The following is a 122,534-nucleotide window of genomic DNA, read 5'->3' on the forward strand; positions in this document are numbered from 1 at the left end:
TGTCCACTACGTTTGAAAATAAACCCATAGACAAGCATATCATGCCAGTTAGGCCGCGTTGTCCACTACTTTGGACCAAAAACCCAAAATACAAATGTATCGTACCATTTAAGCTAATAAACTAGACAAAATACGAGTAAAGAACGCTAATACAAAAGAAGATAACAATAACGGAGCTGAGTAATCGTTTACAATAGAAGTGCGATTAGAACACAGGCCAGTAAAAACCTGCCGTAAAAAAGCCTTGGGAAAAAAAAAGTAGGAAATCTGGGTAGGAACCATGGCTCATGCTCCAGTGATTGGTAGCCGTACGGAGGCTTTACAAAGGTAAGATTGTCGATAGTGCAGTAAAACTACCCGAAAAACTAAAAAGAAAAAATCAAACAGAGCTCTGAACAGGGTTGATTCAGAGGCGTAGATGACTATCACGTGCTACACTCCCCCTTACATACCCCTTTGTTTCTAACCATGATACACCGGCCTGGACCCTAGGCCGCGTTGTGTCCCATGCCGACAAAATAGTTTTTTCGGCCTTCTTCGCAAACTCATTCGTCAGATAACTGACACTAAAACTTTGGTATAGCACATACCAACATAGTTTATGCACGTGGTTGTTCAATCTCAGCCAATTCATTTTTCACCCTCGTCCAAGCATAAACTGACGTAATATGAGATAGGGACGCGAACAGAAGTAAAAAAAAAACACACAGAGATTTCATCAGCAATTTCATCTACGGAGGTCATGTTGATTCGATCTTCCTCTGTTTACGTGAATCGATATAATATGCCCGTTATGCTAGATACTGTTATGTATTTGTAAGCAAGTTATTTAAGACGTCTGCAAGACCGAAGGGAAAGGCGCTTTTGCGCGCCAAATCACTGGTGGAACCTGATGTGCAAAATCCGTTCTCGTATCGGCGGCAGCTCACTGCTTGGGATAAAGTGAAGGTGGGTTAAATTAGCTTAAATAAACTCAAGTTTAGAAACACTTTCCCTATACTTGATCTCACAAAGCTCTTCAGAGCAGCAGAAGTGTCGAAAATGCATTATAAGGGTTAATTGAACTGAGCGTTTACAAAATGTTTCGTGGAATATGCAACAACTACAAGTGTAATTCGTCAGCTGTACTAAAGTAAACAAACTGCATGTACGATCTGCACTTTGCATCGACTGCGTTAGTTGTCATAAGCTCAATTTTAATTGATTGTTTGCCCCATTGGTTTTACAATTTTACAATTCTCATTTTTACATGGTATTGATATTATTGGCAGGAGATGCCAGCAAGTTTTTACAAAAAAAAACTATTCTTAGTTATTCAACAAAGCTGAGCATTTATTATAATTGGAAAATTAAAATTAAATTGCGATAAGGTCAATTTTACACCAATTTTAATAAGACTAGCTCCTCCGTGAGCGTAGCGCCATAGGTGTGAAAACTTGGGAGTGCATTAATGTTTTAGCGAGAATAATAACAATTACCCCCCCCCCCCCCCCCCCAATGGAGATGGCTAGTGGAAAATGTTTCATCCACCACTGACCACAGACATTGAAGGAGATAATTTTCTTAGTATATATAAAAGCAATAGCATAGAATACCCGAAAAAAGTGACTCAGGAGACTACAGAACTTCCGAAATAAATTCCCGCGCAAAATGTGCAGCCGGGAAAGAAAAGTCACATGATTCATCAAGTGATCAAAAACAGATATCAAACTGTTTCTTGTATTTTCGAAATGGAGAAATTGCAAAACGGTAAACACAGCGGAAAAAGTGGTTGATTCGTTGAGCTATCGAAAAGATTAGTTCTGTTCAGTCCTCAAAATTTTGCTGGAAGTCTCTGCCTGGAAGGCTTCCCAATGAAGTGAATTGCCAAATTGCGGTGAGCGACTCTTTTTTGTGTGGAAACCTTTCGTCGCGTTTTCTAAACGGAGTTATTAATAAGTCTTTCTGATTTGAAAACCATGCTGTGAGACATTTTATACATTTCATTGTTCTTTCATTCTCGTTCATCTATAAACAATAACACTTCATTTGCTTTGTCGAAGTTTTTGTAAGTCGGCTACATATTGCTAACAAATAGTCCGTTTTCGCCGATAACTTCGCGTCTAAAACTAATAAAACTGTGTTTTTTAATACTGCCAGGCGAGTTTTGAGGTTTCCTTTGTGTTACTAGGGACAGCCGCTTCGTGGAGTGCTAGGTCGAAAAAGTCCCGAAGAAGTTTGATAACAGAGCAACATGTGGTTACCGAGCTAGTGTTCATTAATTCGTGTGCATTTCTCGATACTATAATTTAGATAATGGTGCGACATTGCATTAAATCGTATAAACAATCAATTTTGGGAAACTTTATCAGGGTCAATAACACTTTCAACTGGAAGCACATACTTGAAATCGTATTCTCAAACTCATTAAAAATTCATCAAGTTTAAACAGAGGAAATCATGACCGTGACGGTGTTTGGGTATCTGATCTTAATTAGAATACATTTTTACGATTTTATTTCTCCGTTTTCTCCTTAGTTTTAGTTTCGATTGAGAAGATATATCAAACACTCAAGACAGTGTTTGACCACATTTCCAAACACCTCGAAGTTAGTCAAAAAAACTCCGCTACGCGTCGTATTTTCAACTGTCTTCTCAGTGTTTAGAGATGTGGTCAAACACTGTCTTTCGTGTTTGATATATTACTTTAAAAAATTGTTGGCCTTCATTGCGTGGAGAAAGCTAAAATATCACGATGGTTTCCTACTAAAAGCAAAATAATTTTATCTTACTGATGAAATCTAGGAACAGCAGGAATCATTAGTTTATATATAGCTATGTCATTGATAATTGTGGAAATAAGAGTAGTAACAAAAGCGATAATCTTTATTGACTCGCACCAACATGAATTACCTGAAAGGTATTAAACACATTACAAACTGATTAAACAAAATGATAAGGAAAATAATTACTTAATCGAGCCTTGAGGCTAAAGGAACCGCAAGGTTTTTGAATTAGCCTCTAATACCTATTTTAAAGAGTTAATTTCAATATTAAAGAGAGAGAGAGAGCAGCGAGGAAAGAAAACCAGAGCTGGTAAATAATGCTCAATGGTGTTGTAATGAGACATTTGCCGTGATAGTTAATATTTTTTTACTGAAAAGAATTGAATAGATTGCCTTATGCATGTTTATGTCAAAATTCTCCTCCAACACTCGTTAACCAAAATTATTCTCAAACAAACAATTGCTACCTTCACACTGTTTTCAAGTTAGCACTCTTTAAATATGTACTCCTTTTGACAATTAATTGATGACAGAATTTTCGAAATACACATTCCAATGTGTACTTTGAAAGCGAGACTTGAGAGAGCAAGGTCACCCCAGTTTTTAGACAATTTCAGCTGCATCATTAATGGGGCAAAAACGGATTCCATTAGGGTAAACTGAAAAACCGTGAGTAGCCCAACTTCCGTTTTTCAAATCGATAACAATCGAATTTAAGGGCCTGTTTACAAGGAGAGAGGGTTACCCTAGCACTTACACATTTCCTCTTTTTTTTCTTCGTCGTCTTTACAAGGCAGCTAAGGTTACCCGGGTAAGCGGGTTACCCTATCTGCGTGCTAGGATTACCCTGCATGGTAGGTGGGTTAACTTTTTCCCTTGTAAACATTCCAGGTATGGTTAACCCACATACCCGAGTTAACGTTCTAATTGTTTCCAGACCTTTTGAGTGTAACCCGGCATTAAGTTGTCCCGGGTTGTAGGGTTACCCTACCTGTGAAATTTTGCTTGTAAACCCGCGCTATATTTTGACCTCCAGCTAGGGTTAACCCGCTTGTTAGAGTAACCCTGCCTCCTTTTAAACAGGCCCTAAGACTGTCACTATGTCAATTTAAAGTTTAGAACTCATAGTTGACGAACATCAGCAGAATTTCCTAAAATACTGTGACCTATTCCCTTTAAATTAGCTGGTATGACCCCCGTTTCTCAGAGCTGAGTGTGAGGCTACTGTTTTCATATTTTGCTTTCATTTTGAAAGGGCGCTGGTGTGAATCTTCACAGGTTTGTACATGTTCCGACATAATTGTAACAATAGGTAATTAAAGTGAACTAGAATTACGATGTATGCAAATTATGTCGCATAAATTGTGTTGGCCACTGTATTTTCTATGGCATGGTATAAAATGGTTATGCAACACTCTCTCGTCGTTATATCATGGAACATCCCACGAATGACCAGTGGGATATACTCGAAAGCGTTAGATAAGTGACATAATGTCTTGTTGTTTTATTCCTGAACCTCGGAGCGATAGTGTAGGATTTGTAATGATTCTAAACTGCCACTAAAAAAAAAATCAAAGGTATTATGTGAAAAAAATTCCTTGCGCCCATTCTGTTTTGTAAAAACAACGCCAAAAGCATCAAAAATCAATGGTTTAGCTAACATATATCTACAATTCCTCACCAGCACAAAAAAATGAGCCAAGGCAGTAAATTAAATTTTGAAATATCTACCCTATGAACATTGCTCTAAGGAAAAAAAAACTTGGCATAAAAAACGCCGCACACCAACTCTATAGTGTAGCTTTAGATTTGCTTTATGAGTCGTTAAAGCTATATCATAAAATAAACGGGCAAAAATTCGGTTTTACTTTGCGGGTAAAATTAGCCGTATGAACATTCACATTGCTCTTAGAAAAAAGCTAAGGATGAAAAACACTAAACGTTAATTCTAAGAGTAGCATTATATTTATATTATGAGCTGTTTACACAACGATAAAATAAACGGCGCCCAGCAAAATGCCAAAAAACATCTATTAGTGTGGCTTTGTATTAACAATACAATATGAACAAACGGACCGAAGTTCGGTTGTACTTTGCGGATCATATTTAGCAATAATTAATTGTCACTGACAGTCCTGATGGGTTGGAGATGCGTCGAACTTCATAAAAAGTATACAGCGGCTTGACAACATCCTCCCACAGCTGTAAAGCAATGTCCTCGTCCATATTTTGCCAATCCATTTCAGACTCGAACTTTCTGAACCCGGGCGGTGGATCCATATGCAATTCCTGGAGGGTTTTTTTCTTCATATTTGGTTCGTCCTTGCCTTGGAGATTCACTGCCTTCGGTTGGTCTCCTTTGCCGGGCTCAGTCGATCTTCGTTTCTTCCTGATTTTCAACCGCCTCTTCGCCGAGCCATCAAGTTGGTTTCCCTGCTCGCCTTTATTGTCCAGTTTCGTTGTCCGTGCTCCCATACTTGATGAAGAAAGGAAAGCTTTATGTGCACACTCAGAGTTAGTAACGTTTCACTCTCCAGTAAAAGTGATTTGAATGAAAATCCGAAGGAACCTACCAAATAAAGGACTCCAGGCACGTGCCGAAGTCATGCTGTTATATAACGTAATTATTGAAGACAGGAAAGCTTCACGTGCACACTCAGAGTTAGTAACGTTTCACTCTCCAGTAGAGACATCAGTAGAAGTGATCTGAATGAAAATCCAAAGGAACCTACCAAATAAAGGACTCTAGACACGTGCCCAAGTCATGCTGTTATATAACGTAATTATAAACATCTCACTTTAACTTAACTACCGGTGATTTAGACTGGGGGATTAGAACGCAAAACAAGTAAGCGTGTGACCCAGGCGGTATTAAAGTGCCGGGAGAAATTTTCGCTCGAGCTCATTTTCACCTGATGACCGAGCGGCAAACACCTTCGTGTGCTGACGGTGATATGGAAATATGGCTTGTAGGAGGTTCGCTCGCTTCCGTTGCTGAAAGAAATCTCGAATGACATCCATATTAAATTTTTCGCCGATGTCTTCTGCTCGAGGTACAAAGCCACCATTTTCAGTGCTGAACAGCTGATTTTAGGAATCGAACCTTCGCGGTTTACCTAGTTCCTGTACGGCTTTCTCCCAGGCCTTCGCGTGCAGATTGATTTCGGTGACGTATCCCAGACGAATTGTATTCGCCCCGGACCACGTGACCCGAAACGATTGAACGCGGCGAAATATTCAGGCCTAGGAACTAGGCAAGCCTCGCGGTACGTCGAATCTCTTCGATTGAACGGAGAATTATTTCCGTTTCTGACATTCAACTTGCCAGAATTAAACAACCTCGGCACTTTCTTTCCTAGATATCTCGACTTATGTATGAAGTACATCGGTGTATCGCTGGCCAACAAAATGGTTCTTGACAAATATGATTTTTTCGCTCGACGCCAAGAGAGCTGAGAGGCAAAACCTACGAAGGAAAGGGTTAAATAATTCGAAAACTAAGCAATGTTTTGCCGTTGGAAACTTTTGTAAAGCTTGATTAATCGAGTTTCGCTCGCTGTATTTTCTTGTTAATCAAAAGGAATCATCAACAGCTTGCTAATGAGCGATGGCTCTATTAAAATAGCAAAAATAAATTGCAATAAATGGAATAAGAAAAATAGGTAAAGGCAATTGATTATTGTAGAACTAGGGTATGGTTTGCTTCAACATCCCCTAAGTTGAGGCAATTAATGTAAGTGGCAAAAAAGTAATTGTATTGGTCCCATGTACCAGGTTGCACTCTCAGCAATTTCTTGAAACTTACAAATCTAAGATTAATGTACTGTATCATCTATTTCATAGACACTTCCTTGAATGTGTTACTAAAGGGCCTACTAATGACTTTGCCTCAGACATTGCTACTGTGCCACTAGAGATATCAATGTTCAAACTGATGAGAGTTAGAGATTTATCTTCACCTAGTGTTTAGGTGTTGGATGTAAATCCATTGGCGGATCTAGGGTAGCGGCCCAGGGGGCCCACCCGCCCCCCCCCCCTCCCCTATTTTGGGTAAAAAAAAGAAAAAATCACAGAAGGAAGAAAAGCCGGTAGCGCAAGCAAAACAAACCAAATGGCAGAAGTGAAAAAAAGCTGACTTACATCTACTTGAAAATAATAATTAAATTCCGAGGTATCTTTTTTAAACTGAATCTGACAAGCACAGAAAAAAAGAACAGCACAACAGCACAGAAAAAAATTTTCTGGAACCAGTGGCCAACATTAAGCTCAGTTGTAAATTATATTTAGTTGCAATTTATATTTTTTAAACTGGAAGATTGTCTATTAGCAATGAATGAATAGGTCATGCCTTCGTTGCATGTCCTCATATCACACCTCTGATGAGGTTTACGGCTCAATGCAACTTGTGTAAACTAAAGAGTACTCTTTACCCAAAACAGTGCTATGCAGGTCATTTGAAGTATCTGTCAGTTTAAAATTAATTATTCACTGCAAGTCTTGTGGTCAACAACACAATGATCATGCACTGATATTAACATTTTCTACATTGGATGTTAAATATTTTGCCAAAAACAGTCTCCACAGCACTTCCCCATGTTGACTCGTAGTGATTGTAACCAACTGAATTCAGAACAATCAAGTATGTAGCTCTATACCAGATCATTAATTTTAAACTGGGATGTTTTGACTCAGACAATTAAATTGTAATAACATTTTGAAATAAAAAGCACATGCGCTATATTGAACACCTGCAAAAGGGTATGTCTAAAAACTTACAGAGACAGAGCCTTCTCAGTTGCCGCCCCCAAACTATGGAATGATCTACCTCTTGAAATTAAGTTAAGTCCATCGGTCGCCGTGTTTAAATCGCGTTTAAAAACTCATCTTTTCAGAATTGCGTTTAGATAATTATTTCTATCTTAAAGTTTATACTTAATTTAGTTTAAATTATTATATTTAGTTTTACTTTCATGACTGCATGTAAAGCGATATATCTTGGTCTATACTCGCTATATAAATGAAGTTCTTGTATTATTGTAGTAGCTGTTAAAACTTCGGATTGCCATACAGCTTTATAAGTAGTCAGTTGCATTACAGTATTCTGTTTTGGTCTCGTCCATTCTAAATTTGAGGTCGTAAACAGCAGCATGCCGTGGCTTTCCTTGTTTGATGACCACAGTGTAGGTGGATAAATTTAGTTCTTGGGAAATATAGCAAAGTTGATTCTGGTTGATTCCAAGCTCATAGTCTTTAAAAATACCAGTTGGTAATTCGGCATTTGCTTCAAACATATTGGCTGGTTCTGGTATAATTTATCTTTGCACGTACTATGACAAAACAAACTTTCTCTTTGTCCTTTTGTTGAAGATGCCTCCAGATGGGTTGACAGTTATGTGTAAATACACATAAAACACTTATTATTTACTTATGCATAGTCTCCCACTACCACCAACATTCAAAGGAAAACAAGAGTAAAGAAATGGGAGATAAAAAAAATCAGCCATAGATGACTGGACAATAACATCCAAGAAAAGTAAATTTCTCTTTGAGATAACAATTCAAGACAGGCAGTGATCACTGTAAATGATATCAGGATATCTTTAATGGACTAATATCCAAGTAGGATCCAAAAAATCTTGAACATCGGCCAAACAACTGGATGACATTCGCACTACAAAAACAAATTAACAAGAAAACATTAAGATATGAAGGGAACAAGCCGAGCCACAACGTTATACGCTTATCGCGATAAAACGAGGGTAGAAATCACACCATCAACTCCCGCGAAATGCCGCGAAAACTGAAAAATCAAGGAAAAAGCTCCAACTTTATTAAGCCCGATTTTGACCTTTAAAACGGCGGGATTCACTTGGGTCTGCCGGACTTTTCTTTAGGTTCAACGATCTAACTAAAGTTTCACACAAAAATAATTCACAATACTGATCCTTGTTACCCCGCAAACGACCAAAAAATATCCATGTCAAGCCTGCGTGCTAAGCGAACGTTTTTATCATAGCATGATTTCCATTGACTAGTTTTGATGCGAAAAATGCTTAGCTGCACTTGAGACTTGACAAATAACTGGCCTAGTTATTACAGGGTCTTAGAGTAGCAGCTTTTCGAAAACGGTTTCCAAAGGGGAACCTTTTGAAAACGCTCCTTTTCTAGTGTGGATATGGTGAAAACGGCAAACTTGAGAAATTTGGAGGGGGTTTAAGGCCTTTCGAACAGATGATTTACAGAAATGAACCGTTGGGTACCCCTGTATCTATGGTTTTTATTTAGACCACACAAGGATGTGCAACTCATTACAAAGTTTCTTTTTTTCGGAACGTTTGAATGGCGGTAATTTGCATGCAATTTTCGGTCAAAATAATCTTATCTGGTAATCTTAAAGTACGTCCCGACAGCCTGATAATGAGCTTGTGGTTCACAGAAAAACGCTTTGTTTGATTACGCGAATGGCCAGAGGCGTCCGTTCAGTCTAAGTTCTGGTCTTTTTCTAAATTGTCTACAGCCAGTGTTAGATCTAAATATTGTTTCAGTTTCATTCTTTCTTTCCTCATTCGTGCATTTTGCAGTGCTATATTGATTGCACTGTAAGACAAAAATGCTAATCAGTGGCTAGCAAAATCGAAACAGCATGAATATGAAACTTTCTCTTACTTATCAAGTGTCTAGAAATTTAAAAGCTGTCTTTATACTTAAGCGTTACAGAAGAACTATAGAGTCTCTGTTGGCTCGATCAGATTAGCAGCAGAGATTTTTAATTTGCAGTCTGTCAAGATTGGCAACATGTTTATTCAGATAAAACAGAAGCATTTCCCAGACCAAACCTCAGAACGGAAACTGCGTTTTAACCGCAAATCGGTCATGTCAACAGAACGATTGATACTTTTGGCGAAAGTGCGTACAAAAGGGTGGTAAATTTAATGAACAAAACGACCCTCAAGCCAAGATTTGTCAAGACAAGAGCAAAGGGCACACCATGAATAGGCTTTCAGAATAAAATCATCCCCGATTTAGTCGTGTTTGATCATTGGGCTAAGAGATTAAAAAGTTTTCATGAATAAGGATTTTGAAGCCTTGTTGTTAGTCTTTATCTAATTATCATTTTGCAGTGAGGTCGCTGGAGTCATGTAGCGTTTTGGAGGAATACATGAAACTAGCTGTCTTTAAAGGAGAGTGAATAAATTTAACTTGAACGACGAGATCATAGGAAGGTGTTGCGAACGTAAGGCATTTTAGCTCTTAAAAAAGCCCTGACATAGCTAACAAAGAATTTATTGAATGTAGCGTGCATGCGAAGAATAAGCTGATCGTAGAATAAAGAGTCTGCGTGTTTGACTGGCAGGTCAGACAAGGAATGAGGTAATAAGTGGGAGCTAGTGAGTATATAGTCGGTTAAATACCTTTGTAACCAAAAGTCACTTGGGGAAAAAAAACCGCGCCCGCAAAGAAAAGAACTATTCCGTAGCTTTAAATTGGATGACTACACTTAAGCATTTCTTCCATGAGCTCTAAACGTTAGAACCAGTCGTTATATGACTGTTATGGTTAACTTCAGATGGGAAAGGTTAATTGTCGTGAGAATTTAAAATGAACTGTGTATTTTGAACCCACAATCTTTGTTATCTTGTGGGGACGTTCAGTATAATCTCGGCTCCATTAATCCCTACTTTTTCCAATTTGCAAATATAATTCGATATAATGATGCTAAATTTTAAAAACTGAAACTTAACGTAAGCACGCAACATCGAAGTGGGAAAAGGAGGGGCGGTGCGTGTACTAAGGATTTGGATATTGTGCCATTGTATCTAGCGAAAGTGAAACTGACGAAATTAGAACCGAGAGGCCATCAACTGAAATTAGCCTGTTCAGTCAAGCCCGCCACCCCTCCCCTCAGTCAACCCCCCCCCCCCCGCTTCCTTCACGTTGCTCTCGAAATAGCCGGACACCTGAACCAGGCTATCAATACACTCGCAAACTCTCTCTCTTAGCTTTTCTCCACCCCAGTTTCTGCATTCACCTTTGTTTTTGTGCCTCTTAACTTTGTCCTTGTGATTTAGTGCAGGTCGTGGAATGTTCATAAAAAGAGGCGGAAAGTGACATGTGTCGTAAAGTTGCAACTGATTAATTGGCTTCCAAATAGTACGTGGTCACAAAAAGCCGTTCGGTTGCGAACAGGTTCCCAACGAGCTCGAAAAAAATAATTCGGCGAGCGAAGCGAGCGGGGTTACTTTTACAAATCAATTATTACGTTTGGTTAATCTTCCATGTGGCTTTTCCTTATTCTAAACAATACGGTAGTACTGATGAACGCCAGTGGGAAGTCTCATTGCCAGTTTAGACTTCTGTACTTCGCGTGCAATTCACGGTGATCGAGCTAGAGAGTGGAACTACTGGAATTAAGCTTAAGTAAATTAGATTACCTCAAATACACAAAGGAAAAACACATATCTTCTTTGGTTTTGTGCGGATCAGAACTCTAAAGAAAGAGACACGAAAAGTAACGACGTTTACTGCTGGAGGGTATAGTCAACATGAGACAACTGATGGCGTCGATAAAATTTAAAATTAAAATTCAACATATATTTCATTTGCTGCATTATTTCACAGTTGTTGCTAGATTCATTCTTTTGGCGATCGGAGCAAAGCTCGATGTTTTTGAGATCGAGACGGACTCGAATTCTTGCTCACGAGAAATTCCCGTTGGCAGGGCCACCCATCCCGAGCTATGTATATTTCTTGATTACAGTCACAACTTCAATTGTTCTAGTGACAAACGTCCTCACCAAATACTTCCGTTGATATGATAATTCTAGGTTTTCCTTGACCAAATTTCCATCTGGAGGTTAGAGATCTATTTTCTTTGTCTGGCATTGCGGAAGCAGCTGCCGCACAAAACATTCCTCCCCGGAAGGGAAGCAAAACAACGCTGCTGAAACTTAATTAGTCACTTGTTCAGCCGGCCCTAAAAATAGTTTATTATTTACATGTTCGCCATTCTGCCAGAACAATTCGTCTGTACATATGGGTTTTCGATGGGCCTTAACCGACTGCTGAGAATATTGGACAAAATTTTAACAGTCGGCTGAGAAATAACGCGATTTTTTTAACAAACAGCTGAGATCTGGTCTGCAACATTTACTGTTAGCTGCGAAATGGGCTGCAACTGTAACTGATAGATGAGAAATCGCAAAAAATTAAACTGAAAACTGAGATTCCATCACACCCATCCACGCCCTCGACATTTGTAATGCAACTGGCCAATTTTCACACTTTTTTTTTTCTTTTGGGGAAATCTTATCATAAAAAGTATGCGAGTCGCACGAACACAAGAGCAGTAATCAACAAAAACTTGATGTGACTCAGTGTCAGCAACATGGCATCCTCATTCCAACATTTCCCATAACAGCGAATAATTTGTCCGAAAATCAAGTCATTATTTTGGGGTTTCCTGCTATCGACGCAGATTGATCGAGCTTATCGCCGAAAATAGATGTTACATCCTGAGAAAAAAAGAACGTTTTTCAGTTTTTCGATCACCTGTTGTTTCGTTTCGGCTGGGTACAGCCATCGAAAAGAAATCCTCCTCTTTCATGCTTTTTGCGAGGAGATGCAGAATGGTAACAAAGAGGAAATGCAACTTAGAAGCAATCAAGAGGTTCAGAAAAATACTCCAGATGCTGATTGTCGTCACAAATTGACCCGGGCACAAATTATGTAACTTGCTCGGCTAAACTAATAGTTCAGATATTGGGCGCCAGCTGAACAGTCCATCAGATATACTGCACCCGCGGTTACTCTCGACTAAAGTGATTCTAAAAAACTGATTTTTTTTCGGAGCAGTATAAGTCGATTGATTAGCTTACCTCGTTAAAAGGGATGGCTACATATGCAAATATTTTTCTTTTTTTTTTCTTCGACAAATTAGGTGTTTCCTAAAACACTGATCGGAAATTAAACCGAAACTAACTTGCGATTTGCTCATATTCTTAGAGATTTAGCACGTTTCAGAGAAGCTTAGGAACATGGCTACAATATAAGAAACACAATCGACCTTGGGACGTAGACCGGCTACAACGCACAGGAAGAGTACAGTATGGAAAACGTGTGTCTAAAAGACCCGTGTTCTTCTATGTAGTCTGACTTGCATTCCCTTTAGCTATTACTGAAATGTTGTTGCCAAAGCTCTCTCTCTCTCTCTTCTTTAATCTTCACTGGAGTTCAACTCTTAATGTCATAAATAAAAGCAAATTAGAACAGATGCCGGCGGATCTTTTGAGAAATTTGCTCCATGTGCAGTAGCGGTTCTTCCTATATTGCTAATAGCATTTTTGGAACGAGAACATTACGTTCTTCCGTAATCTAATATCGATTGTAAAACTGACGAACGTACAAAATCATAAATGTTCCCAGGTATATTCGATATTCAAAGTTGTCTATTTACTATTTCCGTCACTCGCTTCCCGCCCTCGTGTCGCAAAACCGGAAAAGATAGTGCTGTCAAAAAATCCCAACCAGCCAATCAGAATTCAACACTGAGTCACATGTAAAAACAGAACCAAACCATGCGAACATCCTGTCGAGCGGAAGCGATATGCGCGATCACACTGCTACTCTAGGTACACCATGAGTAAGTTGTAAACATTTTCCTTCAGGAAACGGTCTTGAGGGCATGTCCTCGATAAAATTCCAGCGCAGTGGTGCAAGATTTCTCAATGATGCGTAGTTGTTCGGGGTGGTTTTGCCGCGCTGACCTTGTTTCGTCCGTGTTTTCACCTCAATCATCAAGACAGGAAACTTCACGTGAATTTCGTTCCATTCAATTCGCTACCTCATGGCTGCCGTAGACGATGAATCACTTTTGATGGAAGAGGAAAAACTGCAGCATAATTCAAGTACGGAACAATTGTTTAATTCAACATGGCTTCTTTGCGGTCTTCTCTATTATCCCACTTGGTTTGTACATCTGATTAATTTGTGAAAACGCTTGGTGCACGTGTGTTAAGTGAAGTTGTCGATTCTAGTCCACAGGCAGTTAAAAGTTCTAAAAGACAAGATTTCGGACTTGAGCAAAACAAACTATGAATTGGAAAGGGAGGTTCGCTTCTTCGATCAGCGTATTGGACTTCTTATTAACCACAAGAAGGCTGTGGAAGTAAGTTATCGCAATTAGACGTGTGTTTGTAATGGTATGGGTCTGTCACTGTCATTGAACGTTAGTCATCGATTGTACCGCACTTACTCGCGTTCTTTCGATTCTCTTCCGTAGGAATTGGCAGATTTTTCTATTGAAGGAGAGCGAACCTTGAAAGTCGGTAAGGCGATATTACATCTCTAATACACGTATGAATATTTTATTTTAATGGAATATTTTTAAATGATTGTTTTGCGAGCGGAATCGTGACTCCTCGTGAACATTTGAGTGGAGTCCTTGTCTGCCAGCAGTCAATCCAATACTAATCTTGCCTGTCGTGCCCTTTGCCATAAGCTGATCATCCGCGGCAGTCGTGAAGGATTTTAAATTCTAAGCTTATGTCGCACATCCTTTAACAATTTTATCCTTAATAGTAATTGCTTGAAGAATGCAGTGAATTTCCTTTGCGCGCCCTACGACATCATGAACGGCTGAAAACCTTTGTAAATCAATTTGCTATGTGACGTTTCTTTCATACTGCGTTGATTTATGCTCTTTTATTAACAACTATCTACCCGTTCGACTATTTTTTGTTGGAATTTACCATGCAGAAATTTGTATACTTTTTGTTTATTAGGAAATTTTCTGAAGGAGTTCTTCTGTTAAATAAACACCCAGGCAAGTCGGCAGGGGTGTAGAGATGTGACCTCTTCAGTATCATAACAAATTCCTAGGTAATAGTCGTGGGAACTTGAATCAAACAACTGCAATACTTGTAAGAATTATAGAACATTTACCAGGTTATGCATTTGATCCAATTTCTGATGTCTGCAACCCTTAAAATATTCCATGGGGTCACAGGACCTCTCTGCGTGAGGTGTGGTTATTACCCCTGTAGATTAGGGTAGCTTGGTTATAGACACTGCACAGGTGTGCAGCAGACTGGATAGGTTCTGCTTGGAGGATTTAAGTAAACTCCCATGGCCATCAAACCAGATTTTCTTTCCCACACAATTTTGCAGTGCTTGTGTTGACAGTCAAGCAAATTGCAAATTTGATTCATGTAGAGTACATTAGCCCTGTAGGGATCATGTAACTCAGTCTTATAAAACAGTGTGCTGAGAAATTTCAGTCAGTAGTTAGTTGTCTGTTTTGTATTTCAGTCTTTTTTCTCTTATGAAGTTGTTCCACCTCAAGAACACAACAATTCAAAACTGCTCGTTTTGACAAGTTCCAGTTTCAATTTGACAACATCCTGTTTACCTTTTTCATGTAGAAACTGAAGTAATATTGCTTCATTTGAGGAGAAGTAATAAGAGGAGGGAAGTAATTATCAACTAAAATTAGTAAATAACATGTTGAGTTGACTTCACTAAACTTGCAACTACGTGTATGCTTCAAAATTGAAAATGCAAACCACAACTTGCGGAGCAGTTTTGAATTTTAGAGGGAAAAATCCAGTTTGGTGGATAAAGTTGAAAACAAGAAGATCTGTTAGATCTTATAACCGCGCTTTTAAAATTTAACTGTTTTCTTAGCACTACAGTCGCAACGCAGTGCTATAGACATCACAGCACTTGATCAACACAAACTGTATTATTGCACCATCAGTCGTAACCGGTGTGAAATCTCCGATGACATAATAGTCTTAATCTGGAACTTTCTTCGGGATATGTATGGGCATGAAGATACGAACACTATTAACAACAGCTTTCTTTCTTAAAAGTCACGATTAAATTAAATTGTTTTTTCCCTTGAGTAAAGGGCTAGCAAAGAAGTCACACAAGTCACATAATTCAAGAATTGCGTTATCCACGGCTATCTTTAGTACGGTGGTTATTTCCCTACCAATGACGTAATCCTTGCACATCTGACGAGTTCTTTGCTTGCCTTGCAAATATTTAATTTTCCTTCCGATCTATGAACTCACTGTGATGAAACAGCCAAAGAATTTACTTCATTTGCCTAAAACCACAAGAAATTCTCGATAAATTACAAATAAATTAATGAATGTCGCTTCTGGCGAAATAAACTTGCAAAGTAAACACGATCTTATTTGTCATGTAAGGTAAAGTCTGCATGCGAGCCAAGTGGCCCATCAGGCCAGAGCTTATCCCAGTTTCCGTAGCATGAAGCGACTAGGAGTATTTCTACTCCCCCCTGGATGGGATGCTAGTCCATTGCAGGGTTACCCCCAGCATTAAGTTCGCCGGTACCCATTTATACACCTGGGTGGAGAGAGGCACTGTGAGAGTAAAGTGTCTTGCCAAAGAACAAAACACAATGTCCCTGGCCAGGGCTCAAACCCGAACCGCTCAATCCGGAGACGAGCGCACTAACCATGAGGCCACCGTGGCTCCCATGTAGCGAAAGTGAAAACTGCAACGTCAAAGCATTCCATGGCTGACTTAATACCTTTTTGTAGCATATTTCTTATTCCCTTTAAATCCAACGCTTTGATAAATCGAAAAGAAAATATATTTTACCCACAAAAAAGAAAACAATATCCGTAAAATTGTCCGTGTATTTATGTTTTAACAGCTTCTGGCGGAAAAACATAACACGTTGCGTGACTCAAAATTTGGCCGAGCGGAGGTCTGCGTCTGGTCACTGACAAAAAAAAAAATAATAATAAACCCCGGGTAAACCTAGAACCGCGCTCGGCCCATGGCCGCGCGGTTAATAACTTTTACATTTTGTGAGAAGAACTTAAACCTGAAGCGAAATCTTCTGCCCACCTCCGAGGATTATCCCCTGAATTGCCTCATCATCACAACATTTAGGATATGGGCTATACCTCTGGAGGTCCCCCTCCTAGCTCTCCAATTCCCTGGCCTTGGTTTCTAGTGTTACCATAATTTTACTTGTTGTGTGGTACCAGAAATATTGTTACCCAACTGCTGTACAGTTATTATGGGGTCGCTTGAAATTCTGAAGGGGGTTGGTAGCAGGAAGGGGGGTGGGACAAGGATGTCCAAAACCAGCTAAACTGGAAATTCCATAGTATAGTAGTGAGCACAGGGTGTCACACTACGTCGTACGGTGGGGGGGGGGGGGGGGGGGGGTCTCTGGCACGGTTCACGAACAGGAAAAATAGAGGATCATGGATTACAGATGTAAACATTTAGTTTTTCCAAATCACGAAAATAGGCAAATGAGATATTCTTTTAATGACCTGTTCTTACACTAGAAAGAGTGTTTGAAGAAAGTAAAATTGTGAGAGGATGAGTCAAAGCTCCATATTGCAAAGTCACTCTCGACAGACAACTCTAACCATTTGGAGGGCTCGCATCTCAAAATAACATAGAATAGAGTGGTGAAGTCACAAATATCAGTTAATAATTTAACTTCTTCACGGGTCACGGAAAACCTTCAGGTCACAGATCAGGAAGAATAATTTCCTAAATTCACATTTCACAGAAAATAATATCATTCAGCTAATCACGCATCACGAGAATACCCTTGTTCAACCCTCATGAAGGAGTATGGATATTTTAAATTTGGAGCAACTGATTCCTTTCAGGTCATTGTCAATGATGAAATAACTGAAACAGTTAGTTCTTGGGGATCAAAGCAATAAGTTCAACTTGCAGATATAAGAGAACTATTTCAGTTGAAAATTAGGGAAATAGAATTTTGGGAAATAACAATTTTGATATGTCACATTTGTAATTTGGCAAATTGAATTAAAATTCTATGGGTTCATAAAGAAGATTTTGAAACCTGATTGGAAATTTTAACTCTTTTCCTTATCTTTTATCATTACCATTGTTAATAATCTCAGGTAAATATATTTTTCCCCTTTCAGAGGTAATAGACAATGACACACAGCAAGAGGTATGTTTAAATGTTTATTAATGTAGGGGCTGGGAGTGGTTACTCTATTTAAATAGATTTTTGGTTTTGGTCAGTCAAAGTTTCTTGTCAAATTAGTTGATTTGGTTTCTATAATCTAGCCTGCAGAACAGGCGCATTAGCAGGGCAGAGGGCGAAACACGATACATATGTTTGTATGCATGTATGTATACACGAGCGCGGAGTGCAACCACCAGCATGAAGCGCCAGACGAAAAAAATCTGCCTGTAGTCACATTGTTGTTAATGCTCTACTGCCCCCTTGAAATGATTGGCATGAAAGAATGAGAGAGAACAATAAGAATTCAATTTATTGGTGTGAAAAAAAAAATGTTTGAAGTAACCAATTTACAAATGTATACATGATGCAAAACAGTCAACAGACATGAACATCTAAATTTAGCTAAATTTAAATCATGTGGTACCAGAGCAAACAAAGGAGGTATAAACCTAAACGTGGAGCTCAGGAGACGAAAAGCTCAAACAAGTTCAGGATGCAAGAAATATAACTTTGAAGACACAGAGTGATCTCTAAGATTCTTGAAGTAACACTACAGCAGTATCTGGTGATGCTGTAACAAGCCACATAACTTGACACAGTTTTAATCTAACAACTGGGTCCCGCATCATAATATAAAAAGCAAGTAATCATCATAATCACCAACTTTGTCCCTTCAGCGCAAATAATTAAAGAGATACAACATACATTTCTGCAATAGAAATGAGGCAAGACAAACAACACTTAATAACTCGGCACCCGCTGCACCCGGCAAATTACAGAGGTGTCAAACTCTACAAAGCGATAGATAACAGCTGAAACCATGCAGAGTTTTGACCTCTAACAGTCCAATGGCTCTACTCTACTTTTAAAAAAATCCTCCTGATAACACAACAACATTAAGTGCCCTTCAGAAACAAGTGTGGAGCAAAGTAAAAGGTGGAGAGGCTGGTATTTATTAGAGCATGGCAAATGTAGAAATGTTACAAGCTGTAGAAGTCCATTTACATGTAGGCCTGTCACCCAATTTAACACACTTTGTTTTTTCTCGCGTCTGACGTCACATGGCTTAAAGCAACCAATCAGCAAAAACGGTTCGCCAGGCAAACAGTTGGAAGAGCATAAACAATGGTGACTACAGGTGGATTTTTTTTTGTCTCGTGCTCTGCTCTGCAATCGTGTATCGCATTTCGCTTTATGCCCCACTAATCCGCCCGCTCTGCAGGCTACTATAATCAAGTGTGTTTTTATGAGGTGGAGTAATTGGTTGACACTCAAACCCTAATCTGCAAGTCAAGGGACTGTTTTTTATAGGCCTCTAGCCTCTCCTGCTTGGTCAATCTGGCATGGTTGAACCTATCAGAGGCTGAGGTCCCAGCTGGACATCTTCTTGGGATCTTAAGCTTAGGATTCAAGATGTACCATGAGAATGAGGTGACATGTCCAGGGTATTGGTCCTCTTAAATTGGGTTATTCCAGAAAAAATACACACCCCCGTGACGGATGGCAAGCATTTTTGACCCCCCCCCCCCCCCCCACCCCGACTGGATTTCCCAGACTGCTAGAGCCCCCGTCCTGCCTGTATTTCCAAGCTTAAGGACCCCCGCTCCTGCCCGGATTTCCATTCTTTTTTTTAAAGACCCAAACTAGAAACAACAGGCAATAGAAAAGACGTAACATTTCATCCAAAAGATCCCTGTTTATTATAATTTAAAAGCTCCGTGAATTTTGCGGGTTAAATTTCAACATTTTGTAAATCAGATTATTCAAACGATCGTGTTTAACATTTGAGTGATCTGACACTCTCCTCGAAAACGCCATTTGCCTTTTTCTGTACCACAACAAATGTACAAGATGAGAAATTCGTAAGTTTTAACAATTATGTAAATGTAAGAAAAATTACTGCGAAGAAAGTCCTTAAGCCGATTATAAATAAAAACTATAATTTCAGTTTTCGGTGACAAAATGGCCTACATTGGCACGTGTTTACAAGATCAAGTTCCCGTTGTTAGGACTGTTAGTGTGACATTTACTTAAGCTTATTAAGAAAGCTTTTCAAACTAGACTAATTTAAATTTCATTACCTTTGTGGGTCTGTAGGTCAACTGGAATTCTTGCCTTTCTTTCAAGCATTCAAGTTTTCATGCGTAATGCCCATGTTCTGGCTTCTATAAACTTGTCTTTTACCATATCAATCGTAAGGCACAGATAATAAAGCGGAACCAGCCTAGATGAAACTTCTTAAAACTCTTGTAGATCCAACAAGGAATCTTCAATGTGAAATACTTAAAGAACTTAACAATGCCAAAGTATATATTATAAGTATGTTTGTTTGTAAACAAGTTCTGTTGTTGTGAAGTCATTTAGATTTCCAATGCTACAAGCAAATTCGTCACCACGATTTTACAGTTACACATCGTAAGAATTAAGAAAGAAATTATACCCAAATTGTGCATACGCATATTAGCCAGTAAAACAAGTTCTTAGGTTGCCTGAATAAAACAGAAAAGTACAACTGACTCTCAGCCTAATCGTCTTTTCATCCCATTTTTGAGGATGTTACAAAGCACAGGCACGGGTGGCCTGGGTACCGTAAAAATGTTCCAAGCGTTGCGTGCTCAGTCGATGGTGTTTTATCCGGTCATAAAGCTGCTGTTATGGTAACCAGTCATGACGCCCCCAAGATATAACGCCCCTGACATGACGCCCCCCAACTACAAGATGTAACGCCCCCTAAAAGACATAACACCCCCTACCATTAAGATATAATGCCCCCAATAGAAAGATAGTTACAAAACACCCCAGATCCAAACGAAAAACGATAAGCTTACGAACAATCAAAAATAATAAATATGTTTACATAAAAAATCAATTTTTATATCTTCATTTTCTGTAGTTTACTCTATTCGGTTGTTTCATGTTGTTGTTCCATGCATGTTGCTTGTTTGTTGTTTTTTTTTTGGTTTTATACTGACTTATTGCATCGCTCAATCCGTTCCATTGTTTTGGGCGCCATATTTGACTCAAAACTTGGCCCTAGTCTTTGCGCAGGTCAATATGAAAGAATGAGGCGTGTTGATGACGAAAATGATGAAAACAAAAACAAAAACAACATTAATCTACTTGAGTGACTTTGCAAATAAACTGAAGTCTCAATAATTATGGTCTGAATCGTAAACAAACGTTCTATTGAAGTTATATCGAGATACTGAACATACACGCATCAGATATAATCCAGCACTAACAATGTTTTAAGTTCAATTTAATTTATCACTAAACGGACATATTAAGCATACTAAATTATGCAGGATTTTGATTCGCTGTAGTTTGGTCAGTAATCATTAATTTTGGTCTCGTTCAGTGATTTTCATTGTTCACAATGGTGCAACCAAAAGGATGCTTTGTCAAATACGACCATTATTTTTACTTAGAGTCGAAATTGCATCAGTTAAATCAATAAATTATAAATCTGGCCTTCACAAGCTTTAATTTCATATGCGATACATGGCATATCATAGTAAAATGAACTGCATTTCAGAATCAACGATGACGATCGACAGCAACAACACGAGCCCTACATAACAACAAAGATGCTTTGTCAAGTGTGACCATTATTTTTACTTAGGGTCGAAATCACTTCAGTTAAATCAATGAGTTATAAATCTAGCCTGTATAACCTTCAATTTCATGTGCTATATAAGGTTTTTCATGGTGAAATCAACTCCATTCCACTTGACCAACCCACTTGACAACAAGATACTTTTATTTTCACTCTTACTATTGAGGCAGTAAATATAGCACCATTTCCATCTATTAATTATAAATCTCTATATCATAAGTTTTCATTCCATGTGCGAAACAAAACATGCTGTTACACTGTAAAAAATGAACTCCAACTCAACTCAGTGAATCAACTTTAATCATCAATCTATTTACAATGAGAACATAGCAAGAAGGGTGCCTTGTCAAGTGTGACTTATATTTTACTGCCTTTCCAGCAACAGACAAGTAATATGCATTAAGTTCAAGAGAAGTTGTTTTCATTTAACGTTACCTTTGTTAAATCCTAAATCCTTAAACACATTTCACTTAAGTTCTTAACTCAAGTTCGGGGGCATTATGTCTCATAGGGGGCGTTATGTCTTGTAGTTGGGGGGCGTCATGTCAGGAGTGTTATATCTTGGGGGCATCATAACCGTAAATCATTGTTATCCATTTATTGCGCTGGTTCTTCATGATTGAGGTAAAAACACTATAAACTGAAAGACTACAAGATTTCCCATGGCAAAGTTCTTTTTTTTAAGTAGTTAAAATATATCGATTGAGGGGTTAAAGTTAAAAGTGACCCCCGAGGAAGAATTTTTAGGTTCAGATCCCCCCCCTCTCACCCAGATTTCCCAAGCCATCAATCCCCCCTCCCATGAGAACTTCCAGTTTGCCATCTGTCGGGGGGGGGGGGGGGGGTATTTTTTCTGGAATAACCCATTGGTAGCTGTCAATTCAGTGACAAACTGGTCAACTGTGAATAGTGTGCTGGACTTGATTTCTGATAGCTGATGGTTTGAACCTTGATCTCTACCCTCTTGTTTCCTTCAGTTGACACTTCATCTGAAATGCTCCTCTAAACTCTGATGTACATGTTTATCAAATGCAAAGGTCTTACTTACTCAGGGGTGAATACTTTAGCCTTAATTGTGTCCTTATAGTATGGATTGCATGCTGTTACATCTAAACAGAAAATATATTGGGCTGATTTTTTCCAAGTGTGGCTCCTAACAAGCGATTTGGCCACATTTGATTTGTCAATATTCTAACATGGTTCCAAGATGTGCAGGACAAACATCTGTATTTGTTGGTGTTTTCTTTGTATTCAAGTTTTTTGGTGGAATTGAGGGACAAAAGAAACTTAACAAATTTACCATATCCTCCTGAAAGCGTCAGAGCCATGTTAAGATTTTGATACATCAAATGTAACATATTGGTCAGTCAATAAGAGTTTTGTTATGTATGACTTATCATTTGGCCCAATTGTTGGACTGGAAATATTTAGCATTCTCATTGTTTTTAAGTCATTTAATTTGAAATGAACACTGGCTGAGGAAGCTTGGAAACAATGCATGCTGGGAGATATCCAGTAACATTACTCCTAGATGTACATGTCCACCCATAGTTTTTTCCCTTAAAAGAAATCATAATTTTTGTTTAGTTATCTTTTTTATCATCATACAGAAATATGGAAATCTGTTTTTTCTCCTCCAAACGGAGGCTAACTACCTAGCACAGCTGACAAGGATTGTTTCGCTAGCAGAGATTGACAGTGAGTGAGTCTTTTGATTTGATAGCAGTTACTGGCCAACAGATTTGACTCCGAACTAGACAACTGCGTTTTTCTAGCAGATGTTATGCATCTATCAATGTTAAGCCTGAGGTGGCATGGGGTTTGTGGGGCACTTGACCCTTCAGAAGAATTTTTGGCCAAAATCCCCACTGTAGGGCCCGAAAAAATGTGTAAAATCAGATCAAATTTCCCACCTTAGCAAAGCACTGTAGTGTGTTGCTCCGCAGGTGTCTATTCATTTCAAGAGAGGTATGCACTGTAATTTCTTGGTGTCAATGGATGGAAAATATTTGAATTCCAATTCTTGATTGTCTGACAAAAAGCGAGGCTATAAACTGAAAATCCATGCCATCTCTACAAAGAGAGGAATTGCATCAATTTTTATTGAAAGTGAGTAGTAAGAGGTAGTTGTTTTATTTATTGAAAACAAGTGCTTACCTCCAAAACACCTTATTTCAAGATATCTCAACTGAGCTCATGTGATGATGTGATTAGGTGTCATTCCTCCTTGCAAAAAAATCAACCGTTCCCACTCCGGTATCCAGACTCGCAGTCAAATTCCAGTGGCTGGGGATGGCAATTGAAGTCAAATACCCCACATATGTCTGGGTTCCCCCGCCCAATTGGGCTTAACATTGGTAAGGTTAGGTAAAATCCTAATTTAGACAAGGTATTTCCTTCAGGACTTAACAATATTATATTAAATTAATCTAACTACCTAACTAATAAATCACTAATAACTACTGCAATAAGAGAAATGATAAAAAAAAAACCTGCTTTACAAGGAAGCCCTGTATAAAAGCAAAATAAAACTTACATAAGATTACCATCAAAATCATAATTCTTCAACTTAGATTTAAATTCATCAAGAGAGGGTGACTGACGAATATCCAAGGGTAGACTATTCCACAGTACAGCTCCGCTGTAGGACAGACTCCTTTTACAATAATTAGTGCAGGGCTGTGGAATGGCAAGGGAACAGTCACTATCTCTTAAGTTATAGGTTAAGATATCGGAACGGAAGACAAAGTGCAAACTAAGATAGTCCGGAACCATATTATTGATATTGATAGACGCATTAGTTGACTAGCACTTTGAAAGGATTCTACTTCAAGTAACAAGCCACTGGGAGAATTCCATTGACCTTCCCCAGTTGACATATCCAGCAAGAGTGACTACAAGTCAACATAACTGGAGAATATAACAGAGGGAAAGGCAGGGAAAGTTCTTCCCCGGAACAAAATTGCCACAGGACAGTGAAAAAAGCAACACTTTCATCCAAACCTAACTTGTGCCTGGAACAGTCGAGTAGTGTTAAGAGGACAGCCTGCTAGCTGGCCAAGAAGGAACTCTCTCACTTGGTTTAAAGGATGTTTGACTCAAAAGGGTGTTTGACTCTAATATTGTGTTTTGTATTTAGACCTATTACAGCCTGTCTTATTCTCATTATATGGCAATCAGTATGAGCTTAGAGAAGAACATCTATTACTCACTTTGTTCCAGGTAAACTTTTCTCTGTGCTTTTATAGTAGAATTTGACTACTAGTGTTAACACTAATTGATACAAATGCAATCTGATTGGCTGATGAGCTGTTGCACACTATCAGCTGTTAGTGCACACTGGCTGGAGGTCATCTACTTTCGGGAGCATTTTCTCATTTCTTCAAAGTGTCCGAGTATGATTGAGAAATATTATTGGACAAAATGATTTTAAGATAAACAAATTTAATTCCTCGAAGGCTAAAAGAACAACATTCACCATTATGCATAAATAAATGTTAAAGTTTTTGATGAAAATGAAACAAAAATGAACTGATGACTGATGATCCAGCATGCACAACTACAATTTAAAATGATGGTGTTACAATTTTGGTTAAGGTGGCTCGTACCAGTTTTCAGGTTTTTGATGGCTCATACCTTTGTAAGAATAGAGCAAAAAGGTAGACCAGGGCCACTGTAATATTTTTGTAGGTTTGGATTATATAATTTATACCTGACCTAAAACAGCTGTTATTTTATTGTCACCAGTTACCATGGCAAAATTCCAAGGGGATTTTCCACACCTGGTTTTTCGCTTATATCACTAATAACTAAAACATTAACCCAGTGACCCCGAGTTTTTTTTAGCCAATAGCTTTTAGCATCTGAAAATGAAAATGCACAACAATTTTAAAATAATTTTACGGAGCCAATTTCTTATAAACTTGGAAAAACAACAATTTGCACAAAGTGCAAATTTCTTTCTGTAGAATTTTTAAATTTTTTCTGACATTTCTTCTCAATAATAATATTATATTAATACAATAAAAAGAAGGGATCACTGGGCTTGCTTTCATGTAAAAGCCTTCGCAAGTTCAGTTATTCCCACGCATGTAGCAACGCATTCAAAAATCCAGACTTTATAAGATTAGCTGTTTTGACTACTGCTGACTGCTTTATGTGCCCATGCGGGAGAGCGGGCTCCGAACAGGCGTTTTGTTTTGTTTGCTGCTAAAACATCATTTACAGTTGTAGTTGTTGTTAAAGACAACCTCCTGGGCTTACTCTGTAGGATTTTTACACAAATTCTGAGTAGATTTCCTATGTTTTGCAAGTCCTTTACACGTTCCCAGTGGCTGTCACGATCAATCAAGTTGTCTTTGAAATTTGGGAAACATTGAATTCCCGAAACAATTTTTCTTAAATACACAGAATTGACTAAAGTTGTTCTAGCAGGTGAAGCCTCCTTTATATACGAATTTCGTTTCCAACAGTACAAAGGTGACCTTACTTGAAAAAAGCCGCACGCCACCATATTTGTTTTTGTCTTTCAAGTTTTAAATCTCGCGCCTCTATCGTACGTGTTACTCACGCATGACGCACGATGCACGATAGTGATCTACTGTCCGCACGAGAAAACTGGTACCAGCCACCTTAAGTGTTAACTTTAGTAATGTGCAGAAATATTAGTATTGGAAATCAGCAAAAGAAAATCTAATCAATTAACTATTTTAGAACAATGAACAGCATTACATTATTTGTGCTCAATTTTTGTAAGGTGATACTTTAACTGATGAGGCTGAATGCCTCATAGAAGTCAAGAATGAATAGTGTCTTGATTGCGTGTTATGTTTGTTGCTTTTTCTTTTTTTCAGCTGGCTCTGAAATATGAGGTTAATGAGTCTGAGACATTTAACAGCCTCCTTCGAGCAAATACTGCCATCACAAGAATGATGACAACATACACAAGGTAATTTAAGTTTCTTTTGGACCCACTGTTATGACTACAAGTCAATCTTCTGAGTCTTGGAGCAATACATATGATATGAAAAGTCCACATTCAAGGGAATTATGTACATCAATAGGTTTTTTTTTTCTACTATTGTTATTATAGAAGAGGGCCAGGTCAGGAATACCTTAAATCAACTCTTGGACCATGTATTGGTCATGTTGTTGACCGGGACAAGCTGGTACTTGAAATCAATCCTCTGAAGGTGAGAAATTCCACTCATTTCATAACAGGTAAAGGTTAAGTCATCATCAGGCCAAACAGCCCATTCAGCCAGAGCTTTTACTGGTTTCTGTAGCATTAAACGGCTAGGAGTATTTTTGAATGGGTTGGTAGTTCATTGCAGGGTTACCCTCAGCATTAAATTCACTGGTACACATTTATACGCCTGAGTAGTGAGAGGCACTGTGAGAGTAAAGTGTCTTGCCCAAGAATGCAACACATGCAATGACCCTGGCCAGGGTTTGAACCCAGACCACTCTACACAGAGTCCAGCATGCTAACTGGTAGGCTTCCACTTCATTTCATAATAAATGCCTTCCAATAATCTGTAGCTTTGAACCCTGACCAAGACTGTCGTGTTGAGTTCTGCCCATGATACTTTTCTCTGCGTTGACTGTATGCTAAGTAATTATGGGTACTAGTAGATTGCAGGAAAATGCCGAATGTATGCAGGGGTCACCTGTGATAGAATGTAGTTTTCCATCTGTTGAGGGGGGGGGAGGGGGGACAGGGCGGGTCAATTACTACTGACAACTCTCGTAAGGCATACGCCACTATAAGGTAGACATCTCTCTTTGATGGAGGACACAGTTGTCTCGCTGGTTCAGACTGAATTTCACCTGTTTCTCTGTTAGTGAACTTTCTCTAAGGCAGACACCTCTCCTAAGGGCACAGCCCAGGATCTGCTCCCAAGGGAGAGTTTATTGTAGTACTACACTGTAGGGGGAGTTTAGGGGGATGGATGGAGGGAGGTAGGGACAGTGGCTTCATGACTAGTATGTTCAGCATTCTGGATAGAGATGTCTGGGTTCAAGAACTGAGCAAGGTTTGTTTGTTCTTACAATACCCTCTGTTCACTCACAGGTAAGAATTGGTACCAGCCAACTGGTAGAACAATCTAGCATCCCATTTCACGGAGGAGGGGTGGTAATACTCCAGTAGTTACTTCATGCTACAGAAACCTGAATAAAGTGATGGCACTGTGGAGCTACTTGGCTCCTGTAATTCTTGGGACTGAAGAGGATAAACTTCATTAACATCCACATGGACCACTTCCTTAATTAGCCACATTGAAGAAGCTCAAAGAAGTTTTCTTTTTACTTCAGGTTTTTGCTGAAATCTATGGTACATTAGCCGACTCCTCTGGACAGTTGACCATGGAGCGAGTATGTTTTAATGTTTTGCTATACTTTGAGATAATAATGATATGCAGGAGGTAAGGAACCTAGAGGTAAAAAACAGACAGGGAAGCATGAATGAACCTTAAATTAACACCCCTGTGATAGCCCATTGGCAACTTTGAACCCCCACCCTACCCCACCTCAGAAGTTTGGACCTCTTCACCCCAGGGAGATAGATCCAGTCTCGCACGCTATTAATGAAAATTATTTTCTCAATAGGCCTTATATTAGCTACATTGAAAGCAGCAAGTTGGGTTTCATCTCCCTCGCAAGTGATCAGTGTGAAAGAATGGGAAGCAGTATTCCCTGACTGTGACAACTGGGCTACCACAAAGGATCTCTTCTCTTATCCCCTTTCCTTCTTGATGTAGCTTAGGGCATTCACAGTTCTCCTTCACTTGTCTCGATCCTGGGTTTTGAGTTTCATTTCGTTCTACTGCAATCCTATCTGCTACAGTTTTTGTTCACAGACCTCCTCCAGTTGTTTTTAGGCCTTCCATGTTTTTGTTCTCGTGCGAGTTCCAGAAGAGGACCTGCCTGGTAACATTAGCATGTTGTTTTCCTAGTGTAGGGCCAATCCATTTCCACTTCCTTCTTCTTATTTGAGTTAGCATCCTAATCTGTTGGACCCTCCCAGCTTCAAACATGGTCGTACTGTTCCATGTCCCAAGCTTAGTGATAGTACTGGGCATGAGCAGTGGTTTTGACCTTGCAGCATCCATGTTGTGGGTTTGACTGCACGGTGTCATTTCAGTTCCATGTCAGTTGTCTCCTCTTTGACCTGAGACTGGTTGAACAGTATGAATTCCTGTGCATGTTTCTGTAACCAGAAGAGTTTTATTAGAGTAAGCAGTTTGCCTTTGTGGAGGCATGGTGACCTCATGGTTAGTGTGCTCATCTCCAGAGCGAATGGTCCGGGTTCGAGCCCTGGCCAGAGACATTGCGTTGTGTTCTTGACTTTACTCTCACATTGCCTCTCTCCACCCAGTTATATAAATGGTTACCGGCATACTTAGTGCTGGGGGTAACACTGTGATGGACTAGCATCCCGTCCAGGGAGGAGTAGAAATACTCCTAATCACTTCCTGTTACAGAAACCATGATACGCTTTGGCCTGATGGGTCACTTGGCTCACATGCAGACTTTACCTTAGGCAGCGATCTACTTCTCAACCTCCACCTTGGGGTCCAGAGTTTTTCTGTCAGGATTTCCTTCCCTTAGCCACTGTGATCCTGTTATTTGAAGGTGCCAGACACTCCTCTTTTGCTGTCATTGCTTTGCTGCATTTTAAGAAAAACTGTATTTAATTGCACTGTTTACCAGGGTAACAGTGAGGATGTGCAACACCTGACATGGTGGCAGAGAATGTTTGAGATGGTGGGCATTTCACCCTTTAACCCCAGCTCAATAAATGCCATCTAATATTTTTTTAACAGTGTCTTCCATAACATAGGATTTTTGATTGACAATGGCTTTTATTCAAACCAATTTTTTGATGATTATATCTGAATATTCAGGCCATGGATGACTCTGGTGTGCAAGCCACAATACAAGAACATATCCTTTTTGCACTCATTGACAAAGCAACCAACAGCCTTACTAACTAACTGCCTGTCTGACTTACTGACTAACTGGCTCATTGCTTGCTCATAGACTGGCACAATGACTGAGTGACCAATTAGAATTGCAGTCTTGCTTGCTTTTTCTGCTTCATTGCTTGATTGACCAATTAACTGACTGACTGACAGATGGATGGATGGATGAAGTGACAGACTGATGTACTATTGTACGGACAGTGGGACGGATGGACAGAAATCTTAACAAACCCTTTTTGCTTACGGAGATAGTTCCCACCACTCTTCAAAGTTAAAGAAGTAAACATTTAATTACATTTAGTCTCCTTAATATATTCCAAGCAGTACTCAGCTTCAGACAATGGCATTAGAATTTGTTTCTGCAATCACAAATTCACTCCATGAAGTGCCTTATGGCATCAGATGGCTGTGCAGTACTATTGTTTGTTTAGTCAAGGTGAGAATAAATAAAATTGGTGATCCTCTAATTTGCAATTAAATTACATGGCCTGCATCACTTTAATGTAAAATGCTATGTTTTATGCTACATATATTTTGTTTTGAAATCAGAATTCCATGATGTTATCGTCACAAACAACACATTATGCATATCGGACAGACTATTGATTGTCACAGGTGGGACAACTTGTTTCTAACTTTTTGTTACTTTTTTTCCATTTTCTTGTAGGAGAAATATCCTGATGTTTCTGACACAAATATCACTTCCCTGATTGGTGGATTTTTTCTCCTGCGATTCTTAAATCCAGCAATAGTCACACCTCACGGTATGAGCCAATATTTAAGATTTTGAAATTATGCAATTTGATGGAGGCAGAAGGAATGGTCCCATCTGGGGGGGAGTAGAAATACTCTAGCGGCTTAATGCTAAGCACACCAGAGAGAAGCACCAGGCTGATGCACTAGTGAGCTCAAACACTGACTTAACGTACCTTTTAGTTAACTTCTGTGGTTTAAAACCCAGCATGAGAGAGGTAGAAGTATTTTCTGGAGCAAAGCAAAATTATAAAACAGTGACTCATATACAGTGTTTTGTCTTTTCTGTAGCCTTTATGTTGGTCGGTAAACCTCCAAGCCAGTGTGCACGGAGAAATCTAACATTGGTAAGTCATCATGTCTTAAGGTTGATCTCCAAGTAAGTTCCTGTAGCCTGATTGAAGACACAACCTTGAGGAAGTTGCAAAAAATGTCTGTAAAATATTAGAACTTGGTGATAGTCATTCAAGCATGTGCATTTGTTTTCAGGCTTTATTTTTGCAACTGCCCAAATGGAGTAAATCAATGCAATGATCTTGAAATCAATCTACTAGGACCCATAACAGCTCAGTGTACAGTGCCAAGTTTGATTTGCTTTGTGATGATGGTCTGGATATCACGACAGACAACAGATTTGTCCGTGTTTTATAATGATGGGATCTAATAACAACTTGCTGAAGGTGGCTCAAGATTAATTCTACACCCACCTAACCTGGGAAATGAATTAATGCAGTGAGAAGGGGCCAGACTGCTAACATTGGGGACTACATAAATTAGGAGATGATCTCAGAAATTACATACCAGGGGACCAAAGCAATAGCTTAAGAGCGAGAGAGAGAGAGCGACCCTGTATGCTAAGTACGACAGCCTAAAGAAGTGTGGATGTATGCCCCTTTCTTTCTTGGAAAAAGTTTATCTCTAAATGTGTCTAAATAAGATGAACCATTTGAAATTTTAAACTTGAGTGAGAGAATTGAAGTTTCCTGAGATGAAAATGGGGTCTGAGGTTTGAGGTGGGGAAGAGCTGTGTTCACATTGCACTCCCTCCTCTCCTAAATCTAGTCCTGTACATCCCTTACTCTCTTTGAAAAGTGGTGTTAGGCATCGAAAACCCTCCACTGATTATTTTTTTATACTCTGCTTTACAGATAGCAAAACTGTTACAGAGCATGGCTAACCGACATGTAGTAAGAAGTCATTTCAAGGAAGAATATATGCAGCCTCTGCAGTCATTTGCAATGGCGCACGTTGATGATGTACAGGTGAGGGTATCCTGTCAAGTAGAAAGAAATATTTGTGGACATTCATGTCTGTTTGGGATTTGTAAGAGAACAGTTTCCAGAGAAAATTGAAGTTGCTTGCCTCATGCCTGCTATCTAACTACTATTTCTAGACCTGTGTAATTCATGAAGACATAGTTAATAGAGGGAAATGGTTATGAAACCTGGCAAATATCAAAGGAGTAAACAAAGATGCTGTTAGGTTTATGTTGGAAGGTCTGTGAACATGCACAATCTTTTGTTTTTGCACTCATACACTATGCACGAATTACTTAACCAAAACATTTCTATTGGTTAGTTCCTTGGTCAGAACTAAACAACTATTGTGTTTTGTGCACAGTCAAGGCCGAACAAACAAACAAAAACATACAACAAAGAAGTCTTTTGGGTTTTGTAACCACTCCCCTCTGTTAGCTATTATTAAGAGTTCCAATTTCACAGGGACTGTTAAGATTTTGAATGAAAGTTATGCTGATTTTTTTTTTTTTTTTTTTTTTTTGCAGAATTTTTTGACACACTTATTTAAATTTACTGAAATTAAAGATTTTTACGAAACTTTAGAGGTAAGTCTTCGTTCAATCTCTTGTCGTAGCGATGTAGTTACATATACTGTACAGCATTTATCTCCAAGAACTAGTATTAATCCTTTTCTTCCCCTTACCTTTTAGTAATGAATTCAACTAGATAGATAATGAGAATAAATATGCTAATCACTAATTCAGTAAAAGGTCTTTATTTAGTTCCAAAATCTCCCAAATGAATAATAGAAAATGCATGAGGTAAATATGGATAATTTTCACTCTGATATTGAGACTAAGGCCCAGTTCAGATGCCAAACCTTTCACGAGCCAAACCTAGCTAATACATTGAATTAAGTACATGAAAAGTTCAGCATCTGAATCAATTAAGAATGGCTATTTGAATTTGGAATGGCTCAGCCGTTCTCCCCGCCTAGCTCAGCAGGGAATTTCGGCTTTGGAACAGCTTTGATTCAGAATTCGAATCATGTGCCGAACCTAATGCATAACTCAATATAACGTATTTATACCAGCAGTTTTACGCTTTGTCTGAAAACGGCTGACATTTTGATGTGTTTTGGTTCAAACTAAATTAAGTTCAACGTCTGAATCAATAGACATACTTTTAATAATTTGGGTCGGTCCAAATTAGAAGCCAGTCAGAAGCCAGTCACAATGTTATGTGAACAAAACAGTGAATGAATAAAAATGAGAACATCATGCAGCTGGGGAATAATTTGTGTGACCAGGTTGCAGTAATTGTTTTGGTTTTGTATCTGGTTAGTAAGAGGTGATAGGTGTTTTTCAGACCAAAAACCAAGGCTGCCCACTTAATAAATATAGGTTATTGACCAAGTGTGAGGTCAAGATGGCTGGATATTGGCCAAGTGATTTTTTTGCGAGTTGTGGACCGAGATGGAGTCAAGACCCATAAACACGCAAAAAAAGCATCAAGGCCAACATCCAGCTGTCTTGTCCGACCAAGCTTGGTCACTAAAGGATTTATCATATGGAAAATAAAACACTATTTCCCATTGGACAAAGCGAGTAATCCCGAGGCAGCAAGATAGCATTATCTTGCCCACTTGGGTAGCCAATCACAGCGCAGGATTCTTTCCATCATGCCCACTCAAGGAGCTATCCATATAATAATTATAATTGCTGCGGAGCGAGCGTAGCGAGCGAGCAGCAACATAATCAGGATTTAAGAAGAATATGTGGAAGGGAGCACGAATTCTCGAATTCATCGCTTTTATCAGAATGCATTGCATTTAACCAGGGTGCACTGCGCCACTTTTTACCAAAGTGCATTGCGCCACGCTCAACACGACGATGTCACTCCATCTTTTCGCGTAGATTCCAGTGAGAAAGGTTTAATAGTGGTTATGTTTTGCTCTGATTTACCTGTATTTTAAGACAATGTGAAGGAGGTCGTGCTTGACTTTCACAAATCTTCCTTTTGTTCTTAATGTAGCATGTGAAAGTTTGTAAATCTGGACGATTAATTGTGACATCTTAATTATAAACTTAGTATGTCATTTCTTAGCAGTCTCGCCTCCTTGGTCGAATTCTTAAATGAAGAGAAATCGTCGTTACTAAAGCTTGTAGAATGATTAAACAAACGAAAACCGTAGAACACGCTAATTTCATAGATGCTGCGATCTATTCCTTTTCATCCAAACATGAATTTAAGTTAAAGCTTTAGCATTTTCACACATCGCGATGCACGCGTCCTCGACACAGTCTGTCAACATTCTAGAGATATTTAATGCATACCAGTACATAATCTTTAAGTTAGATTTCTGCTCCAACAATTTCCACATCTTTCGGTTTTCGCGATCTGGTAAAGGGGAGGTTGATGTGTATCGTTTTCTGTCCAAAAAAAGTTCAGATCACTATGTGCTTTCTTTTCCCGGCCCTTGTTACAGCTCACCATCGATGCGTCATCATGCATGAAGTTGATGCATACAGGGACAGATTTTAAGTTACACACCACGATTTGACACTACTTTAAGAATTGATGCATTCAAGGACAGATTTTAAGTTAGACACCACGATTTGACAATACTTCAGTTAAGAAATAAAGGTTATAGTAAATCTTGGAACGCGCAGATAGATGAATTACTGCGTTAAATATGTCACTATCAACAGAATGTGCCGCAGCAGTACTATCTTTTAGATACCCTAGTTTAAGTCTTCCTCATACAGTAGCAATATCCACTCAAGCTTACAAGTCACTTCAGATGTTTTTGTATGCCAGTTATTACTTGTGAATTATTATTACGTGACTGTTTAACCCAGTGTCATGTTCCTAATCTCATTGTCATTTTTACCTTTAGATTGAACAATATTTATCACTGTCAAAGGACATTAAAATTAAAATTACCCCAAATGAAATGTACAGAATTCATGAATTAATTATCGAGCATAAAGAAGAATTGGTGAGTTGATGTAGTCCACACTTGATGAGTTACTTGTATAATGGTAAAGATAAAGTTTAATAATCATAATACTCATTCTTTAATGTACATAACATGTATGTAAATCTGGTATCTACAGTGTTCTGCCAATGTGGCATACACATAACACTATATTTTTTCCCTGAGGTGGGGGGAGGGGGGCGGGGCACTGTACAAAGTTTTAGACGGAGGGCTTCTCCCCGAGGTCCAACCCCTTAACCTTTTGTATAACTTTTATCAAAAAAAGGTAGCCCTTTCACATACCTCCTTAAGAATGCTGCATCCCTTTTGTAAACCCTTGGAGCAAAGTATAAACAATATCACAGGAGAACATCAAGCATTACCAGAGGAGATGCTAACCAAAAAAAATAGTATTGTTTACTCAGTTCACATTGAGGCGGTAGTCAAGATGAGAGATTTCCCTTCCCTTTCATAGACCACAACTTATGAAATTCCTACCCTTTTATTTATGTGAACCTGAAAAATGTACCCCTTTTATGTGAAGCCTGAAAAATGTACCCCTTTTTTAGGTGGAGCCCCACGCCCCCCCCCCCTCCCCTCCCCATATCATTGTGGGGAGTACCCCTTCTGCCCAGGTATATTTCTTTTCCAGCTTGTTGTCTTATCTTTTTTATTCCAAAGGCAATTTACATGAATATGCATGTCGCTCACACCATATTCCTACATTGCAGGCTCTTACTGAGGATGATCCTCTGCATATAATTTTGGATGAGTTAGGACCCCCTGGAAAACAGTTGAGTTACAGTATGAACGCTACAATTTGTTTGAGCCTCACTAACAGATGGGATCATAGTAAAGGTAGGCTGTGCCACTGCCTGTGTGTGTTGGTCTGCCTTTGTGTGTTTGTCTGCCTGTGTATGTTTGTCTGCCTGTGTGTGTTTGTCTGCCTGTGTATGTTGGTCTGGCTGTGTGTGTTGGTCTGCCTGTGTGTGTTGGTCTGACTGTGTGTGTTGGTCTGCCTGTGTGTATTGGTCTGCCTGTGTGTGTTGGTCTGCCTGTGTGTGTTGGTCTGCTTGTGTGTGTTGGTCTGGCCGTGTGTGTTGTTCTGGCTGTGCGTGCATGCAGGACTTGTGAGGACTGGGGAGGAGCCAGATCGCTGTAAGATGGCTGTAAGGTTATGCATGGATATTTGTCAGTGGACATTATCTTTCTTTAATGAGGACAGTGGATTATTTTAGCTAAGTCGTGTGATCCGAAGTTGCAGAGTGATTATGAGTAAAGATTACGCGTGATGATTTGTAAAGTTATGTTTTTGCCTTTCACAGTATTGAGGAGTGAGTCTATTGAAATGTTAATGGCCCAGAGATTACCAGCAGAAGAGAAATCTACAAAAGAACAACTAAAAGCTCTATATGTCAAACTCTTGTCTTTGGTAAGTTGACACGGTTCTTTCAATTTCCAATTTTGAATTACTGAGTATTGAATTGTGTTATGCCTCTGTGCGTTATGCCTACTTGCGCTGTGCCTCCTTACGTTATGCCTACTTGCGTTATGCTTAGTTGCGTTACGCGTACTTGCGTTATGCTTAATTAGTTATGCCTCTGCGTTATGCCTACTTGCGTTATTCCTCTTTGAGCTATGACTATTTGCAGAATCAGCTTGTTGCCATTCAGCTTTGGATTGATGTTTTCATGATTGCGATGATTTTATTTCAATTACTGAGAATTGAATTTTGTCGGAGATGTACCTCCATATTAAGTCAACAACACTATTTGATTTAAATATTTTTAGGGGGGAGGGTAGGGGCGGTTTGCTTTCTGCGGTTTAAAAAGATGAAGTAGACACTAATTATGCAGTTCACTGGATTTCTCCCAGGATGTCAAATTTATGGAGGAAAGATCCCTCGTTGGTGTTCTCAAAATAGCAAAGTCTAAAGCTGCTCCCGCTGAAGACGAAACAAGCGAAGCAATACACAGAAGAGAAAAAGCATCCAAACTTGCCGATTGTATTTTACACACGTACAAACACAATCGAGAAGAAAGCGATAAGCTTATAAAAGATCCTGATTTCTTACAGGAAGTGAAACAGGTATAGGTACCTTCTTTAAACGAGATTAACAATAATCATCGTCCAGCGGGTGATCGTCTTGTGCATGCGTATTTGAGTCATTGCCGCGTAGATTTGCCCTCGAGGTTTCGCTTTGAGTAGCTTTGCTGCTTTTTGTAACCGATGGCGACATGTATCTTATGATAAAAAAAAATCGTTTTTTAATGTACAAGAGTACATTCAAATAGAGGGAAACGTGAAAATAACAATTCGTCAACCAAAGGTAGAAGAGCATCAAAGAAATAAGAAAGCGGAAATAAGCAAAGGTGATAAAGATTGGACGAGACTGATATGGAGTCGAAATGACCGACCAACTCGAAAATTTGGGCTACAGTTTTCAAGATGTCAGTGATGCACTTGCTTTATCTACGCGTTGACCATGAGACAACAAAATACGTACTTGAGGTTTCAACTTGTGTTTTGTTGTTTTTCACAGGAAGTTCAGCATAAAGTGCTGAAATATTTCCAACTGAAGCCCAAAGTCAACAGTCTTAGAAATGTTTATGAGGTTAGTGGGTGAACGACACTAAATGTTGTAGTCATAAAGTTTCGTTTTTGGACTAAGTCTGGTTGGACAACGTTAAAGTAACAAGCTGAAGCCCCGGCTCAAGTCGTTGTCACAAAATATCGACCATTCCAAAAACAACGTTTATATTTGGCTATTGTATTGTAAGAGTTTTGATTGGTTCGGGTAGAAACCATTGGATATTAAGCCCTGGCCAAACGGACTCGCAAGTTTCCTCGCCAAAAAAAAAGCCATTTCAAAAAAGCCTTTTCAAGGCTACGGGCTAAATTGTAACCATTATGCACTCAACTTGGACGTCACTCAACTTGCGTTGACTTGGGTTGGGTGGCCAGAGGGACTCGCAAGTAGACCCAAGTTTTCTACTTGCGAGTCCGTTTAGGCAAGGCTTAATACCCTTAATTACTGGTCTCGAAGGAAAAAGTTAGTGTTGTTCCCGAGAATCTCGATGTTTCCCTCGACTCCGTAACTGTAAAATAGTTCAAGGGCGTGTCAAGGCAGTGGTTTTACGACAGTCATTGAGAAAAACTACTTTTAATGTAAAACTGAATTGTTTTTTAGACTTTACTCAAGCAAGAGGCGTATCTGAAGGATCAACTAAGCGTCTACAAAGGTACGCTTTTATCAGTAATAGGTTGCTTTATCACTTAAGACATGAAAATTTAATCAAGAAGAACTAAAATCAAGGTTTCTTTCTTGTTACAGAATATTTGGTTGCAGTGAGAGCAAAAGCAGTCATGGGTTCATCAAAGGTGATTTAGCAATTCATGAGAGTTTCTTTTGTAGCATTATCGAAAATTAACTGAGCTTTCAAGTGAGGAAAACTTGAAAGACGAACAGAGCCACGTGAAAGTACTACTCGATAGCTTTCACTTGAGTGGTCACATACCAGAGTTTTATCCACAGATTTTAAAGTTACCCCATCTGCCTTGTAGAGCGCAGTAGACTGTTCTACATGAAAGTACTGCTCGACAGCGTTTATTTGAATGGCCAAGTCCTTGGGTTTCATCCAGAGATTTGAAAGTTAGAACTACCCTTTACAGCAGAGCAAAGAGTACCACATGGAAGTACTGCTCGATAGCTTTTGTTTGAATTGTCACACGCTAGGGTCTCATCCACAGATTTGAAAGTTAGAACCACCTTGAACAACGGCTACGCAATAAAGTGACTTTCACAAACTTTAAAAGGTAGAACTTTATGCTGTATAAATAAACGTTTTCTGTTGGAATGATTTTGAACCGTGGTTTGTTTGCCATTCATTCCAGAGAGATGTAAAGTATGTCTCTGCCACAGAAACAACGCACACCACCCCTGTCAACTTCAGTTACAGTCAGCTCGAAAAGGAAGGAGTGATGGTCGAAGGGCATAGATTTCCTGATAAAAGGTAAGCAAAGAACCATCTGAGGTCGCGACTGTTGTGTTGTTCAGAGGTGTTGCTAAGTAACACGAGTTATCTTCGGAGAGATTTTCGTATTATCCGACTGAGGACGAAGAGATTCGGGAAACGTGCGAGTGCTCCAATTAGCCACGAATATTTAAAACCGATTAATTTGAAAAACCGAGCCTGGTAACTAAAGAGCTTCTAAAAGTTAGTTAATTTTTTCAAATGTCAGTGTTTTTGGTTCAAACCCAAAGATATAGTACACTTTTGAAAAGCTGTGATTTAAGAGAACTTTGTATGGTTTGGAGGGACAGGTGTCATATTCGCACCCAGTCCCTTGCTCGTTTAGAACATGGCTGATTAATAAGAGAATGATTTACGCTTTTTTGGACCATCAAGACAGCCCGGTCGACTAAAGTATACCAAGCACAAAATTTTACTCACTAGTAAACTGAAAAGCGTTTTATCAGAGCAAACCGTTTATTCTAGTTTTCATCTTCAACAGAAAATCTGAATTAACAGTTACAATAGCCTCTTCACAGCCTGGTGTCTACCAAGTGTGTCTTCGCAGTACAGGTAAATGCTTATTGATTCTTGTATTATTTCCAGTACTACAAATCACCATCAGTTTAGAGGTAGTTCTCCAGTTTTCCAGCTCGTTTAATATATTGCCTTTTGTTGTACGTCTCAACATTGCATCGCAGCTGAACCCTTGATGCCGTGTAGGTCTGTGTTGAATCACGTAAAAATACGGACTCGGGAATAAAAATTCACGAAGGTAACATTTCTTTTTTTGTTTTGTTTTGTTTTTTTGTTTTTTTCAGGTGACACTGGTGCAAATTGCGACGTTCATTTAAATTTGGAAGAATTGTTGGAACTGCAACACAAACGAGAACCGGTTAGTTAAATCATTGATTTTTATTTTACTGTATATAGACTGACTATGGATGAAAAGCGATTGAAAGTCCCTGGGTACCTCAGCAGCGATTTGCTCGAAACGGCGACACTCCTTGCCTCCTTTACTTTTTAAAGGTTTTCGCGTAGTTACCATGGGTTACATTTTTCTCACACTAACCGCCAGTTTGCTTTTCCGCGTTCGTAAACAGATACACATTTTTCAATACCTGACGACAAGTGCGCATTTTACGTGTTTGCTCCCTGTTACGCTAATCTTGCGGTTCCCACTGGTTACATGTTTACGCGCGCTTGCCATCCGTGTTTCATGTTTTCCCGCGTTCGCCTCTGATTATGTTTTCCCGCGCATTTTGCCTCCGGTTCTGATTGGTTAATGCGTTTTTTGCGGTCGTAACTTACTTTGATTGGCTTACAAGAACCAGCAGGAAACTGCTATCTTGTGATAACAATGCGAATTTTCATTCTTTGTCCTTGTCAGAAGAGCAACTTGCGTTTGTGTACTTCATTCGAAGCCAGTGCATGTTTCTATCGGGTCGGCAAAAGCTGCCCCTTTATGCATCTTAGACAACAGTTTGCGTCGCCGATTTCTAAATTAATGCGAGTTGAGTACGTTCGTGATGAAACTTGTGCGACTTTCTTGCCAGCTCGCCGGCATATTTTTGTTCGCTAAATTTACTTAGGACAGACCGTGCGTAGAAAAAAACGCTCTCTTTTAAACACTGCTTGTGCTAACAACAGTTGAAATTATTATTAGCAGGAATTGTTTTTGTGTATAGATAAAATGAAAAAAAAAAAAAAAAACAAAATGTTCGGATCATTTTCACTTAACTGCGACTCTATTATGGAAGCGAAGGTTTTTCAAGAGCATTTAAATCTCGCATTTTATTTGCGTTATTGTTCTCTGGCAAGACAATAACACAGGATTTTTTAAATGCTTTCAAGAGTTTAAACTGTTTTCTGTTTGTCTTTGTTCCGGCCCGTTGCCGTCTTTGTTCGCGTGCAATCTATCCTCATTGACTGTTTATTGACGTGTTTTGTGATAGAATCATAGGCACACAGTAGCGTGTATGCAAAGTTTCCTGGCGACAGCTTGTAAAAGGTTTTAGACGTTAAAAGGTCAAACTCTTTGTGCGTTTTAGACAATACTTCTTTTCACTGGAACCGTGAAAAGTCTTTTATAGGCTCACTAAATTATCTCCGCTTGGACTGTCCTTAAATAATGGCCCCTACATCTTAAATAAAGAGGCGGGTAAGACTTGAAAGATATTGCGTCGAGTGCGTTTATTTCGCGTGATTGCGTGCGAGCATAGTTAAAAGAGCCTGGTTTTTCGCACGTGCAGCGCGAAAAAAAAAATGTTAACCGTCTTCGATATTTACTAAATGGTGCATTTATAGCCTCGTGCGTCAGTAACCGCTCTTGAGACAAATCGGGTAATAGGCGAATTATCCAGAGACGGGTTCACATTTTCATGTTGTTGCTTTAGTCCAAAATGAGCTTACATGACTTAATATGCGTGGGCTCGTAGACTAAGAAATATTTAACGCACGCACGTGCTGCAAGTTAGGAAAACAACCGCAAATATCGACACGCATTTTTATGATACAATGTCATCGACGTTATTTTTATCGCAGGTGGCTTTTTGTGAGCGAAAATAAATTTGCTACTTTGAGATTTGTATTGACAGTTTCCATTGGACATTTCCGCACACATAGACTTTAACTACTTCCATACTTTAATTTTACTTTGGCCACACACGTTTGACAAGGATATAATTTAATGGTATGATACTAATCACTGGATTCAGAACAGAGCTATGGACACGTTAAATACTTTACGATATTTTACGAGCTATTGCCTACATGACGAACTTCCTTCGTTTTCTTCCCGCTCGTCGCCAATTAATCAGAATTGTTGCGGAAATGTTCGGGTTTTGAACTGATATTAAGTGATTAAATGGCACTTTACAACCTTTTCAGTTCACTTTTACCTATTGCCTAAGCAGATGTCATGTATAATTTCTGGATATATCATTATGGTTATATACGGTAATTTTTTAACCCCCCAGTGTGCAAGATTGCAAAAAAAAGATCATTTCATTTTGAAAAATATTGCGAAACAAGCGGTCGACAGCTCGAATGATCAGAGAGCGTGTATTCATAAAACTTAAAATAGCTCCGCTATTTAGTATTGCTATTGTTTTGTTTCTGGCTTAGCAACTAAAACGTCAAAACAATGATGGATGTTAATTGTTATCAAATATTTTAACGTGTAATTCAATGAGTTTTTTGTCTTGGTAGTTTCTTGAAAAAATAAAATATTCGTTCAGATATTTCTCCCAGTTCATGGGACAAGTGGGCCCAAAATGTATCAGTCCTTGCTAGTTAATACGGGTGTTATCGCATGGATTTCTCCTCAGCTTGAAATTATTAGAACATTTTGTGAATTGTCTTTGTAATATTAATTTCATTGGCGTGTGACCGAATTGGTTGCCTCCAAAACATAACGTGCGTGGGTAACGCGTGGGATTACGCGCGGGACCGTATGGATCGTGCGAGAAACTGCTGTATCACTGTTTTGATTGTCGTTCTTTTTGCGTCAGATTTCGTCAAGAACGCAATGTTAGACTTGTTTCTCCTTTTTTTTCTGATATTAGGTTAATAAAATACGGTATTACTGTCGAGTATCATTTTGATAGTTGTCTTTTTGCGTCAGATTCGTCAAGAACTCAATATATGACGTGTTTCCCCGTTTTTCAGATATTAGGTGAATAAAATGCGATATCACTGTTGCGTAGTACTTTTAAGATAGTTCAAACCCGTATGACTGTCGTCTGCGATTAATACTACGAGGATTTTTTTTTGGCGGAATTTTGCAACTCGAATCGATATATCTCGTGTTTCTTGTTGTGGAATTCTTCAATTCTGATCAGAGTTCTAGTAAAGTTCGAAAGTGTCAAGAGAAGTGTCTAAGACTTTCCATCCGTGAGAATTGGAGAATCTCGACTCGATTTGTAATTCTGTAATTTGTTTTTTTCCTTCGCATGATCCATGCCCCAGAACGTTGAAAGTGTGGAATACGCCGTTGTCAAGGAAACGTATTGTGTAGAAGCGTATTACCCTTAAGCGCATCAATCTGTATCTTCGTAACCCAACACTTGCCTTTTAGTCTTTGCCTTAAAGCTAAGAATAATGTGATATTCTTTTTCATCCGCGTTATGAAAAATGTCGTGACTACCCTTAAACCCAAGAGCACAAATTTTATGATTGGTTTATCATTTCGCGAAGGTCCATGTTTTACGCACTTGAAACTTTTTAACTCGATGGTATAGAATATCGGCGACACATTAAAAAGCTGCACATTAAGGCAAATTATTGTTTAAGTGTTGCAGCAATACACTTGAAAGTTAAATTCACGATACGCAATATTTGATACTGTTTTAATTTTAATAGTGATGAGTTTGCGTCAGTGTATTTTGGTAAAATGCAATATTCGATATCGTATGCCAGGGTTTTTTGTGGTGTCTTCAAATGTCAGATAGTTTCGTTCGTTTGAGGTAAAAAATTGCGTGAGCGAGTTAATGAAACTTAAAAAATATCTTACATGGTAGACATTCTTGAGTTTCAAGTCTATGACACACACTTAAAATGGGTTTCTTTAAGATTTTTATCGATAAAAATTGCTCTTTGGTATCTTAAATTTGTTTTCACTTAGACTATTTTCTGTCTGTGTACACTTTTTAGTGCTTTGATAGTTGGCCACTTATATGACGTGCTTTACAACCATTCAGTAGAGATCTTGTGACAAACTAAAACAAACACAGATGTAGCAGCATTTGATGGGTCATTTTTTTTCCTTTGGGTGAATCGTAAATGATTTAAAAGCTTTCTCGGCTTTGAGTTTTCCGTATGTTTCCGCGATTAGATGGCTCGGTTGAATCGAAATTGGCTCTGCGCGGAAGTATCTTGTCAGAATGAAACATCTAGCACGTTATAAGCAAGGTTAAAAACTATGGAAATTTGTACAATTTTGTTTTAAAAATTAGTACAAATTGTGCAAACTTTGTACAAAACAAAGCTTGAAGATTGCCCGAGGGAAAATCAAAATCTTAGAAGTCTTCAATGCCAGTCCATTAGCAAATATGCAATAACAATTTCACGAAGCTTTTTTCTCCATTCATGCTCGCCTTTGTTCAGTTGTCTTTCAAAAGCGCCGAACATTATTTCTAACAAAGGGAACTCTATATTGGAAAGCTTCAATTAGGTCGCGCGCTTTTGTTTCCCTGAGGCATGTTTGTGGTGCACTTTCTGTTCAGTCCATTCAACTCGTTGCAAAGCAGGTTAAAGTATTATTGTGCGCCTGTAAACACTCCACACAATGCTTCACATCAAGGCACGTCATTCGCTATCAAACAACATAATAAGCATTTTGTGTTGCTCGACAAAATAGCCCTTTTTCGGTTATTTGAGATGCGGTTGCTTTTGTGTCAGTCAGCTATTCTTCGCCGTTCAGGCGTTTTGGTTCGGGCGCTTTTTGTGTTTGAGTTGTCTTCGCTTCTCGAATCTGGGATGATCTTTGTGGGGAAAACCAGGAGAAATCGCCGTTACGGTAAGGCGAGTTTACTGATAGTGTAGGGAGAGATCGAGCGAGCACGTTAAGAGCGATTATGGTTCGTTTTGAAAACGAAGCTCTCAGATTTTCAAGTTTCTTGAAGTGTGTTCTTGGAAGGAGAGTTGCTCTTGAAATGTCTGTAGTTTTTCGTGGCTATACGGCACGCGAACGGGTAGGAAATATTGGTTTTGTTTCTTGACGCGGAAACTGTCGAAATTCAGCACTTCTAGCTAGCAAATTGTACAATTAGAACCTCAGAATCAAACTGGCACCCATCACGTTAGCCATTTTGAGTAGAATGCACATTGTGCAAAGAAATTTCCTTTTTTAACGCAAAATGTACGATTTTTTCCTTGAAGATGTAAGTTTTATTTTCAGGGTACAAGCAAAACTTTAAACGGCAAACAATTGGACCACAGGAAGAGGGAGAAATCTCGCACGTACCCCCTGCTGGAAGACGTGTGAGGCAAATGCATTGAGAATTTCAATCCTTCATTAGCCCTCTTCAGAAACTGCGGGCACCCCACCTAGATCTGCTAATTTCTTGCGAGTGACCGCGCACGCAAGTTTTATTCGTGAAATTACTTCTTTTGGGGGCCGCATTTTGGGCCGCTTTTAGTACCGGGAACTTGATTTGCATGGGCTGATTTGCGTCGCGCATTTACGGCCCTGGGGCTTCCTCGTGTTAGCCAAAATAGTCCCACAAAATCTGAACTGCTCGCGGAAATCAGATTGTCCCTAGTAAGATTTTTATTAAAGCGATAATGTGGCAATAAATTTACGCTTTTTCAGTGAGAAAACGAGTGACATCATCTGAGAAGTAATTTTAAAAAAAGCTGATAGCAATTTAGGATTTCTAATTTACGTCGCGAAAGTTTCATTTTCTGTGCTGCAGCTTTGCCTGTTTGTTTGAACAGATTGTACAACCAAAGAAAATTGTGGTTTCATTTCTGCGTGGCTAAATCAAAGTTTTCTGTGATATTCTTGCCTGTTTCAACCCTTTTTCATAATTTTGTTTTGCCGTGTGCGGATGGAAGCAAACTTAATTTTAATTTCGAGAAATATGCCATGCCAAGTTAAAGGAAATTTAATAGTTCCTTATTTTCTAAACATTTTGGACATAGTTCGGTTTATCTCGACGTAGAAATATTAAACAATTCATAAATCTTCATATTGCCTGAGGGATCAAAACAAAAGGTCTAAAAATGTTGAGCGTTAATCCGCTTATTCAATAATTTTTTGCTGTCTTGTCTTGGTGCCTTGAGTAGAAAAGAAATTAGCGCCAATTTATGGTCTTCGGTGCTTATGAGAGGTAAACTAAATTAAAAGCTATAGTAGAATATGGGGAGCAGATCTACTTCGCGTTGCAAAGTTTTATTTTGGGTCCAAATTTAGAGAACTTTTTAATGCTTGGTTCAAATTTTGTTTCTACAGTTTCGTTAGAAACCGTTTCTCATTTCAAATCGGATCGAATATGAAAGATTTTCATGTTCTAAATTATTTTTCCTTTAACTGTAGTTTGCTCGCTTTCGTGAATTCAAACATTAATTAAGCTTTTTGCAGTGCTGTGAATATTTTAGAGGCAGCATTAATTTGATTCCTTCAAATTTAAGAGTTCGAATTGAGAAAGTTCGAGACTTCGAGAATTTTGTTTTCTTTTTTTCGTTTAATCAAGAGCCGTCGCCTCGAGTAATTAACCCACTAATAAAGTGAACAGTCCTTTTTCGAGATGAACAGAAATGTAAAGCAAAAACCCTAAAATATCAAAAAAACTTGACCGCTCTAATCCAATGATGTTTGTTGAGCTAGTTTAATAATTTCAGCGTGCCGCGTGGAAATACGGAATATTGTGTTAAGATTTCAATTAACACCGCTAATATCCTTTCAGTTAAAAGTCGGTTTATAAGTATCCTAAGTAAGTTTAGTTTTCTGCGAAATTAATTGGTAGCGGTGTTAGTTTTGCTGTTAATTTCCGATGGCAGTTTCCCTTTGAGTGAACGGTTTCTTCCGACAGCCTGAGAAATTCACCACTTGAATTTTCCTCCTCCCACTGGGAAATTTATGCTTTTGTTGAAGAAAAAAAAAGTAAATCTCAAAATCAATCTTCAAGATCAAATTCATTTCCCAAATTTATTTTTGAATGGAAATCTGCCTCTAATAAAAACAACAACAGTGGCTACTTTGCATGAGATTGTATTTTGATCTGTAAATGCTTAGGAAAGCGCCTTGGATTTTTGCTCCTTAAATCTTTTCCACTTGTCAAATGCCAAGATGATGGAAGTTGTTCACAGTGTTGGTAATTCTGCTTTGATCGCTAAGGGTCCCATTCTACAGCTCATGATTTTTATACTTAAATGCAAGCATATCTTGTGTTTACCCACCATTTGAAACCCTTAAAGTGCACCAGCGTTGAAATAAAAACACGTATCAAGACCGCGCGAACGTGTAAATTCCCTGCGCACGTGTGGGACAAATTAAAAACGGGTTTCCCATTGTGCGTATTTCACCCAGGTGCTGTGAACGGTGACGAGAGGTTTTTTGTGCCCTTTCTCACGCGCTTTAATCTCTGAATGGCTTGTTTATCGTGCTTTCTTTGAAATAAATCAAGCGATTTCGATTTCTCAGTCGCCCTTACTGGTAGCTTGTTATTAGTTATCGGAAATTGCAAAAGCGAGTTTTTAAAGTCTCTGCCACGGCGGTTGTTGTGGTCTTTTTGGAAGTGCGCGCTAGCTTCGAGCGCTTTCGCCTCGCCGATAAAGTTGAATCGTCGCAGGTCGTGGCTGAAACAACTGGCCGGCCGTAGGGAACACGTGGTGTCAACAAGCAAAACGTGTCCAGTCAGTAAGTCCTCTTTCATGCACGAAGTTGATTTTCATCAAACATTTTCCTCGTAGCCCTTAGTTGCGCACGTATACTGTTGGCGCTTTTTTCTTTACGAAAACTAATTCTATTTTTCACTGCTAGGATTTCGCGAACGGACTTTGAGCGCGCTGTGATATTCGGTTAGCGTTTTGACGTTGAAACTGTATCCTGCCGTCTAACGTGATTGCATTAGCGGGATTTTAGTGTAGAAATTGATATTTTCAGGGAGGATCAGATGTTCGGTTTTAACGAGTTGTTGTGGCTTGTGTGGTTAAGTGAAATTAGTTAACATTCGAGTGAAACTCGATCCTAATGCCTTTTAGCACATCGTTAACACATGGCTGGAGACTGAAGATATTATGGGCCTGCCATGTCCCAGACAATTAATCTTTCATAAAACGAGTCTTTCGTTGGCGCGCTGTGAAAAATAAAAGAGGGAGAATAAAGAGATTCGAGAGTTTCAAACTGATTTGCTGTCCGCAGTTTGCGCGTTCGTGCGTTCTTAGGCTTTGTTTCCAGTGCGAAGTTATTTTAGAAGGAATTTGTGTTACTAGCCTTCATGTTGTTCACAGGTAGACAAAATTACTTATTAAAAACTCAATTTCATGAAAGGGTTTATTATGGGTGAACTGTCGATCATCTCTGTCGCAGATTGTTTGTTAAGCCCAGTGCGAAGTTTCTCTTCCCAAGACTACTTTCCCCACGTTTCCGACTGAAAATCGGCGACGAATGAAATTGTTATATTTTTGCGGTGAAAAAGCGACATCGCAACGTTTAAACGCGGATCAAGACAACTAACGTTATCAATTTCTGTGTTTAGTTAAAAAGTCTTCATCGCTGACCGCAATTAACATAGGCTTTATTAGCGGATAACGCACTGAACTCGCTTAGAAACCAGCTAAGAGCACGTATTTCAACGTTAAAATGTTTCATGTTACAGGACAGTAAGTTTCGTTTTAGGATAAATTTATGACGTGCTCTTGATTCGCTCCAATTTAGCTTCTCGAAGCGTTCAGAATTTCTAGTTGAGCTTAATAAACAAAGAAACGTCTTGAAGCAAATATCGGAGCCGAATATTAATGACGGATATTTTACATGTGAAATATTTTGATATTTTGAATGTGATCTTTCGTACTCTTTGTACATGCAGATATCTCCAAACAACATAGCTGGAGTTCGAGTGATGTGGACTTTTCTGTGCAATATTAAAAACTTCACTGGAATAGTTTGCAGAATAAAGCGCAATTACTGTATGAAGTTTCAGCTTGGAGTCTTGAACTTATCATTGAGAGAATTGGCATTTGGTAGTCAAATGAAGTGAGCTTTAGGCACTTGCACGCAAAATACAAGCGTATTCTGTCGTTATTTGTATTTTTTCTTTTACATCTGGGAATCACTTTTTTTAAATTTCAAAATATACTTTGCCCAGAGAAAGCTTGTTTTCGCCAGCATATGTTGTTTTGGGGAGTTGTACTTTTTTTGAAACGCCTCGAGTTTGTGAAAGTTTAGTCAGATGGCGCCGCGGTGACTTTGTTTCTACACCTTGCCCAGTATGTAGCCAGTTGGATTTTTCAATTATAGATCCGCCGAGATCTTTTCCTTTTTCACCTCAGAGCAGTTGATTTTTTATCTTGAAGTCGCCGGTGTCTTTATGTAAGTAGCTCTAACATTTATCACAGACACTGGCCGTCCAGACCGTTAGAAACGAAGATCTGAAAAGATAAAGCAGAACGAAAAATTCTGAAATTAGCATACTGTTGTCTTGCGAGCACCCGTTTGGTGTGGTGTTAATTTTCATTCTTCTGGTGTGTGGCCACCTGAAAAGCGTTTATATGGAAACCCTCGGAGCATTTTCTTCCCTGTATTTTCTAGATATCGTTATGTAACCAAGTGGCGCTTGCTTGTGATATGTTATATGACTATAGTAAGTCATCCATCCCGTTCAAGGATGCCGATAAAATTTAATTTCAACAAGCTCCTTTTGGTCGTGATGATTTATCCTCTGGGGAAATTTCACTCCTGTTTGCTGCTTAGCTTTGGCTCAAGTTGAATAGCTTGGCCTTTGACAAGTGCAATTCAATTTCGCCTTTGTGCAAAAGTTGTTGATCCGTCCGACTTGGTTCTTTTGATTTCAATCGTTTCTTAGCTTTGGTTCTGTAAAGATTGCGCGAAATTTGCGCGGCGAATCCTTGAATACAGCCTTGTTCTACTCGTCGTGCTAGGTTTGTTTAAGTAGACCATACGAAGACCTGGGCATCATGGTGAGATAATAGCCTATTTGGATCAATTTTGCCGGAGGTTAATACATGTGTCGTAGGTAAACCACGATGTTTTCTAAGTTGTGTTTTATCACACTCCCTATAACCTTAATTTGCTAATACTGTATACTGTGATCTAGTACTTGAAAGATCTTGAGTGATTACATGTTTCTAGATATAGCAATGCTGTCCATGGAAAGCCCTGTAACATTAAACTGTTGAGTATGGAAACAGGAAAATGTACCGAAGACGTCGGTGTTCTCTAGTAGTGCCGTCAGACACTCGCTGGTGCTCTCTGCTATCGCTCGTTAATCTCAAGCATCGCAAATCATGTTTTAATAATGGACTTTCAAAGCGCTATGTCGTCCCTTTCAAGAGCATTTCAATCCTTCTCAAATTAGTGCAAAAGGTGTGCTCAAAGAGTTACTTTGCGAAATCGTGGTGGAAAAGCGGTAATTTTTTGATGGAAATTTTGGGATCGCGCGCTGAATTGTAAACGAATCGAAAACGGGAGTTTGCGCGGAATTTCGCTTCGTCTGAATTCAAGTTTATCACAAGCTTTTGTAACACAAATGTAATCCAGAGAATTTCGCGCAAGGAACGCGTTCTGTACATTAATTGCTGTATTCTTCACTTTCTTCCATTAGTGTACAAAATCGCATTGTGTCTTTATGAGGCGGACGTCCGTTCATTTTGTGTCGCGCTAACGAACCAACTCTCAAGAAACGGCTTTTTTGTGGTTTGTCTACTCGTAATTTCAGTTGTACCACGTTTAGTTCGTAATCCGCTCTCGTGTACTCCGAATTAATCCGCCTTATTTTAAGAATCCAACACCAAATTCATTCTTAAAAGAATTGTTTCTTTCAAAACTCGCCGTTGACTGTTGTTCTCACGCCCTCTTGTTGTTTTTGATTTGCGCGTTTCTCGCTCTTATGTCAGACCAAAACGTTTTGAAACTTTCCTGGTGCGAAAATACGACTAGGCTCTCGTCAGCTTCCTTACATCTAATTCTTCAATTACTTGAGTTTTGTGTGTTTAGACAGAACCCTTTGTACATTGCAGTTGTAATAATTGGTTTACAATGACTCACCGTCTTTTAACTTTCAAGGAGTCTTTACATAACATTAATTGCAGTCTCTCTTCGGCTGTTCGCCGGGTTTATTCCACTGTTCCATGCTTTAGAATGCCTCAGTTTTAACCCTTTTTTCTCGCATAGAAAACATTTCGGTTTGCTTTGTTTTGCGTTTCTTCTAGTGCAAATAAGCGAGTATACAAAGTTTCATCGCCACTGTCTTCCATTTTGTAGTCTTTATTTCCCTTGAAGGGAAATCGGTTATGTTATCATCCCACGGAAAATCATCCCTTTGATTTTTTTGTTGACTTTGATACGTTCTCCTTTGCAACATCAAACATTTGAAGGTTCGGGTTTCATGCATATGTAAAATTCCCCATCTCTGTGATTGTTGATTCTGTGCTTTGATTAATAACTGATTTTTTTAATCTCCGATGTGTATCTTAGTGGCTTTGTGCGTGGATTTCATTACCTATATCTAACGCCACCCTTGTGGCGATAAAAAAATAGCTAATCCAGAAAAGACGTGCCTCTAAGTAGTAGCGACCATTCGGTGATCAAAATTGTTATTAACCATTTTTATGATGTGTGTTTTAAACTCTCGAATGCTCCTGCGTTCAAGACCTGTTCGTCTTTTCAGTCGAACTCGCGCGTCCGTTATGCCGGGTTCCGTGTCTAGCGTACGTGATTGCTTTTGATGTAAGACAACTTCAATATCAGCGATTAGATTGCGTTTTGGTATTAGAAGTCAACTTTCGAAAAAGAAGGTCTTTCGCTCCCAGCCTGGCTTAAACGACAGCTGTTTTGATGTTTAGACAATGTGAAATGTTGTCTTTCACTATCTTACTTGTATTTACTCATTCAGCGCCGAGAAGGTTTTTGAGAAGCTTGTACCCGCATTTAAGCGTTGTATCTCGCGGTCTTATTATCGTTATAAAATTTTGCATGCCAAAGAGAATATTTTGCCTTCAAGCCATAATGCTGTTTAATTCACAATTACCGTTATGCAAGGCTAGGTTTTCTGTTAGTTTTTTTTTTGTCGATATACTAGTTTGACTTGTAAAATATGTTTTTGTGCATACCTTTAGGACGTGTATTCGCAGTTATTTCTTAATATGAGATAGGATATGAGTTTATGCTAGGTTGAATTTTGTCATATAAACGTCTTTTTGCCTCTTATTTCTTTCTAGTCGGCCCTAAGGCGGACTGCAACCAAAACAAATCTTGTGCGGACATAAAAGTTTTCATGGAAAGCCAAATTAAATGCCAACCTAGAAACTAGAAGAAATCAAAATGTTCTCTGTGTTTAAATTAATTATTGCACCGATTTCTGCTACGCAAAGTCGATTGAAGCAAAGTTAATTTCTGTCGTAAAGATCAGAGCATCAGGGCAGAATTTTCAATGTTGAATTTTTCGTCGCGTTTAAAACACATACCCTCTAAAATATCCATTTGTGTGTTCCACTCCCTCCGGTGGAAATGATCTACCGAGGCCAAAATATTTTTGTCGACTGCCGAGAGCTCTGTTGTGTTTATAACGAGAAGAGTTCACTTTGTGTTTTCCGGCCAGTGCTAAATTTGCTAATGTGCAGTTTTATAGTGATGTTTATCGATGTATTGCCATGCCTAAAGGGATATGTGATCAAAAGAACACAAAAGATCTAGTGATTTTCTTTTCGCGTTTTAAAAAGGGCAAATTTCGAATAGAAACATAAAAGCGTTATCTAAGGCGGACAATGACCTGACCCGTCCCTTTAAATTATTTCTTTTCACAGTCGTTGCTTGTTGATTTATTACACAAATGATTTCAATTCACTCTACCCACAAGGTCGATCCAGTGAATAATTTTACACCGCAGAATTGTAACTTTTGCCCCTTGGAAAGGCTACATACGCTTAGTCTGTATTCTTTTCATTCCACTCTCGACTGGAAAAATGACCGAGCCGAGCAGGGCTGGCTTGGATTGTTTATTTTGTAGTTAGAGGAGTGTGTAAACGTTTTGCGTTTGCGTCGAAAATTATCAGATAATGATAAACCAAGGTGCGCCGCTACATTCTGTTGTCCGTTAAATGTTTTGATTCATCTAACGTTTCCGTGGTTTGTGCGTAAGTGATCCTCCAAACTGCGCGAGGTTTTAACTACATTTTAATGGTGTGTTTCTCGTTAGACCGGACCCCAACTGAAGCGCATCAACTTGCAAGCTTCTTGTTATTTTGAGCACATTTCATGTCATGCAGAAATTTCCTTTGTCTAGTCTTTCGATCGCGCGCCTGATTGTCAAAGGGTCTTTTTAAAATCAACTTGGCGAAAACAGTGATATTCTCGAGGGCTAGTTGATATTGCACCCTTTATTTCGTGCATTGAACAACGAAAATCCATCGGCGATGATAGAGTTAGAGTGTTGCGGTTGGTTTTGTTTTACGCCAACCTCAAACGTGCGCGGCTAAGCTGGTAAAATTCGCATAGTCGGTCTCCAAGGATCAAAAATCTTTCAACGCTAATCAATTATTCATCTTGAAGGTTTAGTCGTGTAGGCGGGACGATAGAATCTAATTTAAAACTGCTGATGACAGGGGGGATAAATTGCTACCGATCTTATCTAAATTTGCCTTTGTTGACGAGCCTTAGGGGACATTTCTTCGCCAGGGGTGGCACGCACTTTTTCAATTGACAATTTGATAATGAACTGCTATAGTTGCCCTCTCGCTAGTAGCCATCGATTACACTTCCTCTTTAAATGCGCTGTATTTCCGATCAAGTTTCGTAAACATTACAGGAATGGAAAAAACGCGATCGCGCAGCAAAAAAATCGCTCTCTCGCCCTTCTGTTTTTCTGCGTCGCCGCGCTAAGGGATCTTTTGTTGTTTTTAATTCGGCGTTCAGCGCCTGAACAACCGTTCCGTGATCGCTCAAGAGGTTGCCGGTACAAGCTGGCGTTGTTGCAATGTTCTGTGTGTACCCGTGGAAGTTTCAAGAGTGGAAACTGTGTTTTTTAATTAGTTTACATAACATGGATGCTAATTACTATCTTAGCAGCACGTGTGAATATGTCCAGTGACCCGCATCTTGTATTATCCCTCTTCCACCTCGACCACACACAACGTTTGTCTGATTTCAGCCTCTCAGTTTTTCTGTTCGTTTATTGCTTGCAGGTTCTTCGTCTTAGCGAGTTTGTTTTGCTCGACGTGAGGCGGTTTTTGTCCCTTCTCCACAAGAATTTCTCGTCAACGTGAGTGTTTTTACGTGCAAGTAAACATTCTATACATGGAAGAGTTACGTTTCCTGATTAATTTCAGGGAGATTAAAAATGCCCTGTTGTCACATGCGCTCGGCGACGACTTTGAAAATTGCATTTGGAAAGGTGATAGACACTGTGACTCGCAAATGTTATAGATGATGTTTTTAATTTATAAGTCTGTATGTTCGCCTGTGCCACTATCCGGCAAATGAATGATTTTCACTGATTTCTCAGCCGTGTAACTGGATAGTAACATTTTAACGGAGGAAATATTTTTTGTTGCACATCCCACCGCCTCAGAGATGTTATTTTTGTTAAAGGCTGTGGTATTTACATACGATATTAACACCTTGCTTGCATGGGAAATTTTTCTATTACATTCAATAAAAAATACATATTTGCTCTACGGCAGTTTGCTTGCTTTCTTTTTCCATCTTTCGCAACGATAATGTTTTCGACTTAAAAGAAACGTGGCTCGATCTGGAGTTGTTATGTCATTATTTTCCCGCTCTAAAACACGTTCACTTTTTGCATAAATATTAGCCGCCTTGACCACAAGAGGTAGTGGATTTGTTTGTGACCTAACTTGCGGGCGGTTTTGCTCTAACCTTGGCATGATAGCGGCGCGGATCACTCGGTTATCGAAATCACGGTTATTGAACTAAGATTTTCTCGTAATCGTGTATGAAGGAGCGCAAATGAACTTCACTTCATCGCTTAAGATCGCGCACGTTTCCAGATAGTAAGTTTTTTTTTTTGGATTTTCTTCTGCCAGCGATATCTCCAATACCCAAAACCTGGAGTAATTATTTTTGGCGCGAGATACTAATTAATTGGTGCACCTCTGCCGGCGTACCAATCGCATCACCGCTATCGCTAATTAGGCCTTGCGTTGCCGGGGTAACGGGCGCCGCACAATGGAGAATGAAGCGAAATCAGGTGACCATCGCACGTGCAGTTAGCGGCAATGGCGGTCAATCGGTCAAGCTCGATAACAGCACCTGCTAACTTCGAGCTAATTTCCATGTTCGGACAGATGACAGTTCATTTCCTTGGGTTCGGGTGATTAGGGCTTAATTGGACCAGCTGACGACTACATCACACTAGCTGATTTGTCGACAGGCCGGTGAGATCTCGGAATCAAAACGTCGAATCCCGCCCCCTTTGACGAGCCCTTGAACAGCCTGTCACATTGGCTGTCGGCCTGTCAAACGGCTTGACATGAGTAACGCAACTAAAGGTTCATTTATCAAGAGTGTCATTGGACGGGCGCTGATTGGCCAATTCGTGCTGGCTCGCTTTCTGCCAATCAATAACACATGGGATCGAGGAGGCGAGAGTCAAAAATAACGTGTGGTCTTCATAAGCGTGTAACGAGGTTTTGAGAGCGTACCACGACAGAACGACAAACGAACTCTCGACAAACCGTCAGAATTTTGTCGTGGAAAATTTAGCGCCCGCCAACTCGAAGGTAATTTTATTTGAATTTGTCTCGTTCGATTTGCCATGTCGACGACCACAATTCTAGCGCCGTCGCCGAATACGGGCTCGAATGCGAACGGCGAGAGCAATGGAAAGTGCAGTCCGGACCGCGTTAAGCGACCCATGAATGCATTTATGGTTTGGAGCAGAGAGAGACGGCGTCGAATGGCACAAGAACATCCCAAGATGCACAATTCCGAGATATCGAAGCGGCTGGGAGCCGAGTGGAAACTGCTGTCGGACGCTGAAAAGCGCCCGTATGTGGACGAAGCAAAAAGATTACGAGCTGTTCACATGAAGGACCACCCCGACTACAAGTACAGACCGCGACGAAAGAGCAAAACTTTGCTCAAGAAAGACAACAAATATACACTGTCAATGTTGGGCGCTCAAGGCGGCCCGCCAGTCCAGCGATCTGTGGCGCAAAACCCGGCCGAACATTTTGCCCAAATGAACGGTTTCTCAGCGTACGGTCCCATTACAGCTTACAGCCAGATGAATGTCAATGATCCTTATAGTACAATGTACGCTGGTCATCCACTCTCACCGCATACCCCTACACAACTTCAGGCATCGAATGGCATGCATCACTCCGGCTACACCGGCATGGCAGGCGCACAGATCTACCCTGCCGTTTCATCGCAGGGTCCAGTTTACACCATGAACGGAACTCAATCGATGAACGCGATTACTCCTTTGTACTCGCAGCCTAGCAATCAAGTCCTGCTACCTAACATTAAACAAGAAATGCCGAGCCCTGGCTCGCAGTCCGGCCGAGCACGGAGCTGCACCGATCAGCTGGGAGATATGATTAATACGTACCTTCCAGGGGATGGTTCGAGTATAGCGAGCGCGAATCACCATCACCAAGTAGCTGGAAGCCACGTTCCACCGAATCGTTATAACCAGTGGCAAGAGTCAAGCTCAGTGGCGAACAATCTGCCTGTCCACAGCGGAGTTTCTGCTGCCAGCATTTCTAACGTTTCGGGAGTGAGTGGGACAATGCCATTAACTCACTTACCATGATGGAATTAGCAAAGCTCCGAGCTCATTTCTACCGCAAACACGGTAAATTCATTCTGTATTTTGCTACCTGACCATTTTCACAGTCGTTTATAGAGAGATGAAGGAGGAAAGTTTAAATAAGCGGCAACTAAACAGATTATTGCTTGGCTCGACTTTCAACTGGAGAGTCAAGGCACTGCGGTGCTATGCGAAGGCGAAGAGAAAAAAATTCGCGGCGATCTTGCCGGAGAACTGAATTTACTTGTTGAGCGAAAATTTATTGATCAGGCTGATGAGTTATTTAAGGAACTAGTGACACACGTTCGCTGTCCTCTCTGGATGTGAATAATTCTACTGAGAAGTGAAGTGAACTTAAGTAATTGAAACGACTCGTGTACCTTTCAACACACGAAAGATTGTATCTAGGAGAAAAAAAATTCTTGCTTTAGTCGAGCTTTTTTCAGTCGCGTCGAGTCGAACGTCAAATGTTCACGCATCCATTTACTGGCTGGATCATTCTTTTAAACTCTTAATGTTTGTTGGCTTGCATGTTTGAATTACTTTGTAGGATTAAGCACGTTTGTATGAATTTCAAAACCCTATGTGTACCATGCTAATATTAAGTTAGTATTGCTGAGTTCCGTAATGATATCTTGATGAAGAGAGAAGAAACAACTTGTATATAACTTCAGATCAAAGAGAGCAGATAATAATATTTCGTTTATTTTCCTTTTGAAGAAATAAAAAAGCACATAAAATAATTCCTCGGCTGACTAGCTTCCGTAGGGGTTTTTAACTTTCTCTTAAGTGAGCGAAACGCTATGGGCAACATGCGGTCATTTCTAAACACATTGCTTTCTAAAGTTAGTTCTTCCTAAGCTGTGGGGTCGCGCGCGCACGAAATTCAAACAACGTCCCGAAATTGCACAAATATTGTTTTATTTGCTGAAAAGCCCGCGAGCGTGAAACAAAAGAGTCCAATTTCTCGCCAAACGGGCCATTTGAATACAAGTATATGCATAGATGAGGGAAAAAGCTGTGTTTTTAAAATACGAACGCATTTCCACTCAGGCGTTGAGAACACAGAAAAATCGGCGTGTAGGTTGACTCGGCGTGCGTCAAATGAGGTGTTGACAGGTCGTTCAGGCAGCTGATTGGCTGCGCTCTGAGTGATGATGGCAGCTGTGTTATCAGCCCTTTCAATAATAATCATTAGGGCTTATTAACAGAACATTCCTGGAATGTGCTTCAACTTCATTACTGCCAACAAGTTACGAGAACAGGCCGAGCTTTCGCCCATACAGCCGTCGATAAGTTCCATGGAGAAGCTTGATCGATAAGGCACAACGGGTCGCAGAGTTAAGGGTCTTGATTTGCCACGAATCTTCGCTTAGCCAATTTTTCAACGCCTCTTGGTTCCCATGGATACTAAAAGCTCTAGAGACAGCTGAGAATTACAGCTGTAAGCAGCTTTGAAACCCTCGAGAGATCGGCGAGTTTTTTTTCCAGAGTTTTGACGCTAGCTTCTTTATCTAGGCGCGCTTTTGCGCCTCCAACGATCTCCTCATGAATCGAGTCCCGTTTGCTGAAGGACAAAAAAAATTTAATCATTTCCCCGGTGTTTTGATATGTGTTGACAAGTTCTGCTAGCACAATTAGCACATGTTTATCGGTGTCGGCAGATCATAGAGAAATTTGGTTGCGAAAATTAAAATTCCCGCTCCGCCATTTCCTTGGCGCAACGAAAGTTGGTTTTTTCATTGTCCGGTCGGTCATCGAAGGAGTTACCGCTGTTTGAAGGAAATTTTTTTAAAATTTACTTGAGCAAACAGCATCTGGCGTTGCGCCAATATTAGTAGTAAAATTCTGGTTCGGTCTTATTACTATTTACCGTGGGTATGGCAGCCTTTCATTTAGATCTTGAACTCGTTTGCTAGGTCCCGCTTGTACAATTACTGCCCTGTCCAAATAAAATTTCACCATTCAACTTTAATATGTATCTCTTCATTTAGAGTTCGACTCCTTTGGAAATGAACTTCTGAAAGTGAGGAAAATTAGTGGGCCCCTAAAACTGTTCGACTCGCAATTAAAGGATCTGATATTGTGAGCGGAGCGTGAAATGCAAAATAGTATACACAAGGCAGCTTTGTGAATATTTTTAGAGCGACAAGAAAAGTTTTGTTTGTTATGTTTCGGACTCAAATCGAACTAGATTATACCATGAAACGTGAACTTAAACCTTTTGACTAATGTGTTTTTAGAGCTTAACAAAGAAATAACGAATCGCGGGAAATTTATTTTGTGCGCGCAGTTTAATGACAGCTAGAGGAAAAATAGCAAATTACGGGTGTTATTAGAGCGGACGAAGTTTCCGGTGGAAATTGTGGAAGAATTCACAAAACCCTTCTAAGTTTCCTTTCGCATATCTATACACGAACCAAGATGGCTTTGTAATCGGTGTTTACCAAATAGAAAGTGACTGTCATTATTTTTGTTTTCGGTGTCGAGTTTCGAAGAACTTACGTATGGAAATCACGACTATTTTTGGTCTCGAAACAAAGCCAAAATGCAAATGCGTACGAAGCGAAGCGAGACGTGTCGAATTAAAACTTTACAGCAGCCTCGCTGATGGCTCTCCGTGTCGACCGAGGCGCTTAACAATTTTAGAAGGCACGAAATAAAAATTCCGAATAGATATTCATTTCTTTAATGCAGACATGATTAACTATAGACAAATTGGTTGAATAGCGAGCGAGCGGAGAACAAAGCGAACTTAACCTTTGATAAAATGCTGATGCTACCATTATCAATAATGCAGGTTTGATGAAATTACGAGTGTATGAAAGAATCATTTTGCAGCTATGTAGCTTGAAGGGCAGACGTTTAGTCGTGATTCGATTAGGTCAAATCGCTTTTATGGCCGGTCAGTTATCTGGGAAACTTAAGACCGTAAGCAAATATACAGCACTCCTTACTACTTTGAACAGTTAACACGGAATTATCGATCTTTTCTTTACGACTAGACATTTACTCGAGGCTTTTGTTTGATGTCGCATGAAAACCCCATTACATTTCTATAGGAAGTAAATGTGAATAGATAACAGTCTTTATCAAAGAAGAAAACTTTCTGTTTACACTTTGTTATTACGAGCGTAAATAAGAAGAGCTGCTAACGTTCTTGGAGAGCAGAGTTAGCGAGTTTCCCTCCAGCGCGCCACGGCGCAAGTGAGATCCGTGTCCCTTCGCAGAAGAGCTTTCACCCCATCTGCGTTTTAATTATGTAAGTTTTTTTTTTTTATCTAACCCTTTTGCTCCAGTGATTTATTTACTTAAGTTACAGGAGAAAATTCTTTCAAGTATAGACAGTTAATCTAGATCGAGACAGTTCTTTAGGCTAATATCCTAAGTGAATTTATCGCTTGCGCCGTTGTTTTCTTGCGTGTAGTCAGTATTCTTAAAGTGAACTTTTCAACCAAAATAAAATCTCGTTGGTTTGTTTACCGAAGACGATATCGTGTCGCCTTCTTGACCTCGCGCTTCGCATTTTAGAAAAACATGGCCTTTGGTGCGGCGTTAATTCTTGCAAACATCTTTAAATGAATAGAAATCTCTTATGTTTGCTCTCTACGAACGGAAAAGGCGTGAGGCGCTGGCAAGCTGTTATAGACTGCACGCAGCGATGACTCACACGGCGCGAAGAGGCGTGATCTCGAAAACTAATTAATTTCTCGGTGTGAAGCCTGGTTTCCTTAACTCCTTCGTACTCCACGAAACTGTAAACATTTGTGAGATTAAAGACTAAAGCAAACTGGTTTTGGTTAAACTGAAGCCCGGGGCTTTAGGCGCGAGCGAAACTATTCAAGCAAACTCTGTGTTAACTAATACAAAGCTTTGTTGATGCAAACTTTGTTGATACAGCAAATGGTGCGTTTTTCTCGGACGTCATAACCTTCGTTTGCGAGGTTTGCACTTTTTCGACTTCTTAGATCTAGAATTTTCAGTTTGTTTCATGTGTCATCGCATCGCAGAATTGCAAACATCTGCTTTTCACCATAAATACAGTACCCCCGAAAGTCTCAAACTTGCATTCGTGTTGTTTGGGTTTCGCATGCACAAAAGAAGAAAAAAGATGAAAAATTATTTTAAAATTATACTGCCGATCCGCGCGGGGCCAGTTTGATTTTCGCCCACGGTCTCTGGCGTGATTTAAAACAAAAAAAAATCCATTCTCAGCGTCGCTCTTGAAATCAAACAATTTACAAGGAAAGAAATGCTCGGCGTTATTTCACATCAAAATTTTGACATGCACATGTTTGGAGCTAATACGAGATGCTAGATTTTTTGTCATAGCTTAGAACATATTGCGACACCTTGACTGGTTGTAGACACATGATTAAATTGCTGATTTTAAAACACAGTGTTTAACATTGATGCTTAGCGTAAATTAACTATGATATTCTTTGCGATCCGATTATTGCAATAAAAATGTAATTTCTTCGGCAGGGTCGGTTTATGGGACGACTTTAAAAGACTTCGGGCTGTTAAACGGACATTAGTTTCAGTCAACTCCGTGTCGCGTCGAATGACACGTTTTGGTAAAGTTAATTTTAATATTCTGAAACGCAAACACTGCTTCTAAAAGCTGTTATCTCTTCTACGCCCGAAGCCAGTGTCAGAGATACTCACAGCCTGACCTAGCTGTATGTTCGCTGTGCCCGGCGTGAATTTAGCTCAGCCACAGTGGGGCGAGTTTTGTCCTACGGTCGAATTTGCTTTTAGGACCTTCTGGTTGTGATAATAAGTTGGAAGCGAGCGAAAACCACGTTGTGCGGATTTGGGATGGTGAAAACCTGTTTAATAACATTCAGTAATCGGACAACTTTATTTTCGCAGTTTTCACTTTTCGGGGTCTTGCACAAAATGTAGCGATCGCGATTAGATGTTTATAGTTTAAAAAAAGCGGAATCCTTCAGGCTATGTTCGCTTGAATAGTTTCTCTGTTTGTCGGGATCGCGAAGGCGGAGCTTGCTGTGTCGCTCTCGCATGGCCAAAGTAATTAACACTTGGTCGTATTTTCAGGCGTAAATGAACTGAATAATTCATAAACTGAGGTGTGTTTTATTTTGATAACAGCTATACCGCCCACTTAGCGCCTAATTGCCTCGAGGCTCCATGGGGAAGACATCGATTTGCTTTCCTCTAATAACGTTCGTTATATTATCAACCGTGCATTGGGCGCACATACATCCATTGTAGTGCGTGATTTGAAACGAATGCTCAAATCTAAATATTGCGAGGAAGAAACTCGTGGAGAAAATAGTGTGGCGAGTAACTCTTGGAAAAATATTGTTTTATTTTGTGAAAATGACTCGAGCTCGCTTTTGTTTCTTGTGGTGTAAATATTTGTCAAAAGAGTTTGTTGCGATTTTGCTGAAAATAAATCCGGTAACTACTCTTAGTATAGAACAGTGTTCGGTAACTGTTCTTTTATTTTCCGTTGAGACCCAAAACCGATAATAAAAAAATCGATCTTCTCTATGAATTAACTCGTTATGTTTCATTATTTTCCCGTATTGATTTTACGTCTAAGAAATATAGTGATATTTTTTTTTTTAAGTGCGCTGTTCGGAGGAAGCAGCGCTTGCGAGAAAATTGTGTTGTGATCTTTTCGCTGTTTCTTTTACAGATTGTAATTTCGTGCGGTGTTTTAGCGATATGTAAAGGCTATTGTGAGCGAATTGCTTCTGGAAACCATGGGAGACAAGCTGTATAGAGTAATGAAAATTAGACATTCACGAGAAAACGTCTTTAACACCGGATCGCCAATAATGATTTTTTTTTTTAATTAATTCGCCCGAAAATATTACACGTCCAGTAAATATCTGTTTGCGATTTAAGTCTTAAAATAAGGCAATAAAAATGTCTCAATTCAAGGAATATTTCTACCAGACGATGACGCGGTTTTTAGAAGATATTTCTTTTTTTTGTCGCGACGTTTAAGAAGCAGGCAAAATTAAACGTTAATTAAAAGGAAATGAGAACTTGAAAATGTGTTTCCTTGAAGTTTGGTCTCTTAGTAGAACATATTGCGTATAAAATTTGTGTGTTCTGTAAATCAAAAAGAACTTCCCTTTCTTGTGCAATCAAAAGATATTTACTTCAAACTGCTAATATTTGTGCAGGCTTTGACATCGGAAAAAAATTAGTGATTAAAGTTGATTGGAATTAGCGGAATAAACGAAGCGAGCTCGGAGCGAGCTTAGTCGCGCCATTGAATAGGAACGAGGCCGGGAAAATTGCCAGTGCCTGTTTGGAAAAAAATGCGAAAAATATGCGACAAGTCTCTACATTTACTAGCATTTATAAATTTCGCTGGCCAGTTCTAAGTGATGGAGTGGATAGGGTCAGGTTGTGCTGTGTCAATATTACATACAAGCACCTGTTTTGTTTGCAGGTCGCTTACCAGCTAAACCAACACGTGCAGAAAAACATTAAAATTCGTTTTAATTTACGAGTGACTTTTTTTAGTAGACTTCAATGTGTTTAATTTGCCAAGCGGGATTCAAACACTGCGATGCGCGTACGAGTAACACAAGGGAGCAGTGTGGAACACAGTGGATTAGTGAAGTGCTCGTGGAAACAAAGATCGATTTGAATTATTGTCAGACAATGATTTCGGACAATTTCCTGTATTTTGTTGTCAAGGAATATAAAGAAAATTATTATGTATAGTCCGTTTGAAGGCAGGGACGGTATTGAAAGCTTTATAAAAGCAAAAATTAGTACTATAAACATGGTTTTTCGCACTGGTATTAGAAGATTTTTCTCGAGTGTCCAGCAGAAGGGCTTAATTTAGCGCCAATGAATTTATCCACAGCCATCGCATCGCGCGAATTACTGCGAATATAATGATTATACTCGGCCAGCAGCTCGCGCTTTTGTATTTTTAGGCGAATATCTTGAGCTAGGAAGGATAATAGACTAGGTTTTTGTTATTTCTCTGGGAGCCAGGCTAAAATTGATTATAATAACTGATTCGTTTCAACAAAGCAATGTTTGGTTGTGTTATGAGAACATTTGAACGTGCTTGTGAAGTTTTTTCAATACCAGGAGTTTCTTTATTTTAATCTCGGTGTCTTAAAAGGCGTGGATTTACTTACAAAAAGTACTTTCGCACCTTTCTTCGAGAAACGTTTATTCAGTTGCTTGCCTTTAGAAAGGTCTTACTTTTAACAGCTAAAGATTTTATTTTGTTTTCTTTTCTTTTTTTTTTTTTTTTACCAGCTTTTATAATTACCGAGTTATTCCCCAGACTCAACCTGATGGGTTTTTATCCCGGGTGAAAACATAATAGTGCGTCTGTTTGGATGTGAAATATTTCCTTGTCGCTTTTGACGTCAGAAAACTGTCTCACTTTAGCCAGTACTTGAGCTTATAAACATTCAGTATAAGTCGTGCAATATTCTTTTTCTTCCGCCATCTATTTTCCTTTCGTCACTTTGTATTTAATTCCCCGCCTTGAAAAATTACAGAATGTCTGTTGCTATCGCAACTCGTGAAAGGATAACAGCTAGCGAAATAATCTCGTAAAAACTTTGTGAGTAAAAAGTGTTAGTCGCGGTCGGTTCGTAGGTGTTCGGACTTCTATTTTCGATTTAATATACTCTGTGGTTTTAAAGACGTCAGTGGGTGAAGAAAAAGGAAAATATGGCCGCCTACAAAATGTTAAATCCCAGTGGAAGCTGACACGGCGCTAATTGCACCGTTAAATCCGAGTTACAATTTATTGGTTCGCGTTTCGTATCTCTCGATGCTTTTAAATACATTATCTTTCGAGGTGTCAATATCAGCTCAAAAGCGCTGTTTTTTACAAACTTTGAAATTTTCCCTCAAGAAATAAAACTGAGAATAAAAGATTGTATACCGGCTAGTTAGTATAGTTTCGAGTTTACCGAGCTTAAAAATTATTCATAATCGGTTGAGTTTTTTTTTTTTTTTTCGTAGCTGGAAAATGGGATGGAAATCGTTATTTTTTCTTTAACGTGAAAATATTGCACATTTAATTTGATGCCGTTAACGTCATTGTGGTTTGCGTCCAACATTTATCGCAGTTTTATGGCTATTGCGAGAACACGCCTCAATGATTTATAACGCAGCTCGTGTTATTCTTGGCTGCAATTAAACAGCCAGTTTTCGATTCAACTGTGAGCTTTGGGCGGATCGCAGAATCTATTACTCTGCGCTAACACGTTGTGCGGAAACTGCTTTATCCTGTACCGTAATTAGAAATGGAAATTTGCGCACTTTTTTTGTGGCGCGCTTTTACGAGCCTAGATCTTTGGTGGAGTAATTATACTCAAATGATGAATGATTAAGGCGTTTTTTTAGGCCAAGAGATTACTCTCATATTTTAACCATTATACCTGGACTTAAGTAGGATTAACTGTCTGATGAGTCTAGCAAAGAAACACGGTCCATTAGCAACAAATTGCCTTGAAATTAAGCCTTTCAGGCCCGTAAACAAACATAACTGGGTTTGTTTTGGGTTTGGCGAAAAAGGGTATATATTGTAGAAAATAATTTTCTTATCAAATGTTGCATTATGAACTTTACTTTGGGTAATAGATAAAATGGAAAACGCTCGCCATCTCTAAACCTCTCTCGCGGAAGAACTACAATTTCATTTTATTATATTTTTTTATAACCGTTTCTGAAAAAAGGTGATAATGAATACAGTAATGTATAGATATTCAACCTGCTAGTAATCTGCTATTAAAATCGCTGTTTTGCAAATTCTGGTTCTACTTTTTCTTTCAAGCACAACGCTCTCTTTCTTAAGCTGAGTTACAACTGTCTTATGTAACAATGTGATCTAGCTGGTGCTTTCTGAGACTGAGTTTAGCCCTTTCGCTTCCAGAGTCCGTGGGTAACACCCTAGTGTGTGACCATTCAAATAAAAGCTACGTGGGAGCAGTGCTTTCGGATGGTACTGTCAGAGTAAAATTTGGTGTTTTTTCTTTTAATATTGAGTTTTACTTGAAGTACTCTTGGCAGTGAAAAGGTCAAACAAAACTCCTTTGTTCCCTCAGAGAACCACGATATACATTGTCCATAAGCGCACAAAGCGTGAAATCCAAATTGAACCTTGTATTGGTCAAGTGACCCATCCAGATCACGTACGTGGCACCGCCCCCTTAAATTCGTCACAACTGGTTCCGGCAACTTCGAAATCCTACGTAGCAGCGCAGTGTTCAAGTCCGTTTGCGTCAATAATTTTAGAGCTTTTAAGCCACAAGCGACCGGTGCATATCTCGAGTGGCTGGTAACGGGTTGGAGTGGGAGAGCAGGAAATCGCTTGAGTCCACTTCCGGTCGTTTGTAACCGGAAAGAGGGCTTTTAAGTAGCTCTATGAACTTTTCTTTGTTTCTGCGAAGTCCCACATGATTTAATGGGGCACGTTGCTTAAACCCGTGCTAGCCACATGGCGATAATTAATTTTCCCTTTGCGACCTGTACCCCCACTGTAATGAGTAAGTTTTTTTTTCCTTGTGTGGGTGGAACAGGGGATGCTTGTGTGAGAGACTATGTGGGCAAAAACTTTTCTTAACAACCATTCTAACCACAAAACCATCTGACTTCGTGTCGGAAAACCGCGCGCGCGAGAAACACCGGTACAACATTTACAAAACGACTCGAATTTACGCTTTAAGTGCGCCGGCTTAAAGAACTGATCAAACGGTGCCAGCATTTTGGTCCAACATCGTCCAACTTCGATTGTGGGTGAAAATGTTGGAATCGTTTGTTGTGTTCGTACGGCCACGGCAAGGCGCAACAATACTAAGAAATGTTGAATCCAATTCATCTTTGAATCGCTTAACTAATGCGTCGAAGTTCCCAACAGTTATATAAACATACCCAGTCTTCTTCAAAAAAAAAAATTTCCTTTGGTTTACAAGTAAACCCCCCCCCCCCCCTTCCTCCTCCACCTCTCCTACCTACGTTCCCTCGGAAGAGTGTTTTTGTAGTGGTAGTTGCTATAGTGCTATAAGCACAAAGACAACTGTCCGAGTTCTTTAAGATTGTTGAATTAAAACATTTCAGACGTATATGTTATCTGAAATGAAATAATAAAACAAACAACTGAGAACACGATCAGTTTATGAATGCCTTTTCCATCTTTTTTTTTCTTCCCTTTCAATCATCAATTCCTGACAGTATTTCTGTTTATGTTACAACAAATTCAGCCCAAAATTAGGCTAGTTTATTTTAGCTTTATCGCTCATTACAGGAAAGGAAACCGCAAGATTGCAATCCCTTTTAAATAGCTGGTTATTGATGAAACTGAAGGAATATTTCATAATGGCATTGTTCTATACCATGGAAAGTGAAAAAATAACATCTCTTTGTCGAAAAGGTAAATTTACCGCTGTTCAATTAAACAAGGTGTCACGTTTCGAGGGTCAGCCCTTCTGGAAAAACCGATTTCCTTTGACAAAGGGTATGTCCTCGAAACACCAGTTTAGAACTCCTAGTCGAGTATAATAAATAAAACTGCGCTCTCTTGCCGTCTGACAAAGAAGGAGAATTGTTAGAAACTGGTCTCCCGATTAAGTTCAGTGTTACTTTCTGCTCAGAACGATTTTTGAAACCCTCAACTTCATCTTTCCTCTCCGATTACCTATCCAGTCGAATACAATAGAACCTTTCTGAGCGACCACCCCGTGGTGGGGCCACTTATCTTTCTCCGGTCTGAATGAAGTCATCTTCTGTTACCGGTAATGAGGACAGAAGTTGATGAAATTTTAATTCTGCCACCGAACTCTAACAATTTAACGGGGCTCCATTGTTCTAGCCTCTGAAATGATCCTTTACGAAAGTGTATAATCCCAGGGATTTTATGGTATACAATGCACTGGTAAGCACTTCACTATATGGCTTCTGCCTATGTTAAATGAGTGAGGGTATCCCCCGGGTGTTGTAGAAAACGAATGTGTTTATAGTGCGGCACTAAAATCGTAGTTTTCGGCTCCTCCTTTCTCGAGTGCTTAAAAAACCTCTTTGGTTCCGGTACGTCATGACCGGGCACCGCTCCCTATCCTTATCGTAGACAAATCTACCAACTGTCGTCAGTCGTAACCGCTTAGTGATTTATTCCTCAATACTGCCGCTTTGCTCTTACTCATCAAGTGTAGTGCAACCCACATATAACAAAGTGTCAAGGGACTGGGAAAATGTGTTCGTTAAAGCAGTGGCTGATTTCATTATACTGAAATGGCTTCCCCTGTATCTGGCAGTCTCAGCCAATCTTCGATTCAGGCGTTGGAGCTAACCCTTAAGGGGGTTAAAAATAGCTCTTGTATGTGTAAGGTTAGGTCAAAAGTGCTCCATAATTTCCTGAATATTAAAATTTCGAGTGCCTTTCGCCCCTGTTTAAGACATCATTTCCCCTTGTCATCACCCACGGGTCATCTTATCTTAATCTGTGGGTGGCGTGACGCACGTGCTGTTTGCGTCATTCGCTCGTGTCAGGTTATACTTCGTACCCCCGTTTACTTCCGGGGCGTTGACTCTTCAAGTAATTTGTTCCTGGATTATCGTTTCATTTACCGACCTGGCAAACATTTTGGGCGTGCTGTGTGTATTTTTGGTCCACGTTTCCGGAGTTAGTCGCAATTGGCGGAAATTAAAAGTCAGTAAGTGACATGCACATGAATTCTAATTTGCATCTTCGACTCAAAGAGCAAAGATTGTACGTTAAAACAAAAAAAAACTATTGGAGCATTTGAAGTTGTAACATCTTAGTTTGATACACGAAGTGTAGCACCAAAATGAATTTTATTGCCTCGTTAAATTTCTTGCCCACGCTTTGGTTCACCCGACTGAGCTGCATTTTCCGTTGTTAGAACCCTTGTCATGAGAACGTAGACCCTGAAAATGTGTAAGGAGACTTAGGATGACTTTTTGAAAGAACAGTATGAACTATGTTAAGTGTGAAACTTGAGTCTAAACAATCCAACAACCAAGTGCTTCTAGCCGGGGACACACTTGAAAGCTAACGCTGAGCTTGTGTTAGTGCATAGTTCATTGAAGAACATCTTAAAAACGTTTCAGAAAAGAAGAATGTTCAAGCTCAGTATGAAAGTTGGACGTTTTACCAAAGAAGAGAGTGTAGTTACACGGGGGAACTCCGCTCTGTATAAGGGCATTCTAATACTGTTGCTACAAGACTAGTTAATGAGTTCGTTATTCCGCCCTGATTACACTTAAGTCCGTTTGTTGTTACATGAAGCCCTCCAGGTTCCTCTGGGTAATGATTTTTATCCCGTGAAACATTCGCGGAGTTGTTCCTTGAATGACCTTATACATCACTCGGTGAGTGACAGACTGAGGTGTTGACCAGGTAGGTGAATTGGATGTAGGCCATGAGATAGCCTCTTAAATCAATAATTGCAAGAAGCAAAAATAGTGAGCGTGAAAATGGCCACACGAAAATTGATAGCGAGGTGACTGGGAAGATAGGTTCTTTCTCCTCGCCCTCAGTCTCCGTGTGACCATTTTCCCTCGCAGGTTTTATGGTCCGTAGATCTGGCTTGTAGTTCAACCGGTACTTAAAGTACGCTTGACAGCATTGAACGGGAAGTATGTCACGGTTTGTTAGGTAAAAAGTATTGTATGGTGAAAGAAGAGCTGAAACCATAACCATCCACACTTTTTTAGGGGAGGGGGTCACTTTTGTTATATCAGTTCATTTATTCTTTGTTTAAAAGCGTACAGATGAAATAAAACGGGACATAACGAAGTAACATGCGAGGCACCCTCATTCGTAGAGCCCTTTTCTTGTGAACGAGGTTCAATTTGATACAGGATGAGGAAGATAGAGGCCTGGGCACCCCTATCCAAGTTTGCTGGAGGGCAAGTACTAGAAGAAAAAAGAACAGCTGCCGATGAATTGTTATTCATTCGAAATGTTTCTTTGACTACAATATACGCAAGCCGTATGAAGTGTATCATCCACTAAAAACTGGTGGTAACTTTACAATGCTTATGAAAAGATTCACTAATACACAAAGGAACCACAATCTTGGACAGAATAAATGGAACAACTATCCCCCACCCACCCCCCAAAGAAATGAGGAAGACGCGAAGGAGCAAAAATGCGCCATTTTGGCATCATTGAAATAGGGGGGGGGGTGGTCCTGATGTTCCATTTATTGTGTCCAAGATTGCAATCTTGTACAGAATAAATGGAACAATTATCCCCCATCCCCCCCCCGCCCCAAGCAATGATGAAGGCGCGAAGGAACAAAAATGCGCCATTTTGGCATCATTGGAATGGGGGGAGGGGTGGTCCAGGTGTTTCATTTATTTTGTCCAAGATCGCAATCTTGGACAGAATAAAATGGAACAATTATCCCCCATCCCCCCCCCCCAAAGCAATAATGAAGGCGCGAAGGAGCAAAAACAGAATAAAATGGAACAATTATCCCCCATTCCCCCCAAAGCAATGATGAAGGTGGGAAGGAGCAAAAACGCGCCATTTTGGCATCATTGAAATAGGGGGAGGGGTGGTCCAGATGTTTCATTTGTTTTCTCCAAGATTGTAGTTGAAATCTCACAAATTTGATCTATTATTTCCCCTCTCAGAAAGTACGAGGCAATTTCATCGCAATAGTCCGCTATCAACTGAAGGCGGCTATGGGGAAAATAGTCCTTGCCAATCCCAGTCGATTGGGTTTTGTACTGAGCTCTTTTTTATTTATTTTTTTTTATTTTGTGTGTGTGTGTGTGTGTGTGTGTGTGTGTGTGTGTGTGTGTGTGTGTGTGTGTGAATTTCCTGATCATCACCCCGCAGAATTTGGACCAATTTAAGATTGACGAGACTATCTCGTGATTTAAGAACTTATTTCAGAAGTCACTGACTTGTTTCAGGACTAACAAACTCTAGGTAAGAACCACCTTCTGTATCAAAATAAACAACACCGATCAAAAGCTTAATTTTGAAATGATCACAACAATATTGCCAGTTAGGAAACGCAAACTTAGAAACACTCAAATTACGCCAATAAAACAATGAGGTGATTTAAGAGTGAATTCGTAAGTACACACTGAAGAGTTATCTTTTGAAAACCTCTCTATATACGCTATCTTGTACAGCTGGCTGAAACAGAACAAGCATTATTATAACAATGGACTAATTTAAGGTGTTCGACCCTCCCTTCAAACCCAAGGTTAAGAACACATTAAAGTACACACTGAAGAGTTATCTTTTGATAAACTCTGCGTCATTTTGCCCAACTGATTGGAGCACGACAAGTTTGAATACAACAATGGACTAAATTAAGATGTTCGACCCTCTCTCCAAACTCAAGGTTAAGAACACATTGTACAGCTTTGTAAACAATACAGCATGGAAGTACTTAAGGAAAGTGCTTACATCCAGGTTTACTTTCTCTACAAACTCCGAAGCTAAAAACACATTGCTCAGAAGATGGACAGAACAGAAAAAAATTAGACAAGGTCCTGCTTACCAGGATAGACATTGTCACGAAAGTCATCTCTTCAAACCCAAGGTTAAGAACACATTAAAGTACACACTGAAGAGTTATCTTTTGATGAAGTCTGCATCATTTCGCACAACTGATTGGAGCAGGACAAGTTTGAATACAACAGTGGACTAAATTAAGATGTTCGACTCTCTCCAAACTCAAGAACACATTGCACCTGACAGCTTTATAAACAATACAGCATGGAAGTACTTAAGGAAAGTGCTCACATCCAGGTTTACTTTCTATACGAACTCCGAAGCTAAAAACATTGCTCAGAAGATGGACAGAACAGAAAAAAATTAGACAAGGTCCTGCGTAGCAGAATAAACATTGTCACGAAAGTGTCTTAAAATAGCGTTCATCTGGATATCTACGTGTAAGGTTTTTCACCCACAAACACAGAGTTAGAAACATATTGCACAGAAAGTAAATAACACAACGAGGTCCTTCTCGTGTAATGACGTATTAGAAGCTTTTATTTTAAGTTCACGGTTAGGTTTTCTTTTCCAATAAACCCAAAGTTAAAACTGAACATATTGCACAGTAGAATGAACGTTCTTATCTCGGATTCTTTCTCTACAAACTTCAGAGTGCTCGCCCCCTCGAGCCTTTACGTTGTAAACACTGAGCGAGGGTAAATCATGGTTAATATTTTTAGTGATTCAAAAGCACATTGCAAATAGACCAAAAGAAAGGTAAAACAAAAAGATAATGCAAAAGACAGAAGTCAAGAACATCAGGACCTTGTGCTGATTTGAGATACCTAATGGTTCTACAGAAAATACCTGTGGATGTTAAAAACTTTTCGAAGTTTCAGTTTTAAAGCCCTGTAGGGCTTAACAATTTTCCATTTGCATTACAGTGTAATCCAACGTGAAACTGCAAAATTTCCCGAAAATGCCTCACATACATGTTCGATTATACTGTCATGCAAATGACAAAATTTTATCCGTAAAAAGGGCTATTTATTAGCGTCAGTGAGGCGATCATGCGATTAGCTATCACACTGCTAGCAGTCTGTTTTTTCCTCGAAAACAGGGAGGGATGTGATTGAAAGGCGAGATGGGATTGCCCTCGTTATCTTGCCTGGGAGACATAATCGATTCGTGTGGACGGTCTGCTAAAATCAACAGCACGTGTGGAAACAGCCGATCACGTGACACTTTCGAGAAACACCTGAAAGATATCCCGATTCCAGTCCCTTAACAAGCCACCCAAAAATGCCAGCCTTACCACCATTATGAAAAGCAAATTAGTGGGAAAATGTCCAGAAAAAAGTTATAAGAAGCCCAAGGTATATTGTGTAGGTTCTCGGTTAGCAAAGTATTTCTTGAATTTTCTGTCTTTTGAACATACTAGTATCCAATTCAGCCAGCTTTGATTTTGTGACTATCTTCGCATAAATATTCCGTTGATTGAAGATAAACTCAAAAAGCTATCTTGATAGAGTGGAGGTTAGGAGATCTGTCTTAAAAGGTCTAAAAAGCAATGACATCTTTGATGTCACATCCGGTTGAGTATGCCATCATACCTAAGGCACAATCTAAGATCACGTGCCCAGAGGCATGATGTCTTTGAAAATATGGCGGGTGTTTCTTGGAAGGTAAGACATTTTGGCGTTTTTCTGTTTTTATTTGCTCTTCTGTGGTTTTTTATTATATTATCATAAGAAAAATTTACTCCTTCGAATCGAAAAGTAACTTGCAGAAGTTAATGCGAGAGGAACGAACGTTATTAGGAGGTGAATTTGAACACATGGCAATAACATTAATAGGTCTACGCTCCCGGGTCTACGCTACTAAATCACTAGGTTGGTCTTCATAAGAAATAGTGTTCAAAAGCAGTTAGCTGTGCATAGTTTTGAACCTATTTTTGAACCCAGTTGGAAGCTAGATTGTCGAGTTTTCATTAATGTTTTCAGCAACAGGGTGACCGGTTTCCACAAGAGGGCAAAACTTCTTGAACTGAACTTCTTTATAAGAAAAACTTTCCTCTAGATGGTCAAACCAGGCCAAACCTTTTTGGGTAGTTGTTGCCATCTGGTGATATAAACAAAGTTTGCCCTGTTCTGTTGTTGTGCCATTCATCTCAAGACTGCAGCCTCTTGTTTCGTATTTGCAGTTTTTCCAGTGCTTACAAGGCTTGAATGCTTTTAAAACATTTCCTTTTTCTTACCAGATAGAAAACAGAGAAGCAACAATAAAGGCTATGTGCTGAGAATTATAGGGAAAGAAATTCACTTTGTAATATTAGAATCCCATATAAGGTGAGTCAAGATTTCAATAAATATTACTTTTGCTACCTGTATTAGGAATAATAACACACAATGCTGGCAAAATGAAGTGAGTAGGAAAGTGGTTGTTTTAATGTTGTTCAGCTATTTCAAGAATCGTTTGTTACAGGTATGTGACAACATAACCTAGCTGTGCCTGGGGCACTGTTGTTGATAAGGGAGAGAGGAACCAATTTCTTTCCACTGTATGTATTAGTACTTCCTTAACCATTTATCTTCGTGCCTAGCCTAATGGCTTAATGGTTTGTGAACTGGACTGCACATCAAGCAGTCTTTGGTTTGTTCTTGGGCAAGAAACTTCACTCTCACAGCACTTCTCACCACCCAGGTGTACAATTATTGGTACTTGAAGAATTCAATGCTGGCAGCTGACCCTGCAACAGAGAGGCATTCCACCTAGGGGATAGGGGGAAAGAAGAAAATTAGTATTTAATACTTTTTACCAGTTACTGCTTAGAAACCCAGCTTAAGAGGCAGTGTTTTTGATCTCTTGGTCTGACATTTCTTTTAAGAGAAAAATTTCCACTTTTTTAAAGAAATTTTGAGAATATTTTTAATTGCATAGAGTGTAAAACTTTAAAGGTTAAGGCTGTCTTAAAGGTTAAAAAAATTTCCTATTTCCTACTAGATACAAAACGGAGAAGCAACAATGAAAGTATGCGCTGAGGCTGAGTAGAAAAAATCACAATGAAACATTGGATTCCATATTAAGTGAGTCACGATTTCTTTGTGTTTGGTGTCATGTACTGAGTATGACAGTGCACAGTGCAGGTGAAAAATTTTAAACAAATGGAGATGTTGTAGCTGTTTCACTGTTCAGCTATTTCAAGAAACTGTTTTGGGGCCATACTACACCTTAGCCCTTCAGGGGAAGGGTGTAGGGGAACCATTGTTGATGGGTATTCCTTTGTCTGAGGAGGGACACAATAATCAAATGTTAAGTACATACTAGACTGCAGATCAAGATGCCTAGGTCTCTGCATTGTGTTCTTGGGCAAGTCACTTTACTCTCACACTACCTCTCTCCACTGAGGTGTACAAACGGGTACTGGGTAAGTTAAATACTGGGTGCAAACCCAGCGACAGACTTGCATTCCATCCCATCCCATCTTTTTCAAACCTTGTAGGGTTGAAATTCTTAAAAATTTGATGATTCTTTTTTTTTTGTTGTGTGGTTCTGTAAAGTAGACAGACTTGCATCCCATCCACAGGGGAGCAGAACTACTTAAAATCACTTAAATGTGACAGAGACTGGGTTAAGCTGTGGTGGTTTAGAGAACTTGGCCTGATGCAGACTTTACCTTGCCTTCCTAGTCCAAACTCCCCATATATAGTAGGGTTAAAACTTTGAAAACCTGATGACTTATTTTAAATTGTGTAGTTTGTAAATCTTACGAGATCAATGCTGTCATAAAGGTTAAAACAGTTCCCATTTCTTACTAGATACAAACCAGAAAGCTGTGAGCTAAGACATTTGTGGCGAAAGATTCATATTGAGGCAATGGATTACATATCAGGTGAGTCTTTGTGTTTCTTTTTGTTTGGGCAGAAAGGTTATCAGTTACTCAATCTTACCTGTGCTAGGAATAATGGCACACAATGCAGGCAAAAAAAATATTAGAACAAAATTAAATAGAGATGTGACTGTTTCACAGTTCAGCTATTGTACTGCTTTTGTGTTTTTGGGCATGACATATTATTCTAACAATGCCTCCTTCCACTCAGATATACAAATGGGTCCTGGGTGAATTTTATACCGGGGATACCCTGCAACAGACTGGCATTCCATTAAAGTTAGGGAGTGGGGGTGGAAAGGTACCTTGATGCTACAGAAACTGGGATAAGGTGTGGTAGATTGGATCACTTGGCCTGATGAAGACTTAACCTTTCCTTCATCATCAAGACTCCCCCTAGTAGGGTTAAAACTTTAGAAATCTGATGGCTTATTATTAATTGTGTTGTTTGTAAAACTTAAGAGATCAAGGAATTCCACAAAGGTTAAAACATTTGCAGTTTCTTGCTAGATACAAAACACAAGCAAGGAAAAGAGCTATGTGCTGAGACTCTAGAGGAGAAAGAATCAAGTTGAGACATTGAATCCCATATAAGGTCAGTCGCAATTATTTTATGTTTGGTATCATGTACTAGGAATAAATTTGCACAATGCAGGCAGAAAATTGAAACAAATAAAGGTGATATTGTGTCACTACTGTTCAGCTATTTCAACAAACCATTGTTATCTGGCTGTATACCTTCGGGGGTAGGGTGTACAAAACTTCCTTAAGACTACAATGTAGGGGTACTGATATTGAGGAGTGTTGTTTTGTGGGAGGAGGGGTGCAGCGCTCTAATGGTTAGTGTACGGGACTGCACATCAAGCAGTCTGGGTTTGTGCCAATAGTTAGGGTCTCTGTGTTGTGTTCTTTCCTAGACAAGGCACTACTCTCACACTACCTCTCTCGAACTAGCTGTACAAACAGTTACTGGGTGAATTTACCACTGGGTGCTAACCCTGTGACAAACTAGCATCCCATCCTGGCAGAATAGATTATACATAGAGGATATTACACGGTGGCGAGAAGATATGAATTTTATGTTCGAGTGGCAAGAACAATATCTCACAAGTGAGCGAAGCGAACGAGTGAGATATTGTTCTTGCCACTCGAACGTAAAATTCATATCTTCGAGCCAACGTGTAATGTTCTTTTTATTATATGGAGAAACCAATTCAACAAAAGCAAAAGGCGGGAATCGTGACTTCATTGAACGATACGACACTCACAAAGGTGACATACGGAAAATAAGCCACTCGGGTCCCGGATGAAGTGGCGTATGGAATCTACGAGTGGTTTAGTTCCCAGTAAAACACTCTTCTCCATATAATAAATCTTAATATCACTTAATGCAAGAGAGACCTGGATATAAGCTGTTGTGGTTTGGATAACTTGGCCTGATGCAGACTTAGCCATAACTTTATTGTCCAAACTTGCCCTTGTAGGGTTGAAATGGAAAAAATCTGGTTAATTTTTATAGTTGTGTGGCTTTTGAAATTAAGCAATGAAGGATGTCATAAAAGTTGAAACATTTCCTGATTCTTATGTAGATACAAAACAGACAGGAAGCTATAAAAGCTGTGCTGAGACTCGATAGGAAAAAGAATCAAATTGAGATGTTGGATCCCTTATTGGGTGAGTCTGATCACTATTTTCTGTTAAAAGGAAGGTTTTCTAATCACTTGATGGTGCGTGTATTAGGAATAATTGAACACAATGCAGGCAAAGAATTTAAGCAAATAGAGATGGTATTGCTAACTGGATACCCTCTCCCTTCAGGGTTAGGTTATACAAACATTCCTTTTAAGAATGCAATACTGTTTTTGATGAATATTCATATTATGAGACGGGGGGCCTAATTGGATCAATGACCAACTGCTTTCTGGCTTGGTGATGAACCTTAAATTTCTCCCGACAGTCTCAAACATAATCGTGAAGAAACATTAAAGGGGATTTAGAGAGTACTTTCAGAAACAAATTGTCTAGATAACTCAAAACCAGTAAGGAGAATTTGTTTCTTGGCTCAGGACTCTGAATAGTAAGGACTAAGCATTGTGAAGAAAGGTTATGAACTGGAGGATATTGTCTTGATATATCACCAAATTCTCACAACAAACCCTGAAAGAAACTTACAGACAGCCTGGAAATGTAGATGTGAAGTTCTTGTTGAAAAGGATTATGTACTTTATCATTTCAAGAGTGCCAAAGTAAAAAATGTGCCTTATTATATTTTGCCATAAAATGTGTATGAAAATACTTCAATTTGAGTGGACAAACATAGGGACCACATAACAATGAGTGCCAAATGACAGTACTGCGTGTGTCCTGAAAGTACACCTGAAATAACTTTCTTGGTACAAAACAAACGTCAATCTCATCGCATGCTAAAACTTAAACATGTTAAATAGTGGGAGAGGAATGCTTCATAACTGCATTCAAGTCAGGGAGTTAGTTATGTATAGATTTGTTTGTTTGTTTCTTGTGTTTGTTTATTAATTTATTTTATTTATTTTATTTATTTATCTACTGCCATCATATTTTCGGATTTCCGCCGTTGTGTGAATTTCCCTCGGGGATTTCAGATACCACTGGGAAACGTTCTTGAAATAGCTGTCAAAGTGAAAGTCGTTTTCAGTCGTAGTTTCATAAAAGTCATCTTTTCAAAACTAGCTGTAGCTGTCGAATTGTCAGATCAAAGGTAAACAAGAGAAAACCATAATAGCCTGTAAATTACTGTAAAATCTCTTGGAATTCACTAATCGTCTTGCACGTACTCTTCGAAAACAGTTTTTGCTTGTTTGCTTAAGTATTGCATTTGAACAACAGTTTGAATTTTAAAGCAACTTGTTCTTGTTATTCCCTTTTGCAAATATGTAGATTAATTTTTTGTTTGTATTTGGTATAAGCGTCCGGCAAATTGCATTACTTTATTTTAATACTGTAAAGATATGAATCTACCCGGAGCTTTTTATTTTCAAAAATTTCACGAGTTACTGAAAGATTGGCGAAACCACACATTCATTCATCCTCAGAAAAAATTTGCAAATACTGCCGTTTTGTCGCCAACATTTTTGCCGTGAGAGTTTTAATGTGCTATTCTGCCGGTGGGCTTTTCGCCTGCAAATGAAGGTTAATTTTAGAGTGCTATATTTTAGCGGGCGCTATTTATTTTGTGTGGCTGCTTGTCTGCGTTTGAAGTTGTTCTTGATATCATATGTAAACTGTGTATTTCTATGATGATGATAAAAGCAAACAATGAGCGCGTTCCCCATGAGAGAATTGACTTGTAAACTTTAGTCGAGTAGACACTGTATATTTTGTTCTGTGGGTTTCAGTATAACCATTGTTAATTGGACGTTATATTTATCTTTCTTTCAGGCTGCCATCTCAAGTGGACATGCAGCGACATTAACATGGAGAAAGAAGCAAAGGAAAGCAAAGAACTTCGTTGAGATGTTTTCTCAGTGGATCACGTTTTTGAAATAAGGTAGATTTTCCAGACAAAGATTATTTCGACTGAGTTTCTTGCGAAAGATTGTTAGGCGGAGTTCGTGTTAGTGATTTCAAAAGTCAAGACCTTTTAATTTAAACATATTTGGAATTACTGTCAAATTGTGTAGTTTCCGCTGCCGAATTGTCTTGTATCTTGCTAGTTTTCGAGGAAGCCGTGAATTGTATTTCAAGTTTGTAGCTTTAAAATTAAGGAAGAATATTAGCATTACCTGGAGTTGTTCTCTAGCCTGGAAGTCTCGTTATTAAACTCGTCGAAACTGCTGTCTAATTGCCTAGTATCTAAATTTTACTGAAATCTCTCTAGTTTTCGAGGACGCATTGAAAAGGTTGCGCTTTTAAAAGGACCAAGAAAAAAATCGAAGACTGGCAAAACTGGCCTTAGAAAAAAACGTCTGCAATTTTAAATGGTGTCTGGTTTCGAGTCAAACTCATACTGAATCTTTTGGCGGAAAAAATCTTGCGCCACGTAGGATTTTTTCCATTAAAAGTCACAGAATATGTTTGATTTCTGGCTAGACTCTGTTCAAATGCGCAGAATTTTTTTCTTCCTCGCAACCCTACATAGTCAAAAAATAGTAAAAGAGATAGCCTACATTTTGACTAGTTACCAGGCCCTTTTAACAGCGCAACTTTTTTATTTTGTTTACTTGTTCAAATTGTTTGTAATGAATTGTAATTGAAGTATTAAAAGCCAATAAAAGTTATATTGAATACGCGTGTGTAATTGACTTCTATTTGCTGTAGTATACTGTATTTTTATTGTCTTTTATTTTTTAACAATGTTAAGGTAAAGTACACAATAAAAACCACCACTTGCTGTTTTCATATCATTTAATTTTATCGTTCTGCAATAATTAATTAATAGAAAATCAGTTAAATTAAATTAACACGAGTGAAGGAAAAAGTTCGCGTTTAAAAACTAAGACTTTTGGCGGGAAAATTTGAAAAATTTGCACAGCGTTTCCCCTTACAACTTTTTTTGAGAAAAGTCTAAAGAGGTTACCCTTCAGAAGTTTTTGATCGCAAAAATTTCTCAAAGGCAACAGTTGACAAAAAATCCCGTCAAATACCATTGCACTACCTCGCACTGAAAAAGCAATTTTGATATTTCCTGATAGGTTTTCCGTCTCGAAATAAAATTTTTCCCAAACAGTCTCCAAATTTCATTTTTCAACAAATTCCGCGATGGTTTTTTTTGTGCGAGGTGATGCAAGAGTTCCTCGAGACAAGAAAAAGATGAAATGGCAAATGGATCAAATAGGCCAGAAAATAGTGACCGTGAAATACCGTTTCAACTAACCGAGTTAAATTTTATATCCAATCGAGTTTGATCTACGACTGTTCGTAGCTTGTCATTTCATATCTTTCTCTTTCAGACTAGAGTAATATGTGGGGTACACTTCACATCAGTTGCACGGGAGCAAGAACACTCGTCAATCAAAATCCAATCATTGTCCCCCGCAAAATTGCCCAATTTTCGATGGTTTATAAACCATTTCAGAAGTTTCGAAACAAGTTAATTTTCTCTTCCGATGCGACCTTTCGCTCCGTTTTTTTCCCGTGCAACAACCAAAGTGTAAACAACACAAAATAATCAATATCTGGTAGCACGAAGATGTTTGTATTCCTAAAATAACGCAAGATTTCTTCGGCCGGCTCAGTATATTTTGTGAACTCGTTAAGTCAAAACAATTTCGAAATAATCCACCATAAAAATTTAAATCTCTTGTTGAAAAATTTTCAAAAATATTTCACTCTGTTTTGAACAAAGCTTATCAAAGAAAGATGCATTTGTACTTCTTTTGGACGTCCAGAAATTTAAACGTTAGAAATGACAAAGGAAATACAAACATGTTTTGCAAAGGCGCCACGAGAACTTTTGTAATAAGGCACGTTTTTAATGCCAATTCATATGCAAATATTATCATCCTTGTTTACAAATTTGTTGCTGGTCTTTCTAGTTTTCAAGTACGATTGTTTCAAAATTGTTGGCAGCCTTTTAAATCTCAAAAAAACGATCAGTGCAATTGCTAATTTTAAATGTTTATGGTGTAGTAGTTGCTTGCGAAAGGTTCTCCTTTTGGAAGTCACTGCTAGACAATTGTTGAAAAACAAAAGATAGCAGAATCGAATTTGATTTGCAAATGTTCAAGCATTTACAGAAACAGGTTTTATATTTTCAGTTGTTCTCCGTGATCCTGAACTCGTTCGTTCTTTAAAGCTGAAAGGAATAATTCTCCTTAACGATCGCCTTACTTGGTCTTAACTGTTGTTCTGAGAATTTGGTAGCAAATCAAGACAGTCTTCTCCTAGTTGATGATTTTGTTTATCACTCGCTATACTTCTCTGCTTTTTCCTTTTTACAACACCTTTTATAAACCAGATATTGATCTTAGAAGCCTAAACTTTCAATATCTAGAGGTTAAACAAACGTTGATCTGTCATTAAGGTGGCACTTTCAGAAATTGAGGGTTGTGTGGTATGTCCAGTAACCTGAAAATGTGTCCAATTTATTTTAAAGTATCTGTGGTACAACATCATGCAAGGAAGGCTTCGATTTACAGCGAAAGATATCTTGGTAATCACATGATTCTGAATGCAGTTTGTAATCTCTGAGAAATTTCCCTTTAGCTTCCGAATTCCTTAAAGTATTCCCAAAACTTTCCCTACCGTTGGGAAGTCTTCGGAAATCTTCGAGTGATCTCCGAAATTCTATCGTCGGGAATCTTCGGAATGCCGTTCAGATAGAAGTCTTCGTCTATATTTGGTTTAGGGTGTTTCAGATTATTGAACATGTTTGCAAATAATTTCGTAATACAATTGTGTGTTCATCTGATTAATTGAGATGACCATCCATACTCTTTCAAGCGTAGTTTTCATTGTTCTGGCATTTTTCTGCTTCATTACATTAAGAGTTGGAGGCTTTATTCGATGAGAATGTTTGAAAATAATTTTAATGATAGCAAGACAATTCAAATTTGTCATAGAATAATTTCGTATGCTACAAAATTTATTTTTTTTCTGTTTCACGATACAGGCATGCGGTCCTATTAATCTCCCTTTACATGAAAAACACTACATACAACTTTGAGGTTTTAGTCGATCGAAGGGAGGAAAGTATTGCGCAATAATTGTAGCAAGACAATTTATTTGTTGCAGAGTGAATTTCGTTGTTGCCAAATATATTTTTTCGTCGTCGTGCAGGCCACTTAAAAATCTCCTTTTGCCTAAAAATAAAACACCCAATGTTACATCACTTTGTCGATTCCGAAATAACACGCACACGATTTGATAAGAAAAGTTTAGATAGTGTTGTCAAATATAGTGCCACCGTAAAAACCCAACGTTGTTTATCCACTTAAAATATTTCCTGAAATTATGTCGACCAAAATGGTGGCTACCAGAATCGAGATCTCAGATAAATTATCAACTCCTCGTGAATTTCAATCTCATCTTTCGTTCGCCGGGTCTTACCAGTGAATTCCTTCTTCGCCGTCAGGCCATTTCCTTTCCTTAAAAAAGAAGACAATGAAGAGAAACATAAGCTTTTTCTCGGGACAAATGTATTTTCAAGATACACTATTACAACCACGGCAAGCAGCGACCAAAGCTCGCATGAACCGACTGCACGTGGTAACGGTTTTCAACTTTCCGGGAGCAACACGCAACGCGAGAAGAAATGGAAATATCAAACAAATTCAGCGCAAGTATCTTACAAACTTTCGCAAAAAAATTATTTGTTAAACCTTTCCCAGAAACGTTTCATCTCAGTGAAAGCAAAACTACGATTATCTGTTATGGACGAAGCTGTGTGCAGCTCGGCAAAGAAAATAGAGAGCGAAGGGTGGAGCTAGACTTAAGGCGGAAGGTAGAATTTGTTCCGTTTGGTGAAGAGCAAAAAGATTAAAATTTACACTCACCATTAATATTTAAATACTTCTATCTCGTCCTGCTTTAACTTCTTCGAAAGAAGATCATGGTCAGATCCGACATCACTAGGAGCACATAAATCCACGTCTTCACACTATGACCAAGTGTTTTGTTTGACGCAAATTCAACAAGTAGTCATGAATATTGATTACAAACTAGAACCAATCGCTCACAAAAACGCCGCGGCATATTTTCAGGACTTGGATTTTAATTTTTATGCAAAACTATTGCATCACTTCAAAAATATCAGTTTCACTCCAGCTCTTTGCATTTTTAGGCTTTATTAAGACAGTAATCGGACATGAAATTAAATACATTTGTAAAGACTGATTCACGCGGCCGTCATTTGTCGTTAAATAAGCCTTTTCTGATAGTCTTATTGGTCGATTTTTGCAGGTTTTTAAATATCCCCGCGCTAAAATCTGATGGTCTACGCCGAATCAAAGCTTATAATTAGGTACAAGCTAGAAAAGAACTACTTTAATCAAAACGTTTTCAAAGTTTGATATTTGTATTACTTAATTACTTTTAAATGTTGTTATTTATTGAAGGGCATTAAAACAAAATCGAGGTATTTCGTTGGAAATCATGGGTTTCCTTGTGGTTCCCACCAGCTTTCCCCTTACTGAAGACATAAAAGCAAATAATGAGTGTCAACCAAAAAAATAGTTTTAACTTGTTTATTTATAAACATTCTGTTTCTTCCCTTACATTGCCAGCTTAAGAAGCATGGATAGGCTTGTTCAAGGTTACTTGTATTTGGTTTGATTTATGATCTTTCTGATCTATGAAGTCCGCTATGAAGAACTGCCATGTGCATTGAGTTTATTTAGCAAGTGCAGCTCCAAGTTTGAAACAAGGTCGCGCCAAAGTCGTGCTTTCCTACCTGTATTCAAATGTCGAGTTTAATTCGCGCTAAATAAGTTCAAACTTAATTGACCGATTGATTCAACACTCTGATCGCGCTACGTTTGGATTGAGCCTGACGTATTTTTACTGTGATATAAAGGGGTCTGAAACGAGCCCCAGATCTATCTGTAGTAGTATGTACATGTATTTTAAAAACTGGATCATTGGATAATGCAGTTCAAGAGTTCATTCATTGGCTTAGCCATCATGGTATATGAGCCAATGCACGCGCATGGCTAAAGATATAACGGGAGCTTACATTCCTCCCAACGGAAAATTTGATTTTCTCTCATACATTAGAGAAATACTACACCTCAGCCTCGTTCTCACTCTTGCGAAGAGGTTTTAATACTGATTCGTCATCGTCTCCGGTTGACTTTAAGTCGTCACGTGACAGGTGTTGCACGATCCCAGTTCCCATTGCGTCACCAAGAACGTTCACGGTTGTTATGAAGCGGTCCCTAAAGAATCAAACAGAGAAAATACAGGTAAATGACGGATACAGCAGTTAAATAAAATGTGTAAAAGAGAATTTTGAGAGCAGACTAATGTTAACACACAAAACTGTTTAGACGAGTTATTTTCCGTTTTGGTTCGACGCAAATAAATAAAAGCACATCTTGACAGTTGTCTACAAAAGCCCATCAACCTGTTACGCAGCTATGGTTTCCTCCGCCCCAAAAGCATAAATCTCTCTTCTTCAGCTGACCTCAATGCAGATTTAAAAAATCATGATTTCTCGGTTGCTAAAAAATGGAGTGGCACTTGTTTCGACATGAGTGCAGAAAGTGTAAATGATGGGTTGTATTACGGATACCGGTTACAACGAAGATTTCCCAGCTTAATACAAAGAGATTCCGAACGTATTCCATACATGGTCGAAGGTAATGATGAGACGAATGAATAGTTATTACTTGCCGAAATACTTAGAACATTTTTGGAAAGCCGAATGTTTAAGTAACCATTTTATAGATTGGGAACTGAGCTTTTGTTTACCAGTTCCTTCACTCCGGTCCCAGACTCGTACCCAGTCGCTATTTACAGGTCAGATTGGGTTATTTCAAAGAGAAAGCGGTCTGGATCGAGTAGAGCACGGAGAGATTTATGGGAAGAGGCGGGAGAAAAATGACACCCCATGCGCCTTAATCCACCTTAGTATCCAATCTGCCCTCCCCAAGACACATAAATAGCGATTGGGCACGAGTCTGGTCAGGTCCCCTCAATGTGGACTGAGATATTTTTTTTCTTTGTTATGACGCGAGCACCCAAGGACTAGGACTAAAACCATTTCGAGTTTTTCTTTTTTTTGTTGTTCAACATTGAAGGTGAAAGAAGGAAGACTGTCCTAGCAGCTGTGGCACTTAGAGCAGTTTTCACTTGGCCGGTCCAACGTGGTTCTCATTTACTTTGGTTTTGCATCATTTCTCCCGCCACTTTGTGAAACCAACAGCAACTGACTCGCTGGCACGCGTTTTTCCACGCTTCGCGTCAGCCAGTATTTGCTTTGTGATTAGACTTTCTAAAAGTCCTTTTCAATAATATGTCCATGCATTATATTAGTTTTGCCGCATGTCCTCTTGCGAATTAGTTGGTCAAACATCTGCCACTCGATACGATCGAAGGCAATGTCGAGCGATGGTTAAGCGAAGATCGACCTGTAGCTAGTCTATTCATGTTTTTACAGAGTGGTTACTTTGGATTTTGGTCTTACGCCCTTTAGGGTGCATGTCTTTGGCATGATCTGGATCAGGATCAGTGATGTAAGATTACTCATCATGGTGCATCAAACGAACCATTGAATCCACTCCGGGTAAAGATTCGTCGGTTCTTTCGCTGAATTATGATCCGACTGATCTTGGCTCACTGATCCTGATCTGGACCATCCCAAACGAACGTATCCTAACAGTGAAACTCATAAATCTACGAGAACCGTAATCGCCACATTGACAATCGAATACTGCTACTTACAGAAGCCATTCAATGGCAAGAATGACACCAAAGTCATGCAACGGAAGATTGACAGCCTGAAGAACAATGATGATCATGATCCCTGCACCAGGGATCCCAGCAGCACCAATAGAGACTGCAATCGCCATTAAGCTGTGAAGATAAGTTGTTCTGCCTTGTTTAGACGGTACGATTTGTGTTTACGACTTACACAAAAAGCATGTAAATGACAATACCCCATTCCAGCATATACGCGCAATTTTGATGCGACAGTTGTTTTCTTTTCTTTTTTTTTCGGTTAAACCTAATATTTAAGGGTGAACCATTAAACTTTTGAGGAGGAGTAGGGAATTTTAAAAAATATATATATTCTACAAGCATACTTGTACCAAAAACAAAATTCATGTACACGACCACTACCAAAAAAATATTTCACTCACGGTCAGGGAGCCGGAAAAAAGCATGCCACATGGAGAAAAAAATATCATATCTAAACACGTCCTGAGAAAAACAATTCCTAGTGCATGAAAGGGTTAGAAAAAAATTTCATCGCTATCTCAAATCACCCACCCCACCGCTTAGATAGAGGATTCCAGTATTCATCACCGCTAGTTCAAGAAGAGTTTTGTTTGTAAATAATTTGAAACTTTCGGTTCTCAAAATTGTACAAGACGAATGCAGTTTGAAAGAACATTCCCGAATATCATGAAAAGTTTTAACAAGTCTCTGTAATTACTGTACCAATTACTCACCAAACAACAACAATCCTTCCAGGACCCAAATCAATGTCATTTAATTGAGCCACGAAAATAGTTACTACCACTCGAGAAACAGCCAAGCCATCCATGTTGAGAGTGGCGCCGAGAGGCAGCATAAAACGACTAATGCGTCCATCGATGCTGTTATTTTCCTCTACGCAGCGAATTGTTGTTGGAAGTGTCGCTGCACTGAAAAGCAAAAGGGAAAAGACCGCCAAAAGCTTCCCAATGATAAAATCACATTTCTGTGGCAAACCACAGAGGCATACTATTTTTGAACAAATCAAAGATGACTGTTACGATTTTAATGCAATCAAAGGTATCCGACAAATTCACCCCGGAGGTGGATTCCCATATAAAATGGACGGGGTACCCGTTATACCTTGTGAAGGGCTACAAAAATGGTTTTCGTATCTCCTTCCCCTCTTACAGCGGGAACTTTTTCGGTACCTTTTAGGGTATTGAGCTGAAAAACAATATGACAGGAAATAATGAATGTGTTGTTTTAGAATTGGTCCCTCTCAGGGGTGAAAAAATTTTTTGAATCCACGCTCACAAAACAAGACTTTGGTACCTCTTAGGGGTTCTTTTCTTAAATTTCCAACAAGCACCCCCCGTCGCTTTTTTATGGGGGTCTCCCCGGGCATTCGACATTCCTTTGGACCAGGATGAAGGTATGTGTTAACGATTCAACATGACCTTAGCAAGAGCCCTATGCTCGAACCATTTGATCCGGAGTCCAGCGAGCTAAACATTCGGATTTGACCACTCCTAGCACGTTTGAACTACGTCTCACACATCAGTTAGGAACAATTTGGCGGTGAAATGAGGTGGAAATCATTGCAAACGCTCCACCTTCCTTGAAAACCTTCATGCATGGGTCCTAACGGGGAAGTTATTTCAGTGTCATACCTGGAAGCGATTCCAAATGCAGTCATCAAGGCGTCTCTCAGACCTTTCATAAACGAATAAGGATTCTTTCGAGTGACAACAAAGAACACAAGTGGCAACGTGATGAGAGAATGGATGAACAAACCACATATGACAGTCAACATGTGAAAAACTAGCTTTTCCAGGGTACCTAAGATGTCATCCATACCAGCTATGCGAGATGCCACCAGACTGCACACTCCTAATGGAGCCAACCTACAACCATAAAAATCACTATTATGGTTTACCATAAGCACAGTGAGATGTTATTTAAGGCAGTGTCCACACTGCGGCGGAGATGTTTGAAAACAGAGCTATATTTCCCTGACCGTGTTTTCCTCAAACAACTGAATCGCTCGCTCCAGTTTCTCCACTCCTAATAATAATATATAATAATGTAATGTATATTTTCTCCGCAGTTCAAATATACTATCTTTCATATATTCACTAATAATGTAATGTGTTCACACTTAAGATGACTGAATGTAAATGTAAACCAGTTTAAATATGACAAATTGTACATTCCGTATTTTGGTAGTTTTAAACCGTGTATAAATGAAGTCTCATTCATGAATAAAAGAAACAAATAAAATATAAATACTTAAGGCAGGGAGGTTTGCGTAGTTTTTCTGTGCTGAAAGAGGGGATTCAAATCCCCATTAGGGGTGCATTTCACCTGAATGATATATTTTCAAACGTTTTATCCTTCTATGTTTCATGAGTTCTTAAGATCACTTATTTAGTGAAGTTAATCATTAGTGAGCTATATCTTTCCACTTACCACATCACAAAATGAACGATAACCATAACTGCCTCATTCAAGGCGGAAAAGAACTGAATTAGCGGTCTTCCCTTCTCGCGAAGCCTCGCTAACACAATACCAAGCACGATGGAAAACAAACTCAAGCCAATGATGTTCATCCCTCCAGTTGACATCATCCCCGCTGGCACGGTGTCTGAGCCCGTGTGGATCTCCTTTCTAATGGTGGTGATGTTGACGGTACCATTAAAACGGACAGCGGTAATTTCCTCGTCTGGTCCAAGGTGGATGTTATTGCTCTTTACATTGTAAATCTGGAAACTTGCAGGCACTGTGATGTATTTTGTCCTTTTCTATTTACACCAAAGGAAAGTTCAACTTATATTTAACTATTGTAGAGCATTAACTATAATTAAGTTTGGCGGTTTTTTCCGTCCTCGATAAATAGCTTCCCTGCAAAAATCCACATGGTTTCGTTTTCCTCCATAACAAATTTCAAAATTTCAAACGTGGCATGTTCCAGTAACTATGAGGTATTTAATCAGGGGACAGACCATCTCCTACCTTCCCCCCCCCCCCCCCACCCAGTTTCATTTCCCCAGGCCCCTCTCAATCCGCCAGTGGCGGTTGAAAAGTGTCAACTATTGTAAATGGCTTATATTTGACCGTGCACGTGAATTACGAGCTACTGACCTGACTGACGGCTGCTTCAACAAGGTTACTGGGGAAACAGTTCCTACAAATTATTCAAAATCAGACATTCCAGCGTCGAATAAACTAAGTGCATGCGCGCCAGCAGGATATCTACTTGGATTCGTGCAAACTACACTATCGATCTTTTCGTCATGCAAAGCCCCCTTTATAGAACAAGTAAAATTATTCTCGCATTTTGATTGGTTCTTAGTTCTGATCTATTGGAGGACAGACGTATAGATGACGTCATTAAAATTTATTTTATTATTTAAGTGCTATTAAAAAAACTACATGGATTTCCTTTTGCCATGTGCCTGTGACACACATCAGTGACACACGCGCCTAACGGTTCGAGTGCCACTTGCTCGTTCTATTTTTGTAGTCTATTTTTTTAATAAAAACGTTTGTAATTAGATCTTTGATAGACTGGCCAGCCTAGACTAGCAAAAGCTATCCGCGGGCCAGTCATAACTGTAAAAATGTGTATTGAACGGAAATAAAGATTGTTGTTGCCGTTCTAACCGCATTTTGACGTCGTCTGTGTTCTATTTAACAATTAGATTATGAATTCGAGATTTCTATCCCGTGATAGTTGACATGGACGCCGCCCGAGTCAACTATCAGGTAATGAATGGCCAAATCCAGGATCCTATCGTAGACATGGCGCAGTCTTTCAACAACAGGCTTTTGCCCTCGAGCAATATAATTATAGCACGCATTTTAACTTGGAGGACTGAAGGAATGCATCAAGGAAAAATCATAGAAAATTCGTATTTACCTTATCATATCGAGTAATGAGTCTAAGTTTCGGTATTTCACACCTACAACATCTTTTCTTGCGCCATGATCGTCGCTTAAACCGGGACGTATCGTCATGACAAGAGTCAAACCCAAAATGGCGGCTAAAGCCAGTGTTCCCAAGTAATAAAGCAGGGCTCGTCGTCCAATTCGTCCCGCGACATCAGGATTCAAGGTCGATACGGCAGTTATCAGACTGGCGACGATAAGAGGCAGGACAATCATCTTTAACATGTTCATGAATAGTTCTCCTGGAACCCGGGGGGGGGGGGGACTCCGATATGAAATGGACGGGGATGCTCGTCGTCTCGCTTAGGGGTGTAAATTTCGGATTTTGGTCTCGCTTAGGGTGTTCTGGGCAAAATTTTATTATTTTTAGCCGTCAAGGTCTCGTTTAGGGTTGCAGCTTTTTCCCTTCATATATGTAATACAATGTATGGTGTATATATTGTTCAAGGATATTCTGCAGTTACAGTTCTTTTTAACAATTTTTACATTTTAAAGTTTGCTGTTCCACCAAATGATCGAATATGATGCGCTGAAGACTTATGACAACACTTTTATAAACTACTTGTAGGCAAAAGTATTCGATGATAAGGTCTTTGCCATCATTAAAAGTCATTGTACTTTTTATTTGTCTGTATTATAAACTGGTCTCTTTTAGGGGTCTGTATAAGCTTCGGCCACGCCCAGATTGGTCTCTTTTAGGGGTTAAATTCAAAATTTCCGACGAGCATCCCCGTCCATTTTATATGGGAGTCCCCCCCCCCCCCCGGGTCCTGGAAAGGCGATAAGCATTATAACAGTGGCTTTCTTCTCGGGGTCGATGATGCGATTCACAGGATCATTGATTATTGCTCCAATCGCAAAACCGATGATTGCTCCAACCACCAGCAAAACGAGCAGAAGATTTCCTTTCATCATCAGACAGAAGGTCTTACAACATCGTCCACAACTACTTCGACGCGGCCTGCAAGCCATTTTGCCTGAGCAAAAGATGTTGTGTTGTTGTAACTAAAGACAATTCAAGTTGACCCCAAGCAAACCACTTTTGTGATCGCATCATTACGCATAGTTTACATAATGGGTAATTTCCAATGGAAACATTCTCTACCAAGTATACATGCAGGCACGTATGTCCCCCCCCCCCCCCCCAGATTCGTTAAAACAATTCCGATGTTCGAAACGGTTCCGAATTGCCGAAATTGAATCCTTTTATCTATTATTTAAGAAACCAAATTTATCCCCAAAATGATTAATGTTAATTTGCCACTCAAGATTGCTGATGACAAAGAGCTTAAGGTGAAAATCAATTATCAGAAACCTAATTGCTGGCGGTCAGTGCCGGGGGGTCTCCTATATAAAAAGCTCGGGGCTGCTCGTTCTGGGGTGGAAATCAGTGTGCGCTTTGGAAAGTCAGTTTTCCTTGTCATTGATCATTTCACTACATCCCATAGATCCTTTTTAATTGTATACGAAACAATGCCTCTTGTCTCGCTTTTCAATGACCACTGCATTACAACCGTGAACGTTCTTGGCGACGCAATTAGAACTGGGATCGTGGAGCACCTGTCACGTGACGACTTAAAATCTAAAACTGAAGAAAATAACCCAATAGTGTCAAAGAAACTCCAAAAGAGCGATAATCAGGTTGAATTATCGTATTTTTCTAATCTGTGACCACAAATAGATGCATTTCTTTTGTGTGTGAAAGAGAGTGTAACTCTCCTTTCTTAGTTAAGTTAAGCCTCATCTACACGAACAATTTTTATGTGGCAATTCTTATGTGCCCTTGCAGATGAGGACAATTGGCCAATTTTTAGGTAACAAATATATTTGCTGTAAAGCTAACGTGTTAGCTTTTGTGACAAATAAAAATTGTCACATACGAAAAATTGCTCGTGTAGACGCCTTGTCACGTAAAATGTGGCAAATATGTTCGTTAGCGCCATGTTTTTAAGGGGCGACTAGGCAGCCTCGGCTTGTTTCTGTGTATCTCTGCTGTCCAAAGTCATTACAGGCGCACCAAACTTTGAAATTTGCTGTGCCATCTACACGATCAAAAATGTTTTTCGCATAAAAATTGCTCGTGTAGACGAGGCTTCAAGGAGATACTGTTACCTTAGGCGTTTAGAGCTTCAATGTGAAATTTTACAACGCTCCGCGGTTGATTACCTGCTATTCAATTTCAATTTCAAAAAGTTGCCAAGGGTGAAGGATCTTTCAACTTAGTAATGAATTCAGATCTGGCTGTTTTCTTTGTAGGTCATAGATAGAGTCTTTCAACAGCACTTTTACAACAATTTCTTATATTTTGTATGTTATGACTCCAATTAGTGTGTGTGCTAAAGTATTGACACTATAATAAAGTTACTTTATTTCACTGGATTTTAAATTCTTCATTTTGCTATATATTTTATGATAACTTCTGACGCCAGCTCCGTCTAAAACTTTCACAATTCATTCATAAAGGACGTCAGTTTTTCGTTGGCTGAGCTCTGTTTTGCTGGGTAATGGTTTAGAAGACAACCCAACTTAGAGATGCATGTATGCTTGCCTCATATCAGAAAAAAATGTTGTCCTCAACAAAGGTGAGTGAAAAGGCGCGAAAACAGTAGAAACAGGAAGAGGAGAGAATGGAAAAATGATCTTCGCTCGTCGAGACCGTCAATGGAAGAGGAATGAATTCAAGCTCACCTAAATTAAGACAAGTCTGAACAAATAGCTTTGTCAGCCGAGTTAGATCCGAGATCAGCAAAATTGAGCGATAGTTGAGAAATGGGCTAGGGTTTCAACGTTCAGAGCGTTTTCATCCACGTGGCCAGCAGCCATGCAGATTTACTTGAACAAACGGAAGTGTTCATATGAGAAAAGGATTTGTTTGGGAGACGCAAATGTGTGTCAAGTTGCAAAAGTGATACAGGCCAGGAGGGGTACATCCCTGCTTTGATCATTACAACGTGGTAAATCAGGATCTTCATTTAACCCCCACCCGGGTGGGGGGGGGGTACTCTTACCCTTTTGTATACCATTCTGACAGAAAAGGTACCCCTCTCGTTTACTACTCTTCCCAGTAGACCGAGACATTCACGAGAGGAAAGCTTATCGTGTCGAATGCGTCTAAAAAAAACCGCTCCGAATTTGTCCTGGTCATATTTTATCTTCAGCTGGTAAACAGCGGCCATGCTGACAGTTCTATGGGAGCCAAAAAGCGCGGTAAGCTTTCCTCTTAAAGATAAACACGCTGTGAATGAACATCACGTAATACGAAGCCATGACGCCACACAGAAACGTTTTAACGTGGTACATTTCAAAGTACCACGTGATTGGTTTGAAACAAACTCGCGGCATCAAAAACGTTACTCTGAAGGCGGCAAAAATATTCGTGGATTGTTGCGGTCTACTGGTAAGGGCAGTACCCGTTGTCGCAGAAAGGTACCCTTTCACATACCTACCTAAGAACACTGCACCCTTTTCTAAATCCTCGGAATGAGGTTAATGGACAATATTACTGGATAACATCAAGAATTAAATGATACTGCCATAAGGTGCGGCTGTTCGAGATGTTCAATTTAAGGCCCTTCTAAATAACCAAATGAAAGCTTCCCCTACCCTTGCAGATACCTCAACTTGTGAAATCCCTGCCCTTTTATATACCTGAAGCCTGAAAAAGGTACCCATTTCAGGCGAAGTCTCCCCGTATAGGCCATTATTGGGAGTAACCCCAGCCCGAGACTTGAAAAAAGTTACTAGCCTGGGCTACTCAATCCAACGCGGTAGACCAGTAGGGGGGGATAAATATAGTTTCTCTCCTAAGCATTGCTGGTCTTGTCTAGACAAACAAAACCTTCCTCCTGTGATCCGTGCCCTACCATTAGTTGGAAGGTTTCACGGTTTCAGAAAAGCAGTTCCGTATCACTTTAATAATGATTAGCTACTACATTCTCAAAGCTCGCTCACTAGAATTAGTATTGGTATATTGAGGAGAAAATAGATGCTGATCAAGGGTGAAATCTCAAAAACATTACGAAGCCTCCGATGCAGGCCTGTGCTAGAGGGTCAGGCACCTTTCCCAACAAGACGGCGTGACGAGTGAAAATGAACGCACGTGTGGCAAACAGAAAGTTCAGGAAGAGAGAGTGAGATGGTATTTTATGATGACATAACACAAAAATTAAAATAGTTTTACTAAAAGCTGCTTTACAATATTTTTGACGTGATGAAACTGTTTATAAATGCTACATTTAAAAATTATTAACAACCTAACACCCAACTTATTAAGGGCACTGGTGACGCACCTGTTCAGGAACCTTGGCCCGCTACTTTAATTTCCGAGCATTGAAACCGCCTGCTCTCGAGCAAATCGGCCTCCACTTGATTTTCATTGGCCGGTATCATAAACTCAAACTCACCTCCAGGGCCTCTTTGGCACTCACGAGAAGATCTGCAGCCGAGAGGACCCTGGGTACGAGTTTAATCCCACGGCTATCCTTGCGACATCGAAAGGTTTCTTTTTCACGGTCTCAAGTCATCATTTAACGTTTCCTTTCAGAAACGATTAAAATAGTCAGCACCAGGCTCCTGACGGTGACCAGTACGGCCCGTACAATACATACATACCGGAATAATAACAGTTCCATCATACAAAAGCGTTTATACCTATCTACATGTAGATACTGTGTTATATTTGAAAACTGAAACAAATGCGACTTTGACATAACAAGCAGGATTTAACATCACCTCCATTTAAAATTGTTACAAGGTACAGCAGAGATTGAGCTATAGAATACTCGTCCCTAATATGGCACAGATGGTTTGCAAAGCCGTTACCCTATCAGCCGCCATTGGCGATTCAGGCTGAGAGATTTCTAACCCCATTGGAATGAAGTGAATTTGTGTGGGTCCCTTGATGTACAAAGTTGCAAGCACAGGGGCTATTGAATACCTAGTCTATAACCCTACTTTGAACAGCTTATTAGTGCTATAAAAGTACGCTTGTCGAGTTACAAAGTTACCACACCTCAATGGCTGATGATTCAAGCTAAGAGATACGAACCCTGTTTTGGTCATTACATCAGTGTGGCAAATCAGGATCTTCAATTAAACAAAATTAAGAGGGTAATTGTTATCGATCGAGCTAAGACACTGCTGACCCTTCCATAGCATTGACATTGTAAATCACGGCAGCGTATTGAAATTAACGATTATTAATGGCTTTTAATTCAAAATAACAGATTTCTACCCTACAAATGCTAACTTTGTGAACAGTTCTAAAGATATCGAGTTGAACATTTCACGCCAACAACAAACACCAACATATCCAACGAATACTACTGTCATTAAACGAGTCACTAATTCACCCGGATAACCCATTGCTTTGCAAGAAAAGAAATATTACTCCATTATTTGAAACCTAGTATCTGATATTTCACTTGAAATAGCACTCTAACCCAAGACTTGGTCCTAAAAACTTTCTACATATGCTTTGACTTTAACGTACTAAGAATACAAGTGAAAACCAAAAAGCGGGGCACAACGCCAGTTAAACCAGTCTTGTTTTCTTCATGGTTGAAAAAGGTAGCACGTTTAAGTGATTTGCTTTGATTGGCTAGTTAGTTAATGCACGAAATTTCTGAACCAATTGCAGGCCTCCTCTAACGACGATCCGAAGTAACCAAAAGAAAACATTTCAGACAGACAGCAGAAAACCCCTCTAACGACTGATCTAGATGAAAATTGTGCGCAAATGGTTCTCTTTTAGTGTAACGGACTTCACAACTCACGATATTGACCGGTCTGTCTCACAACAGTTATTCACCTTCGTCGTCAGCAGTCCGCAAATACTCACTTTCCCCCTTACCTGCGCCGCTAATATTAATAACAAAACATACAAAAAATATCTTACAGCTAGCTATACATTACCAATGATTATTCTAACTACAATCTACAACAATGCAACATCGACAATGCAACCTCACTCATCAGGATGTAGCGGGGAAAATCACGGACATTTTCTGCTGCTCACTTTTCAAGATTATTGGTTATTGCAAAAACGACCGCATTTTTTGATGGTCTACTCTTTGACAGATTTTAGCACTAAGTGAGTATGTTCAAAAGTTGTAGAGGTAATCAAATGCCCCATTCACACCAACTAAACTAGTCAAACAAAACCAGGTTCAGTTTTTTCAAATTTGTCACGCTTTGCAGTCATTTTGAGAAGACAAATTTCAAACCATCTGGTAAAATATTTGAGTCAAGCAGGTTTTTACCTTGTTAAGTTGTGGGGTGTTGCACAGTATAAGCAACTAAATTTTAACCTTGTTTAGTTAAACCTTTCTTAGACAAGTTTACCATGTTGGTGTGAAAGGGGTTTAAGTTTGTAACAGCAATGACTCTAAATTTTGCGGTAAGTCGTTTTGCCGTGGGTTCCACTTTACTTTCAAGCTATTTCTAGGGTCATTATTAAGTCGAGCTTGTTGTTAATAAAAGACGATACTTCGCCCCAGTTAATTAAAAAAAATCGCTGTATCGGTGTTGCTATCCTCAGGATACTACTGCAAAAAAGTAACTTAGCTACTAAAAAAAACAAGTGTTGTGTCACAAACAAATTTTGCGTGACTTTAGGATAGATTACAAAGCGGAAGTCACGACAACCTGATCGGGCTCATCTCCTTTCTCCAGCTTACTAAGTGGAGCCCTATCATCCATTATACCATTACAATCATACTTCCGCAGATCATCACGTGACAGATGCTCCACTACACCAGCCCCGATGGAGTCGCCCAGCACATTGACAGTGGTTCGGAAGCGATCCCTGTGGATAGAGAATAGTTCGAATTAATCCTTCTTAACAAAAGGAAAGACCTTTCAACAAATTACATGTAAGTCTCAAAAACATTGCACGAAAGGTCAACTAAACCCAAACAAATAAAGCATAAGAACTATTGTCACTCACAGAAACCAGTCAACAGCCATGATGAGCCCAATGTCATCCAGCGGTAGGCCAACGGCTTGCAGCACAATGATAGTAGTAATTGAGCCTGCGGATGGAATTCCAGCGGCGCCAATTGCGATCGCAGTTGCTGTAAGACTGGATCAGAAAAAAAAAATTATATAATGTACATGTACATGTAGTATGTAACGTAGCTTTTACACAGCTACAGCTACTACATGTAAGCTCTAAAGTACAACAACACGCGTGTGGCACGCGTGTGGCACGCGTGTAGCGCACATGTGGACCAGTTTCATTATTTTGGCCGAAAAATGGCAGCTACTGTTAAGTTACCTATGAGTTTTGCAAGCAATGAAAGTGGTGCACACAAGTTCTTGAAATGCAGGTAACCCAGATAAATACATGATGGACAATAAAGAAAAAAGCATTAACTACTTCTCAAATAAAAACGAATAACTGGGCCTGCCTTGTCACTGACTGGAAGCTTGCCATACTTTTCAGAGATTAAACATGGTGTTTTGGCCTCGCTTGGAGTGTCTCATTTAATTCTCGTCAGCACTTAGCTCATAAAATGTGGTACACGAGTGGTATGTACTCTATTGGGGGTAGATTTAAAAAGTAAGCTGCAACTTTTAAGGGAAGAAAGTGAAAGAAGTAAAATTGCCACTCAAGAATTTTTTGGGGGGGAAGTGGCTCTCTGTTTGGCAGTTCTACTTAAAACTTGGGGGAGGGAGGTAACCTTGAAACACGTAGGAAAAAAGAAAACAGAAACACAGATAATGTAACCTTTAAGGGGTCTTCCAAAACAAGAATCTCTATCATTTTTAATTGGGAGTTTTACTCCACGGAAAATTGAAGTACTTCAAAGAAAACTTGCAGATGGCTGCAGATCCTTAGTACCTATAGTTAAGTTCGTAATGAAACAATGGAGCTACATGTAAATAATATACTGCATCTGGCATTGGACCCAGAAAAACCAGCCACATGACTATAACTTTCTTTCATTTACTTGACAATGCACTCACCAAATGGCAATAACTTTTCCAGCTGACAAGTCATATTCATTGAGCTGAGCAATGAAGATAGCAGCAATCGCTTCATACAGAGCTGCACCATCCATGTTCACTGTAGCACCCAGCGGCAGAACAAACTTGCCTATGCGTGGGTCTACATGGTTGTTCTCTTCAAGGCAGCGTATGGTGGTTGGCAGAGTTGCTGCACTACAAGTAAAATAAACAGCAAAAGTGATGTACAGCATCATCATCAACATTTATTTGTCATGATAACAAGTATGTTATTCAGTGTACCCTGTGAGACAGAGGCTCCCTTCTCTTTCTGCTTGGTGAGAGACAAAAGGGAACTTCTACTCGCAACTGTTCAATTTCCTTTAGTGTAGCAGAAGGTAAAGGTAGAGTCTGCATACAAGCCGACCCATAAGGCCGGAGCTTATCCTGGTTTCTGAAGCAACTAGGAATATTTCTACCCCCGCCCCACCCTGGATGGGACACTAGTCCATCGTAGGGTTACTCCCAACATTAAATTTGCGGTAGCCATTTGTACACCTGGTTAGAGAGAGGCACTGTGAGAGTTAAGTGTCTTGCCAAAGAACACAACATAATGTCACCTGCCAGGGCTTGAACTGGGACCACTCAATCCAGAGTCATGCGATGGTGCAGCAGAAAGAGAAGGGATTTCTGTCTCACAGGGTAATTTAAGTGTTACTTTGGAGGGAAAAGAACCATATCCACACTCTAGTCTGGTTAAAATCCTAACATTTGCAACAAAAGCACATCCCCTTACCGGTTGAAGCCTTTTACTTACCTAGAACTGATGCCAAAAGCTGTCACGAAGGCATCTCTCATTTGATACATGAAAGTAAAAGGATTGCTTCTCCGCACCACAAGGAAAATTAGCGGGAGAATGATGAATGCATGGATTACCAAGCCAACCATCACCGTCACAATGAATAATGCCAGCCTGCTGAGTTCATCTCCAATATCTACCATGCTTGCAACACGCTGTGCAATCAGACTACAGATACCTACTGGTGCATACCTGCAAATGACAACAGAGAAAAAGTTGAGGCATACAATCATGTAATCAGCACAAGAGCATAAACATTTTATATGTACATGTACTTTGCTTTCCTGCTACATGTAAATGAAAATGTATCTACATGTAAGAGTTCTTCTAAGCACTCACATGCATTCAAAAACTTGACATCGTGGCTACAAACCACAAGCTCGCATGTCTCATACCAGTAAGTGTTAAATAATAGTATACACCAAATGCAAATATGGCAGACCACTCGGTCGGCGCCCGGGACGAGTCAAATGAAAGCAAGGCTAGTCAGGCTTGATGTTCTGCTTTGACAATGTTTTCCCAGAAGAGTCCTGCTTCATCATCAATCTGGTCTGTTTTATTTAGCTGTGGCTACGAGCTGCTGTGTTTCTGAACGCCACGGGAAGGGATATCAATTTTCCACCATTCGCCTCTTAAGCTTAGGGAAAATAGTGGATCAATGCAATTCATTGAGATGAAGGAAAGGAGTTCACGATCACCGCAGGAACTAAAGTTTGTTCACTACATTTCATATTAGAAGATCTTTGAAAAATCGTATAAATGACAAGCTTATGTGGTGTCTGGTGGTGTTCCAACACGATTTACATGGCCAGTACCTTCCCCAAAGTTAAGAAAAGCTCCTCTTGAAAAACATCCTCTGTCTCAAAGGAAGAAGTTGACTTCGCGTCCACTCGCACGGAATCGGACGAAACAAATACTACAGTGTAATAAACAAGCGAATGAACTTCAATTGTCCCCATCGTTGTATCCAGTGAATGCTTTGAGCCAAATGAGACCGACTTGAAGCTAAATGCGGTCACTTACATATTTTCTTCCAGCCTGAATGAACAAACGTTAACAGTTCCTTCAGCGATCGTGAACTACAGTACTTTCCTTCGTCTGTTTTCCCTGAGAGGCGACCGCGGAAATGAAGAAGAAAAAAACACTTTTTCTACTGCGGAAGATTTCAACTTATAGGGAGGGCAAAACAAAAACAGACCAGATCAACAACGAAGCAAGACTTTTCTGTCAAAACAAAACATCAAAGCCTGACTAGTCTCACTTGCATGCGACTTGTCCTGGGCGCCAACCGAGCGGTCTGCCATATTTGCATTCTGTGTATAAAGTGATAACGAATTAAATGCACCCTTGTACTTGCTAATAAATATCTATCCAAAATTAGTGTATGCAAAGATTATTTGTGATAATGATTATTTAATGAATAAAACCTTCAATTTTCATTTGAAGAATTTTCCTTACCAAACGTCTGTTTAGCAAAAGTTTAGCACAACAAAATCTCAAGATTGCAATATTATATGTACCACCCCCTCTACCTCAAAAATAAATTTACTTTCCATCTTCATGCAGGAGAGGAGAGGGTTCAGTTTTTCAATAACCAGCTTGAGTATAAAGTATTTCTCTAATGTTACACATGCACAGTTAAGTACAATAAATTGGTAATGGAATTGAAGAAATACATGTATCATTTTATCATGCAATGTAAATTCTGAGTAGAGCAATAAATAAAAGAGAAATAGTGATGTAACCTACCACATGATCAGTGTCACCAGGATCATAACAGCATCATTGAGCGCAGAAAAGAAAGCCTTGAGGGGTTTGGCTTTGGCACCCATTTTCCCCAACACTATACCAAACACAATTGAGAACACAGCCAAGCCAAGGATGTTCATACCCCCCGTGGGGTTGGTTGCGACCCCTGCGAATATCGTATTAGAGCTGGGGTATATCTTTCTGGATATGGTGGTGATGTTGAGCGTGCCATTTATCGTGATCATTCGAATGATCTTCTCATTGTCTTCAAGTTTAAGATTGGTTTCAGTCACATTATACACTTCATATTTCCCAGGATCTGAAGTGTAAAAGGTTTTTTTCTGCAGTAAAAAGAAAAAGTAGATAATACAATTAGCTGGCTCACTCCTGAGGAGGAGTCACGCGGACTCACTCCTGAGAAAACTACATGCAAGTACATGTACTGCTACAATACAATATTAATAAATGGAAAGGAAGCTAGATATTACACACTCATGTTTACCAGAAAAATAAATTATGCAACAATTATCCTACTCAATTTTGTAGAGTGTCTGATTTTGGTCGCTCAGCCAAAAACATTTTGCCAATATTAAACATTGCAGGATAACTGTTGGATAATTCTTATTTAGCACCCACCTTTAAATGCTTCTAATTGTACATGTAGTTGATCCAGTACATGTATTTATACCTTTTTATGGTATTTATTTAATGTTTAGCATGAGTGTTACAACACTTTAACTTGTTTAACATTTTAATATTTAACATGACTGTTATGACAGCTGAACATGTTAAACATTTTCAGAAACTTCAATGCAATTACACAATGCAAAGATAACTACTTGTAAATATCAAACATTTTTACTGCACATAACATTTTTTTTTTTCAAAAAGTCCAATCAGCACAATTTACAATAAATTATTTTCCTGTAACTAAACTTATTTCTTCAAACAAATTTGATATTTGCACTGTACTTCTCAACCAATGTCCCACCAAACAGTATAAACACCTTTCCCTATCCCTTTCTCTTCTATTACCTTTCTGGCTTTTCGAGCACGACTTTTCAGCCAAAGTAACCATTTAAAGTTTCATACACGGTAATAAATCTGTGACTCTATCTAGACATTTACATGTCTATTAGCTAACAATAATTCGTTTGATCTGATGTTATTATTAACATCTATTTCTCGTGAATACCCATAGTATTCAGTAGCATGATTGTAAAAAGTTGACGAGACAATTTCTTGTAATACCCAGATTAAGCTCACCCAAGGATGCTATTTTTTCAAGCACAATATTTTGATAATCAATTATTTTCCTCCAAAAATTGTCCAACAGAACAAGAAAAAATATCAAATTAAGTGGTACCCTGAAGAACAGAGCCATTAGTCATGTTAGCATGCAAGTTAATATGTTAATATAAAAACAAAAAACCTTATTATACCTGCCAACTTGCGTTACGAATGTCACACGCCAGTGGATCAAAAATGTACTTTAGATCACATGCATACAGAGCAATTTCACGCACGACTCACAATTCTGGACTACTTGTTCAGTAAACATTAATGTGAAAAATTCAATTCCATTTTTAATCAATTTGAAAATAGTCCACCAAAAGGCCCTAAATGTCATGTTTGAGTCCCACATAACATGCTCATGATGTCTCACCTTTGTCCACTCACCAAGATATAAGCAATCTCAGAAAAATAGAACCGAATAATGGCACCAAGATATAGCTCTTTAAACCGCTAACCTTCAAAAATTCAATGGAACATCTTCAGGAATCTTTGGTGATGTTCAGAAGTTGTTTTTTGGCGAAATTTAGACATTGTGGACTCGAAAATCAAACACATTTGACTTAAGAAAAGTTGGCAGGTATAAGTAATGTTAGACACAAAAACATGAGAATCATTCAGCCCTTCAGCATAGAAATGATTTCTGTTGACCCAGAACAGTAAATGGCTGTCTTGGCACTTAATGTAAGCCTTTTTAATTAAGGCTTGCATTCTGATACCACAGGCATTTTGGTCCCTGGAGGAAAAATTAAAAGTAAGTTCCAATCAAACAGTGACGACAATTTACTGAACATCAACTACCAAGACCCAAAAACACATTCCCAATATTAAAAAAATAAATGAATAAATTACATGAAAACATCAAAATCAAAAATCTAGATTGCAATGTACATGTATTGGAACATGTAGTCCAAACTTATACTACACCGATGCCAGTGTACATGTACCTGTCTACATGTAATAATGATTGCAGTATTCCAGTGTGACTGAACAAGGAGGAGCCTTGACTTGAATGAGGCAAAGTTGCAGTGGGGTGGGGATGCATACATGTATAAATTAATCAATGAAAATAAAAATCTTTGAAAAGGAATGAAAGACAAGCTTCTCCTACAAATGTCATGTACTGTAGACACAGTACAAGGCACTGAGCATTCATAACCTTCCAGCCTAAAAAATATTTCATGATGTAGTTTTCACGTAGTTTTCAGCTGAATTTAATTTGACTGTTTCCAGCTAGGAGACTTGATGAAAAGGTACCAGTATTGCAAGAAAATTAAAGTAATAAATCTTTTACATGACTCCTTAGGTGCATTTTGTCTCTTGAAAAATCTGGAGTAGTTCGCATTTTTGGCATGACACAAAACCCTTGAAAGAAATGCGTTTTTTTTTTGTTTTTTTTTTAATTTTATTTTACATTTAGTTTTAGCCAATTTACATATAAAACAGAAAATTGCATCATGACCCAGTTTATGTTTAGATTATTACAACCTTCTTCCTGGTTTTACATGTCCTTTGTATGTCCCCACAGTAAATATGTTTAAAGTTGTAACCTGTTCGTTTCATCTATTGTCAAGAAGTTCTTTCCAAAAATACATTCCCACACTGAAACATTGCCCTCTTCAGTCAGGCTCATCTTTGATACTGCCAAATCAAAATCTGCTTTTTCTCAAATTTCTACACGAAAAATAAACTTAACATAAGTAAATGGTACTTCTTAATTTTTCGTGAATTAAAAGAAGTTGGAGGTAAAAGGAAACTCTGTAACAATCCACCACACACCTGGTGATCTTAAACACAAACCATTGTCACCATTCAACAAAATAATTTTCAGAGTTTTGACCAGGGCTGTGCTCTAGGAAGCACCCGGGCACCACAAGCAACTAACTTTTGCCTTTGGGTGACTGGAAAAACTTACATTCTTGAATCGTGTACTGAGCCTATAATAAGTGCTGGGCATGCAGGATTTCGTGGTTAGGAACCTCTGGGCTCCTCTTAATTTTTCTTAGACCACAGCCTTGTTGATACTTTTGAAACTCCCTGATGTGCTTTGTTTGATTTCACCAATCAAAATCTTAAAAGTGTGGGGCGGAGTTGACAAGGCCATGAGCAGTCAATGAGAACTCTACATGTTGTACACTCCTGATATCACTATATTAATCATGCCGTGGAATGCATAAGGCCTGAAACCACACTTCTGACATATTGACTGGTTAAATCAAGTAAAGCTATCAGAAGGCTTTCAAGAGCATGTCAAAACTGAATCAAAAATTCTGCCGAGTGGTAACAGATAAGGATGATGATCACCTTAGTTGTCTAAAATCACCAACAAACCAAATCTAAATACTTCTTAAATAATTTTGATGTAAAATAAAATGCCATCAGCTAATCAAGAAAACAAAATATGTCTCACTTAAGGTTTGTTGAAGCAGCAGGAATATAATGTACAATATTCTGAATATCACAGAGTTTCCATTTTCCCCTGAGAACATGAAGAAATAGATTCTATTCAAAGAAATGAGATCCCCATGATGTTCAGTAAATGTTCTGAGCCCCTGTTTGACTGGCACCCAATCTTTTCACGCACTACCAACCAACCTGACGAAATGTCGCCTCAACAAGGTTACTCGGAAAACAGCTCCTGGAAATATTTAACAGTGTTGACAAGAAGCTAACAAAACCATTTAACAACCCAACATAAAAAAATTAAAAGGTAAGTTCCCTTGTAAAGTTATCAAATTTATTCCAACCACATTCATGTATTCATGCATGCAGTGGAAGAAATTCAAATGGTCCAGTTGGGAATATTTTGTTTCAATTTGCTATAAATCCCTCCCCTCCCCTCTGACTAAGTCGACAATTCAACCAATCATCTTTTATTAATACCACATTAAGTATTTCCTGTTCACCTGTCATTTCATTTTTTACATTTAAATTTCATTTTCCAAATGTGTGACTCAAAAGTGAAAACTTCCATACAGTGCAATGAAAGTTCAAGGGCTTCTCTTGAAGCTTACTCTACCCCACCCCCACCCCACCCCCCCCCCCCACCCCCTCCACCCAAACACCAAACATCATTATAATTATTGGGCTGACAAAAAAGAATTCACAAATATCTTTAAAAATATCAAGACCATTATTCACATGTTTTTCGTCAAGTCACACTGTGTTACTATGCATTGAGCATAGGTCTATGCCACGTTTTTTCGCATGCAAATTTAATTTCCATGTATAAGGTATATATACACCCCATGGAGAAACAAAAAATGTCGTTGACTAAGGTGTTGGAAAGTTTGGTCAGGGAATTTGACAACTAAAGGATATAAATCTTTTCTTGATAGCTGTTTGATAGCTTTTAACAGCATCAGAGTTGACGTGCTTCTCAAAGTTTTTGTATCGGTGAAAAATCTTAAGACCAAAAGCACGTGCTTTTAATATAAACAAAAGCCGAAGATTCTTCAATTTTGAATAAATTACATGCTTATAATCTCAAACTGTATGTATATTTAGGGTAAACTATATCACGAATGAAGGACAAACTCAAGTGTTTCCTCACGCTAGTGTGGAAAGAATATCATTTTCACTGTTGCTACTGTTATGAGTATCAATTTGTGAGAAGCATGACAGCTTGAATCGAGCGTCTGGCGCGAAAAATAGGGCTTGGTCGATCATTGTTATATAATCAACGGGTGTTTTACTACGACATGCAACCCTACGTTTTACAAATAAAAAAGTGTCATTTCTCACCTGATCAAATCCAGAAAGGAATCCCTAGTAGTGTACGGATTTGGATCTGCCTTAGAACCAGTTGGGTTATCGGTCTTCCCGGGTTTAATGGAAGAAACTAAAACCATGCCCAAAATGGCGGCTAACAAGGTTGTTGTCATGTAAAACAACAAGGCACGTCGGCCGATCTTTCCGGTCGCTCTCGCATCCAGGTGCGACACGGCAGTGATCAGACTTGCCACAATAAGTGGAAGGATGATCACTTGAAGCATGTTCATGAGTAACTCGCCGGGAAAACCGATAAGCATGGTGGTAGTGGCCTTCTTCTCGGGGTTTTGGATTCCTTGAACGGTTCCGTTAATCAACGCGCCAATAAGAAAACCAACAGCAGCTCCGATGGCAAGGAGCACCACGAGCAGATTTCTCTTGATAACTCCCCCAAACGATCTACAGCAACGGCTGCAGGCGTTGTTTGAGCTTCCGAAAGACGTCGCCATTTTGCTATCACCGTCTTGCGTGTCCCTGTGGATCGAATGTCACACGTGAGTGAGCGTAGGTTATATTGAATGTCTGGATGTTAATTTACAAGACAAAAACGAAATTTGCATCTAAGTCAAGATAACGTCATTTATGTATATATCTTTTTTTCTTTTTTGGTGACCTCTGTTCTGTCAAAGATACTATAAAAACGCCCTAACTTACTCTAACTTCTTCTACGAATTAAATACTTCTCTCAGTAAGGAAAAAGACAGCAGACCCATTTACTTCCGGCAAGAAGACAGACAAAATAAATTCTTGAAATAAATAAATAACTAAATAAATATTTCGGTCTAGCTTCCTCATCGTTCCATATGAGATACCGATAGAAAATCCCGCGATTTAACGTTATTTTACGAGCACGACAGAGCGAGAATTATATCCACCTTATTCGATGGCTAAACATATATTTTGAGGGTAAGTAAGTGTTTTTCCGAGTCCGGCGGGGACAAAAAAAATATTTGAAAGTTCTCTCTCAAAATCGCACGAGCCTGAAAGCGAGTGCAATTTAAAAGAATTTTCAAATATCATGATTAGTGTATAAATCCTTAATTGCTCGAGCTTTCATACGATTACTCATTTACTGTTAGACTGAGAAAATTGCGAACGCACGCGCTTTAATTTGCACTCCAGTACAAATTAAAAATTAACGACAAATCGGCCTGCTCTCAGCCAATCACAAGGAAGTAATTTTCTCAGTCAAACAAGAAACATCAACAATACTACAACATTGTCCTTTAAAAGGCTTTAATTGTTTGTTTTTTTTGTTTTGTTTTGTTTTGTTTTTGTTTTTTTGTTGTTACTTTGAAGATAACCTTTATTTAGTCAGCTTAGTCTTCAACGACATAGTTACAGATTCGGATGTAGCTGGAGATCCTACGTCCATAACGGAATTTCACATAAATGAAGCTTTTTAAAATTAGCCTGCTAAACGCGGTGAAACTGAAAGGAAACTTGATCCCCCAGACCCGTCCCCAGACCTCATTCGCAGTGCTGAGTCAGTGCGGAACAGGGCACACGAAAAGTTAAAGTACCCCGCTCCTTTCCTGCTCTTCGCCAGCGAAAGACAACAGCGTCTGGGGACGAACTAGTTCTTATCTGCCATCCGCATAACGGTTTGTCACGTGATCACATCGTCATGTAATCTCTTCTCTGAGCCACAGACCGAAATATAACAGCCATAGAAATGTTCAGGAAAGGGCAACGGTCCTCGGGGTCGATTTCAAAATGATTCTTGATTCAAAAACAATCAACTTTATCGTGCTCGTTATAGATCCTTCTACTCACATATCACAGGAGACGATATTGTGACGTCGCGTACGTTAATTGCAGTCTAGAGATACACCAGGTGCTGGCGTGGTTTCAAGTTTTGAACCAAGCTATATAAGCCCCGATGGGGGGTACACGGTTGGGACACTGAAGTCCTTACCCTATACAAGATCAGCTTGCTCTTGCAACCCTATCCTAGTAGAGGTCTAGGAACCAAAAACCCCTACCCTATCCCAGGTCAGCTATTTTCCATGCAGAAACTGAAACATCACTATCGTAGTCCAACTTAATCAATATCTTACAAAGTCATTCTGAGTTTCAATTTCTATTACAGAATCCCGGGCAAAGAACCCTGTTCTAGGTTAAACTGTTTATACTGGCGACTTTTCCGGTAAATGCTGCCCTATTCTAGACCAAAACTGTCTGATTTCTATACCCTATCCTAGCCTAAACTGCCTGAAAACCATACCCTTCACAGCCGTAAATACCCACATAGCTTATATATGGTAGCCCCCCCCTGGCGGTTATAAGCTCATGCATCATGGACGTCGTCAAGGAAAACCGCATTTGGTATCCCGTTACTGAAAGCGCTCACAAAACATGTGATTGGTATTTCTGTTGTGCTTAGCAGTGCGCCAAGGTAACAAGCTAATAATAAAAAGATATCTGTTTGAAATGCAAAGCTGCGATTTGAAACCCATATCTGTTATTATAATTGAAGTGCCTCTACTCTCGATTGAAATATTAAGAGACAGCCGCAAGAGCGAAAAATCTATGTTAGTTGCGTATTCGGCTCCATGGTTTCGATGTTTGCTATTCGACTGTTCTATTTCCTGTGGAAGACTGTTTACAACCACCCTGCCTTGAGAAGTAAAACCTGCCTGGTTAATAGGATCTTTATGAGACTCCCCAAAAACGTATCAGAGGCCTAAAATGTATATTTGACTGTCTGCATGTCCTCTGGTGCTTGCGATAATACGATCTATTCGCTAGCGGATAAATGCTTACCCTGCTTTGTAATAAAACAAGGCTTATAAAACCCCTTAAGTCCGCCGTGCGCATAACAGTTTTAATACTGGAAAAATCACATGTACATACCTCGCAAGTTCCAGTGAAGATGACATTTCAATCGCTCCTGGTTTTGACGTTTCGGTAGTCTAAGATCCAAGTATTAAACTGACGAGAACAAGTTCAATGAAAGGTCTGCCTCTTTTATACTGTGTTACGTACTACTTAACTCAGTAACACTTGGAGAGCAATCAATTAAATGCCAGATAAGATGACTGTGTATGTGCTGTTTCTGCGGGGCTGACGTGCCCCGGTTCACCGAATCTTCGATCAAAAACACGCGAGCTATCTGCAAAACAAATTTCAAGTCTCTTGACTATTTCAAGAGGCTATTCATACACAGATAACAAACTCCCCGCAATTTCGTGCAGGAAGACAGTATTTAGATTGAAAGTTTACTCTATAGCTACTTTACGTCAGACGTTCTCTTTGTTGCGTGACCAGCGGACCGGATCGCGGCGTGTGAAATTAATTTTCTCTAAATTATTTCCAGAGGCATCAATGGGCGGACACAACACAACAATCGGTGCGTGTTCGGAACAAAAATACAGGACCAATTCATCTCGAGAATAAGGAGCTCATAAGTGTAACAATACTTTTCATTTTTCGTCACTTTTTGGTACCTCTGCAATAGTTTTAGAAATCAGCAGGAGTAATTCAACCATTCTTTATGGCTTGAAGGAAAATAAACCTCGATTAAAGGAAAGAGGTCCTGTGCTGACACAACAGGCCCGTCTGGGTTCGCAGGCTGCGGGACACAAAGCAGAAATAATCGACTGAAATCAGTGCGAGCATTTTAATAATCTTAATTAATTATCTTTTTCTTTCAGGAAAAGGATTTAAATAATGATTGAGCGAGAGGCAGTCAAAGCAAAGTGGTAGGGATTCGTCGGAGTTGTAGGTTGGATATTTTTTTCGCTTGCTTTTCTGAGACCAACCAATGGTGAAGAATGCAATCTCGGCATTTTTCTGCGACTAAAAGCGACGCAGGAACGTTGATCAATTAATTTTTAAAACGCGTTTCTCCTGAACGTGATCTCCACTGTTTGTTCATGTCATAATTGATGCAATGGTATGAAAAGCAGCACCGCGCGGAGTATGATAACACGTCAAAGAGGTGATGAGCGTCGGCGTAAATTTCATGTTTACATAAGCACTGTCTGTTTGTTTAGAACATTTACACTTCGAGCAACTTCTATAGAGGATGACGCGAAAGAACGCGCGGGGAGAAAGGTGCTCGCGCGAGGACGCGAAAGCGCGAAAAGAGAGGGACTTGCAAAAAACAGAGAATTTGAATTATGCGTTGCTCGCACAACGTTAAAAAATTTTAAATCTATCGGATGTTTAATGTTATAATTTGGGATAGTTTTTTTATAGAAGGGTCCGTGCCCAGCTTCTGATAATGATCTTATTTTGATGGAATGTGTTGCTTGACAAAGCTTTATCACCTAAAAGACGTTCATACCAAAATGTTGAACATGTTCAAAACTGATTTAACTAAACAAGGTTAAAAATTAGTCGCTCATACCGTACACACCTTGCAACTAAACAAGGCAAAAACCAGTATGATTCATAAAGAATGTTATAACGTCTTCCTATTACAAGCTGCTTATTGTAGAACTTGATCTGTGCCTTGTATCGGCATCATGCATAGACCGTTTAACCATGCGGTTTACTCGCATGCAACCACAACATCACTTCTGAATATAAACCCAATTAATTTTTAAACCCAAAATATTCTTCGGTAATAAGTTCCTCCCTTCTCCCTGAAGTAGTTGCGCAATAAATGCAGTGCTAACCGGCTTGGCTTGACATGTTCGCTTCACCCCACCTGGGTTTGTCTACTGGCCTTGGTCTGAATCTCCCACAAAGAACCTGCTTAGGTTTCTTGTTTTCTAAACTTTAATTTCTATTGGTTGTTTCAAGAACTTTATAGTTCGTTTCTGAAAGTCGCGTGAAAGTGTTTGGGTTAGTTTCCTGTATAGACGTTCAATCCTCCAAGGTCAGTTCGTCCCGTGTAGCCCACACATGGCTACCGTGGGCTATTTAAGTGCGTGTGCATTTGTTTGCCAAGTAGTAGAAGCTTTAGTGGTAGAAGCAGCAGTAGACGTTAGACGAAGAAAGTGCAAGACAAAAGTCCGTGTAATAAAAGCTCCAGAGACCATGGTCTCGGTACAACCTCGCTTAGAAGACTGAGAGATATCCAATAATAACATGTTTTTATGTCCTTCAGTCCGGGAAATTGTACAGCCTTTTAGACGACGAATAATTGATCCAAGACGAATAATTAACTCGCGATAAGTGTGGCTAGAGAAGTCGCTGTAGTATCCTGATTAAGAGACGCAAAGAACGAAGATGCCAACAGATGAAATCTTAACATAGACACTGGCCGTCTCCACCTTTAGCCTATAACTCGCACAAAACGACCCAAAATCGTTTTCCGATCGCCGTTGGTTTTCAGATGGTATGTATTATTCCATATGCTGCTATGCATTTAAATTAGTGTTTAATCAAAGAAAATGGCATCAATTAACAAGGCGAACACCTCGTTGAACTAAACTGAGTAAATTAATGCCCTATTCACATCAGCCAAACTAGTTCAAATTAACTAAATCAGGTTAAGGTTTTCCAATTTGTTGATTACTCTTTTCAGTCATTTTTAAGAGACAAATTTCAAACCAACCTGATGACATGTTTTAATCTTAACGTCAGCCCATAGCCTTTTTTTAGGTTGTGTTGGGATATTTTAATAAGAGGGTTTATGAGGGAGGGTTGGGGTGGGGGGGGGGGGGGTATGATCGCAATTTTACTTTATGAATGTTTGTTTTTTCAACAAAAGTTCTTCCCATGGTCTTTCTGTCACCATCCCGAATGTTGTACGCTTCACTAATTTATTGATCCCTTTTAGTGAGAGATGATGCCTTTAGGATGTTTACGTCTGTATGCCACTAACACAAAGCTTTGGACGCATATTCAAATAAGTTAATTTCGTGGCTCTGTCTTGACAGGCACAAAATCCTTAAAATCAGCCTTACTCTGCAACATATACTACAATACAGAAAATAAAGTCTGCTCTTTGGACTGACTCTACATGATAGCCGAAAAAATGACTCAGCGGAAGACGCGTGCTTTCTCGAATACTGAAATATTGATTTTGTCTTTTATTAACAATAATAACTTTAGCCTGGGGATACGTATAAATAACGATGCAAGAAAATTATTTTCTCGAGTTGTTTAATTAAAAATGATCAGAGAACTCGACCAAAGATATAGTTTCTGATACCATTTGATCTCAGTAAATGGAAGTAATAGTTAACTTTTATTGTTCCGATTCCACTGTGATACACGGTGTGCATTCGACCTGAACATAACTCCGTTGATTAATTATTGCAATGGCATGTAAATGATTCGAGGGCGACTTTTCTCGAGTTAATATACCAAAGCAATAGGCAAGCAAATTCTCTTACTTCCTGAAACTTTGATCATTTCCGAGCTTTTTTCTGTCGAAAAGCAAAGAATCGTCGATAACCTTAAAGCAAGAATGCCTCATTTCTTGAAAACAACTCTAACGGTGACTTTTGTCATCTTTTTGATCAGTATTTGGGCGTTAGAGGCGAAAATTGCTGGAAAGGTAAGTAAACTTTTATACCAAAACATTGAGCTCTCAGCCATTCTTAAAACCATGGATAACGAATTATGTTTTGCCCAAGAGAATTGACGATCATTTCTTCTGTCTAGTAAGAACAGGTAAAGAGATCGCTCATTTATTCTCAAACAAGACGATCTAAGATCATAAGTCGGGCTGTAACTAGACGTGCTATTAGCTGCGAGTGTTGATCATTTGCGGTGCGCAGCGATTCTAAAAATAGCATGTACAGATGCATGTCTCCAAGAAATATCATTAAACCGTAATCATCACGAAAACATTCCTTATTTTAACTGACCGATAGAAAAGTGAAAGCTACGATAATCGTAGTGAAGTTGATTTGAGTTGTGACGTCACTTATGTGTTTGAGGAGATTGGGGTCACTGTCTACAGTCTGCACTTCTCTGAGTTCATAATAATCTTGTCACCGAGTGAGTGTTTATAATAGCCTGGAAACACTGTAATAAGCTCGCAATGGATGGTACTTCTAATAGTACACATGCACCTGAGGGTTGGCTTCTACCATATTCGTCTCTTGCATGAGAATCAAATGTCTTATAACTCCCAATATCAGTATGATAGATACTGACGCCAATACATTCTATTGTCAGAATAAATGAAGAATAGTTTTGCAACAGGAGTGATTCAAAAGCCCTGTCTTTAGACATAATGTACTGATATCCCTCAATTATCGAATCACAATGATGTAGATTACCAGTGCAGCTTTCACTGTAATTAATTAAGCTGGTAAATTATTTTTCTCAGACATAGCGATCTCCAATCATTGACGATAATTCTGTTTGTATTGAATACACCTGCCCTGAACATTGTGACAGTGTTGAATACAATAATTGATTACCATCTCCATATTTTGTACCAGGTCATTACAGCTATGTATTCCTTTTATCCTATTATAAATCAAAGCGCTCAAACTCATAGCTAGCAACACATTGTTTTCCAGCAAAATTACCAAAGTACATAATATCACCTTGAACATATGGTGCCTAATGATTGTTAGAGTAGGATCAATACTATGAAGAGGATTTGTTTCAATGTCACTACACAGAGTAGCACAATGACCTATGTGGCTGGCGTTCTTGTACACACTTAATGATGTATTACAGCTGTACATATACAAAGATAGATATTTGCGGCCCAAAGACTCTCTGCAACTCGACGATTTGCGATTCAGTGTTGACCGTGTAGAATGCCATTTCTTTCTGATCTTTTGTACAGACTTGATACTGTCATTATTGCTCCTAATTCACGCGATCAAAACTAAAAATCGTAACCATATAATTAATAAATAAAGTCAAGAATCTGGGATATGATAGACGATTGATAGGTAAACAACCTCGCCAAGAGATTAGACTTCTGCAGTTTTTATTCGCGCTTTATCTGGAAAAAAATTTATTAAGCTTTGGCGGCCGTAAAGTAACAAAAACATCTGTCATTAAGTTTTGCAATTGAAACGAAAAGTTATTACTCCAGAGTTTCGACACGTTGAAATTGATACTTATTCTAGTGCAAGAATTGTGCAGTTAGTAAGAACTAAAGGGATAACTCATCCTTTGACCTATGTTTGAACGTAAAAAAGATGACACCATTTATTAACATATTCGACATAAATCTTTACCTTGCCGGGTCGACTCCGACATCCTGAAAAGAAAGTTCAGCCTTTATGTAGCCTGCGTAGCAAGCGTTTCCGTGGGGTTTGGAAGCAAAGAAAGACCGAGGAACGGGATTTTTGGTGCTTTGTCTGCGCGGAAAATGGGGCGAGAACCAAAAAAAAGAAAGAGGGGGTGGGCGAGGGGAAGGAAGGAAACGCTTGCAGACAAACCCCTAGATTTTGAAAACCTCCGTTCGCCAGCGAACGGAGCTCGTAATTGGCTGGGCTAGACCAATATTGTTGACATGTGTCGATCAAAGGTATTTTAATACCTTTGAGTGTCAGACAAAAGGGGAAGACGCGTTCGAAGCTTGGTTACGAAACGCTTTAACTTTTCTCGCTGAACGAGAGTTTAGTCGTCAGCTTCGACAGTACGGTAGAAATCCTGTAGTGCAATGCCGACGCTTTGGTTTTTCGAAGCCTGCACATTATTGCAGAAGCAAGCGTGACACAATTTGCAGCTGTTCCTTTAATTCTAACATCACTTTCTTGAATGCCACACGCGCCAAGGACGAGATTATAAACCACGGGACAGAAAATTGGCACTACTGCGTGGGAAAACCTAGTGATTTCGTCTGGCTTGTTACATGGCAACATGTTGTCGTAGGTACTCTGACATTTCATTAGAAGCATTTTTGTTGACAGCATTTAGAACCTCTGGATACAATTCTGAATGATTTGTTATAGTGTTAGCTGCGGCATGCAAGGTTTTTGTCACATATTTGCCTTACCAAAAATTTAGTCGTCTCGTCGCGGGGAATTCTTACGAGGAAATTTTATAAACAACTTTGACTTGGAGGCCGCCTAGGGGAAAGATTATCTTTATTCAGATACTGGTCAAGATTATCGTTATTTCCCCTCTCAGATGTTTGAAGCCTCTCCTGCCCAAATTACAAAGTTTGCCGAGAAGACTTTCCGTTGTTTGTTTTTGCTGCGGGCGATAACACTCGAACAGATTTGCGGATCTGGCGTTTCCAGCAAACGCTTCTTTACTGGAATAGCCTTTGTGGGAGTTGACTTGCTAATTTTACCTTGTATCGATTCCTGGACGAATGAATACAGTGATCCAAGATTTCGAATCCTGCGAGCACAAGGATTACTAACGCGACTGGAATACTTCTCACATTTTAACTTTCTGGCAGATTTGTGCTAAAACTTCACCCTTGCAGTCCTTCCTTTTAGACGGATTGAGTAGAAATATAGCTTGATTATAAATTACCAAATTTAATTCATCGAGATTTCTCCGTTCCCACTGTGCGCTCGTTGTTTCAGACATATTTTGACAAGTAAAGTTTATTTTGGTTCAAAGTTCACTTCCGCTACGGAAGGCCGAAGATCTTATTGGTTAATTTATGACAGCCCACGACAGCACGAAATCTCAGTGTGCGCACTCAGGCATGAAAGGCCAAGTGGGCGGTTTTTAAAATCCAGGGGTTTGTCTGCAAGCGTTTTCTTCCTTCCTTCCCCTCCCCCTCCCCCCTCTTTTACTCGCTCCATATTTCGCGCCGTAATTCTTTGCTTCCGAACCCCACAGAAACGCTTGCTACGCAGGCTAGCCTTTACGACGAGTCTGCGGTATTGCTCATTGCACGTGACTGAGCTTTGATACGAAAGATGCTCATATCAAGAAGAAAATAAAAATAGTAAATATAATATTAAGAAATATTTTAGCCTCATTAATCCTTCAGTGAAGCCGCTTTAATTTTCGGTAAAATGAGCGCACTACTCTGAGCGACACAACCTGGGAAAACGAAACTTTGCTAAATGTCAGCAAGCTAATCATTAATCACTTTCTACGGCTTTCTATACGGCTTCAGCATTTTTAATTTTGCGATTCAATAAAAGTTCGCGAAACCTCCTCTTAGGAAGAAAAAGAAAGGTAAAGAAAAGCTAAATTGTCTTTAAAATCGAGAAGACACATTTTGGGATAATTCTAGTAAATATAATAACCTCATCAGGCAATCAATCAAAATTATTTCTAGCCTAATTAATCCTTTATCCTACAATTAAACGGGGCGTGCGAGGCCGTTTATGAATATAATGGTTATTAAGGAGATGAAAAGAAAACTATTTGAGTACAACCACCAAACAACACTTTACGAATCATTTTTTTTTTTTTTTTTGCCAGTTTGATAACACATCTCCGCAAGAAAAAAAAAACGCCAAATAAACGTGGTGGAAGTATAACTGAAAAAAAAATCATAGTTACCTCAAATAATTTTTTCCCGCCTGCACACACACTCAAAACGTTCCTGCGCGGACCTAAGAGCCATAGACCTAATGATGCATATTTTTGCATTTGATTTTTTTTTCCTTTTTCTGCAACCATGATACGGACAAGAGGGAAAAATTCAGCGCCCTTGATGCCGCCGACACTGAAGCAGGTATGTTGAAAAATACACGTATTTAAGATCAAGAACAAGATACGCTGTTTGGGGATTTTCCTTTGCTTTGTAGAGCCTTAGCATTTCATTTCTTTCTCTCTATAAATTTGACCAGGCGGATTTCCGCTGCGGATAAAAAGAAATCTTTTGCAGTTTGGCCTCATGATCTTGTGTCAAACAAAAAGGAACCCTTTCGACTATAATGGCTACGGCTGCTACTGTGGACTAGGAGGAGGAGGAGAGCCTGTCGACGACATCGATGAGTAAACACAGCATCTTTAATAGTTTAAAAGCTACATTTATGTTTTAACCGATATATAATTGTTTTAGAATTGACACCTTCCGCATTAATTTATTGGGGACATTCTGATTGGGTGAAGATAAATAAAGTGCTGCTTCCTATATTCGACTTCCTAGAAATTATTACGCGAAATTCAGCTAAAGCGTGAGAACTTTTGAAGGATTTGAGAACGAAAGGATTGTGTTTTAACAAGAGGCTGTGATCTGGATCATAATCTCTTAGTTTTAAGTAAATACCTGAGTTGGGGATGAAACTTTTCTTTTTTTTTTTTTTTTTTTTTTTTTTTTAATTTTATTTACCAATGACATACGTTACTTACATTAAAGTTACTTACAGAAGAATAAAATATCTACAATTAACTTACAATCAAAAATAAATATATAATTAGCTTACGATAACAACTCTACAATATACAATGATGAGGAACACACTTATATATTAACTAACAGTACCGAGATTATTTACTAATAGATTATTCACATGAAATATACAAACGCGATTACATTGCTCACAAAAATTAATACTGACAATACTACAAAGCTTGAAAATTAAGAGATACAACAGAAGGGAGAATATTTTAATTAGCTTTGTGCTTTTAACAATGCAAAAAGAAGAAAGAAAAAGAGAAAAAAAAAAAAAAAAAAACGGTTACAGTTGTCATGCTGTTCAAAAAGTTCAAATAATAATAACGCCATCTACGTGATTAACAAAAAAAAAAGAAATAATACATAAATTAATTTGGGATTAGTACCCACTTTTTTTTAAAATAATCTTTCTTTTTGATCTTACTTTCCGTTTCATATTTGATGGCAATTTTAGTACGAAATCCTTGAATTGTGGGTTGAATTTGGCATCTCCTGCAGTCCCATATAAGTAGTTTACCAATGATTATAAAATAGTTCAGTAAGTTGAGTAAAGGGCATGGTTTGGATAATATTCCAAATAAAACATCTTGGAGGGAAAGATGAACCTGCTGATTTGAGATTTGGTGCCAGTAACCTTGGAACTCACTCCAGAATCGTTTAACAAAGGAGCAATGATAAAGTAGGTGGTATAAAGTTTCCGGTTCTGCCTTGCAAAATGAACATAGATCGTCTGTTTTAAAGCCTATTTTGTGTAATTTTGAATTAGTGTACAGAATAGAGTTGAGCACTTTGAATTGAAATCCTTTCACATAAGACTCAAGAACAACAGAGTGTGGTAGACTGAAGATTTGTCTCAGCTGATCGATAGAAAAGTTAAAATCGTTCTGCAGTTTGTTTATGATATTAGGCAATTGTGCTATTTTGCGAACAAGAAGTGAGTAATAGTCTTTTGATTTCTTTTTTCTGACGTCGAAGATGTTGTCGTCAATAAAGAAGGATGGAGGAGCTAAAGATGGACAGGAAATGATATTCTTTAAAAAGGACGGTATAGAATGGCGAAGGCCAGCCCATTGCAAATAACTAATATTGGCTATCTTGTCAGACCAGTGGCTGAGTGCGTCACTTATAGTTAAATCAAAATGTAGGTCTTGGATACGAATCACTCCCGCCTCAAAATACTTTTTGTAGAAGACTGGTCTTTTTTCGATACGAATTTCCTTATTATTCCAAATAATATTTTGCCAATCTCGTTGAGAGGCAAAGGAGTCACGAAACTCCGACCACCATGAGAGCATTTCACTGTAGAACTGAGAGAAGATGTTGTAATCCTTTATATCATAGTTACAATTTAAAAAGAAAAAACCTCCTATGGGATCCAGCAAGTGTTTTAGATATGATTTCCATGTTCCGTTGTTGTCATCAAATATACGTTTTATCCATGCCAGCCTTAAAGACTTAATCATGCAATTTATATCAATCATTTTTAAACCACCTTCCTCGTATTTATTTATAGCCGAAACTCGAGTGACCTTATCCGTCCCATTCCATAAAAATTTGAATAACAGTTGATTCAATTCTTTCACTAATTCTTTAGGTGTAGGCAGTACCGAGCAGACATAAACAAACTTTGGAATAAGAAATGATTTGATGATTGTAACCTTGCCGTACACAGATAATCCTCTAGAGGACCAGATGTTGATAAGTTTTTTAATACTATCCAAACGTTCAATGAAATTCTTTTCTTTTAATAGTTTTGGGTCGTACGTGAAGTACACCCCTAGTGCTTTAATTGGCTCGTTAGGCCATTTAATGCCAAACGGTTGTGCTTTGTTTCCTTTTGATGAACCAATCCACATACCCTCGGTTTTTGTGTTATTGATCTTGAGGCCTGAGATATTCTTAAAAAGGTCTAATACTTGAAATAGTACTTTGGCCGAGCTAGTGTTGGCGAGCATTGCTGTTGTATCATCAGCGTATTGTAATAGTTTTGTCTCTTCCTTGCCAATAGAGATACCCTTTATAGCTGGATTTTGACGAATGGCAATTGCTAACGTTTCTACAGCTACAATGAAAAGATAAGGAGAAAGTGGATCTCCCTGTCTAACGCCTCGTTCAAGTTTAAAAGGTTTTGAAATCATGCCGTTGTTAATTATGCAGCTTTGTATGTTTTTGTAGAACAGTTTTACCCAGCGGAGAAAGTCGGAACCAAAATTAAAGCTTCAAGGCATTTAAAAAGGAAATCCCATTCAATACTATCGAATGCCTTTTGAAAATCAATGAAAATCATTAAACCAGGGATGTTTTCTTTAACAGTCGAATCCATAATATCATAGATGGAGCGAATGGTTTCGGCGATAAAACGATCTTTAATATACCCTGTTTGATTATGATGAATGATATAAGGTAAGACATTTTTAATTCTCGAGGCTATTACCTTAGACATAATTTTCGCGTCCACGTTAACAAGAGAAATTGGGCGCCAATTTTCAATGAGAGAACGATCTTTACCTCTTTTTTCTATAAGTGTGATAAACGCTTGCTTTTGAGACTGGGACATCTCTCCTTTTTCGAAACAATCATTAACACATCTAATAAAGCAATCGCTGATTAAAGGCCAAAATTTTTTGTAGAACTCAATCGGAATTCCATCGTTCCCTGGAGTTTTGTTGTCTTGAAAAGTATCGAGAAGACGTAAACATTCCTCCGAAGAGATTTTACCTTCACATGATTTTTTTTGCTCTTCAGTTAATGTAGGAATATTTAAATCATTTAAAAAGGAATCAATTTTAAGTTCAATGTCCGGAAGAATATTATAAGTCTTGTACAAATCACAGTAGAATTGTTCTACTTCCTTTAGTATACAGAATGGATCCGTTTTGATTGCCCCGTTTATATGCAGTTTTCGTATGTGTTTCTTAACGTGATTTCTTTTTTCTAAGTTTAAGAAGTATTTTGTACTCTTCTCGCCTTGTTCGTGCCATCTGGCACGTGCACGCACAATAATTCCTTTTGTTTTCTCTTCGTAAAATGATTCTAATTGTTTCTGAGCTGCATCCAACAGGGTTGCATTGTTGTTGCTAGGGTTGGTTTCAGCAGCTTCTTTCGCTACGTTAAGTTTATTTTGGAGTTTTGTTTCTGTTTCATTTCTTTGCTTTGATCTTCTTTTGGAGTGACGGATAGCGTGGGCTCTTATGTTATATTTGATCCAATCCCACACACATCGATCATCAGAAAGTTCTTCCCGTCCTTCCGTAATCCACATTGGGATCATTTCAGTAATACTGTTGACATATTCTTCATCATCTAACAAAGAGCAATTCATCTTCCAGTAATTTGGTCCTCTACACTCGTTATATGGTTCTCCGCAAAATTCTAGATAGATCGCGTCGTGATCGGTTCTTATAGCTGGAATTATATTCGTCAGTTGTACAGAATCATTTAAGTTGTTCGAGATTAGCCAATAATCCAGGCGACAAAAAATTCGAGGAGATTTTTTACTCCATGTGAAACTTTTAACGTCTGGGTTTTTAATTCTCCAAATATCTACTAAATCAAGTTGGCTTTGCAAGCAAACGATGCGAGATGTGACAGATTTTCGTTGAATAAGAGTACCACCTTTCTTGTCAATAGTAGGATTAAGTGGACAATTAAAATCGCCTCCGATTACGATGTTGTTTTCGGAATCCAGATCCTCGTTTTGCAGCGTTATAACTAATTTGTTTAAGAAAGTTACAATTTCTTTATCTTTATTTGGTGCGTATATGTTTACTAGAACATATAACTTACCATTGATTTCAGTTTTCAAAATAATGTAACGTCCCAAAGGATCTAGAATTTTTTTATGTATGGTGCAGTCAACACCTTTCTTAATTAGAATTGCAACGCCGCGAGAATTAGAGCTGCCATGGCAAGTTATAAGCTCCGCACCCCATTCATTTCTCCACTGATTTTCCGCTTCTTTCGTGGAGTGAGTTTCTTGCAAAAATGAAATGTTTGCGCGTTTCCGGCACCAATTAAAAATAGCCCTCCTTTCTTTAAAATTGCTTATTCCCTTTACATTAAGCGATAATAGTTTTAGCACCTCGGTCATCCTTTGAGATCACAATTGTCGCTAATGTGACTGCAGAAGAAAGATTGAAACAAAGGAAAAAGTGATGATGAAGTATTTGAAATGACAACTGTAAATGCAAATCCAAAGTCGAAAATAAACAAGTATAACTTAGTTAACAAAAATAAATATGGTACAAAGCAAGTTACTTCGCGAATGCAAGGTGATCTAAAGACTAAATAGAACGGTTTCCACTGAACAGAAATGAGTACAATTAATAATACATAGCACAATACGAAAAATATAAGTTGAACTACATAAAGTAAAAACACAAATACATCAATTGTCCATCCGACGTGCATTTGAGAGCTACAGCTCTCCATCTGCTTGGGTATTACTGCTCATAATTACACCATAATATGGAAGATTTTCTGTTTCCTTTCCTCTGTAAACTTGACCATTTATTATCAGTTTGTCGACCTTAAAGAAGGCTTGTTGTTTGTCTCGCTTAGCTTTCTTCAGAACTGGGTATAGTTTTGCATGAATATCATCTATTTCTTTAGGATAATCATGTGCAAGTCCAATTCCGGTGTCTTTCAAGTTTTTGACTGAAGACCAAACAAATTGTTTGTCCTGGTAGAAACTGAATTTTGCAATAACAGGTCGTGGCTTATCAGGATTGTTTTGGTTGCGTCGAGTTGGCAAACGATGGACCCGCTCGAACCGAATATCATCAACATCCTCTTTTCGGATATTCATTTTTTCTTCAAACATAGATTTAACTAACTCCTCAGTATCACTGGGCGTCTCACCTCTTATCTCCGGCAAGTTGAATATCTTTATATTCTCTCTGCGGGTGTAAGCCTCCAGCTTAATGTTCCTGCATCTAAGCTGTTGGATGTCCGCTTTCAGCTTTCTGAGTTCATTATCGTTGTCGGCTGCCAGGGAACACGTGTTGACCATGCTAACCTTGAGTTCGGTTAACTCTTCTTGATTGGAAGCCACCGTAATTCTTAAATTCTTATTTTCCTCTTCCACCTGTGTTAAGCGTGTTTTTAAGGCATCTAATTCAGGCAGCACGGCTAAAAGTTGGTCAATTTTGGCCTCCATTCTCTGCATGTTTGCCGAAGCTTCACAGCAATGGCCGCACTCCGCGAGGGTTTCTTCGTCAGTTTGAGAGCCATTTTCGCGTTGTCTTTTGCGCAATGGCCTTCTTTCGCTTGAAACATCATTTCCTTGGTCTTCGTTCATAATAACTGCAGACGGAGAACTGAAAACCTTTCAAAATCACATATTTTTTTTCGAAATTACACAGAGCTCAAAAATGTACGTCCTTCGCCGTGCACTGCCGCTGACTCCTTCCGGGGATGAAACTTTTCAATACCTGATAGAAAAGGATAAGTTGAAGAGAATAATTAGTTGATGAACATCCAATATTTATGATTTTGTCAAGATTTTCAAATTACCCATTAACCCAAGTATGGGAAATCGACCGTGATAAACGCTTATGGAGAATTCTCTGTCGTCGAGTGCTTCGAGGTGCGAAAAAACACAGCGTAGGGACGTTTACAGAGGTTTGGGTCACAAGGGGTTGAGGGATTTCAGTTTGAATCTTAGATTTAACACGAATGACCAACGATAAACCTTTCCAAAGGACAGGTAAATGGTTCTAAGCAGCATCTTGAGTTGGAAGCTTAAGGCTCTGATTTAACGTGATTGCTGTTGCAGGTGTTGTCAGGTTCACGATGCATGTTACGGTCAGATCAGACATGAGGAACTCTGTACATTAGATTCGGACGTTTACTACAAAGGATACAAACGGGAAGGATGTAGCGAATGTGGTATGGGATCTCGTTAACTATTTACCAGAGGGACCCAAACGGCGTTAGGGACTTTCATTTTGCACTCTGGAACCCTAGGTTTTAGAGCCCGAAGGAAAATGTCGATTATCGTTCCCACGGCCTTTAAAGCAATGCAATGAAGCTTTGGAACATTACGTATTTAGTCTTGGAGGTCTGAAGCTCATTTGTTAACCCCCTAAGCCTCTTTGGGAACCTGTTGTTTTTTGTCTTATGCAGAGGCGTAGCGTGAGATTTTGAAGGTGTACACACAGCGCGCAAATACTAGGGGGGTCTGGGGGCATGCTCCCCCAGAAAATTTTGAAATTTAGGGTCTCGGAAATGCCATTTCCAACTATTTCCGCGGAAATTTTTTGTAAATAAATGCGACGGAAAATGCCGTAGTTGGTTGTTTATTTCACCCATCTTTAGAGTTTTCGGTAACCTACAACAAAAAATGGGGTAAGACAATGGTAAGAACAGGGCAAGACGCGCACTCTTTAGACGGGCGAACTCTGTTATAACATCATCAATGTCAACGTCCTTGTGCTTGGAAATGTGCAAAATTGCTAAAGAGCTCAACCTCCCATCTGCCATGGTACTTCGTAAGGGCGTTTTCGATCTCTTCATACTGCTGAAACTACGCTCAGCAGTGCAAGCAATCTCATTCCCAGAGTCTCCGTTCCCCTTGACCAGCGGTCGGAAAACAAGAGCTCTGGGAGCAACCATTTTGAAATAACCGACTTCTGCCCATCACTGCGCAGTCTGCATCTATGGCGCACGCCTGAAATGGTTGCTTCTAGAGCTCTCGTTTCCGACCGCTGGTCAAGGGGAACGGAGACTGGGAACGAGATTGCAGTGCAAGTTGATACAGGTACGTCAACAATGTTGTCACAGCAACATAAACTCCGGGATAGAATTGAGGGTTGTCATGATCAAGAGTCTCAACCAAAGTCTTTGGCTTCACATTACCATCCATTCCACTCCACTTTTGCCTCCATCTTTTGACCCCGGATTTGAATTCGCCCTTAGAGATGTCCATGTCACTGCCGAAGTAGCAGTAGATATCATTAACGGTTCTTTCTGTTGGCTCAGTGAGCTTCGCTGAAATATAGAATTAAAGCTAAAAGGGTGTTGGCTTCCTAAAACAACTAGAGAGTGAACAAGTCTAGGAAGCCAAATAACGTTTCTTGTCGTTTATGGATTAATTAAAAGGTACTGGGAAAACAAACACACAGGACAGTATAATTCGAAATTTAAAAATCTGTCCTATTTTATCGTAACTTTGACAAATGCTATAAGGGAGTAAAACTTTTTTTCCAGATTTCAACTGTACGCACGGGCGTACGTGCGTATATGGACGCTACACCCCTGTTATGTACGGGTGAATAGGAGTATGTGAATTTGGTAATC

The 122,534-nt window shown here is 39.1% G+C and overlaps 5 protein-coding genes and 2 long non-coding RNA genes across 11 annotated transcripts; 4 read left to right on the plus strand and 3 right to left on the minus strand.

Annotated features, from left to right (window-relative positions):
• Positions 1 to 13,131: 13,131 nt before the first annotated feature.
• On the plus strand, positions 13,132 to 53,705 carry LOC110067564 (uncharacterized). The gene is made up of 26 exons (XM_089295037.1): positions 13,132 to 13,669; positions 13,799 to 13,929; positions 14,044 to 14,089; positions 17,717 to 17,745; positions 22,990 to 23,077; positions 24,519 to 24,601; positions 26,233 to 26,327; positions 26,472 to 26,571; positions 27,695 to 27,754; positions 29,287 to 29,326; positions 29,685 to 29,800; positions 30,032 to 30,128; positions 30,409 to 30,464; positions 31,266 to 31,379; positions 31,901 to 31,960; positions 34,255 to 34,356; positions 35,067 to 35,193; positions 35,661 to 35,767; positions 36,211 to 36,423; positions 36,878 to 36,949; positions 37,526 to 37,577; positions 37,670 to 37,716; positions 38,230 to 38,348; positions 38,851 to 38,921; positions 39,170 to 39,243; positions 53,214 to 53,705. The coding sequence occupies exons 1-26, from the start codon at positions 13,609 to 13,611 to the stop codon at positions 53,292 to 53,294; spliced, it is 2,241 nt and encodes a 746-aa protein (XP_089151163.1). The 5' UTR covers positions 13,132 to 13,608; the 3' UTR covers positions 53,295 to 53,705.
• LOC149109640 (uncharacterized) lies at positions 48,086 to 51,780 on the minus strand. The gene is made up of 2 exons (XR_016208869.1): positions 51,498 to 51,780; positions 48,086 to 48,443 (listed from the first exon to the last, which is right to left on the minus strand). It is a non-coding gene; the product is annotated as an uncharacterized LOC149109640 (long non-coding RNA).
• A 905-nt stretch (positions 53,706 to 54,610) lies between the features above and the next one.
• Positions 54,611 to 56,547, plus strand: LOC110067574 (transcription factor Sox-3-like). Its single transcript, XM_020774924.2, has one exon. It carries the CDS (start codon positions 54,806 to 54,808, stop codon positions 55,805 to 55,807), a length of 1,002 nt encoding a protein of 333 aa, XP_020630583.1. The 5' UTR covers positions 54,611 to 54,805; the 3' UTR covers positions 55,808 to 56,547.
• Positions 56,548 to 71,152: 14,605 nt separating this feature from the next.
• Positions 71,153 to 78,406, plus strand: LOC149109641 (uncharacterized). 4 transcript variants are annotated; one of them, XR_016208441.1, is made up of 8 exons: positions 71,153 to 71,935; positions 72,511 to 72,598; positions 72,644 to 72,734; positions 73,254 to 73,336; positions 74,069 to 74,142; positions 74,650 to 74,734; positions 75,729 to 75,813; positions 77,557 to 78,406. It is a non-coding gene; the product is annotated as an uncharacterized LOC149109641 (long non-coding RNA). The 4 variants fall into 4 exon arrangements; XR_016208440.1 differs by having other exon boundaries at positions 72,644 to 73,336; XR_016208442.1 differs by lacking the exon at positions 72,644 to 72,734 and having other exon boundaries at positions 71,154 to 71,935; positions 74,639 to 74,734.
• LOC110067913 (excitatory amino acid transporter 3-like) lies at positions 72,671 to 88,667 on the minus strand. The gene is made up of 8 exons (XM_089293675.1): positions 88,397 to 88,667; positions 87,619 to 87,661; positions 86,947 to 87,278; positions 86,148 to 86,381; positions 85,230 to 85,424; positions 84,499 to 84,630; positions 82,844 to 82,991; positions 72,671 to 73,021 (listed from the first exon to the last, which is right to left on the minus strand). The coding sequence occupies exons 1-8, from the start codon at positions 88,654 to 88,656 to the stop codon at positions 72,962 to 72,964; spliced, it is 1,404 nt and encodes a 467-aa protein (XP_089149801.1). The 5' UTR covers positions 88,657 to 88,667; the 3' UTR covers positions 72,671 to 72,961.
• Positions 88,668 to 92,586: 3,919 nt separating this feature from the next.
• On the minus strand, positions 92,587 to 107,271 carry LOC110067922 (excitatory amino acid transporter 1-like). The gene is made up of 8 exons (XM_089293089.1): positions 106,901 to 107,271; positions 104,018 to 104,518; positions 102,869 to 102,911; positions 98,981 to 99,321; positions 97,190 to 97,423; positions 96,394 to 96,588; positions 95,372 to 95,506; positions 92,587 to 95,230 (listed from the first exon to the last, which is right to left on the minus strand). The coding sequence occupies exons 1-8, from the start codon at positions 106,924 to 106,926 to the stop codon at positions 95,047 to 95,049; spliced, it is 1,659 nt and encodes a 552-aa protein (XP_089149215.1). The 5' UTR covers positions 106,927 to 107,271; the 3' UTR covers positions 92,587 to 95,046.
• Positions 107,272 to 108,621: 1,350 nt separating this feature from the next.
• LOC149109642 (phospholipase A2-like) lies at positions 108,622 to 121,518 on the plus strand. 2 transcript variants are annotated; one of them, XM_089293091.1, is made up of 4 exons: positions 108,622 to 109,334; positions 114,527 to 114,569; positions 114,685 to 114,832; positions 121,012 to 121,518. In XM_089293091.1, the coding sequence occupies exons 1-4, from the start codon at positions 109,332 to 109,334 to the stop codon at positions 121,139 to 121,141; spliced, it is 324 nt and encodes a 107-aa protein (XP_089149217.1). In that variant the 5' UTR covers positions 108,622 to 109,331; the 3' UTR covers positions 121,142 to 121,518. The 2 variants fall into 2 exon arrangements, with proteins under 2 accessions (XP_089149217.1, XP_089149216.1); XM_089293090.1 differs by lacking the exon at positions 108,622 to 109,334 and adding an exon at positions 109,674 to 110,501.
• The last annotated feature ends 1,016 nt before the right edge of the window (positions 121,519 to 122,534 follow it).

Source organism: Orbicella faveolata, unplaced genomic scaffold (assembly GCF_042242905.1).
Source record: "Orbicella faveolata isolate gen_17 unplaced genomic scaffold, um_ofav_v1 contig_25, whole genome shotgun sequence".
NCBI lineage: Eukaryota > Metazoa > Cnidaria > Anthozoa > Scleractinia > Merulinidae > Orbicella > Orbicella faveolata.

Coding starts and splice junctions, on each gene's coding strand:
- LOC110067913 (XM_089293675.1), bottom strand. CDS start 88,656: ATGAACATGTTAAAGATGATTGTCCTGCCTCTTATCGTCGCCAGTCTG. Junction 87,662..88,396: donor TCATTACTCGATATGATAAG/GTAAATACGAAT, acceptor AATAATTTGTAG/GAACTGTTTCCCCAGTAACC. Junction 73,022..82,843: donor AGAGTGAGAACGAGGCTGAG/GTGTAGTATTTC, acceptor CCTATCCCCTAG/GTGGAATGCCTCTCTGTTGC.
- LOC110067574 (XM_020774924.2), top strand. CDS start 54,806: ATGTCGACGACCACAATTCTAGCGCCGTCGCCGAATACGGGCTCGAAT.
- LOC110067922 (XM_089293089.1), bottom strand. CDS start 106,926: ATGTCATCTTCACTGGAACTTGCGAG. Junction 104,519..106,900: donor TCTTCACTGGAACTTGCGAG/GTATGTACATGT, acceptor TTCGATCCACAG/GGACACGCAAGACGGTGATA. Junction 95,231..95,371: donor ATGGCTGTTGACTGGTTTCT/GTGAGTGACAAT, acceptor CTCTATCCACAG/GGATCGCTTCCGAACCACTG.
- LOC110067564 (XM_089295037.1), top strand. CDS start 13,609: ATGGCTGCCGTAGACGATGAATCACTTTTGATGGAAGAGGAAAAACTG. Junction 35,768..36,210: donor ATGTCAAACTCTTGTCTTTG/GTAAGTTGACAC, acceptor GATTTCTCCCAG/GATGTCAAATTTATGGAGGA. Junction 36,950..37,525: donor GTCTTAGAAATGTTTATGAG/GTTAGTGGGTGA, acceptor ATTGTTTTTTAG/ACTTTACTCAAGCAAGAGGC.
- LOC149109642 (XM_089293090.1), top strand. CDS start 110,412: ATGCCTCATTTCTTGAAAACAACTCTAACGGTGACTTTTGTCATCTTT. Junction 114,570..114,684: donor TGCCGCCGACACTGAAGCAG/GTATGTTGAAAA, acceptor AAATTTGACCAG/GCGGATTTCCGCTGCGGATA. Junction 114,833..121,011: donor CCTGTCGACGACATCGATGA/GTAAACACAGCA, acceptor TTGCTGTTGCAG/GTGTTGTCAGGTTCACGATG.